Source organism: Staurois parvus, unplaced genomic scaffold, assembly GCF_062004578.1.
Source record: "Staurois parvus isolate SC_StPar_1 unplaced genomic scaffold, SC_StPar_1.0 ptg000894l, whole genome shotgun sequence".
Classification (NCBI taxonomy): domain Eukaryota; kingdom Metazoa; phylum Chordata; class Amphibia; order Anura; family Ranidae; genus Staurois; species Staurois parvus.
Window position 1 is genome coordinate 2,059,771 of NW_028318690.1, and position 144,133 is coordinate 2,203,903.

At 41.9% G+C, this 144,133-nt stretch overlaps 1 protein-coding gene across 8 annotated transcripts; it reads left to right on the forward strand.

Annotated features, from left to right (window-relative positions):
• Positions 1–1,003: 1,003 nt before the first annotated feature.
• Positions 1,004–120,697, forward strand: PPP3CB (protein phosphatase 3 catalytic subunit beta). 8 transcript variants are annotated; one of them, XM_089656198.1, is made up of 15 exons: positions 1,004–1,258; positions 39,477–39,677; positions 51,122–51,246; positions 53,173–53,284; positions 57,161–57,306; positions 72,663–72,802; positions 72,897–72,974; positions 73,783–73,877; positions 79,350–79,475; positions 80,157–80,234; positions 85,680–85,706; positions 93,713–93,794; positions 98,977–99,074; positions 104,123–104,152; positions 118,706–120,697. In XM_089656198.1, the coding sequence occupies exons 1-15, from the start codon at positions 1,210–1,212 to the stop codon at positions 118,879–118,881; spliced, it is 1,563 nt and encodes a 520-aa protein (XP_089512324.1). In that variant the 5' UTR covers positions 1,004–1,209; the 3' UTR covers positions 118,882–120,697. The 8 variants fall into 8 exon arrangements, with proteins under 8 accessions (XP_089512324.1, XP_089512328.1, XP_089512323.1 ...); XM_089656202.1 differs by having other exon boundaries at positions 1,004–1,225; positions 93,710–93,794; XM_089656197.1 differs by having other exon boundaries at positions 1,005–1,258; positions 93,710–93,794.
• Positions 120,698–144,133: the final 23,436 nt, after the last annotated feature.

A 144,133-nucleotide genomic window follows, 5' to 3' on the forward strand; every position in this document is an offset into this window, starting at 1 on the left:
AAACCCCACCCCCTGAAACCCTTAAAGGGCCGGAAGGAGCCGTCACCAAGGGGTTAAAGGTTACTATGGCACCAACAGTTTACTGGAAAACGTCTGATAAGCATAAAGCGCAGTCGACATGGTCCACTGACCGAAAGAGATAAAAAAGGACATTGCGCAGGATTGTGACACGGAAGAAGAAAACAACTGCTACAAAAGTGACTGCAGAGCTCAATCTCAGTCTTCCTGCGTAATGTCCTTTTGCATCTTTCAGTTAGTTGACCATGTCGATCCCACTTATGCTCACCAGATGACGTCCCAGAAACTGTATATGCCATCATAACCTTTGATACTGTTCCTCATGACACGGCAAATAAATTGGCCACTTCAGTCACAGAGGCACCAACTAAGCAGCACCAACAATTTGCCCTCTTTGGAACTCAGTAAGCTCTGACACGACTCCGTATTACTAGAAGCACACGCAGTGAATGAGGAAAATGAGGCTTTTCACCTGTTAAATAGGTGTCTCATCACACAGCAGAAGAAAACTAATGTTACATCATTTCCACTTTTAATGTGAACTATGTCATCACTTTCACACCTGTGAATCATGTGGTGTTTCCATTTTTTTGTCCAACCCCTGTACTTTACAATCACTTTAATTTTCATTCAGAGCTGGTGAGATTGGGAATGGGCCTATGAAGAGCTTCCCGTGTTGTGGGCCAAGTTATGTTGAGAATAGTTTGTATCATAGTACTGATTCATATTAATTAGCACATTCTTTTCACACGTCCATGAGCCCTGAAGGTGCCCTCAGCATGACTGTCGGCCAGCGACCTGTGAGAGAAGCGAGTGCCCTCAGCACTGACCCAACACAGCCACACTGCACTTCCCTGCGGTCAGGTCTCAGCTCCCTCCCTGAGGCCATCCAGCCCCTGTGTGAATGTCGGCAGACACAGCCTGCTCCCAGCTATCTCCCCGACTCCTCCCGTGTGAGTGGAGAGCCGGCGTGGTGCATGCTGGGCCGGGACATCCCCCTTCCCGCGCTGTGTGAGCCGCAGAGTCTGCGCTGCCGCCGCCATGTTGCCAGCAGCCGCTACCGTCAGCCTGTAGCCGTGCTCAGCTTGTGTCCTCCCTCTCCCCTCCTCCCTCCCTCACAGTCCGGAGCCGCCAGGAGGAGGCCGCCCGCCGAGTCACCGACAGCAGGGAGCGGCCGCCCCAGCCCGAGCCATGTCCACCAAGGACGGTAAACACTCCACCACCGAGCGGGCGATTAAATGTGAGTGTGTATGTGTGTGTCTCCTCCCCCAGCCCTCGGCCGGCCGTGTCGGGGGAAGCCCGCCTGCCTGTCTTCTATGACAGCTCTCGGTGTCTCCCCCCTATATCTCATCAGCTTGTAGACAGCGAGAATAAAGATGGCGGCCCGGCAGCTGATGGCTGGAACCGTACTTGGGGGAGACAGAGGAGCCCGGCCTGCAGCCTCCTGGAGATCCTCGCCTCCCCCCGGGCGCTGCACCGCCAGGCCGCCGCTGGTGTAGACGGGCCGCGCTGTAGTCATGGCAACCACGCCGGCCCCGCATCCCCTGCGTTGGTGGTAATCCTATGTATTTGTGCCGGGTCCTCCCTGCTTCCATCATAAGAGGATCGGAGGATTCCTGGCAGATCCCCGAGGCTGGGGTTACTACAGGCGGCAGCGGCCAGTGTGATTCCCATGCACGGGGGATTCCTGGACGTGTTATTATTGGTAATCCTACAGAGACTGGGGGGAGGGGATATTGACAGATTCCAGGGAGTACAGCTGCTTTCCCCTCGTGGACGGATACATCACTGCATTGATTTACAGCCTGTCACCGAGGCTGGGAGAGGAGAAGGGGGACTCTCATCACCAGAGACACCCAGCACACTCCTCTCTAGTCATACCGGGGACTTTCTCAGTTAACATTCTTCACCCAATTTATTTATTTTTAGACCTGTATGGAGATCTTTGTGTCTTAGGGTTTGTTTACATCGCAGCCATGCCTGCGTTCCCATTACATTTATTGGAACAATTTTGTACATTTATTTTAAGTTTTTTTTTTCCTTTTTTTACTAGGGTCACATGATGAATCGCAGAGGAATGTGCACCACAATCTTGTGCAAGTCACGTGATTCAGCGCCGTGCAATTTTAGTCCATTTATTTTGAATGGGCTGAAGTCGCACACCAGCGTACAGAAATGCATTGCAACCGAATCACGTAGTAGTTTTGTACCATGCAATTCGGTGCAGTCAAACAGACCAGGATTGATTTACTAAAGGAAGTTATATAGTGCACTGCAAGTGCAGTTGCTCCAGAGCTGAGTAAATGAGGTAAATCTTCACTTTGTAAAGAATACGCAATCACATGCAAGAAAAATAAAAACACAGCATTTTTGCTCGCATGTGATAGGACGATAGAAATCAGCAGAGTTTCCCTTTATTGCGGATCTAGATCTCAGATCAAGAGCAACTGCACTTGCAGTGCACAGACTATTTGCCTTTAGTAAATGAACCCCACTGTTTGTGAACTGTATTTGGGGTGTCGGTAATATTGCACTGACATCTGGCTGCAAATGGCAATTCCGGTGTGTTGTGATCGCGGTATGGGAAATGCGCGGATCGCAGGTTTTGCACTCTGCGTTCTAGTGTGAATCGGGGCTAGGTTGTAAGTGAAGAAATTGTCAGACTTGGTGCTCAGAAATGGACACTGTCGCTCTAGGTGTGATCCCATGGACCTTTCACAACCAGAAGAGAAATGGTGGTGCAGCCCTCCTCAGACTGGGGAAATCCAACACTGCACAAAACATGAAAACAAAGAGGGCGCAAACCCTGGCACATTACCGGAAAACAATTTATTGAAAAATTTGAGACAAAGGTAATACTCACAAAACCTTTGCTCTGAGGAGGGGGACAGGGTCCCCAAAACACGTCCGCAACTAACACTAATACCATCTTGTCTCCGGTTGGAGGTGGAGAGCTGTCCACATTGTGTGCTTTTGCAACTACATGCCAAAAGCTCACTTACATAGTTACATAGTTCGTCTGGCTGAAAAAAGAGAAAAGTCTATCCAGTTCAACCATACAAAAAAAAGTTACAATCCTATATCCACAGTTGATCCAGAGGAAGGCAAAAAAACCCCTTCCTGATTCCCCGAGAGGCAATCGGATATTCCCTGGATCAACTTTACCAATAATTGTTAGTATCCAGTTATATTCTGTGTATCTGGTTTGTGAGTATTACCTTTGTCTCTTATTTTCCAGTAAATAGTTTTAAGGCATTTGCGCCCTCTGTTTTCATTTGCTTGTGCAGGGCTAGGTTGTGTTTACATGCATTTGCAGGGTATTTCAGTGTGGAAAATGCAACATGCTGTACTTTTTGTAACACACATGAAAGCCTTTTTCCTGCATTTGTAGAGTGCTCATATTGCATCTAGTGTAAGGGCTTTTTTAGGGCATGTATGCACCACAATGCATGCATGCTGCCTTTTTTGTAAAGCATTGTAATGTGTTGGTGTGTAGTTTTCACACATTGATTTTTTTTGTTTTTAAAAATATACTTAAAGGCAGTCATAGTAGTGTGTTGTGATTTTGCACGTTTGTGTTCATTGCTCTGCGCTGAAAAATGTAGTGCTTGATGTACTTTTTTTAGCGCTGGGCAAATGCACCTCACTGGGTGAACTGGTTTTATAGGGGGAAATTCTTTATTGTCATGCACTGGAAATGCATTCTCAAACACACCCTTGTGCATTTGGTGTGAAGGAACCCTTATGCCACAATCTATGCGTTTACTGTGCAATTTTGCATGTGCATTTTCAGTGAATTTTTGGAATATTTTAAAAAATTTATTTAATTTTTTTTTTTTTTTTGTACTAAGCCTATTGGCTCTATTACACCACAATCTGCATTTACTGTGCATATCCAAGTGTGCGGTTTCAGTGCATTTACATGCACTTTCAGTGTGGTGGGGTTTTTTGTTTTTTTTTCCAGAATTTAGTTTTTGCGTATTTCAATTTATTGGAACAAAAAAAGTTGGGCTACCATTGGGTGGTAGGAGGTCATACCCAAGAAATTGTCACAGTACCATGTCCAAATTATGCATCAATATGTCAAAGAAATATCTCATGGACTTTTTAGGCACGTAAACTCGGTACACAAAAGATAAAATCAGGGGTTACTTTATTAACATGTTGCATCTAAAACATCTCAAACGTGCATTAAAAATTGCTTTGCACAATTGAAACACAGCATGTTTCCCCCCCATCAACCACAATATAGGCTGTTCCAATGGAAGTTAGATGGAGATGGTAGATAGTTTACTTCCTTCAGAAGGTGGGAAATGCCCAAGCTGTGTGGAAAACGGCCAACATCTTTTGCAACTGGAGTTGCTTCCTAGGGTTAGCTATGCATCTAAAAGATGAACGGATTTAAACCTTAATCATTGTAAAATTGAACAAAGGAGTATAAATACTGCCTGTCAGGCACTTACAAAGGTAGATAGTGTGTGTTGTGTAATAGAGGACTCCTCAATGCAGCAAACAAGGTCCCCCTGGCCAACCAGAGACAGGAACCCCAAATACTGGTTATGGGGGCGCATCAGTTCAGCAATAGGCAGACAGAGAACCCCACAGGGATCACAGGCATTCAGCAAAAAAATCGAAAAATCGGAGGTACAGGGCAACAATCGGCATCATAATAATCCAGCTAGCAAGGATTAGTGATGGAGGACAGCGTAGGACTATAAACGACCGAGAGAAAAAGATATTAAATTAGTAGTGCCTTGCTAAAGGCAACCCATCTATGGATATACAGTACTCCAAAATACTCAAAAGCGGGTTACCTCTGTAAAAAAAAAAAAAGCAACACGTTCCCTGTATAGGCCTAAAGGGCATATGTGGACAGCCATTATCCATAAAACAAAGGACTAGAAGGCTCTCAGCAGATTATCTCCACTATAAGGCATGAAAACCGATTGGCCTGAAAAACAAGGAATACCCCAAATTCAGAGACTCCCCTCTAATCATTCAACCCCCCCCCAGGAGGCATATAACCATCATCATTACAACTGCAAAAGCGCTTAATGTACCTACTACATTATAGTCAAAACGGAGACCCATATAGGAGCCACAGATTGCCCTCGTGGTGTTAGAGGAATCCCAGAGGGTTTGTCTGCCGACCTACGCCGCTTAAATGCTCCCTGACCGGGCGCACCAACGCCATCGGCGTGTGGTGTCATCCTGGCCTGGCCAGAGGGTCTGCGCACGTGCAATGTCCCCGCACGCAGAGCTTCACGCTGTGCAAGCAACGAGCCCAATGCTTCACCCGGAACACCGGCGCACACGGGGGGGGGGGGGGAGGATCCAAAAGGGGCCCACCACTCCCTATTGACATGGGCGACCGGGACCAGACCCACCCGATCGCCCCATCCACCAGGGGCCACGGAGGGGGGGGAAGGCCGGCCCACCGGTCACACACCCGAACAATAGGGCCTAGGGGCCAGAAGGCTCACCGACCACAGAAAGAAGTACAATATCACAACAACACCAATAAACAAAGTTGTACATGACAATAGCAAAAAGTAGGGCTCAATAAACAGATCAGTTATAAATATGATAGAGAAGGCTATGAAGTAATCCACAGACGTTGCAAGTGGCAATTCCACAGCAAAGCACATTGACAGCTGCTACCCAATCCAGGACCACCCACCAAAGTAGCATAACCACAAAAGGCTATTAACATAGAAAACCCCACAATCGGTGCATATCTATGTGTTCCATAATAAACATTTTGGTCATAGCAATTACAATGCTAGACATAACTTTCACATACGATGGAAGTCGTGTAACATGGCATAAGAAAGAAGTCAATAAACTTTTCGGTTAGAGAACCAATACCCGATACAATAGGTCTTCTCGGTGGGGTATGTATATTATGGATCTTGGGCAAGGAATAAAACGTAGCTTCTCTAGGGAATTGGGTAGTCAAAAAATCATGTGTGTCTTTATCAATTAGAGCATCAAGATAAGCCCTGTTAGTGAGATCTTTGTACTCCGTACTATATTGGTGAGTTTAGCTCGCTGGAATTTGTTTATACCATTGGGGGTTATTAAGGATTTTCAGGCACATCTGCTCATATTGATCTTATGACATAACAACAATATTACCCCCCTTATTGGATGGTTTAATAATTAGATTGGTTCTACGTTTTAGTCGATTTAAGGCTTGTCTATGTGCAAGCGTAATATTGGTATCCTTAACCTCTATGGTCATACGCTTCACCTCAATAATAGTTGCAACCAAAAATGCCCACACCCATGGATTAATAGTTAATTCAGGAACATTTTGAGATTTAGGTTTGAAGTGTGTAGGGAGAATTAAATGATCAATAACTTGAATAAAGTTACTTGCATTTTCAGTCTCAGTTGGGTCACTCATCCAGCAAAAGCGCAAGGTCCTAACATCTTGTGTTGTAAAATGTTTCATTTGTTCCAGAAGTTCTCTCTCATGTCTAGTTCTAGTTCTATCTGACTCAAATATATACTTGTAAGTTTTATTTATTGATTTTACTAAGTTTTACGCGCAATTCCATGTGTTCTTCCACATTTGCAGTGTATTTATTTGCATTTGCAATGCGCTTTAATGCAGAAAAATGCAGTGTTCTATACTTTGTTTTTAAACACATTGGTGTAAACTAGGCTCATTGGAATACATTCATTTTCTTGCATATGTGTTTGTACTGCGTTTATGCCACCTTAAAAAATGCACCTATTTGGTGTCAGTGAGCCCAAAGGCAGAATTGTATGTTTGAATGCTCATGGTGCTTTACCTTGTTATAGCGTTTCCCAAGCTTTTAGGAGATGCTCTCCATACAAGTATTCAGACTGTTATCTGTGGTGTATGCGCTGTCCAAATTACTTGTCTGGGTGATACATAATCCTAGCTGGAAAACAAATGCTTATTTACACACTGGGGGAATTTATAGGAACTGGAGCAACTAAACATAGAAGCAAATCAGATTCTATCTTTAATTTTCCTAGCTTAAAGTGGAACTTTTCTTTTTTAGTTTTGGATAGATCGGAGGGGGGATTTAATACCTGTCAGGTTTTTATTGCTGTCTGTGCCCCTGTCACTAAGATTCACCCTCTATGGCTACGTTCACACTAGCGTTGTGTTCAGGCGGCAGAGAGGCGTTTGGGAAGCGTTTTTACCACTTCCCAAACGCCTCGGACAATTCTGCACATTGCAGCACATGGTGCTGTTCTAACTGGAGCGTTAGCGTTGCGGCAAAACGGATGCCTCTGGTCGAGTCAGGAGGCGTTGAAGCCTCCTATTCTAGTCTATGGTGCCGCTTCGCAAACGCCTGGCCGGCGTTTGAGGTGCGGTTGCGACGCGGTAACACCATTCAAACTTTATTATAGGCGTTTGTGGGGCGTTTTAACGCTCGGCAACTGCCGCTTAACCGCGCATGCGGCGTTTGCGGAGCGTTTGCAGAGCGTTAAAAAAACGCTCCGCAAACGCCGGACAAACGCTATAGGTGCGTTTGGCAAGCGTTGGTAAAACAGTCAAGTGTGAACGAGCCCTGTTTGTCATGTTTTTTGTAATCACTGAATGTGAAAGAAAATCACACATTTTGAGCTGTCACCAGAACAAAAAGGGCAAATCATCCAATGGGGACACTAGTCCTGATGGCAACCCAGGATATCCTCACTTTGGAAGTATTTCTGCTTATATCCTGTTTCATTACAGGACAGAAAGTGAAGGAAAATCTCCCCAATGGGAAACAGATGGGAACAAAAAAATAACTGGAAAGGTTTGTAACCTTCCATTACTCTATCCAACATTAAAAAGTTTGGTCTATAGCTGTGGCTGAGCTGTGTTTTTACCATTTCTCCTTATGCTCCAGAGCCAGTGGACCCACAACTGCCATTCTTTTCAATGCCGTGCATCAAAAATTATCCACGCTGTCACATTCAGCGTGCAGTAATGCCTGTTAAGTGCAACTTACTCATCAAATGTATGCATGCGTTTGCTGTGCACTGGTGCAGGGATTAAGTGGATTAATACAGGTGGTACAACACCTCCTCAAATGCCCTCTGTAGAGTGATCCAAACGCATATAGCACTTCAGAAGAGCAGTGCTAGTGTAAACTAACCCTTAGACCAGTGGTCTCCAAACTGTGGCCCGGGGGCCAGACGCGTTCCTTTGCTTGCTTTTATCTAGCCCTCGGAGCACTATTCCTCCCACTGACACCAATGATGGGACACTATTCCTCCCACTGACACCAATGATGGGACACTATTCCTCCCACTGATACCAATGATGCGGCACTATTCCTTTCACTGACAGCAATGATGGGGCACTATTCCTCCCACTGATACCAATGATGGGACACTATTCCTCCCACTGATACCAATGATGCGGCACTATTCCTCCCACTGACACCAATGATGGGGCACTATTCCTCCCACTGATACCAATATGGGACACTATTTCTCCCACTGATACCAATGATGGGACGCTATTCCTCCCACTGATACCAATGATGGGACGCTATTCCTCCCACTGATACCAATGATGGGACACTGTTCCTCCCACTGACACCAATGATTGGACACTATTCCTCTCACTGACATGAATGATGGGGCACTATTCCTCCCACTGATACCAATGGTGGGACACTGTTCCTCCCACTGACACCAATGATTGGACACTATTCCTCTCACTGACATGAATGATGGGGCACTATTCCTCCCACTGATACCAATGATGGGGCACTATTCCTCTCACTGACATCAATGATGGGGCACTATTCCTCTCACTGACATCAATGATGGGGCACTATTCCTTTCACTGACATCAATGATGGGGCACTATTCCTTTCACTGACATCAATGATGGGGCACTATTCCTTTCACTGACATCAATGATGGGGCACTATTCCTTTCACTGACATCAATGATGGGGCACTATTCCTCCCACTGACATCAATGATGGGGCACTACTCCTCTCGCTGACATCAATGATGGGGCACTATTCCTCTCGCAGCCATCGGTGATGGGGCACTGTTCCTCCCGCAGCCATCAATGATGGGGCACTATTCCTCACACTGACACTAATGATGGAGTTCTATTCCACACACTGACATCAATGATGGAGTTCTATTCCACACACTGACATCAATGATGGGGCACTATTCCTCTCACTGACATCAATGATGAGGCACTATTCCACACACTGACATCAATGATGGGGCACTATTCCTCTCACTGACATCAATGATGGGGCACTATTCCTCTCACTGACATCAGTGATGGGGCACTGTTCCTCTCGCAGCCATCAATGATGGGGTACTGTTCCTCTCGCAGCCATCAATGATGGGGCACTGTTCCTCTCGCAGCCATCAATGATGGGGCACTGTTCCTCCCGCAGCCATCGGTGATGGGGCACTGTTCCTCCCGCAGCCATCGGTGATGGGGCACTGTTCCTCCCGCAGCCATCGGTGATGGGGCACTGTTCCTCCCACTGACACTGATGATGGTGCACTGTTCCTCCCACTAACACCAACAATGGGGCTTTATTGTTCCCATTAATGCCAATGGTGGAGCATTTTTACTCCCATTAACGCTTCTCCTTACGTTGGCCATTGTCTGGCCCCCTCAAAATCTGAAGGACAGTAAACTGGCCCCTTGTTTAGAAAGTTTGGAGACCCCTGCCTTAGACAGCACAGGAACAAGTATCCCCATAAGAAGATTTCCCCTTTATTCCTGTTTTGGTGGCAACTCACAATTTTGAAAATACCGTCCTTTCTGTTCCTGATGACATTTGTGATCAGTTCTGCCTTTATTGCAAATTGAATGGAATGTTTAAGGTTTGTCCTCATATTACATAGGTTTGGTAAATGTACAGAAGATTGTACAGAGGTTGTACAATAAGATTGTATAGGGTGTGGCCAGCTTTAGAGAGCCAATCTCCCGAACAGGGACACGGCAATAAAGACCTTCCAGGTGTTCTAACCCCTTACTGCTCTATCCAAACCCCCTAAAAGTGCTTGGCCTTTAGTCATACTTCAACAAAGTTTGATGTAAAAATGCATACACTTGAAATATCCATTTATAGTATATGCATTGAAGTTACATTTGTTTAATGCTAGGTTTGTGTCTAAGCTTTTTTTGGTTTGTTTTGGTTAGAGTGTGTGTGGGGGGGGGGCGGGGTTGCATCCTCTGAGGGTTTTAGGGCAGGTTCACCCCATGCCTGCATAGAATCGCACAGGAATGTGCCGTGTTTTTTTGTTTGATTTATGTGCGGTGGGACTGCAGCCCTTTATTTTGAATGGGCTAAAATCGCACTGCACCGCACCAAAAGTAATACATTTACTGCTTTTAGAAATGCACTGCAAATGAATTGCGTGGTATTTTGTACCATTCTATCTGGTGCGGGCAAACGCATCGTGTTTGCAACCTGCGTTTGGTGTGTCATTAACTTATTATTGACACCCGCTGCAGATCACAATTGGATTGCATTTTGAATGCGGAGTGATTCTTAAAGGAATGTTCCTGTGCAGGCATGGTGTGAACCGGTCCTTACTCTGTGTCCTAGTGATCATTGTCATTGGGCCTGAAAGTGAGGGAAAATCCAAATGGGGACACGTGTTCTGTTGACATCTGAGAGAGGATTACTTGACTTTTCCTCACTTTTGTTGTTCCGTAGGACAGAAAGTGAAGGAATGGTTTTCAAGTGGGACATGCATGGGAAAACAAAAGAATTTTATACTTTACTTAAACTGTTGTATCTAGCGCTCATTTTTCATCTACAAAGTGACTCTCTGGTAAAAATTATACACATTGTTAAAGCATTGCTGACATGGATATTTTGTCAGAATATTTTGGCAATTTAACAACTAAATCAGACACTTTTTTTCTGTACATACAGCATATAAGCTACAACATTATGTAAATGTCTCTTATGGTGCATTGGCCTTTGTCAGAGATGTAGAAGTTCCGTTCCTTATTTTTTTTAAACACAATGGTGGGCACTGTGGGGATACTGAAAGCAGTAGTAAACTGCAAAAAAGAAAACTTAGGACTCTGCAGGACAATGTCATAATGTGCTTGTGTGCATTGCATACTAGCCCATTATGACAGACTTATTTTAAATTGAAGCCCTCCAGAGGCATGGTGTCAACGCTTCCATCTTCACCTGGTCTTCTGGGTTCACGGGCCCCAGTCATTTACCGAGCCGCGATGACGTCATGGCCACGCCACAGCTCCCTCAGTGGATGGCATGCTGTCCGTTGAGCGCTCAGTGCGTATGTTGCGGTGATGTCACCAGCTGCTACTAAGTACATATCCCTTAAACAGTGCACATTTGGAAGATATTTACTGTACCTACATGTATAGCCTTATAGGCTTACCTGTATAAATAAAAAACTGACTTTACTGTTACTTTAACCACCTCATGCCCATCCTATAGTCCAATGACGGGCGCAAGGTGGCTCTCTCGTTCTGGGAGGACGTCCTATGACGTCCTCCCTCTCTTACCGCGCATGCACGGCCGCGGGAGTGCGCCACGCGGCGATCGCTGTTGATCGGTGTTCCTGGGACACAGATCATCATCGATCGTGGCAAGGAGCTGGTTGGCTGCGTTTTTTTATGTGACAGGCTGTGATCAATCACAGCCTGTCATAAGTGTACACAAATAGCGGTAACTCACTGTTACCAGCTTCCCCGCGGCGATCGCTGTTGGTCTGTGCTGCTGGGACACAGATCATCCTCATCAGTCCTGGCAAGCAGCGGTTGGCTGGAGTTTTTTCCATGTGACAGGCTGTGATCAATCACAGCCTGTCATAAGTATAAACACAGAGCGGTAACTCACTGTTACCAGCTTCCTCTCCTCACACACAGATCTTGTGTGAGGAGAGGAATCTTCTAATAGTGAGCTACCGTTTTTTTACAGTGCATACAGAGATCACAGCCCCTGTCACAGTGCCCATCCGTGTACCTGTCACCATCAGTGTACCTTTCATCCATCAGTGCTCATCAGTGTACCCGTCGCCCATCAGTGTACCCGTCGCCCATCAGTGAACCCGTCGCCCATCAGTGAACCCGTCGCCCATCAGTGTACCTGTCACCCATCAGTGCACTTGTTACTGATCAGTGCTCCTGTCGCCCATCAGTTCTCATCAGTATTGCTCCTGTCGCCCATCAGTGCACCTGTCGCCTATCAGTGTACCCATTGCCCATCGGTGTACCTGTCGCCCAACCAGCAGTGTACCCGTCGCCCATCAGTGCTCATCAGCAGCTGTCGCCCATCAGTGCTCCTGTCGCCCATCAGTTCTCATCAGTATTGCTCCTGTCGCCCATCAGTGCACCTGTCGCCTATCAGTGTACCCATTGCCCATCGGTGTACCTGTCGCCCAACCAGCAGTGTACCCGTCACCCATCAGTGCTCATCAGCACCTGTCACCCATCAGTGCACCTGTCACCCAGCAGTGTACCCGTCACCCATCAGAGTACCTGTCGCACATCAGTGCTCATCAGCAGCGCATCTGTCACCCAGCAGTGCACCTGTCACCCATTAGACATTCCAAATACCTTGGAATGTCTACTTTCCAAAAAGGGGTCATTTGGGGGGTATTTGTACTGTCCTGGCTTGTTAGTGTCTCAAGAAATGAGAGAGGACATCAGTACATCAGGTGGGATCAATTTTCAATGATTGGTATCATAGCTTGTAGACTCTATAACTTTCACAAAGACCAAATAATATACACAGATTTAAGTTATTTTTACCAACGAAATGTAGCAGTATAAAATATGCCAAAATTTATGAAGAAAAATTACTTATTTGCAAAATTTTACAACAGAAACAAAGAAAAATTAGTTTTTTTCATTTTTTTGGTCGTTTTTTCATTTCTAGCGCAAAAAATAAAAAACCCAGTGCTGATTAAATACCACCAAAAGAAAGCTCTATTTGTGTGAAAAAAAGGACAAACATTTCATATGGGTACATTGTGGCATGACTGAGTAATTATCAGTCAAAGTGCGACAGCACTGAAAGCTGAAAGTTGGCCTGGGCAGGAAGGGGGTAGAAGTGCCCTGTGGGCGAGTGGTTAAGTGATGTCTACTGTTTACTAATATCAGCGATGGTTCTTGTTTCATATTGGATGTTAGAAAAATGAGAAGCACTTTTTGTCAGTCACGTTTTCAAAATAAATATTTCAGGACTTTATATGTACCCAACAATGAAAGATGATATCCATACTCCTTTAAATAGGAAATACAAAAACATCGTCAGTTAAGGGCCATGGAAATACAAAAAGTTTTAAATTACGACTCCTACTTTGGAGTTCTACAAATGGTAATGCTATTTTTGTACTGCAGCTGCTAAAAATAGCATTTGGTTTTCTGTCTGGTGGAAGTAGCTGCAGACCTTTTAGTACATAGCATCACAGTGAACTTTGTACTCAGTATCAACTTTTAATTGTTTTATTAAAGCTACATTCACATAAGCCTCTTACATCTGTTTCATTTAAAGGGGAACTCTAGCCACAGAGATTTATTTAAATTCGTAATGTAAAAAAAGCCCTGTGACCCGTTAGTGTGCCAGAAACTGCTGCCAAACTGCCAGCACTGCGTTTATGAGAGATGTGGCTTTCATACCGTATAGGATTCGTGTTGTTTACCCATACTTTCTTCTCCCCCTGTCAGTTCACAGAGTGCCTTGTATTCTGCAAACAGAATACAAGGCATTTTTCAAATGGACAAGGGGAGGAGAACGGGAGGGTAAATGGTAGGATCCCTTCACTGTATGAGGACCGCATGGTGTTGACAGTAGTATCCAGCACATTTCTGAGTGCACTATAGTGTAAACAGAGGCAATATGAACCTTTTACACCCCATTACATAGTTTTCTTTAAGAATTTATGTAGATCTATGTGGCTGTAGTGCTTTAAATTCTGAAAAATTGATCTGTGACGTATAAGCAAATGTTATACTTTCCAGATCACTTTCTCCTGTGTTTAAATATACCTTTACAGACCATTCAGAGTATTTAATCTGCTCCTGAATGCACAGAATTGTATTCTACAAATGCAAGTAACCTGAATGTGCTTCCAGTATATGTAAACAGTGTTAATTCAGCCATTTAGAATTATTACCTTCATTTAGAAATGCCCTATAAACACATATAACACCATCTAGATTAATGCGTGTGTGTAAAAAAAATGTTTTTCTTTTGTGTAGCATTAGGTAGGTGCCTAGTCATGTATCAGTGTGTATTTCCTCTGTTAATGTGTTTTGATGCATGTTTTTGTATTAATGTTTGAAGTGGATTGAGTTAACAGTCATTGACCGAAGGCGTGTAAATATCTGTTGCAAATGCATCTAAACACACATCTGCTTTTTCGTGTGCTAGCATAGACTTCTATGGGCCTCCCAATGCATTAAAATGCAGAAAAAAAAATGAAATTTTGAATTTGCTCGCCATTGCAGCTCTAAAATGAGAACAGACACTTATTGCATTGCAAAGTTTGCATTAAAGGATGCATTCACCTTTTAAAAAATAATAATAAATGCACATTTTTATTTTTTTTGCGGTAAAGAAAAGAAAATTGCATTTATTTATTTATTTTTTTTTAGAAGCCTGTAAAGCTTTCACCGGCAATCAGCATGTCATGGGTGCAGTGTCAGGCTCCTGCAGACTGTGTAGCTGTCTACCCATACCTGCGATACAGTCAGGCAGTTACTGAATGACAGGAAGATCAGTTTACTACCAGAGCGCTCATCAGTCTCCTGGTAGTTCATTGAGAACTACAAGCTTTCAACTGCAATGGATGGCGGTACTTGTAGACATTAATTCACAGAACTCTGCGGATGAATGACATGGTTGTGTGTAGTGGTGCACCGAGATGAAAATTCTGGTGCCGAAACCAATATCGAAAATTCAGAATGCATATGGCCGAAAACCCAACCGAAACGTCTGCAATTTTTTTTTTTTTGTATATTTTTCTACTTTTGTGTGTGTGTGTGTGTGTATGTATGTATATATATGTGTGTGTGTGTGTGTGTGTGTGTGTATGTATGTATATATATATATATATATATATGTGTATGTATGTATGTTTGTTTGTGAATATATATATATATATATATATATATATATATATATATATATAATTTTTTTTTTTTTCTTATGATTTTATTGCTGTCATTTTGGGGACCAATAGTCCCCTATGTGATAGCATATGAGTGACAGGTCCTCTTTGTAGGGGGGAGGGGGTGGGGAGCAGTGTGTGCAAGGAGGGGAGCAGTGTATACAGTGAGGGAGCAGTGTATATAGAGAGGCTCCCTCACTGGCTGTCACTATGTCAGCGCTGTTTTTTCACTATAGCTCACAAAATTAGCTGTCACTTTCCCTGGAGCTAAAAGAAACTGTTTCTTTTATATCCGCAAATAAACTAGAAGGAAACTTTGTTTCTTTTAACTGGCGGAAATAAACTAACAGGAAACTTTCTGTTTCTTTTAAATCAGGGAAATAAACTAAAAGGAAACTTTGTTTCTTTTAGCAGGGGGGAAAGTGACAGCTATTTCTGTGAGCTATAGTGCCTTTCTCAGCCCTCCCCCCCCCCCCCTCACATCTGCAGTACACACAGTCTCCTGTATCGGCTACATTTTTCCTATCTGTACAATGCCAATAGGGCTATTTTCGGCCAATAAGTTTTGTTGGCTGAAATTTCGGTGCATCCCTACTTATGTGGGCACAGCCCTGCATGGCCGTGCTCATTTTGAATTGTGACAGTGGGTGCGGGGAGAGGATCCTCAGCCTGGTGTCACAGGGAGGGGGGGGATCATGGGGAGAGGAGGCAGATGCATTACATGTTATACCCATATTTAGGGTGTAACATGTTCACAAAGGTGAGTTTATCCTTTAAATGCAAATCTATAATTGGGCTCTTATTTCTGACCATAGTTTCCCCTTCTATTAAACATTACCCACCATCTTTTAGCTTATCCCCCAGTTATGGTTTTTAGAAGACTAAACAAAATTCCCAAATTTGTGAAACCTGCAGTCATATGACACAATCACTCCTATGTCTTCCTTCTTTACTGAAGAGAATGTGGGTTCCCACATCATTACAGTGGGCACTTCCCTTCAGCAGTTTTCTCACAGGGACCTGAAGACTAGAGATAACATGATGAACTCACTACACTGGGCGGCAGCAAGACCAGTTAGCAGCTTTTTTTACTAAATTTTTTTTACTAGTATTGCCTTTCCCTTTTCCAGTCTGAGTGTTGCAGTACCAGGGGGGATTGTAAGAGACTGATACCAAGTCAAATTCAGGTACTTGCACTAGTTGCAAATCAAAAATACAGTGAGTGCTCACTTAAAAGCAGCCGTAAAAGAAAACAAGCATTCACCTTTATAAAGCACATTGGTCCGCTGTACAAATGTGCTGTGTTGTCTTCTGGATCCTGAAACCCGAGAGCACAGCAGAATCGGGGGAAGAGCTAGGTCCTATGACCTGTTTTTTGACTGGCTCTCCAAAAATCAGGTAACCTTCTCTGCTTCAAGCAGAGAAAGTTCAGTGTAGCTCAGCCAGCTAGATACCTTGACTCAATTTTTATGAATGGAATGGGCTACGGTGCACATAGCCAAGTGCAGTGTAATGGAGAGCAGATGTAATTTTTGCTTTCCGTTACAGATGAGCCCCAATTATTTAATTTGGAATATAGATTTAATTTGTGCCAAATCTATCTATATCTTTGAGTTCAGCTATAGGGTGGAATTATGAAGATTATAGGTAGATGGTTGAGGTGAGTTGATTGTTTAGGGTTTTAATTGTGTCTGGGCATGTTTTATCTCTTTGTAGCCCCACTGCAGGCTGCTGTTAAATTTACGGAAGTAGTAGGATCTCCCCCACCCTGCATAAGTTAAATGATCCTTTGGCTCGAGGGAATGAATTAAAGCCAAGTTCCACTCAAAAGCGTAAGCTCCGCTTATTTGCCCCAAACCCCCCCTCCACTGCCATATTTGGGACCTTTTGGGGGGAGGGGGGAGCAGATACCTGTTTATGAGCGGTACCTGCTCCCAATTCCGGCTCAGTTCACCACGGCGAAGTGAGCCAGAAGTTCAGCCCCCTCCTCCCTCCTGCAGTCTTTTGGGAACTTTCACAGGTCCCAGAAGTGTGCTGGACCAATTTGGAGGCGCAGCGCGACTTGTGCATGCGCAGTGGGCACCAGGCTGAAAAGCCACTAGCTGTCACAACCTGGTGCCTACATTTGAGATGCCGGCGCCATGGAGGAGAGGGCGAAGGGGAGAAGGGATGGCGTGGGTGAGAACATCGCTGGACCCCGGAACAGGTAAGTGTGTGTTTATTAAAGTCAGCAGCTACAGCACGATGCCCCATGCTGGACCAGGGTGGCCAGTGAGTTAAACATATGACCAGGCGCCTATAGTTTGTGTCACAGTATTACCCCTGGCTGAAAGCTCCCCCACTTTGGTGGAGAGGAGGATCTGTCATCGGAGCCTTACCCGCACACTCTAGCTGGATTGTTAAGTAGATGCCCTCTCCCTTCCATTTCTGGACGCAGTGTGGGGTGCGGGTACTCCCTTGGGTGGTTGGTCCTTAAGGGGTTCTCCCCTACCCCCCGCCTTTCCCGACCTCGTTGTGGTCTACCTCGTCAGCCCCCATCCCCCCCTTTCCCCCGGGACGTGGGGTTTTTGGCTGCTGTGCTGAGTATTGTGTCCTACCTGGGCTGAGCGCTTTGTCCCTGGGCCATGTAGTGGCAGGTCTGCAGGTGCTTTGGTGGTGCTTCTTGCCCCATGGAGAAGTGCCCTGCAGCAGTGAAGTAGCATAAGGTGTGGGTACTCCGGTGCCCCGGCTGACTGCCTGGTCCTCCGGCTGTGAGCTTCGGTGCTTGAGGGCTGCTGCCTGAAACTGGCACTCTCCCAATGCCCTCCCGCGGGTGGTATGTGGTCGAGCTGGCTGCAAATTTAGGCCGCAGCTTTGTGGCTTGCTTGGCAGGCTCCGGTGCCCCGCTATCTTGATTGTGGTCGTCCACCCTCTGCTGCTGACATCAACTGTTGTAACATTGATCGGCCGGGGGAGGACCCTGGGTGCACTGATGGTACAGTCCAAGTTTGCCCCCCTGCCTGTGCTTGGCCTCTATAGGATGCTTGCATGTGGCCTCAGCGGGCAGCCATTTTGTTGGTGGTGGTGGCTGTACCTGTGCTTATACACACAGCAGAGAAGAAAAAAACAAAACTAACGTCAGTCTGCCATGTCAGATCTCCCTGGTGACTCAGACCTATGGCAGGGAGCAGAGTTGAGGGGGTTATTGCTGACAGGGCTGTGCACACCTCTTTTGCCTAGGGCATCAACCCTATTAACCCCCTCCCTTCCTGATTCAGGCTTGGTTTCCCGGAGGTGTGCTGGGACTCCTGAAAGTGGATTAGTCACCTGGGCCTTGATGATGCCCCTACTGGTCTAGTCTGTTGGGTTTTTGCCTACCCTGCACACTTTGCCAGCTTGACACGGGCCTTGGGAATGTCCATGACAGTGTCTGTGGTCCCCAGGTGCTTGGGGTGCATTACCCCTTTGGCAAGCCCGCTGATGCAGTGGACTTCCTGTCCTGTGGTCTTCCGTGTTCCCCACTACTCCTCCTTCCTGGCTGCCTGGGTGTCCATGATGCCGGGAGTAGGGCTTCATCCTTTATGAAGGACTGTGGGACGGACTTTGGCCTGTGTTGGCTTTGACCCTGGTGTCCCCAACGCTTTTCACATAGACCAAGCTGTGGTGACCCGGCTGGAATACTGAACATGTAGATCAGGTGTGTGGTGGCTCTGGCGGACCAGTTTTGGTCCAGGGCCCGTATTGCATGCGTGGCACATCTGATACTACTGCTTCCCCTCTCCCCAAACTCTGCATTCACTGTGGTCCCTTGGTGGATATTGTGGCTCGAGTACTGGCTGCTAACCAGGTACCTGTGAGACCTGTCATTCCTGTTCTTCCAGATGTATATACTATGTGGTACTGCCTTGTACTGCATTCAGCTTCTCATGGCGTGCGTGGGTTCTTCTAACACTGACCACGGCGGGGATATCTTTGTGTTGGTAGTTTTGGGTTTTGTGTTCTCACTGCTTTGATGAGGTTTGGCCACAATATAGACTTTCCTTCTTATTTGCCTGGGGGCTACAAACTGGAACTTCATTGCCTTCTGCTGGTCAGGTTTTTTCCTCTAATTTGCGGCTCTCGCCAATACATCTGATGGCCCTGTGCGGGGCTGTGCAGGTTCTGCTCCTTCACAGAGGAATCGTGCTGGTGTCCAAGTTGGAGATGTCCTGGGGTTTTTTTTTTCCTCTGACCTGTACACAGTTCCCATGATGGACGGGGTTTTCCCCATCCTGGACTTAAAAGTCCTGAATGCTTTTTGTATGGGTTCACTAGTTGACTGGAATCCATTTGATCGGTAGTGGCCTCCTTTCACCGGGTTTTTTTTTTGGGGGGGGGGGGGTGGGTCAATAGACATCAAGGACTCATACCTACAAATTCCCCTCTGCATGGGACATCAGCGGGGATGTGCTTTAACAAGTGGTGGCACTGTCCTTTGGTTTGGTCTCTGCTCCCTGGGTGTTTACCAAATTATGACTCCAACCCCAATTCTTGCCTTGTTGCGACAACGGGATTGCAGTGCTTGGCTACCTGGACATCTTGCTTCTGCGGGTGGAGTCCTGCATGCCCCTGCTGGACAGTGGGGAGATCACTATGCATCCTTATAAGACTTCGTGTGCATTCCCACCCTCTGAAAGTCTGTGTTGCCCAATCCCAGTACTTGGAGTGTCTGGGGTACTGCTCGTTTCGGAGCAGGCCAGGGTATTTCACCTGTCAGATTGAACGACAGGACCTCTGGTAGCGGTCTGGCAGCTTTTTGAATTTCAAGCTTCCTGCATTGCGTTTTTCGCTGGCTGGACATGGGCCTGCTGGTGTCTATCTTTGTGCAGTTCCGGATATTCGGCTCCATGCGAGTACACAGCTGTAGGCAATCCTGTCCAAATGGAGTGGGTCTACGCTCCCTTGGATTTTACATTCACCTGGGGTGGTCAACGATGGCCTTTCTTCTGATAAATAACACATCATATTATAAAAACATATAAAAGTGCAAACAATAGCATAGTCCACATGATGTCACTAATGCTGTGCCCAGTCCAAAATATTCCAGTAGGTGGAGTGATGAAAGGATCATTAGGATCCTTGTTAACACATATATGGTGATATCCAAAATCGAATGTAGTGATATTCAAAACCGATATAGAGTTCATTGACGGACACAGCACCTCCCCTCCATGGCATTTTCTCCTTTGACACTGCTTGTGACTGAATGGAGGCCTATAGCAGAGAGGGGGTTTTATGCCCAGAGAGGACTACTCATAAGATGTTCCGAGTTTTTCTCTGCCTAGTGTCATACTCCTGTAGGTGGGGCTATTAAACCCTGTTTGGTAATTGATAAAGAAGAAGAGCCTGTCTCTGTCAATGAACTCGGAGAAAGAGATTTTACGGAGATTAACAAAATATCCCTTTTTTTTTTCTTCTGGCTATTGAATTGAATAAACACTGAAACCCTAAATGAGCCTAGCATTTGCAAGCATTGAGGCGCACCAAGTGGTTTTTTTTTTTTCTTGCCTGAACCCTCCTCTCCTGAACATGATTTCTGCCCGTGCTGTTTTTAGCTACAGTGTGTATGAGCCCTTTAGGGTCAGTGCACACTATAGAAACGCAGTCCAAATGCTTTCCAGATGCGTTTGTGATGTTTTCTGGTTCATTTTTTCCCCTCTCTTTTACTTCAATTTAAATAGGGACATGTGCGTTTTTGGTGTGTTCCAGTGTGTTTTTGATGCGTTTTACCACTTTCCAGTACAGTTCTGTGCAGGAAAAATGCAACCTGTTCTACTTGTTTTTTTTTATTTCCTGCAACTGGAACGCACTTAAACTGCAAGCACTGCTGTGAACTATGACATTGACAACCATATAACCTACTTTCTCTGCATTTTGGATGAAGAAAAAAAGCAACTGAAACGCATGTAGTGTGAACTGGCCCTTAGGATTACAATGCAGTCAGTTTTCAGCTCAGGCAGGAAGCAAGGATCACACTGGATTTCCAGGCAGATCAATAGGCATTTGTCTGTACTTGCAGTATTTTCATAGGGCTATAACATGGGTAAATATGTATTTACTGTAGAGATGTTCTGACTGTATCAGCCCCCCCCCCCCCAAGATGTCACATTTAGTCCTCATTCACACAGGCATACCTATCCATACACCCATGCAAAGGGCCCTCTTTACCTGCATGGTATGCACAGGTGTTCTGAAGTGGACCCAATTTCAGATATATATTTTCATATTCAGCGCATGCTGTGTTCACGGGCGTTCGCTTTTATAAGAACGTTGTGTACAGCAAGCTTACAAAGCTTTTAGTCAGCTTTAACCACTTGCCTACCAGGCACTTATACCCCCTTATTTACCAGGCCAATTTTCAGCTTTCAGTGCTGCTGCACTTTGATTGACAATTGCGCGGTCATGCAACATTGTACCCATATGAAATTTTGATCATTTTTTTCTCACAAATAGAGCTTTCTTTTGGTGGTATTTAATCGCCACTGGGCGCTTTACTTTTTGCGCTATAAATTAAAAAAGTGCAAAAAATTTGAAAAAAAAAAGTTTCTTTGTTTCTATTATAAAATTTTTCAAACAGGTATTTTTTCTCCTTCACTGATGTGCGTTGATGAGGCAGCACTGATAGGCGGCACTGATAGGCAGTACTAATGAGGTGGCACGGATAGGCGGCACTGATAGACAGCACTAATGAGGTGTCACGGATAGGCGGCACTAATATGCAGCACTGATAGGCGGCACTGATAGGTGACACTGATGATGGGTACTGATAGACGGCACTGACTGGCATCACTGCTGGGCACTGACTGGCGGCACTGACTGGCACAACCCCTGGGCACTGGTGGGTGGCACTGGTGGGTGGGCACAGGTGGGTGGCATTGGTGGGCACAGGTGGGTGGCATTGGTGGGCACAGGTGGGTGGCACTTCTGGGCACAGGTGTGTGACACTGCAGAGTGGCACAGGTGGTTGCACTGCTGGGCACAGGTGGGTGATCTGCTGGGCACAGGTGGGCGGAGCTAGTGGGCGCACTGCTGGGCACAGGTGGGCGGAACTTGCGGGTGGCACTGCTGGGCACCGATCATCAGGGCACTGATGATCGGTGCCGATCCCCGCTCTGACAACTGCCGGTTCTCGGCAGTACTTTCCTCACGATCTGACAGCGTGAGGAAAGTGCAGCCGAGAACCGGCACTTGCATTTCCCTCTGATCAGCGTGTCATTGGACACCGCTGATCACGTGGTAAAAGGCCGCTGTGATTGGCCTTTTACCACATCACGTGATCAGCTGTGTCCGTAGGACACAGCGATCACGGAGATCGCCGGGTGCGCGCCCCCTGGGGCGTGCAGGAGAGCGCGTTCTGGGAGGACGTCATATGACGTCCACTCGGAACTGGCCAGCCGCAGTGCAGCCGTCATTCGGCTATCTGCGGTCAGCAACTAGTTAAGTAGCTTTTTTTAATATGTTACAGTAGCCTTCAGCTCCAGTTTAGAAGTGTTCAGCACAAATCCCAATGGGAACACAGGTTGTCACTTAACCCCTTGACACTGCCTGTGCGCAGAAATGTGTCCTCGCAGAAGTGGGTCTTTGTCTGTGAGGCCACATATATACGTGTACTTGTCTTTAGGCTGGTAGTGATCTGCACAGCACGCTCTCAGCACAGAGACCAGGCTCTTACCAACAATCAGGACTCCAGACTCCTGATCACTGTGCTAGCTTGTAATTGGCTGTCACTGTGCAGCCTTCCACTGTGTTTTCTTTCTCTTCTGAATGGAGAGAAAGGTACATTGTATCTTCCTCTCCTTGCATGAGAGAAAGATGTAAACAAACAAAAGTGTGTTTAAAAAAAAAAAAAAGCAAAAAATGGCTAGATCAAGGTTTGAGCTAGGTTAGTGTTAGGGTCAAGGTAGGGGTCAAAGGTTAAGGTCAGTATGGGTAGTAGTTTTTTTTTTGGGGGGGGGGGGGTTAAAGCATTTCTTAAAATTAGTATTAAGGTCAGTGTGTTTTAGGTAGGGTAAAAAAAAAAATGTGCATTATTGTTTCTGGGCCTTACTACTGGTACAAACAACAAATAACATGCACTGTATAAGCAACAGCTTTAGCTGTCATGAATGAGTTACTCATTCATGAACAGCATGCTTTTGATTGTGATCTGTGCTTGGCCAAGCTAATCGCATGGTACAGGTAGCCAGGTACTATGTGATTACCGTGGGGTGATCACAGATCACAATAGTATTTAAGCTGTTTATGAAAAAAAAAAAACAAAACATTCATGACAGGTTGTTTACATTGTTATCATGTGATCACTGTGACCAATCATAGTAATCACATGACACCAGGTTACCAGTAACAGTTATCTGCTGTGTCCACATGAGGAGGGGGGGTGACAAGATGGGTGTGCAGCACGCTATTAAACAGATGCAGGCTCAATCACATGTGTGTGTGTGTGTGGGTATGTGTGTGTATGTATGTATATGTGTATGTATGTGTGTGTATGTATATATATATATATGTGTGTGTGTGTGATGATCCTTCACGTGTCGCTCCTGCCGCAGTAAAACTACTGTGCAGGAGCAGCAAGTGGTTAAGTCACTTGAAGAGATAACGTGTTTGGCTCTTTAGGTTATCTTTAAGAAATAAGGTGGAGTTCTGCACTTATATATTGTTTTGTAATTTCTTATATAAATTAGTGCAAAATGCATAAAACATGAGTCCCCTAAATGGGAATATAAACAATGCTAACAGTGTCACACACCACACTTAACCACATCCAATTATATACATATATAATGATAAGCCCCCAAATTGAAATAGCAAAAATAGTCCAAAATAATTAAACATTAACACTTGCTCCAACTGCAATTTGGTGCAATTGATGAGGTGTGTAGGTGATCACAGCAATAGTGTCAATCCTTAAGTGGCCAAAATGCCCCCTCACCTTCTTGCATTGACCATAAAGGCCAGCTCACTTTTGGGATCACACCGATCCTTCCAGGTATTAATTCCTCACAGGATCCCCCTCAATGTTGACATATGCTCCTCTCCTTTTAAAGCCTCCTCCAGACAGATATCAGCAAAACCGCTCTCCCATAAAGGATCATAATAAGACAAAAAGATCCTCCATAGTGTAATCTTGTTTAATTGATATAAAATATTCACATAACAATAATGCCCACTCACATTTCCTTCATCGCATGACCGCTTTCTACCTCATGCCATGGGTGTACTGCATGGGTAGTAAAAAGGTGTTCCAATATGGCGCCCACACCGGAAATGACGTCACCGCGTACCAGAAGTTCCTCCCCGCATACCGACGCATTACGTCACGCTAGTCACGTGACTTCATCAGGGTATCTGTGAGTGGGCATTATTGTTATGTGAATATTTTATATTAATTAAACAAGATTACACTATGGAGAATCTTTTTGTCTTATGATCCTTTATGGGAGAGCGGTTTTGCTGATATCTGTCTGGAGGAGGCTTTAAAAGGAGAGGTGCATATGCCACCATTGAGGAGGATCCTGTGAGGAATTCATACCTGGAAGGATCGGTGTGACATGTTACACCCTGAATATGTATGCAACATGTTCTGAAAGGTGAACTAATCCCTTAAGGAAATAATATTCTAAAGCCACACAGAAATTAGGAGATACTAAGGAGGAGACGTCCCCAAATTCTCAATGAACTACCTTGGTGCTGTGGAGCACCGTGGTAGTTCATTGAATTTTCCTGTCAGTATATCTGCTTGTCCGTAAATCCCGTTCAGGCAACCAGATATACTGACAGATCTGCAGGAGACCTGCATAACACACCAGTGATCTGCTGATCGCTGATGCAATGGTTTACAAGCTCCTGCAACAAAAAATAATAAATTTACTTTTTTTTTTTTACCTGCAAAAAAAAAATGTGCATTTATTATTTTTTGTATAAAGGTGGACTTATCCTTAGAAAAACAAAATGATCTTGGTTATAGTAAAAAGGGAAGTGGTGAATTGAACTGTAGTGGAAAAGGCAGCGGTATATTACATTCTTTACCATTCAACATTTCATTAAATGGATTGCAGAAATTCAGTGGCACAGTTTATTGTTTATGGTGTTGTGATGTAATCTATATAAATTCTTAGGTTGTTAAATGACTGAAAAGCACCTCAAAGTGCTCAGATCTTTTGAGCTTAATTAATTATTACAAAGGCAAGTACATTTTTTTTGTAGATTCATGATAGCTTAAATCAATTACAGAAATTTAAGACGTCATAAATATAACTATTAACAGGGCAAAGATTTTTTGCAATGAAAAATCAATAAATAGGCAGCAACAGAATGGTTATTCAATTAGTCCTTGTAGAACTTACTAAGCTTGTCTGCCTCCTAGTTTTGTTTAAAGCTCCTGTAGTGACATACTGTGAGGGAAATAAACAAATTTGAATAAAAGAAGATTCAGTCTGGTGTTAACACACATTGTGTTCTGCAGTGTGATTCATTTTGAATGCTACCTTAATGCACCTGCACTGCAGTGCACAGTAAAATACCATCTTTTGTTGTGGTGCACTGTGTTGCAGAGAAGCTGCTTAACTTTTTTTTTTCATGCAACTCATGTTACTGCAACTCACCAGGGCTTGTAGGTGTGGTTTGGCTGTTACTTTTGTTCCTGCTGCTGCTGTCAGTCATGAACTGAGCTGAGCTGCACTCTGTGTGGCTTGCTGTGGGGGCATTCTGCAGGTAGGAGGAGTCAGCGCTGAGCGGGGACCCCAGAAGAGGAGGATTGGGGCTGCCCTGTGCATAAAGCAGGTAAGTATAACATGTTTGTTATGTTAAAAAAAAATATCCTTTAGAATAACTGATATGGACTGGGTAATGTGCTGGGAATGTAAGGATGCCCCTTGTTTGATGGAAATGAAAATTATCAACCTACAAAGGACTGAATTCAAAGACACCCCGAAAATCAAAGTGAAAAAATGATACATCAGGCTAGTCCATTTTGCTGAAATTTCATTGCAGCAACTCAAAATGGTATTCAGTAGTTTGTATGGTCCCCACGTGCTTGTATGCATTCCTGAGAACATCGGGGCATGCTCCTAATGTGACAGCGGATGGTGTCCTGAGGGATTTCCTCCATGATCTGGACCAGGGCATCACTGAGCTCCTGGACAGTCTGAGGTGCAACCTGGCGGTGTCGGATAGATTAAAACATTATATCCCAGAGGTGTTGTATTGGATTTAGCTCAGGCGAGTGTGACTGCCATTCAATGATATCAATTCCTTCATCCTCCAGGAACTGTCTGCATACTCTCACCACATGAGGCCGGCATTGTCGTGCACCAGGAGGAACCCACTGCTCCAGCATAGGGTCTGACAGTGGGTCCAAGGATTTCATCCCTTATGGCAGTCAGGGTGCCATTGTCTAGCCTGTAGAGGTCTGTGCATCCCTCCATGGATATGTCTCCCCAGACCATCACTGACCCACCACCAAAATGGTCATGCTGAATGATGTTACAGGCAGCACAACATTCTCCACGGCTTCTCCAGACCTTTTCACGTCTGTCACATGTGCTCAGGGTCAACCTGTTCTCATCTGTGAAAAGCACAGGGTGCCAGTGGCAGACCCACCAATTCTGGTGTTCAATGGCAAATTCCAATCAAGCTTTATGGTGCCAGGCAGTGAGCACGAGAGGACGGCGGGCCCCCAGGGCACCCTCATGAAGTCTGTTTCTGATAGTTTGGTCAAAAACATTCACACCAGTGGCCTGCTGGAGGTCATTTTGTAGGGCACTGGCAGCGCTCATCCTGTTCCTCCAAAGGAGCAGATACCGGTCCTGCTGATGGGTTAAGGAACTTCTGCGGCCCTGTCCAACTGTCCTAGAGAAACTGCCTGTCTCCTGGAATCTCCTCCATGTTCTTGAGACTATGCTGGGAAACACAGTAAACCTTCTGGCAATGGCACGTATTGATGTGCCATCCTGGAGGAGTTGGACTGCCTGTGCAACCTTTGTAGGGTCCAGGTATCCCCTCATGCTACCAGTAGTGACCCTGACCCTAGCCAAATGCAAAACTATTGAAAAACAGTCAGAAAAGATGAGTAGGGTAAAAATGTCAGTGGCCTCCACCTATAAAACCATTCCTGTTTTGGGGGTCGTCTCATTGTTGCCCATCTAGTGCACCTGTTGTTAATTTAATTAACACCAAAGCAGCTGAAACTGATTAAAAACCCTCTCTGCTACTTAACTGACCAGATCAATATCCCTGGAGTTTAATTGACTTGATGCTATATTCTGATTAAAAAGTGTGTGAGAGAGAGAGACTATATTGGCAAAAGTATTGGGACACCCCTCCAAATCATTGGATTCAGGTGTTCCAATTACCTCCATGGCCACAGTGTATAGAATCAAGCACCTAGGCATGCAGACTGCTTCTACAAGTATTTTTGAAAGAATGGGTTGTTCTCAGGAGCTCTGTGAATTCAAGCGTGGTACCGTGATAGGTTGCCACCTGTGCAACAAGTCCACCCGTGATATTTCCTTGCTACTAAATATTCCACGGTCAATTGACACTGATATTATAACAAATCAGAAGCAACAGGGAACAACAGAAACTCAGCCACAAAGTGGTAGGCCACGTAAAATGACAGAGCTGGGTCAGTGCATGCTGAAGCGCACAGTGTGCGGAAGTTGCCAACTGTCTGTAGAATCATTAGCTAAAGACCTCCAAACTTCATGTGGCCTTCAGATTGGCACAACAGTGCGTAGAGAACTTTATGGAATGTGTAATTGGAAATGGAGAACCTTATGGACTTTATAGGCACTACAAACAGTGATTCATAAAATGTAACACTTTGTTGAACATGCACAGAATAGTACATATTCATATAAAACAAAAATTGTTACAGAATATGCTCTAACCCTGCAACATATAAAAATATAATGAATGCAGATTGACATATCAATGGTTTCTCCCACACTGACAAAAAAATGCCGCAGACGCATTAATACCTAAGAAGGGATATATACACATATCGAACCAGATGGTAATAGAGCATTGTGATACCTCAAAATATGTACATCTGCGTAGAGGCGATGGAAGGAAGCGTCTGATACACCATGAAGGGCCAACCGATGGGGGGGGGATCTCAGTAACAGCGGAAGGGCAGGTCACCCGCCCTATGACAGTGTCTGGTACATAAAAATGATATGATGGATAGTAATATGATAATGGCCTCCTGACTAAGTGGTACCAATATAGGTTAAGAGATACCAATAACCTCCCCGCTACTGGCACATGGTGTGGCCACTAGTTGATATCCTGATATAAAGACACCTGAATCAGCCCTTCATGGGCCAATGTGGTATATAAAATTCTACATGACATATATAGGAAAGAAAAGCGAAATATATCAATTACATCTGTAGGACACAAAAGCATCACATGTCCCCAACTAGGACCTCATTAGATAAAGCAGCAGGTAAAGTGAGTATCATAAGAAGAGGTGATGGATCCCACTTACATGGAAAGTCAGGGAAACCCCCCTAATTTAAATACTATTTCCTCTAAGGAAGACTGTTGGTATAAAATAAGGTTTTACTGGTCAATAATCGTCCTCAAGCCAGTCCTGTAGTGATCTATAAAGAAATATATATATATGTATGATCACTTTGGGCCCATCTTATTGGTTAACGTTAATCTCAGACTCATTGAAGCAAATAGCAATACTACTGTACCTATATAGGAATATCCGATATATGCTGACCGCCAAGGTCTCAGGAGTGCCCAAAGACATAGAGCACTGCCTCCATGCAACATATACACCTCAGAATCACCCAGGAGTCCCAGACGCCATTGCCATGCCATCATGAGCCGCTAACCACCCCTACCCTATATAGGGATCCCAACCCAGGATGCCCGTGCCGTCAATGGCGGTTGACGTCACTGAGCCCGGCCGTATATGACCGTGTCTGCGCACTCGAGACTCCACCATGAAGATGGCAGAGAACACACACGCGACCACCGGTGGCCATATTCGACACCACTGCTGAAGGCAAGTGGCATCCATAAGCACAGGGAACACAGGGATCATGGTTGCGGTGCCACCAGCCTCCCAACGATCACAGGCCCCACAGCAGGGACCAGACGACCACACGCAGATGCAAACCACACAGTCCAAAAGGACAGCAAATCCATTACTATTAAAAAGGCTTCCAGAATCATTACAATGGCAACACTTTAATACATAGATACTGACACGACTATGTCACAGCCCCATACTTCATAATACAAAGAAATCTTAAACAGATACACAGTTACACACATATAAGTATAGCAATGATAGACAAAATATGGGAGCATAATAGTCAAAAACCTAAACATCACTAAATATAAGTTATAAAAATGGTTTAGAGGATAAGGTTTCATTGATGCCCGGTGGGCATGTGGCATTTAAACGTTCAACCCAAAACACTTCTTTCTGTAATATGCTTTTGTCCTAATTACCCCCTCTAGGATCTTTGGGAATAATTTCCAGTACCATGAATGAGATTATAGTAGTGTCAAATCTATGATAAAGGTCTAGATGCCTGCTAACTGGAGTGATAATTTTACCATTAGCTGAATAGTAAATATGATCACTCAATCTGAACCATAACTTCCTGATAGTCTTACCAACATAGAAGGCCCCGCATTTACAAATCATAAGGTATATCACACCTTCTGTATTGCAATCTGCACAAAATCTGAGATGAAAAGTCTCCACATTAGGTAGAATAAAAGATGTACTGGACTTGATCCAAGGACATAGATTACATTGCATTTAATCATCCCTCCAGAATGGGCTCAAGTATGTATTAAGTGTGGTGTATAATGGCTCTTGGCGAATTTATCGCGTAAAGATGTAGCTTTTCTTAATACGATTTCAGGGTGATTGCTAATGTATTTCTTAACCTCCCTGGCGGTATTCCTGAGTGTAGCTCAGGGTAAAGTTTCAGTACCACAAGCGGTAACCCCGAGCTACACTTGGGAATACCTTGCGGTGCTGCTCCGGGATCTGTTCTTCACTTACCTTGTCCTGCACTCCCACGATGTCCCTCCTACAGTGTCCCTGGCAATGTCCTCCGGCGGATGCCGGCATCTGTCTTCTGGGTTCCGTCTCCTGCGATGTTGGAATGTACGGGAGACGGAACGGCGGGAAATTTTGAAAATGACAAAAAGTGACATTCACTAAATACACTAAAATCACATAGTAAAACATTACTGTATCAACCCATTTCACATACATTTTGTCCCTAGTGCTTTGTCCTGTGCCCTGCCTGCATTTTTACTGTTCTTTCTGCCCGGAAACTGAGAAACGTCCATGGCGTCCAAAAAGCGTCCCTTTAGGTCAAAAGCGGTTTTAGACCAGCTAGAGAACAGCGATAGTAAATCAGAACCACTTGTAGAATTGAGTGATAATGATTCGTGGGGAAATTCAACACTGAAAACGATTTTGCGACTTTGCTCAGTGATGTGCGAACTCGGCGCTATATTTCAAATTTCAGTGTTTTTGGTTTGATTATATTATTGAATTAAATTTATTATTATATTACTATTTTTTATGATTATTTATTAAATTATAATTTATGATTTCATGTTTCAAATTGTAACATACCCGGGATGTTTACTAGTCTCTTGTTCGGACAGATTTCAGTGAGTTATTCCTAAAAATTACAGGCCTACAATAAAAAAAAAATACATATTTCCATATCTGGATAGAGACAAGTACACACTCTAAAGGGATATGCTTTGTTCATCTTTCATATCTGAGGTTTACAGCAGCTTTAACTTTCAAATGGAGATCATGGATTAATGTGGAACTAAAGTCCGCTATACTTCTGCTCCAGCAGTACAGAGTCCATTTGGTCCCCCGATGACATTCTCTCCCTGGCTTTCTTCAGGTGCTAGTTTTTCCTGGGACAGGAGTTCAGTGTAAATATTAATGAAGACTGCGAGCAGGCAGGTAAGTTTATTTTATTACAGAAGAGACATTGTGGGGTTTATTTACTAAAGCTGGAGAGTCCAAAATCAGACTCCCTTCTGCATAGAAACCAATCAGCTTCTAACCTCAGCTTGTTCAATGAAGCTTTGGCAATGAAACCTGGAAGCTGATTGGTTTCTATGCAGAAGGGAGTCTGATTTTGGACTCTCCAGCTTTAGTAAATAAACCCCTGTATGTCTCTCCTGCAATAAAGAGCCTGTCTGCTTGCAATCTTTTTATCTATGGCTCACATTTAGGAGATATTTACAGTACCTGCAGGTAAGCCTTATTGTATGTACAACATAAACAGACTTTACTTTAAACTAACTTACTTTACTTTACAGTAGAACTAATTTTGGATAGCTTAAGGGAGGGTTATAACCCCTGTCGTTTTTTGCCATCTGCGCCCCAGACTACCTATCCCATAGCCAAAGTGTGAGGAAATCCCTCCAAACTGAGGGAATCCCTGGTTATTATAAGGGCCACCAGAGCTAGTGTTTCCCCTCTGTTCCTATTCTGGTGACAACCCAACATTTGGGAAAGTGCACCAAATTTGCAGGATATAATAGAAGTGTATGGCTAAGCTCAGGAAAGCTGCAGGTTCACTGCACTGCAGCCATGGTGTGGGAAATCCACAGCACATGAGTGTGAAAGCAGCCCTATACTATTATGCCCAGTGTATTGCTTCACAATGACCTGAAGACCTCTTCTTTCCTGCTGCTGACACCATTCTGGAGACCGCTACCCGGGATAAGAGGTGGAGTGCAGCTGGTATCACTCCGCATGGGACAGGAGCCAGCACTACAGTGGAGGCATCAGCTTTTCCAGCTCTTGCTCCCTACTACAGCTCCAACTATACAAGTAGTCAGAGCTGCATTGCACACTGTTTGATGCTCTGGGATGGGGGGTCAGCAAGCCCAAACTTTAATCTACCAGTCACCTGGCCGCAATTTACTGGTAGATCATGATCTATGGCTTGCTGACCCCCGGTTTATAGAATCTGGAAGTGTCCTGTTCAAGGTTTGCGTGAATATTACGGCAGTTTATTGTACCTAGTGGTGTGCTTCTTGGATCTGTTGTCTCCTTGCGATTGTTTCATAATATGTTGCCTAATGACCAGCAAAGATAGCTGTTAAGATCTGTAACTGTTGCTTGGGTAGATTGTGCTGTCAGCAGAGTATAGTATGTAAAGGAAAAAAAAACGAATCAAGTGCAAAGAGCAGATAACAAGAGTTCACAACACAAGGAAGACAAATTGTTTTGATGAGCACTGTTCGATATACACGTTTCACCAGAATGTTTATTTGTAGTGGCATTTGAGCTTGAATGGAATTTGCAAAGTATGATCAGCCATATTACAGCATGAAGTTATCTATTTAATGAGAAACTTCTGCTGTGATTTCTCTGTTTGAGTTGGCACCCCTGACTCTGACTTTTGAAAAAAGTATGTAGTCCGTAAATTGCAAACCACGAACTTATCTGGTCTTCACTTGTGTTAATTGGCCACTGTGGGGACTATGGAAGGTGATAATGAGCCTATACTTAGCACTTGTAACAATTGTTTTCTGTACAATTTCTGTGGACAATTCAGGATGTTTACCCTTTTCCTCCTGCAAGTGGTCACGATCTTTTATTTGTACATGTGCCAAAATCAGTTGAGTAAAAAAAATATTCTAGTGGTGCATTTATCATGTCTACCAGTTTGCCTTCACTGCTTTTTGTTGCCAGTTTCAATTAGCAATGCTCCTTACACCTTCATTTGCTGGAACATTTTGCCGTGTAAAATACATTTGTTTATGGGCCCATTGGCTGCGCATGCACATCTGCCACTTAAAAAAAGACAGCGTGTGTTCAGTTCCCTTAATAAAGTTGTACTCCAGCCAAAGCTGTTAATTTTCTTTTAAATAAATTAAGGGTTGAAAACTGTCAGGTTTTTATTGATATCCTTGCTGGGGAAATATTGTCACACTTTTTTTTTTTGGATTAATGTCAAAGTACCAGGAAATCCCATTTTAACCACTTGCCCTCCAGAGGATTTACCCCCCTTTCTGACCTGGCCGTTATGGCGCTGCGTTATTTTAACTGACAATTGCGCGGTCATGCCACGCTGCACCCAAATTAAATTTACATCCTTTTTTCCCACGAGTAGAGCATTCTTTTGGTGGTATTTGATCACATGTGCAGGTTTTTATTTTTTGCACTATACAAAAAAAAAAAGACCGATTTTGAGAAAAAAAAATATTTTTGACTTTTTGCTATTAAACATGTCCAGTAAAAAATTTTTAAATCAGATTTTATCATAAATTTATGCCAAAATGTATTCTGCATGTCTTTGCTAAACAAATCCCAATACATGTAAAGGAATTGGTTTACGTAAAAGTTATAGTGTTTACAAATGGCGGTATATATATATATACTGGAAATTTTTTTTTTTTAACTAGTAATGGTGGCAATCAGTGACTTATAGTGGGACAGCAGTGGGCATTCTGACACTGGGGGGAACTGACTTGGTATCACTGACATCCCCAGTGACACCAATACAGTGATCAGTGCTAAAAAAGCAATGACACTACTAATGGCACTGGGCAGGAAGGGGTTAACATGTGGGGTGATCAAAGGGTTAACTGTGTGCTGTTTTAAATACTGGGCTGTGTTTGTGCTTTACTGTAAGCACACTGCTTTTCATGGCTGTGCAAAGATATGCAAAGCAGTGTGCAGGAGCTGACGGGGGGGAAAACAGTTCAAACCAAGCCCCCCCTTCCCATCCTCGGAGATGCTCAGTGATCACCGTCTGGGACCCGGTGACATCACCCGAGTGACTCCGCCCCAGGTGACGACATTGATGTTGTTCACATGCGTGATGTCCTGGGGTGGTCCCGCCCCTTACATATTTAAGAACTGTCAAGCCAGCTCAGAGCAGAAGGCTGGCAGCCAGAGTCGGAAACGGAACCTTTTTTTTTTTTGTATTTCTTCTTTTTTTCAGGGCGGCGGCTTACATCATGATTGACGTTGCATCTAGTGCGGGGGACATTCTTTTAGATTTTTCTTTTATTAAAGGACTTGTCAAAGACCGTTTCCTGTATTTTTTTTTTTTTTTTTTTTATACACTACAGTTTTTGTTTTTTGTGAATGAGGATGGGGTACCATGTACTCCATCCTCATTCACATGGGGGGGCAGAGTTGTGGGGAAGAGGCCCTTGTCCCCATCAACATGCCTGCCCCAAAGCACCCCCCCATGTTGAAGGCGTGTGCGCTTGTTCGTCCCCCCCCCCCCCCTGTCCTGACCTGCAGGGCTGCATGCTCGGATAAGGGTCTGGTATGGATTTTGGGGGGGGACCCCCACGCCATTTTTTTTTTTTTGCATGGGAGTTCCCCTTAAAATCTATACCAGACCAAAAGGGCTTGGTATGGATGGGAGGAGGAACCCCACGCCTTTTTTAAATAATTTTTTAAATTGCCGGCAACTCTTTTACAGTCAGCTGTCAGTGGGGAACCCCGCTGACAGCTGAAACATTAACATATGGTTGTCACTACTAAAATACCGCATGAGTTAATAAAATAAGTCATGCGGTATTTTAGTAGCGTTTACTGTTTTTCTGACCTTCGGAATGGATTAATTGGTTTTCAGTGCATTCCTATGGGAAACAGTGTTGCGGTTTACGTATTTTTCGCTATACGAAAAGTCCTGCAGATCTAATAAATTTGTAAACTGAGGTATTACTGTACATACATACAGAGAATAGGTGCAGGTACTCCAATCTCTCCTGGACCACCCTTTGTCTCCACCCTCGATCTACCTCTGAGCACTGTCCCTTGTCTCCGCCCCCTATCCACTTCCTAGTACTGCTCCTTAGAGAATACAGAGCCAAATATCATTTTGTGGTGTAAAGTAATTTGAATGGAATTGATTAATGATAAAAGACCCCTCCTAGCTACAATAGATCCTTTCCAGCAACAATGGACTCCTGGCAACAATAGATCCCCCAGCAGCCAGCATCAACAGAGACCCCCCCCCCCCAACAGCATAAGAACCGTAGAGCAACAATAGATCCCCAGCAGACAGAATCAATAGACCCGTACCCCTTAACAGTAGATGCCCCCGAACAACATAAGAACCCCAGAGCAACAATAGATCTCTCACCAGCAACCCACCATTTGCACTACACCCTAGCTACAATAGATCTCCAGAAATCAACATCAGTAGACCCTCCAACACATCTCAGCCCCCTTTACCGTTACATGCATTCTGTGCTAAAGGTGCCAGAACTGCATTCCCCGTGGTTCCGGCTGAAAAAAACACACACAATGTATACTGTACACTGTATAACACAACACCAGTCCAGTCCTACCATTTTCAGATGAGTCTTATAGCAGCAAACACTCCCTTTGCCCACAAGTAATGGCAGAGTGTTGGAATATGAAAAAGGACCACATAGGTTACATTCACACCTACGATTAAGACAGGAGTGTCAGTTCCTTCAGCGGGTAATAGCTGTTCACCGCTCTACACAGCCAGCGACTACCTGCAGTGATTGCTGCTGAACACACACAAATTACAAGTCCACTATCATGAGATGGATAAGAAATATGACTGCTAGAACTTACACTGTCAAGGACAAATCCCCACCCTGTTGTTTTACACACCTATTCAGATCAGTGAAAGTTTCTCAGGAATTTCTGCACCAGGCCTCTGTACCCCAACTGTGTGAGGCCACCATCTGGTCCTGTTTTGGGCCTATTGGTGCAGTTCTGTTGGCCTGGTTGTTGCCTACCTTTCTCATTCATTTGCTTGGGGACAGTCCAGGGGTCTTTGAATACTTCGCCTGTATCCTGTACTATATGATTAAGACAACAGGAATTTTGACTTGCATGTTAACTTCATATCTTTGAGAACAGTACAAGACACAGTCCACCCCATTTCTTGGTTACTCTATATATATATATATATATATATATATATATATATAATGTATATGTGTATATATATATATATATATATATGTGTGTGTGTGTGTGTTTTGTACTGAAAATAGAAATGCTAAATAGTACAACTGATAATAGTAAAATCTTGTGCTGCATGTTTTTGTCATTTTAAATGACTACTAGATATAAAACAATGCTGACACATCACGGGTGTGGAAATTTTTTAAAAAAACTGCTTGTCCAGGGACTAAATTGGTGTCCCAATCTACTTGTCCCTCATGACAATCTACTTGTCCAGATAAAAAAACATACATTTTAACCAAAACCGTATTTAAATCTGATTTAAGTAATGTCTGGGGCTTTTAAAAGCAAAAGGGGCTTTATGGTGACTTAAATGTTTAATATTTTTAACATTACGCTGTTTATCTCCTCCGCACCTCCCTGCCTCTCTCCAGCACCGCACCCAGGGACTATCAGGGAGGGGAGAGACCTTGCAGTGTAATGAGCACCGATTGGGTGCTTGTCAGGAAAGGGGAGTGTCCAGCTTATCTTTTATCCAGTTTGCTGCCAGAGCTGTTTTTGTGTTATTTGCACACTTTTAAAAAAAATCAGTTTTACTCAAAACCCCCAAACATATATTTTCTGAAATCGGAGACCCTAGAGAATAAAATAGTGATAGTTCAAATGTTTTATGTCACAATATTATCAGAAAGGTCTAGGAAGCGCAAAATTTCAGTACAAGATACACTTAAGTTAATTTTAGGACACAAAAAGCAATAAATTATCCAATTTGTTTGTAAAATATAAAAGATGAGGTTGCATCAAGTAAATAGATATCCAACATGTCAAACCTTAAATTTGCATGCACTTTTGAAATGGCGACAGACTTCAGTACCCTATATTTTTTATAGGTGATACTTTTAAAGCCCCTTATAGGTCATCAGTTTAGTGTTATGGAAGAGGTCTGGTCCTAGAATTATTGCTCTCACTCTGGTGTGTGCTGTGATATGTAACATTGGTATCGCAATCTACGTTTTCATGTGTAGGTGTACCAGCGTGTGCTTTTACGTTTGTGCGTGCATATATGTGGGGGTGGGGGGCATTGAAAAATTTGGAGGGGGGGTTATATGCTTGGGTGTAACTTCCATTCAAAACATTTTTCTTAACTTTTTTTTTTTTTATCTCATAGGGGACAAAAAGTCCCCTACAGTGAAGGAAATAAGTATTTGATCCCCTGCTGATTTTGAATGTTTGCCCACTAACAAAGAAATGATCAGTCTAAAAATCGAATGGTAGGTGTATTGTAACACTGAGAGACAGAATAGCAACAAAAAATTCAACAGAAATGCATGTCTAACAAATTATACACTGATTTGCATGTTCATAAAGGAAATAAGTATTTGATCCCCTATCATTCAGCAGGATTTCTGGCTAAAAGGTGTCTTTCATACAAGCTGAGATTAAAAGCAGCCTCTTAAAGGGAGTGCTGCTAATCTTATTTTGTTACCTGTATAAAAGACACCTGTCCACAGGAGCAATCAGACAATCAGATTCCAAACTCTGCACCATGGCAAAGACCAAAGAGCTGTCCAAGGATGTCAGGGACAAGATTGTAGACCTACACAAGGCTGGACTGTGCTACCAAACTATCGCCAAGCAGCTTGGTGAGAAAGTGACAACAGTTGGTGCAATCATTTACATATGGAAGAAACACAAAACAACTGTCAGTCTCCTAGGTCTGGTGCACCATGCAAGATCTCACCTCGTGGACTGTCAATGATCATGAGAACAGTGAGGAATCATCCCAGAACAATACGTGAGGACCTTGTCAATGATCTCCAGGCAGCTGGGACCACAGTCACCAAGAAAACAATTGGTAACACACTACGCCGACAAGGATTGAAATCATGCAGTACCCGCAAGGTCCCTCTGCTCAAGAAAGCACATGTCCAGACCAGTATGAAGTTTGCCACTGAACATCTGAATGATGCAGAGGAGGAGAGGTTGAAAGTGTTGTGGTCAGATGAGACCAAAATCAAGATCTTTGGCATCAACTCAACTCGCCGTGTTTGGAGGAGGAGGAATGCTGCCTATGACCCCAAGAACACCATCCCAACTGTCAAACATGGTGGTGGAAACATTCTGCTTTGGGGGTGTTTTTCTGCTAAGGGGACAGGACAACTGCACCGCATCAAAGGGACGATGGATGGGGCAATGTACCATCAAATCTTGGGTGAGAACCTTCTTCCCTCAGCCAGGGCATTGAAAATGTGTCGTGGATGGGTGTTCCAGCATGACAATGACCCAAAAAACACGGCCAAGGCAACAAAGGAGTGGCTCAAGAAGAAGCACATTACAGTCCTGGAATGGCCTAGCCAGTCTCCAGACCTTAATCCGATTGAAAATCTGTGGAGGGAGCTGAAAGTTCGAGTTGCCCAATGTCAGCCACCAAACCTTAAACACTTGGAGAGGGTGTGCCCAGAGGAGTGGGCCAAAACCCTCCTGAGATGTGTGCAAACCTGGTGGCCAACTACAGGAAATGTCTGACCTCCGTGATTGCCAACATGGGATTTGCCACCAAGTACTAAGTCATGTTTTGTGAAGGGGATCAAATACTTATTTCCCTCATTAACATGCAAATCAGTGCATAATTTGTTAGATATGCATTTCATTTGAATTTTTTGTTGTTATTCTGTCTCTGCGTTACAATACACCTACCATTCGATTTTTAGACTGATCATTTCTTTGTGAGTGGGCAAACATTCAAAATCAGCAGGGGATCAAATACTTATTTCCTTCACTGTATGTGATGATTTTTTGGTGACGGGTTCTCTTTTTTGAGACATTCAGGGTCTAAAAGTCCCTGGATGTCTCCCCTTTGCTCCACTGAATGTAATGCAGTGCACATCTCAGCGCATTACATTCTTTCCTGGCTTCAGTGACCGGGAATGTGTCAAACGGGGACCCAAAAGTTATGTCACATCACTTCTGGGTCAGGAGAAGAGGGGAGGGGAGCGGATGTGTCCGCTCTCCTCCGTCCCCTATACCGCATCCTGCTAGCGAACACTGAGCCAGTCCCGGGCCCGCAGATGGGCAAGCGGAGCCCGGAACATATAATGGGCAGGGGGGAGAGGCTGACACTGTGGGCTGTGTGAAAGCCCGAATGATTCCACCTAACAGTTGAGCCCTGCTGCGGGCTAGTGGCAAAAATAAAAACTACTTGCCCGGGGCCTGAAACGTCATGCCTCTGGCATCGGGCGATAGGAATTGCACATCCCTGCACATCATATTTGTATTCAACTTGTTTATTTACATGTTCAGTGTGTTCTGTTTATACTTGTGTTCCAGTTTTGCCAAGTCAGTCATGAAAAAAAAGACACTAATTACATTTTATTTATTTGTAGCTGTTCCTTTTCCCCCAACACATCGGTTAACATCAGAAGAAGTATTTGACACTGATGGTAAGCCTAGAGTGGATGTTTTAAAGAACCACTTAATAAAAGAAGGTCGGGTAGATGAAGAAATTGCACTTAGGATCATCAATGAGGGTGCTGCCATTTTACGACGAGAGAAGACTATGATAGAAGTTGAAGCTCCCATTACAGGTAGGAGATAACCTTTAAAATGTATTTTTTTCTCAGAAAAGTAGAAATGTTCAATTTGAGCCTTTGCTTCCCTGCTCTTTTCTCCTTCATATAGCAGTGTCGATTTTTGTGCTCATGAACAATATGTTTGACTTGAAGGTCTATGAAGGCCCTGAGCCAGAAGCTTGTAGTAAATTGCACTTGATGAAGTTGCTTGGTGTCTCCATTTTCTCAGCTCATTTGTGTGAGCTATCTAGATATATACAGTGCCCAGTTTGTCCTGTAGTGTAACGGAAAGTTTTGAACTGTAGTCACTGTCAGCCATACATTACTTTTCTCACCTTAACCTTGGGATTCTAAGAGCATATGTTTAAAATGGACTCCTACTCAGGTTTCACATCAATGTTCATAAATACAGTAATATAAAGGACTTGGCATATTTTCCTTTCCTGGAGAAAATATTGTTCTGGGTTCTATTCAGTCCTGTTCACCTAACCAAAGCCTTAGAAATTTGGGCAAGATCTATTTTTTTCCTTCCCAGTAATTATGTTAACATTGCTAAAAAGTTGTGGGGGTTTTTTTGCCAGTCCACCAAATTTAATTGGTGTTTTTTGTTAATGCTGCAAAGTTAAAATCAACCAAGGATTTCTTATGTCTCAGCATCAGGTGGGGAGATTCCTGACCTGCCGCAGCCATTAGGATGGATCTTGAGCCTGTTTTAGTTTTTCATTTTTTTGTTATGGGGATACAACTGGAAGGTTCGGAATACTTTTAGGGTGTGCTTAATTGGCAAAACAGTTAATTTTTGTTTTAGGTCTGATTTAAAGGATGAAAACACCTAACATCTAACACTGTTAGAACCTCGCATAGCTGCTCTGAACAAAGGTGCAGTTGTTTTTGTACTTGCTGGCTGGTATGTGTGCAGTAGTGTGTTTACTTGGTGTTGCTTATGATGATGTCCTCTGCATATACCTCCCAGTTCACATTTGGAAGTTTGGGAAGCTGTCTGTGTATCTGGCTGGACCCTACTGGTTTGTCATTGTGGGTGCCCTGTCCTCTTTTTTTATTAGGGTGTTGCTTGTAGTGTTGGCCCTAATACAGATATGGCCTTCCCTTTTCCAGTTAGAGACAAAAGATGAACATACACAAGTAGATGTGAGAGTAAAACAATTGTACAAATATTCATACGAAATATCTCAGTACATTTGATGGCTTGACGAATGTTTTTCAAAAGTACTTCAAAGTTTTGTTTGTTTTTAAAGCAGCATCAAGCCCCAAACCAAAAATGTAATATATTGCAGCTTACCAATTATTAGATGTGGTGGCTGCATTAATTTTCTTTCTCTTGCATTCATTGATTGATATAAGGGTTTATAGTGCTACCTAGAGGAGTAGGACACTAGGCAGAAAAAGAACTTTGCACCGCCTATGGGCAGTCCTAGCTGGTATAAACTCCCTCTGTGCTATAGGCAGCCAAGTTATTTCTGCCTAGTGTTTCAGGAGTAAGGACCTAGCTCCCTGCTGGAACCTTTTGGTTCCATACTTTTTTTTTTTTTTTTTTTTCCTGGAGAGATCTTCATACAGCATCTGGTCTGGGTAGTAGGATAGATAATTTAGATCCAGTGGTCACCTCAGTCTGGCTAACAAGCGCACTAAGACTTTTAGCTACACGCTGGGTTGGCTGCGAAAGCCCCATCTTGGAATAGGGCAACAAGTTAAACATCTCACAGGGATACATATGACTGGGCGCCATTCAGTCTGTGTCACAGTGTTAACCGTGGCCAACAGCCTCCCACTTAATTGATGAGAAGGATCTGTTTCTGGAGTCTTACCCACAACCTCCGTGGATCAATAAGTCGATGCCCCCCCCATTCCATCCCCTAGTGAGTTGTATTATTACATTACATTACATTGAGTTTCTATAGCGCCAAAGGGTTTGCTCAGCAATGTACAATAGAGGGGGGGACATGAAACGTTACAGCAACTACAAACAGCACACGAGGGGTTATAGGGCCCTACTCTTTCGAGCTTACAATCTAGGAGCACGGATACTCCCTGGGATGTTTGGCCCTGCAGGGTTTTCCTCTTTCCCTCCAGTCCTTGGTTCTATTTTGCCAGTCCCTCTGGTGGCCAGAGCTTTTTCCCTTCTGCTCTTCCTCCCTTCCTCATCTAAGTTCAGTCTTTTCCATGATCATGAGCTGGCCTGCTCATTCTGCCCTGTGGTGCTCTGGGATGGGTGTCCCTGCTCCTGGGCTCTGTGGGTTTTTTGTCTGTAAAGAAGGGCTGCAGTTTACACATTAGTGTGGTCCCATGCAACTCTGGTGTGGTCAGTGGCCATTTTCCCTGAATTGCACAGGCCATTTTTGGTGTCATTGGCTGGTAGCCATCTTTCCTGTTTATGTGGCAATAATTTTCTGGATGACTGACGGGCTTGCTCTTTGCATGGGGCCTCTCCTGGACAGTGTGGATGGTTCAGCGTTTTGCCGGTGTTCAGGTAGTGGTGACTCCTTGCTCGTCCCCTTTTAAGCTGGTCTTCGATGCTTCTTGAGCTTTGCGGTCAGGGATGCACATTTTTAATTGTGGTGCTTCCCTTCCTGGTCATCGCTCCTTGGGTTTTTACCAAGGTGTCCGACTCGGTACTGGCTTTGCTGGAGTCGTTCTGATTGGCTATCTGAATGTCTTGCTCCTGCAAGCGGGGACTCATTATGTGCTGGACAATGTGGAAATCACTATGTGCACCTTGCTGGACTTTGGATCAGTTCTGAATTTCATGAAGTCCACCTTGACACCGACCAGTAGGCTGGAGTATTTGGGCCTGATAACTCAGCGCAGGTCCTGATGTTCCCCCCAATGGACAAGCTGGAGGCCTTGTGTATTCTTCGGTGGGCAGAACTTCATGTACCGGCTCTCTCCATCAGGTACTTTTCAGGCATTGAGAATTGGCAAGCGGATTACCTCAGTTTCAGACACTGGATCAGAGAGAGTAGTCACTCTGCTGAGGTGTGTTTCTTCAGACTTGTCGTGGGCCTTCTCGGGCCCAGCAAACCCCCTCCTCGACAGGTTATTACTGAGGTTCGTGGCAAGAGCTACCAAGGTTCCATTTAAGCTTCCTCCTCTGCTGTACAGGTTAGAGGCGAAAGTGATTCTGCTCTTTCTGGTGGCCTCAAACTGGCTTCATCTACCCTGGTACGCCAGTGGTCACGGACGCTTCCTAACAGCTGCCCCTGCGCGAGGACCTCCTGTGCCAAGGACCTATCTGCTACTCTGCTTTACTGTCTTTTGCCTAGATGCCATGGCTATGAAAAGCCAGGCTCTGAGAAATATAGGGTTGTTAGGTTTCTTGATACAATGCTGAGTGCATGTAAGTCTTCTCCTTGGAAGATTATCACACCTGGATGGATGATATCACCCGTTGCCAAGGTTCCCATCCACATTTATTCTCAGTGGCTTGGGTTCCGGCCTTTCTCCAATGGGGCACTCCTTGGTTCATAACTTTATCCAAGGGGTTTGCCATGTGGCCCCTCCTGCGCACTCCCCGCTGCTGCCGTAGGACCTTACCTTGGTTCTTTCAGTTCCCCAGAAACCTCTCTGCGACAGCATTCAGCATATTGCCCTTCTGATTCTATCTTTCTTAGTTGAGATCACTTCCACACACAGCGGGTGTCAGAGCTGGCAGCCTTATCCATTAGGTCTCACTTTTTGGCCTTACACAGGGATGTAGTGGTTCTCAGTCCATGTCCCTCTTGCTTTCTGTAGGTCATGTCAAATTTCCACCTGATTCAGGACAATGTCCTGCCTTCCCTGTTTTCACACTCTTCACACCTAAAGGAGGTAGCACTGCACATCTTGGGTGTGTTTCGGACAGTTTGTCTATACTTGTGTGTTACGACCTCCTTCCAGAAGTCACATTCTCTTTGTGCTCACGGATGGTACGAAGAAAGGCCTGGCAGTCTCTTCCGCCACTACTTCCTGATGGATTTGGTGAATGTTTGTTCAGGTGTATGCCATTAAGGATCAGGCTCCCCCCTTCCCCATTATGGCACACTCCACTGGGGTGCCTTTTGGGCGTTTTGACTTCAGGTGTCTACGTCTCAGGTTTGCATAGCATCTACCTGGTCATCTATGCATACCTTTTACCAAGTTTTGCAAGGTTGATGTGGTTGTATTCTTTGATGTGTTTTTGGCTGTAAGGTTTTGCAGGCCACAGTCAGGGGGTGTTTTTCAGATGGTTGCATGGTTGCCCATTTTACTTTTGGTCCTTTTCCCACCCCTCATTGAGGCACTACTTTGGGACATCCCTACTGTCAAGATTAAGATGTACTGTGTCTGTCAATGAATGCAAGAGAAAACAGGTTTTCTGTTACTCATTGTAAAATCCCTTTTTTCGGATCTATTGAAGTCCCCATTTCCCTTTCCCACTTTGTAGTGTATTTAGGTAAATCAAGGTGGGCTTGTCGAAGCAGAATACTATAAAATTGCGAGGCTGTATGGGAAGTAGGAGAGTCTTGCAGAAGAATTTGTTCAAAAGGGGTAAGTGGCGATGTCCCTTTAATCCTGTCTAGTGGGTGAAATTTGCAAAAGATGTAAACTTTGGTGAGCTAGCCAGTTAGACAACCTGATCTGTAATATGTTGCCACATTGCAATGAATACTTGTACCAGTCATCAATGGGACGTTTTAGTTCCTATTTCAAATGTATGTCTGTGCATTGCTAAGGGAAACACTGGATTGTCAAATAATGGTGCCATGAGCCCTATATATGAAGAAATAGGCATTTGAGCAAGAGTGCGATCCCAAGCTACCAAGAATTGTTTCATAAGAGTTGGGAGAGATGGCATGTCCTTGCGCACTTTGGAATCTATCCATGGTAGAGCACATAAATCACTGTGGTTAAACTGTTGTTCAATAGTCACCCGTAGTTTAGTATGTTGGTGGTGAATCCTGGTTATTACTCTAGTAAGCACTGATGCCCTGTAATATAGAGCCAGGTTTGGAGCACCCGCTCCTCCCCTGATTTTGGTTGGAAACAACATGCTCAATAAACAGTAAATTACCCCACAGCTGGATTTGCCCTCAGGGAGTTTGGGCTTGCAAAGGCACTTAGGAGCCCACTGCCTCTTCACAATTTATTTATTTATTTGAATTTTTTTGTGAGGTAGTGTATACTCTTCTTAATGCTTGGTACAAATGTACATAGTCTTTGGGTGGTTAATATTCGGGCTGAAAAACGTTCCTGGAGAAACTGCTACTCCATGATCTCTTGTGAATCAGTTATGTGACCAAGAACCTAGGCCTACAGCATATTCATAAAGTATTTAGACCGCCTTCACTTTTTTCAGTTTTGCTATGTTGCTGCCTGATATTACAGTTGTTTAACCTCTTGGTGCCGACCGACCGCAAATGTGTGGCCTCCTGGCGTCTGGGCCTAGATGCCAAGGGGCCACAAATTTGCGTTCTATTAAAAAAAAACATATGTGCTGAGAGCGCGCGTCCTGCGAACTCCCAGCACAAACATTCAGTACTCACGGAAAGGTCCCGATCTCCTTTGGATCGGGACCTTTCCTGATTATGTGACCACTGTGACAGCGAATCATGGCGGTCACATGACCCTAAAACCCCGCATACATCTTAACCTCTAGCCTACTGGGCACTTATACCCCCTTCCTGCCCAGGCCAATTTCCAGCTTTCAGCGCTGTCACACTTTGACAATTGCGCGATCATGCAACACTGTACCCATATGAAATTTTTATAATTTTTTTGTGACAGAGCTTCCTTTTGGTGGTATTTAATCACCTCAGGGTTTTTTATTTTTTCTTAAACCAAAAACCACTGAAAATTTTGAGGGAAAAAAAAAGTTTTTTCTTAGTTTTTGTTATAAAATGTTGTAAATAAGTGATTTTTCTCCTTCACTGATGTGTGCTAATTAGGCTGCAGTGATGGGCACTGGTAGGCTGCACTGATGGACACTGGTAGGTGGCACTGATGGGCATTGACAGGCATCACTGATGGGCACTGAAAGGCAGCACTGATATATGGCACTGTTAGGCGGCACTGACTGGCACTGATTGGCAGCACTGATAGGCATTGATAGGTAACACTGACTGGCACTGATGGATGACACTGAAAGGCAGCTCAGATGGGCACTGATATGTGGCATTGATGTGCACTGGTATGCACTGATATGTAGCATTGATGTGGCACTGGCACTGACAGCTGGCACTGATGGACTTTGACAGGTGGCACTGCTGGGGCTACACTGATCATCAGGGCACACTGATCATCAGTGCCCTGATGATCAGTGTACATGTCCCCTCCGCGGAAAGCCGATTACCGGCTCTCCCTTCCTCTCGAGCTGTCAGCGTGACAGCTCGATAGGAGAGAAATGCCGATAACCGGCATTTCCGTGTTTACATGTGATCAGCTGTGATTGGACACAGCTGAACACATGACCGAGCCGACATCTCCGGCTCTTTCCGTGATCGGTGATCCGCTGTGTCCGAGGGACACAGCGCACCGCCGATCGCCGCGCTGCACGCTCCCTGAGCCGTGCATGCGCGGTGAGAATGGGAGGACGTCATATGATGTCCTCTCAGAACGAGAGAACCACCTTGCGCCCCTCATTGGACTATATGGCGGGCAGGAGGTGGTTAAAGGGCCGGGAGGCGCCGGCGCCAAGGGGTTAAATTGTTTTTTTTTCTCATTAATGTACACTCAGCACTCCATAATGACAAAGTGAAAATAGAATTTTAGAAATGTCTGAGTTTATGAAAAAAGAAGACACTGAAATATCGCATTGCCATACAGTTGTGCTCAAAAGTTTGCATATCCTTGGAGAATTGGTATTGTAGAATATGTATCATTTTAAAGAAAACATGACAGAGCAGGCATAACGCATTTCTTTTATTCCTTATGGGATTCATATTCTGTAGGTCATAACAGAATGGCAAAATCATAAAAGAAAACTTAGCAACAAGTAAACAAATGAAATGACCCGTTAAAAAGTCTACATACCCTTAGTTTTTAATACTCTTTATTGCCCCCTTTAGCATTAATGATACCGTGCAGTCTTTTGCAAAAGTTGTCTATGAAGCCGAGGATTATTGCAGGTGGTATAATTGCCCATTTGTCTTGGCAAAAGGCCTCCAGGTCATGCAGTTTTTGGTCGTCTTGCATGAACTTTTTTGTGACATTGACTCAGTAAAGGCTTCTTTCTGGCAACTCAACCATGCAGCTAATTTTTGTTCAAGTGTTGTCGTATTGTGCTCATTGAAACAGCCGCACCATTGTTTTCCAGAGCAGCCTTTATGTCTCCTTAGGTTACCTGTGGGTTTTTCTGTGTATACCAAACCATTCTTCCTGCAGTTGTGGCTGCAATCTTTCTTGGTCTACCTAAACTTGGCTTGGTATCAAGAGATCCCTGATTTTTTCGCTAATTGATTAAACAGTACTGACTGGCATTATCAAGTCTTTCAGTATCTTTTTATGTTTTTCCCATCTTCATAAATTTCCATTACCTTGTTATTCAGGTCTTTTAACAGTTCTTTTCTGCTCCCTATGGCTCAGTATCTAGCCTGCTCATTGAATCCACGTTAGAGCTAACAAACTCATTGACTATTTATACACAGGCACTAATGGCAATTTAAAAAGCCACAGATGTGGGAAATTAACCCCTTGGTGTCAACGCCTCCTGGCCCTTAACAGGGGTGTTCGATGCTGGGAAACAGGGCGGGTTTTGTGATCATGTGACTGCTGTGATTGGCTGTCACAGTGGTCACATGATCACAAAGCTCTCAGTCGCAAGTAGAGATCAGGAGCTTTTCCTTAGCTGCTGGTAACCGTGTCATGGGTGCGCACAGTGCGCGCTCTTGCCATAGTTATGGGTTTTTTTTGTGTATGCAAACTCTCGCATTAAGGCCCTCATGCCAAGAGGCAGCATATATGCATGTGGTCAGCGGGAAGGCGTTAATCCTTAATTGCCATAATAACCCGTGTGTGTCACCTTGTGTGTCTGTACCAAGGCCAAACATTCCAGGGTATGTAAACTTTTGATCAGGGCTATTTAGGTGATTTCTGTTATTGTGATTTAAAAAGGAGTCAAACAACTAAGTGATAATAAATGGCTTCAAATGATCACTGTCCTTAAATAAAATACAGTTTTTTGGGATGATCAGTCAGATTTTTAATATCAATGCCAAAATGTCACAATTTCAACCAGGGTATGCAAACTTTTGCGCACAATTGTAAGTATTCAGACTCTTTGCAACAACACTTGAAATTTAGCTTAGGAGCCTCCCATTTCTCTTGATCATTGCTGGAGATGCTTCTACACCTTGATTGCAGTCCACATGTCGTAAATTAAATTGATTGGACATGTTTTGGAAAGGCACACACCTCTCTATAAAAGGCTTCACAGCTGAATCAGAGCAAAAACCATGAGGTCAAAGGAACTGCCTGCAGAGCTCAGAGACGGAATTATTGGAAGGCACAGATCTGGGGATGGCTACAAAAAAATGTCTGCTGCACTAAAGATTCCCAGGAGCACAGTGGCCTTTATAATTAATTCTCAAATGGAAAAAGTTTAGCACAACTAGGACTCTTTCAAGAGCTGGTCGCCCAGCCAAACTGAGCAAACGGGGGGGGGGGTGTTGAAGAGCTTCTGACTGAGTTCGAGGGACCCTATGTGTATATCCTACTTTTGGGTATCTTTATATTTTATATTATCACATTCACTGTTTCACAGTATAAATTACCCCTTATAGAAGTGATATTTTTTGTTTTTGGACTATAAAGGGATATTTTTGTTATTCAACCTCATCATGACAGGTGATACAAAAAGCATTCTGCTGCTTCTAAATTTATTAGTGACAAGTCAAGCTACTTGTCTATGACAAGATAGTCTGTTTTGCATAATATCTTACAGTTCTGTCTGGAAATCTGCAAAACATTGTTTTAGGCATTTTTTTTTTTTTTGTATCTTATGTATCTTGTATCAGATTCAACCTCTAGAAATATATACAGTGTATCTCTTCCCTTAGTCTGTGAGTGGATTAGATATTTTGTTCCCTAACCATATAGATGTTTTTTATATTTACTACTGAATATAGATATTCAAGAATAATGTTTTTAAAACATGACATATTAACCAGATTACACATCACATGCCAGACTGTACTTTTCGCTCTTCAATGAGTAACAAAGGTAAAATACTTGGGGATTTGGGTCTCCACAACCCAACAGACTTATCCTCCTTAATTTCTACCTCTCTTGGAAAAACCTGAGCAGAAATTTGAAGTATGGTGGTCCATGCCACTACTTGTAGGGAAGATTAATTTAATCATATACCCCTGTTTGGATTACCCTGTCCCTTTTTTAAACAACTGGATTCTCATATGACTTCCTTCCTATAGAACAACAAATCTTCCAGACTTGATTTAACCATTTTGAAACAACCACTCCCGTCAGGGAGATTGGTCCTCCCAATTTTTTCCCAATATTTTCTGGCTGGCCAGCTATCAGCTCTCACACTCATAACTGGCTCACAAGCCCCTGAAATAACACGGTGGTTATTGCAAAAGCCGCATCCCATGGGTCGTATGAAGCTTTGAAATCGCTACTCCACAGGGGATGCCATGCTCCTTACCTTCCCACTCACACCATGGAAACTACAATCAGGGCTGGAATAGGACTGGGTTCCTTCATAATGCACCATCCAATCAATCGTCGACTCATACTCCTTTATGTCACATTTATTCAATTTAGCAGAGCTGGCAATCTGGGCGTGTCAAAGAGCATTAAGACCCTAGGGGGATATATTTGAACAAACCAAATTGGTGCGGTTCTTGATACTACAAAGCAAGCATTCTCTTTCCAACTGGTACTTTTTGCAGCTTCATCATGCTTGCACTGCTCAGTGGGCTCCCCACAATATCACCCTCTCTTTCATGGAGCTGGAGTCTCTACTGAGATCTGAGTCCCTCCCTATAGCACATTACAGCATTTTCAAGGCCTTGCAGCACCCTGCCCACCCAGCAATACTTAAATGCAGAGAGAAATGGACTTGAGACCTTTCAACCTTAGATAACAATGATTGGGAGGATGTCTGGGATTTTCCATTCCAACACTTGATAGTGGCCAGGTACAGACTTATACAATATAAATTGATACATTGAGTTTATTTTACACTAGCTGAGTGCGATTTCTATCCAGTACTCTGTCCATTGCTTGAGGTACTCTCATGCCCGGCTGACTTTATGCAAGTGTGCTGGTTTGGTACTGAAATCTCAAATTACTGGTCCAGGGTATTACAATACATTACTGATCTTACCAGCATTGTAATACCCCAAGATGGGAGGGTTCTGTCTTCTGAGTTTGGTGGAGCCTCTGGCCATCCATAAGATCACTAGAGCGCTACTCAGTCTCTTGCTCTTTTATGTCAGGAAGGTGATCATTCTTTGGTGGAAAGACCTAGTTCCCCTCACTCTAGACTGTTGAAGATTTTAGTAAACTCTACAATATCATTTTATAAAGCTGCTTATAGCAGCAGGGGATGCCCTGCCAAATTTAACAAAATCTGGTTCTTATGGCTTGAGTCCTCTGATTCAGGCATTTTGTCTTGATTGCTCTCACCTAGCTGGTTTTGCAGTCCCAATGGCTTCTGTGGTACACATCATAGCTGTTCCCACATGCCCCTCTCATCCTCTGTTCCAATACATCCTCTTCTGCTATCTAGCAAGCCTGTTGAGTTTAAGCTACTTATTGACTGTGTGTATTCTCACTGCTGCTGTATTACCCCAGTAATATTCGTCTATTGTACCTTGATTATATGCTGCTATATCTTACTTCTGCCCATGGGCAGTTGAGCACCTTTAATTCTCTGTTAGGGTACAGTTGGGGCCTGAACTTTGTAATGTTTGACTTTCTGTATTTTTTTTAAGTACCTTTAATAGCTTTTGTATAGTTTTGTATTAAAATCAAAACTAATAAAAATAATTAAAAAATTCCTCACCACACTTTTTTTTACTTTTAGCTGCAAAAACAAAAAACATTATAAAACTTGCAGAGAGTGCTGTCAAGGTGACTGCGGAAAAAAAGTGTGCGTCTCAGGACTTCCAAGGCACTCCATTTGTTCATTAAATTATTTTAAATAAAGAAAAAATGGCATAGTGAGGTTTTTAAAGAATTAATGGAAACACTAATCAGGCAACTAATTAATTATGAAAATAATCCCTAGTTGCAGCCCTACACGTGTCTAAATATTTTGGCTTTTGGAAACCTAAAGCTGCATTTGTGTGTTCTGTTCCTTTTCAGTTATTCATTTCAGCAAGACTACTCACATAGTTTGCACCATGGGTCTTCTTTAAAGAGCCAGGAAAAATAGAAGTGCAATTTTTTCTTTTGCTTATTCGTTTTTTGCTTGGGTTGTATTTTAATGAATAAACTCACTTTATCTTTCTATTTTTCCTCAGTTTGTGGTGATATTCATGGCCAGTTCTTTGACCTGATGAAGTTATTTGAAGTGGGGGGATCGCCAGCTAACACAAGATACCTCTTTTTGGGGGACTATGTAGACAGAGGTTATTTTAGCATAGAGGTAAATTGCCGTTCTATCTATATATATATACTTCCTCCTTAAAGTACATTGTATAGTATCCTTCTTCTCCAAAAATAATACATACACATCAATTTATATTTCATGAAATTGTTTCCTACTTTGTTTTCCTGCCTCCTTGCAACATCCATCATAAGCTCTCAAACTTCTCCTTCAACTTTACTTTGGTTTGTTTGGAACAATTAGTTCATGTTAGTTGCTATCGTTGTGGTTGCATTACTCTATGCACACTGCAAATCTTGGGAGCAAGCAAGAAAGTTACTGCAGCCATGGGAAATTTACATAACCACCTCTAACAGGAAGTCAGATCAGTGGCAAAAAAAGAAAACAAAATAATAATTTGGAGGTGGGGAAATTAAAGGAACTTTTTTTGAGTCAAGATTACATAAATATCTTTTTTTACACCAGCGTTTAGTGTCAATTTGAGGCTGGGTTCACACTGATGTGGTGCGGAATTTGCAGCGATTTCTGTGTGAACACCGCACCAGAATTCCGCACCCCGTTCATGCGAACCGATGCGGGTGTGTATGTTAATTTAACAACAGCCCGAAATCGGTCCGCAAAATGCGGTGCGATGTGCAGAATTGGATTGCATAGGTGTGAATACCCATGCGATCTGATTCTAGTGCAGACCCAAAAAAAGGTCCTGCACCTTTTTGGTGCGGGTGCGGTGCGATTGGAGCCATACAAAATGTATGGCTCCAATCGCACCGCACAAATGGCATGTGATTTGCACAGGAATGCGGTGCGGTGCGGTTCCTGTGCGAATCACATGCGAAGTACTGCACCGCATTAGTGTAAATCCAGCCTGAGAGCATCGTTGCATTGGCTACAAAATTAAAGCAGAGCTCCGGGCAAACAATTCTTTACATGTCCAAGTTGCTGATTTTCTACCTTGACTGAATATGTCCATTATCTTCTGGTTCACTCAGGAGTTGCTCTGAAATAGCCTATTCATTTTCAAATTGAACTATTCCCTTTGATTTCCAGTTTGTAAGACCAGTGGCTGCTATGCCTCCTATTCCCCCAGCCACTGGTCTTGGCACATCCCTTTTGTAGTTCTTTCTCCAGGAAACAGTGATGTAATTCAGCTCCTTTTGCAGTCGTGAGCGGACCAGGGCTCTCAGGCACATTCAACATGTACAGGCCTAGTGTACCCGCCCACATTCTCTCTACAATTCCCTGAGGTTGATGGTAACTGTTGTTTGCTTTTACTGCAAAGAGAGGGGAGAGGATATGATGTAATCCCTGCTGTTACACCTCCTCCTTGGCAAAGCAGATGCTGTTATCTTTTGAATTACTGAGATGAGGTCATGAAAATTCAATTAGACTTTTTTCCTAAATGATAAGGATTTTAAAAATGTTATTAACTGTTTATTGTTTTGTGTGAGTGTGTGTACTAGTAGGTGAATTTTTTTTCCCTATCCCGGAGTTCTTCTTTAAGCTTAAAGCCTATCTCCAGGGAAAACGAAAATATCCCCACACAGCAAGGTTTAAATTCTCATGGTAATGCTTGTTTTTTTGTGTGTCCTTGCTTGGAGCCTGTGTAGGTCAGTGCTGATCAACACAGCTCTATGTACCTGGTGTGAACAAGTCCTTTAAACCAGCCAAAGACAGTGATTTTCTTTTCTGCAACCGCAGAGCTATTGTGTTCTCCCGGCAAAACCGCTAGCAATAATCACATGTAAAATCCAACAGGCTGGTTGTACCCAAGTTGATCAATCAACTTGGGTACATTCAGCCTGCCCGTACGTGGTTCGAATCTCGGCCGGTCCCTGCTGAACCAGTCGAGATTTTGAACCATCTATGGCCAGCTCTACTCAGTGCTGCTCTAATCATATGACCCTTTGCCTTTAAGAAAATGAATTTGTGTTTTCAGTAATTATCTGCTTTTTCTATCTTTAACAGTGTGTGTTATATTTATGGGTTCTGAAGATTCTCTACCCTAATACACTCTTTCTTTTGAGAGGAAACCATGAATGCAGGCACCTTACAGAATATTTCACATTTAAGCAAGAATGTAAGTAGCAATTTTTCAAATATAAACTGATTATGCACTAATCTTGTAGACATAAGCTACAGTGCATTGAAAAAGTATTCATATCCCTTGAAATTTTGCACAATTTGTCATGTTACAACCAAAAATGTAATAGTATTTTATTGGTATTTTATGTGATAGACCAACACAAAGTAGTGCATAATTATGAAGTGGAAGGATAATGATAAATGGTTTTCAAAATTTTTTTTACAAATCTGTGAACAGCAATTTTCAAGTCTTGCCACAGATTCTCAATTGGATTTAGGTCAGGACCTTGACTGGGCCATTCTAACACATGAATATGCTTTGATCTAAACCACTCCATTGTAGCTCTGGCTGTATGTTTTGGGTTGTTGTCTGAAAGGTGAACCTCCACCCTAGTCTCAAGTCTTTTCCAGACTCTAACGGGTTTTTTCCTAAGATTCCCCTTTGTTTGGCTTCATCCATCTTCTCATCATCTCTGACCAGCTTCCCTGTCCTTGCTGAAGAAAAGCATCCCCACAACTTGATGCTGCCACCACCATATTTAACAATGGGGATGGTTTGCTCAGGGTGACGTGCATTGTTCGTTTTCTTCCGCACATAGCGGTTTGCTTTTAGGCCAAAAAGTTCAATTTTGGTCTCATCTGACCAGAGCACCACCTTCCACATGTTTAATATGTCCCCCACATGGCTTCTTGCAAACTGCAAACGGGACTTCTTGCGGCTTTCTTTCAACAATGGCTTTCTTCTTGCCACTCTTCCATAAAGACAGATTTGTGGAGTGTACAACTAATAGTTGTCCTGTGGACAGATTCTCCCACCTGAGCTGTAGATCTCTGCATCTCCTCAAGAGTTACCATAGACCTCTTGGCTTCTTCTCTGAGTAATGCTGTCCTTGCCCATCCTGTCAGTTTAGGTGGATGGCCATGTCTTGGTAGGTTGCAGTTGTGCCACACTCTTTTTCCATTTTGGGATGATGGATTGAACATTCCCCTGTGCAATGTTCAAAGCTTGGGATATTGTTTATAACCTAACCCTACTTCTCCACAACTTTATCCCTGACCTCTCTGGTGTGTTTCTTGGCCTTGAAGATGATGTTTGTTCACTAATGTTCTGTAACAAACCTCTAAAGGCTTCACAGAACAGCTGTATTTATACTGAGATTAAATTACACACAGGTGGCTTCTGAGGGCAATTGGATTCACTAGATTTTAGTTGGGCGTATCAGAGTAAAGGGGGATGAATATAAATGCACACCGCACTTTTCAGATATTTATTTGAAAACCATTTATCATTTTCCTTCACTTCACAATTATGTGCTACTTTGTGTTGGTCTATCACATAAAATCCCCATAAAATACATTTACATTTTTGATTCTAACATAACAAAATGTGGAAACTTACAAAGGGTATGAATACTTTTTCAAGGCACTGTATTTACAATTTAAAACTGAACCCCAGTCAAAAAGCTAAAATAAAATACATTTAAAAGCTGTTTTACCTGCCAATGGATTTGTAGTATTTTCTATCCAGTCCTGAGATTAACAGCACACTTGTATTTGGCAAGAGAGGGGACATGATCTTTCTCTGCTGTAGTTCAGTAATATGTATAGGTTTCCTTCCCACTTTATGACTGTACGGTAAATGAAAAGCAGAAAATGATGAGCTCATTTCCCTGTCACTTTGATCTCTCTTCATGCTAGAATGCTTTTTTTCCCCACCTCATCCAGCTGATCTTATGCTGCTTTTCACTCCCCCCAGTCAGCGCTCTGCTGTACAGTGCACTTCAAGAGGCTGACATGCAATGTGTGCTTATTATTTACCGTATTTTCCGGCGTATAAGACGACCCCCTACTTTTCCTGTTAAAATATAGGGTTTGAGCTATACTCGCCGTATAAGACTACCCCTCTTCCAACGCACACCAAATGAAAAAACATCAGATATGATTTCAATATGGTATGCTATTTCAGTATGGTATTCCAATGATGGGGTGCTATTCCTCCCACTGACACCAATGATGGGGCACTACTCCTCCCACTAACACCAATGATGGGGCACTATTTCATCCACTGACACCAATGATGGGGCACTATTCCTCCCACTGATACCAATGATGGGACACTATTTCTCCCACTGACACCAATGATGGTGCCCCATCATTAGTCAGTGGGAGGAATAGTGCCCCATCATTGGTGTCAGTGGGAGGAATAGTGCCCCATCATTGGTGTCAGTGGGAGGAGTAGTGCCTCATCATTGGTGTCAGTGGGAGGAATAGTGCCCCATCATTAGTCAGTGGGAGGAATAGTGCCCCATCATTGGTGTCAGTGGGAAGAATCGTGCCCCATCATTGGTGTCAGTGGGAGGAGTAGTGCCTCATCATTGGTGTCAGTGGGAGGAATAGTGCCCCATCATTAGTCAGTGGGAGGAATAGTGCCCCATCATTGGTGTCAGTGGGAAGAATCGTGCCCCATCATTAGTGTCAGTGGGAGGAATTGCGCCCCATCATTGGTGTCAGTGGGGAGAATAGTGCCCCATCGTTGGTGTCAGTGGGGAGGAGGAATAGTGCCCCATCGTTGGTGTCAGTGGTTAGTGAAAGTAGTGCCCCATCGTTGGTGTCAGTGGGAGGAATAGTGCCCCATCATTGGTGTCAGTGGGGGAGGAATAGTGCCCCATCATTGGTGTCAGTGGGGGAGGAATAGTGCCCCATCATTGATATCAGTGGGGAGAATAGTGCCCCATCATTGATATCAGTGGGGAGAATAGTGCCCGATCATTGATATCAGTGGGAGGAATAGTGCCCCATCATTGGTGTCAGTGGGGAGGAGGAATAGTGCCCCATCATTGGTGTCAGTGGGGAGGAGGAATAGTGCCCCATCATTGGTATCAGTGGGGAGAACAGTGCCTCATCGTTGGTGTCAGTGGGGAGGAGGAATAGTGCCCCATCGTTAGTGTCAGTGGGGGAGAGGAGCGGCTGCTCCTTCTTCAAGTTCGGCCGTTTGATTTTCGCGGGGCCGCTCGGCTCCGCCTCCTCACCGGTGATTGGTCGCCTGTGTGCCTTTCCAGTGCTGGCGCCCAATCACCGGTGAGGAGGCGGAGCCGAGCGGCCGCGTGACCATCGAGCTGCCGAACTGAAAGAGGGAGCAGCCGCGCTTCCTGGACCGGATCGTCGTGGGACCGGAGCCAGGTAAGGTACAGCAGCCCCTCTGCCCACCCCTGTACTTAGTGTCCGTTGGAGGAGGAGGGGGGGCGGCGTCGCGCCGCCCCTCGAAAAAGTGCCGCTCTGACCCGGCTCGCACCGGCGTATAAGACGACCCCCGACTTTTCAGAAGATTTTCAGGGGTTGAAAAGTCATCTTATACGCCGGAAAATACGGTACTCAGTCACTTTTACTGACTTTGTAATGTTACATTGAATGTGACTTTGTGCTTTACCATTTAGTGTAAGTCTATGGCTCAGGCCCATTGAAGACAAAGTGTAACCCTGGACAAATGGCTAAATACACAGTAGAAATACATGAATGTTTACTGTTTTACCTGCCAAAGGATTTGTAAGTCTTTTAAGCAAGTTTCACAATTTTGCACCTTTGCCACAATATGCAGCCAGTCATTTGACAAACCTATTTCAATGCTCAAATTCAGCTTTGAATTTCACCTTCTGCCCCCAGCCTGCTAATCATAGCCTTTGTCCAATGAGCAGGGAGCTTACCCAGGATGTAGTCATTTGGAACTAGCAAACTGATTTTACCAACTAGAGAGGTGTGCACTGCAATGATTAACAATATATGCTCACTGATTGTACATCACTTTTTTTTTTGTTATAATTTTTTTAAAAACTTGGCAAAAAATTTCCATATTGACGTGTGCTTTTCTCTTTAGGTAAAATAAAATATTCAGAGAGGGTGTATGAAGCCTGTATGGAAGCATTTGATTGTCTTCCTTTAGCTGCACTTTTAAACCAACAGTTTCTTTGTGTCCATGGAGGGCTGTCCCCAGAAATACACACATTAGATGACATAAAAAGAGTGAGTATATTCATAAATTTATGCATGCATTGTTCTAAAGAAGCACTGTCTTTTTGTATGATATGGTAGCTTATAAGTGGGTGTCTCCCTCCTCTGTTCTTATTATTGATTTTCTACTAGAATAGTTACAGCTATACCAATAAAATTATTGCATGAGGGAGCTTGGGAGCAGTAATTTATATACAGGGCAAGTACATTTTTTTTAAATTATGAAAATTCTTAGTTAAAGCTAAGATGTATTGTTTTAATTTTAGACCTACTTAAAGTAAAGTTTTAAAACTTTTTTATAAGTTTTTTGGAGGAATCTGGTTTCTTTAAATGGATGATGTAGAGTCCAGTTTTTAGCTTTTTGTTATTTTCCTACACTGTGTAGGAAGTAAATATCCTGTCATTACAACATTTATTCATAGGGCTAAATCTCTCTAGATGCATCTTGAGCATTTTATAATCTAAGATTATAAGATAAAGATAAAGTACCGGAGATCATGCTGTTCTCCTGAGGACAAAATAAACTTTCATACAACAAATATACATTTGTGTATTGTTTATGATATAAGAGGTCTTTAATTGTGGTTGTGGGGTTGGTTGTCTAAAGGCAATTAGACTGTACAAATTTCAAAAGAAGTTGCACTTTGCAAGGGAATTTGCCCCAGAGCTTAGTGAGTGGCTTCCATCATTCAAATGTGTGCATGCAAAAATTAATTGTACGGTACAGGACACGTGCAACTTATTAATACTACATGGGCTATAGGCTTGTACCTTCAGGTGATTAGACACTGGCAAGCTTTTGAGGGAAATCCCCCCCCCCACCCCCCGGTGTGCCTCCCCTATAACCTTGCCCCACTCTGTGAGTCTTCAGTTTTTTTGCTAGTGTCTGAATGCGATGGACACCTTCACAGTGAAGTCAGCTTCATTAGTTTATAATTTCTTCTTTATTTTTGTATCCCCTGATTCTTCAATCAACCCTCACTGTCTTCTGTTGCCTACACAGAAGCATTGTATCTGGATATGTGCAACCTTGGTAGAACCTTGGGAACCTCTCTGGGGACAGCCTGAGACATTGCTTCAGACACTGGATCCTGCATGGGGCGTTCCCCTTGGCACTTTGGTGCGATGTGTTGCATTAGCTGCAGGGTGCTATACAGGTCTAGCGCCGTAGTCCATCCCCTGTGGAACCCAGTCCCAGAAGACCCTTTCAGGGGTATGCCTTCTGTGAGGGGGGAAGCCTGTACCATATAAACAGTCCAGTGTCATGGACAGGTAAGGCAGAGTCACCCTGTATCTCTGATCTTTACTTTGTAAGACAGGGTTATGTTTGGAATGCATTCACTTCACAGTGTAAACTTTTCAAACTTGGCTCTAAAATTTAACCACTCATAGCTCAGTCTTAGGTGGATGACCAGGTAGTACTCTGGCGCTTCCTCTCCCCCTTTTTACCACGAGGATTCATTGCAGGATGGTCTTCACCTTGAGGTTCGCGTTCACCTTCCATATACGCTTACACTATCCCCCACAATGCACTCTGTGAGTACCCCACTGGGAAAGACCCTCACTTTAGCTTTACTGAAGAGCAGACAAAAGGGAGCCGATTCAAAACAGCAGGTGAACATTCGCTCTGCCGAAGACCCGCACAACATTTGTCCCTTGCACTGGAGCAGCATCTGGTTTTGACACTGGTTTCAGTATCCGATTCTACCTCTTTCAGGCACACAACAAGCAGAATTTTCTGCATCTATGTCACATTTCCTAGAGCAGATTACAGCCATATTTGTCTAGTTCTCAAACGCCCCACCTCTTCTTCTTTTACTCCCGTTTCTCAACTGGAGTTGGACCCATATATGCCAGTCCAAGAGGACACTGAATTGGAGGGAAATGAGGACAATATTGAGGCAGTGTTGGAGGAAGCTGCTGAAGATGTCTCCCACATTGTTGCTATGTTGAAGAGGGAACTTCCCGCAGTATGCTTGCTAGTGTTTAAAAGCTCATTACCTTTGTCCGCAAAAGCTTGGCCATTGTGTAACCTGACACTCTTATCTCACCATGCCCATATGGGTACAAAGAGACCAACAAAAACTTTCAAAACATTCCTTGTTCATGAACAGATAGAATGTGCAATCTATGGCAGTTGGGTCACTGCTGAAAGGATTTTTCACTCCCCCAAAAAATCTTTGCGGAACTCCATCTGATGGACAAGAGTTTGCAAAAAAAAGTGGGAAATTCCTGTGGTTGATCTGCCATCTCTGTCCTAAACAAACATCTCACAGTACCTATTGAAGATGTTCTTCCTTCAAGGATTATGCAGATAGAAAATTTGAAATGCTCTTAAAAGCTTTCTTTAACCAGGCAGGCCCAGCCCTGCAACCAGCTCTCACTGCTATTTCTGTAGGCCAAACTGCAACTAACTAGACTAGGACAATGAACACCCAACATGATCCATTTTTTCAGGATCATGCTGCTACAGAACAATTACAACAATTGCCTTCTGCTCTTCTGTTTTGTAGATGCCCTGGAACACATCATGAGACAATCATCCAGAATGGCTCTAATCTCCATTCATATGTGCTGAATATTATGGCCAAAGGCTTGGACAGCGGAAGCTGCCTGTAAAAGGCTCCTCACATGTATGCCCTTCCAAGGAAGATGCCTGTTTGTTGAGGCAATTGGCCAATTCATCAAAGAGGTCACAGGTGGGAAAGTTTTACTTCCTCTAAAGAAGGCACCAATTCTACCTTTCTCAGGAGCCCCTGGCTTCTCAAATTGCTCAGACCTTACAGACTTGAACCAGGCTTCAGCTTCAAAAGTTCATCCTTTCCTTTCGGCACAAGACTTGACCCAAAAAGGGAAAAAAGCCTTCTCCATAGCCCTCTTCACAATGTAGGTGCACCTTCACTCCTAAGGGGGGGGGGTTGTTGGTTTGCTTCTCTGTGGGTCACTGATGTCTTAGACCTTAATCAGTGTCTTCAAAAGAGTACAAGATAGAGTTTCAAAGCCTTACCAACCGCTTTCTTCTTTCAAATGAACCAAAATCTGTCCAAGGACAATCAGATTTACAAAATGTCCCGAACCATCTAATTTCCCAGGGAGGAGTTGTACCAATACCGCCAAATTGTAAAGAACTCTAATACAGATAATCAATGAAATAGGTATAAGTTAAGTTTACCCCAATTTGACATAATCTCTAGACTATTGCAGCCACAAAAACCCTTAACAATGCTCCAAAATTAAAGTATAGTGAGTGTATAATATTAAAAAAATCCATAATGTAATGCTTAATATATTTATACTGAAGGGAAAGGACACTTGTAGAGGGTAAAACAAATTTTCTATTGCTGTAAAAAAACCCTATGGAAGAAATTCAATAGTTTATAAAGACAATTCAACTTTCCAGAACCTTCAGCCTCTTAATCCAGGTGTATTCAGCCTGATATGCCAAAGGTGGAGGACTTAAGATGTGGGCATCCTGGCCTCCAAATGCTAGTTACCTCTGATGCCAGAATTAGATCTTGTTCAGCTCTGGCCTTGGATGCTCTAGTTATCCCCTGGTCTCAGTCAGGCTAATTTATGCCTTCCCACTACTGTTAATTCTACCTCGGCTGCTCCAGAAAATAGAGCAAGAGGGGGGCAGCTGGTGATTCTACTGGCTTCAAACTGGCCCAAAAGATGTTGGTACACAGACATTCTTAGACTTCTAGCAGACGATCCCTGTCCTTTTCCCAGCAGGCCAGATCACCTGTCTCAAAGCGCTGTATTCCACTCTGCTTCACTTTCTCTGGCTGTATAGGCATGGCTGTTGAAACCTAGGTGTTATAGGAGAGAAGAATTTCTGAGTCTGTGATTCCTACCTTGCTGAAAGCAAGAAAGGCCACTTCGGGGGAGTGGCTTCATGGTGGACCGAGTGGCAGCTTAACTCTGGCAGCTTTGGCTCTCCTTTGTCATCCTTCAGACATCCTGTACTGAATCCTCGCACAAAGCACACAGCAGTACTTCTCCTGACGGTAAGCACCTTTCTGGGGCATAGCCATGGTGGAAATAGGGCAAACTACAGCCCCTTCGGTGGAAGAAAAACTGGCCCCCTTCCATAGGCAAGATGGCACCGGCTCCTCTAACTCTGCCACCTCCTGCCCTCTCCCAGACTGATTCTACCAGATCGGTGAGTGCCTTTCCTCCTGAATTCTGTGCCCTGCATGCAGCCTCCTCTCCTCCTTTTGAGCTCCCCCCTGACACTGATATTGAAGTGGACTCTGACCCGCAGCCTGCAGAACCTTCACTGTCTCAGATTGTGCAGGCCATACAAGATTGCAAGGCTACACTGACCATGCAAATAGAAACCATCTATGTCGGTTTCTCCTTTATTGAAAGCAGATGTACAGAACCTGAGGGAGAGAACTGGGGGGGCTTAGGACCGCATTAGCTCTTTGGAAGATACTTTTTATGCCCTGGCCACCTCAGATGAAATGACGGCCCTTAAAGCTAAATTAGATGATCTGGAAAATAATTCCCGCAGGAACAACCTGCAATTTGTGGGATTCCCTTAATTCTCTGAGAGATTATCTCCTGAACAATTCCTCTCTTCATGGCTATGGGACACCTGCAGAGCCGAAGCATTGCCCTCCACCTTTGCAATTAAGTGGGCCCATCGCACTCCACCGTGCCCACCCCCTTCTGGCTCCCCTGCACACTCCATGATTGCATGGATTCTTAATTTTCAAGACAAAATTACTATTCTTCGCCTTGCTAGAGAGAAAGGAACACTTTGATAAACAGGCAGTGCTATCTATATCTATCCTGATTTTTCTGCGTAAGTGTAGCGACAACGCTCTTCTTATGCTGCTGTGAAGGATCACCCCACAACCCATGGCCTACAATATGCTACGCTTTTTCCAGCTAAGCTGCATATTATTCATGAAAGGAAGGCTCACTTCTATACCAACCTAAAGGAGGTGATGGTTTGGCTTGATGACCGATTTGGGCCAGCTCCCAGACGTAGACGAAGTTGATCCTGCGGGAACTCTCTATAATTAGTGCTCCTCCTGCACGATGCTGCTTTTCACTTCTACTAGAGTTTTGTTTCTACTCTGGATGTATATACTGTTATTCCATGACTCCTTGCTTTGCCTACCAATATTCTTACCTACCTATGTTTTGCAAGAGAACATTCTCAGCCCTTCAGTGCTTTTATTGTTATGCCTTACCTGTGGTAGCTGATCCTGTTCCTGCCGGCTCCTAATGAACACCCGTTGTGGTGTTGGATCATCTGTGCCTTCATGTTTCTGCCTCGGGACATTTTTTGTATCCTTTCAGAGGATCTGATTTTCACCATGATGAGCCAGCCTGATTTCAGCGTACCTCCCAACCAGTTTGTGACGAGGCCACAGGACATTTAGGAGTTTTTAAAAAATTATGTTTCCCCCTTTTTATCACTTTGTTATTGAGATCCAAGCTCTCTACGTTGGGGACGGAAGAGCAGGGTTGGAAGGGATGTTTTTTTGGGGTTCCTTTTGGATACTGGATGTCTATGCCTGTTTTTTTTTTTCTTGGTAATCTCACATGCTTTCCTTCCCTGGTCTTATTGTCCAGTTGTATTGCTGTGCTCCATAATAAGTGAATATTTTGTGTGTATCTTTATGATTATATTGCTCCCATATGTCTTTACCACTGAAAATTCTTTCCTGAAACGCTAGAGGACTGAACTCACCCCAGAAGTGGTCATTGGTATTTTCTTTTCTTAAAAAGCATAGACCTCATAACGTTTGTCTCCAAGAGACCTATTTAATGGGGTCTAGGTTATTCGCCCTAAAACGTCATTGGATTGCTAGGTTTTTCCACTCTTACTTCCGTGGGGTTTCTATATTGTTGACTAAATCTCTCACAACTGATATTGTACAAGTGAAAACAGATTGCCTCTGTTATGTTTACACTGGCAAATGTCTGTATTCTGCCACCATTTTCTCTGGACCTTCTAGCTAAATTGTCCCTTATGATTTTGAGCCTAGTGGCTTTTTGCTCTATATTGGGGATTTTAACTCAGTATTGGACCCTGCCGTTGACCGCTTAGGTGTGGTGGTAAATTGTATCAAACATTACTTGACTGGGTACAAGTGTATAATATTACTGAAGTATGGAGGTAGAAACACCTGGATGTACGACAATATTCCTTCCACTCTGATTCTTTCCATAATATGTCGCTTATTGATATGGCCTTTACTTTTATAACCACTCTTCCCCTTATAGATGCTGTTTCATATTTTCCTAGAGGCATTTCAGATCATGCCCCTCTCTCCTTGGATCTCCTCCTGCTTCCACATACAGGATCTACATTGTGGCGGCTGAATCCACAATGGTTGAGGATGTGGTGGTACAGGGAGAATGTAAACTGGGTATTGCTGACTATTGGAATACGTATCTGGACACTGTTAACCCTTCTGCGGAGTTGGGGGCATTTAAAACTACTCTCCGTGAAACCTTTGTCTGTTGGAATGTTGCGTAAAAATGCACAATTGTGTACCGCAGAACTGGAGTCGGCTATGTTGCAAGCAGAGCTTATGTTGATAAACCCATTCCACAAAAATGGTTGCTGAAACGCAGAGTTTGAGCTCCGGTTGTTAGACCTTACTAAAAAAAAAAGACGTTAACATTTTTTGAACATCGTAACAAGGCTGTTCGCTTGCTGGCTTATTTGACTAGACGTGAATCCACCCCTACTTCTATTCCCCTGATGTACTTTCCTACTGGACAGATTGGTTGCGGATGCCTTTCTGTCCTATTATACTGATCTCTATGCTACTACAGCCCACTACTCTACTGATCAATTGTCAGATTATTTGAAGTGAGTAACTCTACCTTCCTTGTCCCCAGGTACAAGGGGGGAATTGGATGCACCTATCTCCACTGAAGAGATAGACCTTGCCATCTCACAGCTCTCTGCTCATAAAATTCCAGGCCTTAGTGGCTTCACCGCTGAGTGGTATGCCCATTTTAAATAACTGATCAGTCCATTTCTCCTTCGAATGTTCAGTGAGGCCCTAGAGGCGGGCATTTTACCTCCCTTTATGCAAGAAGCATTGATTGTTCTTTTTTTGAAACCCTCTTAAATGTGATTTGTATTGGCTGGTTTCTCTAATCAATGTTGTTATAAAAATATTTGCGAACGTTCTGGCCAATCAGAATAGTGGCGACCCTGGTGAAAGGTGACCAGGGTGACTTTATACCTGACCGTTCTACTAGAATGAATATTCGCAGACTGTTTCAAAATATGCAATATCCTCATGAATGCTCATCTACACGTGTTATTGTTTCTGTGGACACATGTAAGGCCTTTGAAAGTGTCAAGTGGCCTTATCTATTTCACATACTAAAACTTTATGGCTTTGGCCCCCGTATGTTAGTTTGGATACGTTTACTTATTACCAGCCCTGTAGCCGAAATTCCCACATCACTGATGGCTTCCCAATACATTGGGGCACCAGTCAGGGATGTCACTTATCCCCCCTTTTTATTTGCACTGGCTATAGAGCCTCTTGCAATCTGTATTCGTAACTCCCCTTCTATCGGGTGTCTCCCCATTGACACAGTAGAGGAACGCATTTCTCTATATGCGGTTGACACACTGGTTTACTTGGCTGATCCCCATAACTCCCTGCATTCTTTACTATGAGAAATTACTATATTCAGTGACTACTCTGGCTTACGGGTGATTTGGGATATATCTAGCTTGTTCCTCTTGGACCCTGGTGCTATATTTGTGATTTATCCGAGGTCCAGATTATAAGTTGTCACAATATTTTGATACTTAGGAGTTACCATTATCTTCATATATTGCTAATAATGTATGTCCATTGTTAACTGCAGCTTCATACTAGACAATGGATGAACCTGCCATTGGACTTAATGGGCAGGGTAATCTCCTGAAAAGGATCCATCTCCCTAAGATGTTGTATGTTCTGGCTAACTCCCCTTGCAAAATACCCAAGTCCCTCTTTAAACAAATTGACTCTATTTGTACGGTATTTCTCTAGCAACATCGCCCCCCTAGAATGGCTTTGGAAGTCCTAAGGCTGCCCACCCACTTAGCGGGACTGGGCTTCCCTAACTTTTATTTGTACTATCTGGCATCCCAATTGGTACATGCACTGGCTGTTTCCCACTCAGCCAATGCCTGCACTACAACTGAAGCGGCTATTGCTTCGTCATTAGAAACCCTTCATAACATTATTTGTAGATGCCAAGTACCCGCTCATCCTGGAACTGCAATGTTGCGCACTTCCTTGTCCTTGATCAGCGCAATGGTGACCTGTACATCTAAGGCCTCTTGGGTGGCATCCCGCTATAACCCTCTGTGGTTTAATCCTACCTTGCAGGAACTTTATTCTTTGCCTGACACCCAACAATGTTCTTCATGAGGGGTCAAATATTTATACCAACTTTTCACTGCATGGGGCTTCAAGTCTTTTCAACAGTTGCAGGTGGACTCTAATTTGCCCTCTCATTATCTATTTTACTATAATCAACTCCGTCATGCAGTACGTACACAATTTGGGACTTTGGATAACCCTATACAGGAAACACCTTTGGAAAAGCTGTTACGATGCCCTGACTCTACTAAACTGATTTCTACTTACTCTTCTACCCTGGTGACAGACTCCAATCCTAGGTTCCTAGCTGCCCAGGCTAAGTGGGTTTCAATGGACATACTGTTTGAGGATGAAGATTGGTCTGAATTCAGCAACACCTACAATAAAAGATAGAATTGTGCATCTTAAAATTTTTCATCTTTCTCTACAGTTACATAAAATGTGCTTGCAACCTACGGCAGAATGCTGTAGGGGCTGTGGACAGACTGCTGACTTCCTACATTGCTTCTGGACTTGTCCGATAGTCCAGGAATTTTGGGAGGAAGTAGGTTCCTTTTATCTTCTCAGCATTGGGCCTACCTAACATGTTACATCCCAAGAACTGTCTTTTTAGGATTTTTTGGGGATTAGCGCATCCACAATATGCTAAAAGATTATTGCGTATATATTATACTTTTACATTAAAGTGTCCTGGAAAGGGTTGAGTCAGCCTACATTGACTTACTGGCTTAAACTTGTTAATGATTCCCTTCCTCTGTATAAACTCACTTTTGAGCATAGGAAAAAAAAAAAAAGAGTGTTTCATAAGATATTGGGTAGATGGGTTTCTGTACCCCTTACTTTGTCCTCTAGATCCATGTTTGAGTGAGATTTCCACTTTATGTATTGGGTTTTTTGTATACCTTGTGTTAAAAGTCACTAAACATATCTTTAAAAAAAAAGAAAAAGGTCACTTCAAGGAGGATCTGGTTCTCTCCGCCTTGCAGAAATGACCTTTTGAACCCATCAGGGATATTTCCTCAGAGATACTTGCCAGTAAAGTAGCCTTTTAGTTGTCATGTTTATCAGATGTGTCTCTGGACTAGCAGCCCTTTCCCCATACTTCACAATGATAAGGTTGTATTACGCCCAACACCAACCTTTCTTCCAGAGGACATTGTTCTGCCATCCTTGTGCCCTGCTCCTGAACATTCAAAGGAAGTCTTTCTACATTGCCTGGACATAGTCTGAGCCATTAGAGTGTATATAAAAGCTACTGCTTCCATTAGGGCTCATGTACACTGCAGCTGATAAACTCACGTTTAGGAGCTTTTCTGCGTTTTTTTTTCAGCAGCCCCTGAACATTCCCTAATGTTTTCCTATGTGTCCATGTACACTATGTCTTTGCAGGCAGTTGAGTTTACAGTCGTTTTTTTGAACTTGCGTTCAGTAGTAGATTTTTATCAACGGTCCAAGCACCAAGCGCTTGTAAATGCGGCTAACCGTGTTTATAAGCGTTTGCATTTGCAAATTTTTTTTTTTTAACTCTTCCATTTCCAGATGCTGTCCAGAGCCTTTTTTCATCATGAAAAATGCATTCAAAGTGTTTTTCCGGTACTCAGATGGATCTGGTACACCATACTTTGAGATTTCACATGAAAGAAAATGTTAGACACTGCTGCAATAATTTCTGCACAGAAATGAGCTGGAACACATCCAAACACCACAAAAAAAAAAAAGACAGCTAATCTCAACAAATACTGCTCTCTCTGCTTCTGCTCTATTTCTCTCAAAATGTCTAAAATGGTTAATTTTTTTTTACTGTTTTTCAGTGCATTCTGGGCATTTTGGAAGATCTCCTGAGGTTATCTTTAAAAAATGCTTCTAAACGTAAACTGACATAAACACGATATGCAAACGCGGCTATACAGACGTTTTTTAACCTACGTTTTCCAGCAGTCAGTTTCCATTGTTCATAAGTGTCCCATGTACATGGAGCCTTAGACAAAGGGATTCCCTATTTATTCTGCAAGGGGAAGCGTCCATCAAAATCCACCATTACCCAGTGGATCAAGAACTTGATTTCAAAAGCTCATGTTTAAATTAAAAAAACAAAAACAAAAACATTTCCTGCAGTGTTCTCCACCAGATCTATAGGAGTATCCTGGACATTTAGGCACCAGGCTGCTTTTGCCCAACTGTGTAAGACTACCACCTAGTTTTCTGTTCATACTTTCTCAAAATTTTAGGAGCTGGAGCTCTATTCTTTTACGAATGCTGCTTTGAGCTGCAAAATTCTTGCAACGGCACTGTGAACTTGGGTCTTTAACCCCCATTGTATTTTGGGCCTGTTGATACAGTTCTATTTACTTAGTTGTTGCCCAGCCTGTTTATTGCTTGGGGATGTCCCAAGGCTTATGAATAAGTTGCCTGCGTCCTGTTCTGTACGATTAAGATAGGACTTTTAACTTACCTGTAAATTCCATATCTTGGAGTACAGGACACAGACCACCCTCCCTAAAGTCTTCTTGTTACTCTGCATTGCATGCTGAGGATTCATGAAGTGTGGCAGGGTTATAGGGCAGGCACTCTAGGGGGGAAAGTCCTCAAACTTGCCAGTGTCCCATCACTTGAAGGTGTGAGGCTAATAACCCATGGTGTATGAATAAGTTGCTTGTGTCTTGTACCGCACTCCAAGATATGGATTTTACAGGTAAGTAAAAATTCCACTTTTTTTTTATTTTACTTGTATGTAATTGGATATTTTTTTGCAAACTGAAACTTCACCACATTCACGAACCCCTGGGGCAAATTCCCATGGAAAATTCAACTTCCCTTGTGAAGCGAACAGCCTATTTTCCTTTAGTAAATCAACACCCACATGTCCTTTCTTGCATTCTGGTGGACAATATACACAAGCTGTTAATGACCATGAATTTGTTTCATGAATTAAGGTGGTAGTAAAATAGTTTAATAAATGAATTAATGTTTAATAATTGAACAAACTTCTCATTGCTTAAAAAAGAGGATAAAATGGTAACAAGCTGACTTGTAATAAATCCATATTTCATACATAAATAGATATACCAATATATATTGACCATATACAATCCAGATGTCAATACATAAATACTTTAAAATTGCATCCAAAAACTTGACACGTTTCGTGACTCTTAGTTCACTTCTTTAGGAGTAGATGCATGTATAATATAAATCAGCTAAAAATACATCTGACAGTAGCCAGATCTGCCAGAAGCAGATTCAAAGTAGGTGGGCAATCATGAGAACACCCAAAGTAATTACATGAATCAAGAGCTGGATGTCAAAGTGTTGCTTCTCAATATCCTCATGGAGCTCTGTTGAATATGCTTCTGACTTGTCCCCTTGAGTTCTCACGGAGTTGTACTTCCACAGTTCACGGGTGAGATTCCCCTGGTGATCACGATTTGGAAATACAGTCATATGTATTTTTAGCTGATTTATATTATACATGCACCTACTCCTGAAGAAGTGAACTAATATTCAGAAAACGCATCGAGTTTTTGGATGCAATTTTAATGTAATTATATATCAACATCTGGATTGTATATGGTCAATTGTATATCCAATTATGTATGAAATGCATTAATATGGATTTATTACAAATCATCTTGTTACCATTTTATCATCTTTTTTTATCAATGAGAAGTTTATTCATTTATTAAAAATTTATGTTGGAAACTTTATTCGTTGGTGGTGTGTGTTGTGCCTCATTTAAAGACCCAGGACAAATAAATTGGTTGTATGGATATAGTAAGGTATGGAGGCACATCACTTGGTGGATCAGGTCACATTCTATTTTTGTTAATGTGCTAGTATGCATCACATACTAGCACATTATGACAAATTTGCCTTAAAATGAAGCCTTCCAGCGGCGTGCTGTCACTGCTGACAGGGCTTCCATCTTCACCCGATCTTCCTTCTGGATTCACTGGCACCGGCTGTTTGGCCCAGCTGTGATGCTGCCAGTCACGGCCACTGTACAACTCTCTCAACGGAGGGCATGCCATCCATTGAGAATGCAGTGCTCATGCGCCAGTGACGTCACCAGCTGCTACTAAAGTAAATATCTCCTAAACCTTGCACATTTAGGAGATATTTACTGTCACTACAGGTGTGCCTTATTATAGGCTTACCTGTAGATATAAATTAAAAAAAAAACTGACTTTACTACCGCTTTCAATTACTAAAATTAGCTGTCAGTTGTCACTGCACTTATTCTTCATTATATTTTATTTATGACACTGTTTGTATTATATAAATTATTTATATATTATTATATATATATATATATATATATATATATATATATATATATATATATATATATATACAGTGGGGATCGAAAGTTTGGGCACCCCAGCTAAAAATTTGTATTAATGTGCATAAAGAAGCCAAGGAAAGATGGAAAAATCTCCAAAAGGCATCAAATTACAGATTAGACATTCTTATAATATGTCAACAAAAGTTAGATTTTATTTCCATCATTTACACTTTCAAAATAACAGAAAACAAAAAAATGGCGTCTGCAAAAGTTTGGGCACCCTGCAGAATTTATAGCATGCACTGCCCCCTTTGCAAAGCTGAGACCTGCCAGTGTCATGGATTGTTCTCAATCATCATCTGGGAAGACCAGGTGATGTCAATCTCAAAGGTTTTAAATGCCCAGACTCATCTGACCTTGCCCCAACAATCAGCACCATGGGTTCTTCTAAGCAGTTGTCTAGAAAACTGAAACTGAAAATAATTGACGCTCACAAAGCTGGAGAAGGCTATAAGAAGATAGCAAAGCGTTTTCAGATGTCAATATCCTCTGTTCGGAATGTAATTAAGAAATGGCAGTCATCAGGAACAGTGGAAGTTAAAGCAAGATCTGGAAGACCAAGAAAAATATCAGACAGAACAGCTCGCAGGATTGTGAGAAAAACAATTCAAAACCCACGTTTGACTGCACGATCCCTCCAGAAAGATCTGGCAGACACTGGAGTTGTGGTACACTATTCCACTATAAAGAGATACTTGTACAAATATGGTCTTCATGGAAGAGTCATCAGAAGAAAACCTCTTCTACGTCCTCACCACAAAAATCATCATTTGAACTTTGCAAATGAACATATAGACAAGCCTGATGTATTTTGGGAACAAGTTCTGTGGACCGATGAGGTTAAAATTGAACTTTTTGGCCGGAATGAGCAAAGGTACGTTTGGAGAAGAAGGGGCACAGAATTTAATGAAAAGAACCTCTGTCCAACTGTTAAGCATGGGGTTGGATCAATCATGTGTTGCAGCCAGTGGCACAGGGAACATCTCACGAGTAGAAGGAAAAATGGATTCAATAAAAATTTAGCAAATTTTGGATGGTAACTTGATGCCATCTGTGAAAAAGCTGAAGTTAAAGATAGGATGGCTTCTACAAATGGATAATGATCCTAAACACACCTCGAAATCCATGGGGGATTACATCAAGAGGCGTAAACTGAAGGTTTTGCCATGGCCTTCACAATCTCCTGACCTCAACATAATTGAAAATCTATGGATAGACCTTAAAAGAGCAGTGCGTGACAGACAGCCCAGAAATCTCAAAGAACTGAAAGACTTTTGTAAGGAAGAATGGGCAAAGATACCTCAAACAAGAATTGAAAGACTCTTGGCTGGCTACAAAAAGCGTTTACAAGCTGTGATACTTGCCAAAGGGGGCAGTACAAGATATTAACTCTGCAGGGTGCCCAAACTTTTGCAGACGCCATTTTTTTGTTTTCTGTTATTTTGAAAGTGTAAATGATGGAAATAAAATCTAACTTTTGTTGACATATTATAAGAATGTCTAATCTGTAATTTGATGCCTTTTGGAGATTTTTCCATCTTTCCTTGGCTTCTTTATGCACAATAATACAAATTTTTAGCTGGGGTGCCCAAACTTTCGATCCCCACTGTGTATATATATATATATATATATATATATATATATATATATATATATATATAAAAGGAGTTCTCCAGACTAATTACATATTTGAAATGGGGAGTCTGGTTTAGTTGGTGGTGGTATACTTATCATTATCTCCACTGGCTGCCTATTTCAACCTTTAAAAAAAATACCTGCGTCAATAATCTACAGCAGGAGATGTTTTATAATTTTCTGTGAAAAAAAATCCCTTTGCATGCCAGGTACTTGGTTATCCTGCAATTGTCTGTCAGCCTTTGTAAAGCTAGAGGAAAATTGTTATTTTTGTTGTTAGTTTGATGGGTAGGTTAGTAAATGGATGCTGATATGGTTGCTGTTATCATTTAGTCCCACATTTCAGTTTTACGATATTTAGGTACACTCACCAGCCACTTTATTAGGCACACCTTGCTAGTGCGAAGGAAATATCCCCCACACCATTACACCACCACCACCAGCCTGAACCGTTGATACAAGGCAGGATGGATCCATGCTATTATGTTGTTTACACCAAGTTTTGACCCTACCATCTGAATGTCACAGCTGAAATCAAATGCCCATTCTCTTCTGACATCGACTAGTCAGTTTCATCCACATAACTGCTGCTAACTGGATATTTTCTCTTTCGGACCATTCTCTGTAAACCCTAGAAAAGGTTGCGTGTAAAAATCACAGTAAATCAACAGTTTTTTTAAATACTTTGTAAAAAAAATGTTGAAAACCATTTATCATTTTCCTTCCACTTCACAATTATGTGCCACGTTGTGTTGGTCTATCACATAAAATCCCAATAAAATACAGTTACGTTTTTGGTTGTAACATGACAAAATGTAGAAACTTTCTAGGGGTATGAATACTTTTTCCAGTCACTGTATTTGCACCAATTTAAACTATTTTTTGGCAAGCTTGTAACATTCTTACTTTCAATAATATAACCAGATTTTCTTTACATTGTTATGCCAGTGATGAGATAAGCTTTTGCAAAGTTAGTTTATTTTGATCTCAATAAGTGATAACAAACTTGAAATTTGTCCTGATTGCAGTTAGACAGGTTTAAAGAACCTCCGGCATTTGGTCCAATGTGTGATTTGTTATGGTCTGATCCCTCTGAAGACTTTGGTAATGAGAAATCACAGGAACATTTCAGTCACAATACAGTTAGAGGATGCTCTTACTTCTATAGGTATGTGAGCTTTCTTATTCTGTAATGGCTACAAACTGCTATAATATTTTAATATTTAATATTTTGTGCTGACATGTTTGTGCTTCCTTTGCAGTTACCCAGCTGTTTGTGAGTTTTTGCTGACTAACAATCTGCTGTCAATCATCAGAGCACATGAAGCACAAGATGCGGGGTAAGTCAGTTTGCAGGACATCCTCTTAGCTGAACTGCATCTGTTTTTAAAAATATTATAATGTAGCTGTACTAATGATGTATATGAAAAATTGCTCTCCTGGTTAATCTAGTAAAAACGTCCTTCCGTCATGTTATCCAGCTGTAATGGCACTGGAGCAGAGGAGACACTCTGGAGAAAAAATAAATAAAATGAAGATCTCCCATCTGACCTTGTGATCTCAGCAGGAAGTACAAATGATCAAAGAGTGAAAAAGAAGAACCCTTCCCCATAAACTCCTCCTTTGATTGCCCCTCTCACACTTCTTGGATCTGTCAGCATAGAAGTGATTGAGTAGAGTAATGTGTGTCTAAAGCTCCAGACAGCTATCAAGCTCCTGGACCACTGAGAAAACATGTGCTCCCTACCATACAATATGAGCCTACAGTTATGTCAGGCAGGATAGGTGGGCAGTACAAATTTGCTGTCCTTACTCAGTAACTCCTTCTCCATGCTCCATAGATGTTATGACACTCCTTTGAGGGAATAAAGAGAGCTGGAGGTGTGTCACTTGGCTGCTCCTGTTGCTATTGTGTGAGCTTCTACACAAAGCAGCCATAAACATATTATTTGCTTCCCTACAAGGGCTGCTGACAGGGGCAGTAACAGTGGACTGATAGTGGCTTAGATTTAAAGGGTAAGGCAATTTCAGAATTATCTTTGGCATGAAAAAAGTAACTATGAATTTGAAAGTGGCTACAATTCCAATCTTTGTTTCATTTGTTTCATCTGTTTTTTTTGTTTTTTTTTTTGTTTTCTTTTCCTGCAGTTACCGAATGTACAGAAAAAGTCAAACAACGGGGTTTCCATCTTTAATAACAATATTTTCAGCCCCCAATTACTTAGATGTCTACAATAATAAAGGTGTGCTTTTGGTTAATTTCTAAAGGACTTTGTAGGTTGTAAACTATTTTAAGGAGAAGCTATGGTTTTATTTTCACACTGATTTAAATTTTGTTAAACTGATGTTTTATGGGTTTTTTTGTTTGTGTAAAATCTTTGTTATACAAATTACGTTTAATAGACGATGCACTCATAACATTGTGTTTTTTTGAAGAGAGAGCACAGTAGCAGCTAGTTACCTTTAGACTCCCTCTCTCTGATTGAATCTTTTGAACAGGAACTGAAAACAGAAGGGAGGTGGATGGGTCCCTACATTGACTCATTCAGTTAAGGGTGTTAAATATAGCTTGACCTGTTGAGCTCTGTAAACTAGCTTTGTCATCAGATAATATAATGACAGCCTGGAAAAATGCATGGAAGGGAAATTAGATCTCCACCTGAAAATACATGATTTTCAAATTCATCATTTCATATTTACATGACTTAAAAAGATTTTTTTAATGGAGAAATTCACTGTCACAATTTGTGCTACATATTGTCAGTGCTGGTCTTTTTCAGGTGCTGCTTGAGTGATTTACCATCTGTATAAATACAGAGGGTCACTTCTGCCCATTTAAAGACTGTATGATATTTTTTCAATGAATACAAGGCAGTTTGTTTCTGAATGTGGTGGAGAGGAGGGGCAAATTACATCACAATTTCACCTTGCCATATTAGAGAATATCTTGTGAAAAATGAAAAAAATACTAGATATTCTATGAAAGATGAAGGGGCCAACTGAACAACCCTCTGTGTTCAGTATACATATAGCAAGTCACCTGGTCAGCACTTAGAAAAAACAAACATTGACTGTGTGCAGCACAAGCCACTGGAGTGACTTTCTGCATCCCCAGCAGCCTTTGAATTCGCTGTAACCAAGCTAGACCAGTGTAAATTTTAAAGTGGTTGTAAAGGCAAAAGGTTTTTACCTTGCCGCATTCTATGCGTGAAGGTAAAAAAAAAACCTGCATGCAGCTTCCCCTAAAGCCCCCCCCCCCCCAAATACATACTTGAGCTCAGTACAGTACAGCACACGAGAGCCGATGCTGTCTTTGCACACTCACTCCTGATTGGTTCAGATACAGCAGCATAAGCCATTGACTCCCATTGCTGTCAGTCAGAGCCAGTGACGAGGAGTGGTGGGCAGGGCACACACAGAGCAGGACCCAGGAGAGAGCAATCCGCTGGGGGGTGGAGCCCAGAGCGCCAGTGACCCCAAAAGAGGAGGATCGGGGCTACCCAGGACCACTGCACTGAGCAGGTAAGTATAACATGTTTTATAAAGAAATAGATCCTCTTGCGCTTATATGGGTGACCCTACTATAAGCTGCTATCGCTCAACCTAAACCAAAAGTGAATAAACCGTAAGTGTAAATAGCGAAGCGCTAGAAATAAATATAATATCAACATAAACTATACAGTGTACTGTTGAGATATTAATTATTATAATATTAACAATGTGGTAATGATAAGTGACAAACCTATAAATAAACACACTGTGCTCTGATCACATTAGGATCCAATAAAGTGCAACTCTAGTGATAACCACAATATGCACTTGTGGCGACACTCCGTGATCCTAATCTCCCTCTTATTTGAATCCTTAACAGGATAAATATGGTGATTGAACAATCGTGGTCCCTTATATAAAGGGAAATTATAATAGTGTTTGGTGCCTTAAGTACGCAACTTCCGGTGACGCGGTGACGCACTTCCTGGCCTAGAGGCCATATTGGTACACCCAGCCCATGCAGTACACCCATAGCTTGTGGTGAAAAACCGTTTGTTCATGGGAATACATGTGAGTGTGCTATTGGCTACTATTTTTTTCATTGAGTAATAAAAGCAGTATTGCACTATGGAGGATATTGTTCTTTATATCTCACTAGCATGATCCTGAGTGGAGAAGGTGGATAGTGAGCTGTATTGCAGTACCATTGCCTTTAAGGAATCTGAGAGGAGTAAGAGTCAATACGATAAGGAGTATATATGACATCTGTCCCTGTGGTGAAAAAATGTACCCTTAAGGATCGATTGAAGTGATCCTAAAGGCGTGTTGGCCCCTAGGGTCAAGGTTTGGAGGTGAGCGGGCATTTCTGCTGATTTGAGGATTTGGCACCAGAGTGAAGATCACCAGTTCACTTCATCACTTGTATGATTGTTTTGTTTTTGGAGAATCACTTATATATGTTTACTGGACTTTTTGAGAAGATTTTGAAAATTTGGGCATTTTGTCTCTTTAGGGAGGGACTGAATATTATTTATAAGTTTATTTAATGTTTATAAGGCACCAAACACTATTATATTTTCCCTTTATAAAAGGGACCACGATTGTTCAATCACCGTATTTCTCCTGTTAAGGATTCAAATAAAGGGATATTAGGATCACGGAGTGTCACCACAAGTGCATATTGTGGTGGTTGCACTTTATTGGACCCTAATGTGATCAGAGCACAGTGTGTTTATTTATAGGTTTGTCACTTATCATTACCACATTCTTAATATTATAATAATTATTATCTTAACAGTACACTGTATAGTTTATGTTGATATTATATTTGTTTGTAGCTCTTCACTATTTACACTTAAAGTATAACATGTTTGTTCTTTAAAAAATAAAAACAAAAAACTTTAATACCACTTTACTACTAGAAGGTTTTTACCCCCTTTATGACCAGGCCATTTTTTGCTATTTAGCATTATGCTACTTTTACCTGGTAATTGTGCGGTCATGCAACGATATACCCGAATGAAATGTATATAATTGTTTTCACACAAATAAAGCTTTCTTTTTTTGGTATTTGATCACTGCTGGATTTTTTATTTCTTGTTATATTAACAAAATAAGACAAAACATTTTGAAAAAAACCACCACAGTATTGTTTACTTTCTGCTATAAAACCAATAAAAAATTTTTAAAAATCAAACTTCATAAATTTAGACCAAAATGTATTTTGCTACATATCTGGTAATAACAAATTCCCATTAAGTGCATATTGATTGGTTTGCATGAAAGTTATAGCATATACAAATTATGGTGTATACAGTGCTCAGCATAAATGAGTACACTTTTCAAAGTAAGATTTTAATCACTATCTCAAAGAACACAAGAACAATTTTCAAAATTTTGACAAAACAGGTTTTTGGTTTTTTTTATAGAACATTTAGCTCATTACATGAAAGTAAGGTTAATATTATAACTTAGATGACAAAATCTTCAGTTTTACTCAAATTAGTTGACGCAAAAATGAATACACCCCACAACAAAAACTACTACGTCTCTAGTAGTTTGGTTGACCTCCATGATTTAGAAGGACAGCACCGAGTCTTCTAGGCATGTTCTGAACAAGTTGGCGACATATACAGTCAGGTCCATAAATATTGGGACATCAACACAATTCTATAATTTTTGACTCTATACACCACCACAATGGATTTGAAATGAAACAAACAAGATGTGCTTTAACTGCAGACTGTCATCTTTAATTAGAGGGTATTTACATCCAAATCAGGTGAACGGTGTAGGAATTACAACAGTTTGCATATGTGCCTCCCACTTGTTAAGGGACCAAAAGTGATGGGACAGAATAATAATCATAAATCAAATTTTCACTTTTTAATACTTGGTTGCAAATCCTTTGCAGTCAATTACAGCCTGAAGACTGGAACGCATAGACATCACCAGATGCTGGGTTTCATCCCTGGTGATGCTCTGCCAGGCCTCTACTGCAACTGTCTTCAGTTCCTGCTTGTTCTTGTTGCATTTTCCCTTCAGTTTTGTCTTCAGCAAGTGAAATGCATGCTCAATCGGATTCAGGTCAGGTGATTGACTTGGCCATTGCATAACATTCCACTTCTTTCCCTTAAAAAACTCTTTGGTTGCTTTTGCAGTATGCTTTGGATCATTGTCCATCTGCACTGTAAAGCAGCGTCCAATGAGTTCTGAAGCATTTGGCTGAATATGAGCAGATAATATTGCCCAAAACACTTCAGAATTCATCCTGCTGCTTTTGTCAGCAGTCACATTATCAATAAATACAAGAGAATCAGTTCCATTGGCAGCCATACATGCCCACGCCATGACACTACCACCACCATGCTTCACTGATGAGGTGGTATGCTTAGGATCATGAGCAGTTCCTTTCCTTCTCCATACTCTTCTCTTCCCATCACTCTGGTACAAGTTGATCTTGGTCTCATCTGTCCATAGGATGTTGTTCCAGAACTGTGAAGGATTTTTAGATGTCGTTTGGCAAACTCTAATCTGGCCTTCCTGTTTTTGAGGCTCACCAATGGTTTACATCTTCTGGTGAACCCTCTGTATTCACTCTGGTGAAGTCTTCTCTTGATTGTTGACTTTGACACACATACACCTACCTCCTGGAGAGTGTTCTTGATCTGGCCAACTGTTGTGAAGGGTGTTTTCTTCACCAGGGAAATAATTCTTTGGTCATCCACCACAGTTGTTTTCCGTGGTCTTCCGGGTCTTTTGGTGTTGCTGAGCTCACCAGTGCGTTCCTTCTTTTTAAGAATGTTCCAAACCGTTGTTTTGGCCACGCCTAATGTTTTTGCTATCTCTCTTGATGGGTTTGTTTTGTTTTTTTCAGCCTAATGATGGCTTGCTTCACTGATAGTGACAGCTCTTTGGATCTCATCTTGAGAGTTGACAGCAACAGATTCCAAACGCAAATAGCACACTTGAAATGAACTGTGGACCTTTTATCTTCTCATTGTAATTGGGATAATGAGGGAATAACACACACCTGGCCATGGAACAGCTGAGAAGCCAAATGTCCCATTACTTTTGGTCCCTTAACAAGTGGGAGGCACATATGCAAACTGTTGTACTTCCTACACCGTTCACCTGATTTGGATGTAAATACCCTCAAATTAAAGCTGACAGTCTGCAGTTAAAGCACATCTTGTTCTTTTCATTTCACATCCATTGTGGTGGTGTATAGAGCCAAAAATGTTAGAATTGTGTCAGTGTCCCAATATTTAAGGACCTGACTGTAGCAAAAGCTGTCTTTTTCCATTCTTCAAGAACCACCTCTTTTAGTGCCTGGATGCTGGATTGAGAGTGATGCTCTACTTGTCTCCTCAGAATCCCCCAGAGGTCTTTGTTTGGGTTCAGATCAGGAGACATACTTGGCCACTGAATCACTTTCACCCTGTTCTTCTTCAGAAATGCAACAGTGGCCTTAAATGTGTGTTTTGGATCATTTTCATGTTGGAAAAGTGCATGACGACCAAGGGAACAATATATATATAGAGCAGTAAATTTGTTATAATATAATAATACTGTTATAATATAAATCTGTTGATCTATAATATTAATTTTTTTTTAATCCAACAATTAGATTACTGTGGCTAAGGAAAGGCAGTTTATACTAAAATGGTTTTATAACTTTTAGTGTGTTACTGCCTCTAATGATTTCCACACTTGCATTACAGCTGCTGTATTAAAGTATGAGAATAATGTGATGAATATCAGACAGTTTAACTGTTCACCACACCCGTACTGGCTTCCGAACTTCATGGATGTGTTCACGTGGTCATTGCCATTTGTTGGTGAAAAAGGTATTAGCTTTGTTTTTCATCGTTTTAAAAGGAGATCTTTTTAGAAGTGCATGACTAGTGATAAGCACATTGATATACAAATTGGGAAGCTCTGCATTATTGTAAAATTTACTGAAAATCCACATACAATTTTCTCCAATCTGTGAAGGGTCTCGCAATTCGTGTACTCCCTTTGCCTGGATGATTTTCTCAGTTGTTGTCTGGCTGAATAGCATAATCATGCAGGCAATAGCAACTGGTGATTATTCAGCTCGGCCACATGACTCTGCTGCCTATTCAGACTCTGTTGAGCTTTCCTTTTTTTCTCCTGGGGCCTGGTCCCTGAGAAAAGAAGAGATTCTCGTTGGTTAGTGCGGTCACATAGCCACATTGACCAATCACTACTCACCTTTGTCGCATTATGATGATACCCAGTCGCCAAGCTGTGTAGTGAAGATCCCAAGTCTGAGGTCCATTACGCCAACTAGGGGTGGCAGCGGAGTAACATAGGACCAGCCAGTTCGCAACAGAAACTGAGTTCAGTTTTTAAATTCTAGCATTTAGCTGAAGTCTGACATATGGGATAAACTTTCAAAAAATGTGCGACGTTCATTGTAGAACATAAGCAAAATGCTACTGTCCATTCTTTTTAATTCAGATTTTTGAAGTGCCCTAACCTTTATTTTGTTTTGTTGATTACAGTGACTGAGATGCTGGTGAATGTTCTGAGTATTTGCTCAGATGATGAATTAATGACAGAAGGAGAAGACCAGTTTGACGGTAGGATCATTGTAATATTCCTGGTTCCTGTTTATGGTTGTTTGTTACAACAGACCATTTCTACTTGGATGGTTCTATGACCAACAAAAACCATCAAAGCACTGTATGGTTACTTTCTTGAAGTACAGAAGTCCTGCTCTTTAAAGAGGACCTTCACCCCCAAAAGACAGTGTGCTTCTACCTGACTCCAGCCCCATCCATCCACCACAATGTGATATTTTTTTCATTTAGGCGCTTTTTATTTTTTTTGTCTGTTGCAGCACTTCATAATTTCTCACCTAGGCAAGAATGACTTTGGGCACACGCGCACAGATGTGCTGAAAAGCTCTGCCAAGATTCAGGACCCAGCAGAGATCTTCGGTACATCAGCATGCTTGAACTGCACAGTCAAGGGGGTCTAGGACCTTTTTCTGCACATACGTGTGGATAACTCGGCATGTGTGCAGATGCACCACAGGGCTTTGTCAAGTCCCAAAAGCTGGGCAGAGCCCTTTGGTGTATGTACCAGTGGGAGGGACCACAATTACGGGGACTGAAGTTCCTCTTTATGAAATCATTGGACATCACTTTTTTGTTTCATACTGTTCACTACTTTAAAAGAAACTAATATGCAATTTTAAATACTGATCAAGCCTGTTTGCATTTGAAAGAAACTAAAAATTGTAATGTTCAGTAATGGAAAATTATCCCAGTTTTGTTTGAGTAAAAAACATCTGGGGTTTAAATTGATGGGCGTTTTACAACCCCAGTTCCAAAAAAGTTGCGATGCTGTGTAAAAACAGAATGCAGTGATTTTCAAATCTCACAAATACTTATTTTATTCACAATAGAAAACATTTCAAAATGTTTAAACCTGAGAAAATTTGCCATTTTAGGAAAAAAAAATATGGGTATTTTGAAACTGATAGCAGTATATCTCAAAAAAGTTGGAGACAGGGCCATATTTACCACAGTGTAGCATCCCCTCTTTTTTTAAAAAACACTGTAAACATCTGGGAATTGAGGAGACCAGATGCTGAAGTTTTTGGAGAGGAATGTTGTCCCATTCTTGCCTGATATAGGATTCTAACTGCTCAACAGTTCTGGGTTGTCTTAGTTATTTTTTTCATTTCAGAATGCATATTACAGAATATTCAGAACTGCAACACAGAATCGAAGAATAAATACTCAGCGCAGCTGCTATCTCTATGATGTGAACTAATAAGACAGTGCTATTACATCACAAATTACCAAAAATAAATAATTTCAGAACATAAATATAAGTTAATAAAGTGCTTATATGCAATATAGTGCAATTTCACAAAAAAAAAAAAACCTGTAAAAAAAAAAAAAACAGTCCCAGGGAGGACACATTTTGAATGAGATTGCACTTTATGGTTTTTGCACTATATTGCACATATACACTTTTGTTTTATGATTTTATATTTAAATATGTTATGAATTTTTTTTATTGTGGTAATTTATTTTGAGGTGATAGCACTGTCTTTTGAATTTTTTTAGATTTGTTTTCATTTCAAGATGCTCCAAATATTTTCAGTTGGTGAAAGGTCTGGACTGCTGGCAGGCCGATGAAGCCTCAGACCATTCTACTACAAAGCCAAGCTGTTGTCATAGATGCAGTATGCAGCTTAGCAGCGCCCTGCTGAAATATGCAAGGCGTTCCCTTAAAATGATATCTGGACGGGAACATAAGCTGCTCTAAAAGCTGGATATATCTTTCAGCATTGATGGTGCCTTTCTAGATGTGCAAGCTGCCCGTTCCATACGTACTAATGCACCTCCATACCATCAGAGATTCAGACTTTTTAACGGATACCAAGCAAGAAGGTTCCCCTCATAACCAGGGGTGAATCTACCACGAGGCTAGCAAGGCGTTTGCCTAGGGCGGCAATTTTTAGGGGGGCAGCATCGCCCCCCAGAAGAAGGGACCTTTTGAGCAGCGGCGGGCAGCAGGAAGATTGATGTTTTGGGGCGTGGAGGAGGGCAGTTGCAGAGCTCTCCCTCCAGCAGCTGATGAGCCAGGACCAGGGGACAGCCTGCAGCAGGGAGAGAAGTGTCAGAGAGGAAAGAGCCCGGAGGAGGTGAACTGTACATTATACTGACACTGATTACTGACAGATCGTATGGGACTGCACACACCTTCCCCCCCCCCCCTTCCTGCTGCCTAGAGATCAGCAGCCCTTAGAGGGGGGGGGGGTGGTCCCATAGGATCTGAAGAAGAGGGGGGGGGGGGGAAGAGAGACAATAGGAAGAGAGAGGGAGGGGGGGAAAGGGAGAGAGAGAGGGAGGAAGAAGGGGGGGGGGGGGTGAAAGAGAAAAATAATCATATATACATTCACACACTTATTGAACTCTCTCATTGGGGGGGGGTGCAAAATTTTTGTGTTGCCTAGGGCAGCACAAAATCTAAATACACTACTGCTCATGGCTACCAAAAAGAATGGCAAATTTCAATATTCTGACCACAGAATAGTTTTCCACTTTGCAACAGACAATTTTAAAAGAGCTCTGGCCCACAAAAGACAGCGGCTTTTCTGGATCATATTCAGATGTGGCTTCTTTGCATGATAGAGCTTTACCTTGCATTTTTGGTTGGCACAGAGAGCTGTGTTCAAACAGTGATTTTTGTAAGTATTCCTGAGCCCATGCAGTGAAGTCTATCACAGAATCCTGCCTTTTTTAAATGCAGTGCCGCCTGTGGGCCCAAAGATCAGGGGCATCGAATACTGCGTTTTGGCTTTGTCCCTTGTACACAGAAATTTTTCCAGATTCTCAGAATATTTTGATGATCCTATGTAGATGATATATTTAAAGTATTTGCAATTTTATGTTAAGACACATTGCTCTAAAATTGTTTGAAAATTTTAGATGCAGCTTTTCACAGATTGGTGAACTTCTGCCCATCTTTACTTCTGAGACACACTGGCTAAGATGCCCTTTTTATACCAACCATGTTACTGATCTGTTGCCAATTAACCTAATTGTAAAATATTCTTCCAGTTCTTCCTTGTTAGTACCACTTGCTTTGCCAGCTCTTATTGCTCTATCCCAACTTTTGAGATGTGTAGCTGCCATCAGTTTCAAATTAGATTTCAAAATTATCTTTTTTTTTTTTTCTCTCTTTCTTAGAATGATTTGTTTTCTAAATTTAAACATTTGATATGTTTTCTATTTTCCATTGTGAATAAAATAAGGGTTTGAGATTTGTATTTATGTAGATTTTACACAGAACCCCAACTTGTTTTAGATTGAGGATGTAAGTAAAATGGGGCAAATGTTTTACACTGAGGGCGCATTTCTAAATAAACTAGTTAGATTTTGGAATACACACATGATCCATACTTCAGCTATAGATTGGAGTCTGGTGGGCTGAGTCACATGCTGATCAATAAATAATGCCCTGTCTTTGTACCCTAATCTCTTTCCATCTACCCTGTTGCATTCTCCTTGATATGAAACAAAAATTTATCCAGGAGAGTGGGAACCTTCTGTAGTGGTGGTGGCAACTATGCATGCCTGGGAACTTGAGTACAGGCATTTAAACCTGAAAGAAAAGAAACCAGTAAATGGGTTATCCCTCCAGCATCTACTGGTGGAAATATCGGTCTGTGTAGTCTGAATATTTGGTTTATGAGCATTTTTTAAATTTAAAGTGGTACTGCATCCAGATATCTAGAGCAGCTCTGAGGTGAATGCACATGCATCTGTCAACAGCTCTTCATAGAGGATGGGTTTAATCACCTGTCTGTATGAGCCCTACAGGTCACATCACTGTTCTCACTATCAATGCAGCACAGCCCAGGTTAGTCACTCACAGAGCTATGCCACTGCGTGTCACATGTCCTGTGACATCACGTTAACTATTACATGCCTTCCCTTTTAGCTCATTCAAAGCAAAGTGTGCTGTCAGTCAAGTATCTGATCCACCTAGGGGGCACCACACAATCTGCTCTGAATAGCCTGGAAGGGGAGGGCGTGTAATAGCCAAAATGACATCTCAGGACATGTGATGCTCTGTCCCTTACCCAGGCTTTGCTGTGGTAATAAAACAGTGATCACTATGACCTTAGTAAGTCTTGTAATGAAATAAAATGGGGAGCGTGTACACTGTTGTTGCAACGCTGCAAAGACCTTATGAGCCTGCAGATCATTGCCACCAGGATGGAGGAAGCCCTGGGAAATGCAGAATCACCTTGAAATTTTTTTGATTAAATTTTTATAATAAAAACTAAGAAAACAGATACAGTAATGTATTTAAAAAGGTTTAAATATATAATTTTTTAGACATTTTAGTAAATCCATTACAGATCAGAGCTTCTTTTTCTTTGATTATGAATAAATGGAAACGGTCACTGGCTAAACCTCTCTTGCTTATATTTTAACTTTTCTACCTGACTAAACATCTTTTTTCCAAAACTTCGGATCACAGTATAAATCTATATGTGGCCAATATGTTTTTGACGAGTGTTGAACTTTTACTGATCATTTTAATTTGGAAAAATATAAAGGATTTAACAAGACCCTATTTGATTGTGTAACTTGCCATTTAGTTATATCCGTCCAGATTCTAAAAGTGACAAATTAATCATTTAAATTTTTATTCAAGATATTTAGCTTTTCATTTGTAATGTGCCCTTATAAATTGTAAAGTGTACTTGTCTCTTTAATAGTCTGGTAAGTCCTTGTCCATCACAAGTGTTTGGAAAATGACTATTTATATTGCTGGCCACATTGTTGTTTACATGTACTCCCAGATTTACTGAGCTGCATTATGATAAATGTCATGCTGAGTAAACTTTGCTTTGTTAAGCTGTCCAATAGTTTTGCATTGATATAACTGTACATCATTTGATCACTGCTCACAATTCAGCTGCAAGCTTCTCACCTCCATTGTTATGTCCACATTTTCCGAACATCCAGTTTTTATTAAATCTGCCATCCTCTTCTAAACTTTGGGAGCACCACTGACCGTTTTATAGGTCCCTTTAAACAAAGGCTTAAAAACTATTGTGTTTGTATAAGTTATCCCGTGATCCGAAAACCTTGTGCTGCTGATGGCATGTCAATTTCTTAACTTTATACTATCTAGATTGTGTACTGTACCTCCTTAGATATGCTGTTCTTTTTAACCCCATTGCTAAAGATCAGCAACAAATAACAGCACATTGTTGGCCGTGTGACTTTGAAGGGGTTAACACTGCAAATATTGTCTCTCACCATACTCTATACTTTCCCATTCTAAGCTGAATTAATGTATTTACTCCTGCCATTCTCAAGAGTCCTAGAGTTGTAGGTTCCCATTTCTTTTTGTTTCCTTTCTCATTTTTTTGCCAGTCCACCTTCATTCTTGCTGCTGCCAAGTAAAATATCTTTATTTTTTTATTTGTCTCACTCACCTATTTCTCCATCGTTCACTTCCTTTTTTTCTGGACTCTCCATCTGAAGAACGACTCATATATGGCAATAGAAAAGGTACAGACCAGACAGAGCACCATTGTTTTGAAATATGACTTCCAAGTTTTCTTTCCTTTTGGAGTTGCTACACAATACATTTTAAATGATGTCGCGTGTCAATTTTATGTGTAGCATTTTTTTTATTTTACTTGTCCCCCCTCTTATTAGTATTTTGTTTTTTATCGCCCACATTTTTTTTCCCATGAGCATTTGGATATAATTTGCAGTTTGCATCATTCTGAAGTCATATTCCTAGACATCTGTCTTTCTGTGCATGGCATTTTCTCTTCAGTGTTTCTTTCCATTCTGTTCATTTGTAGATTTCCACCCTCTATGTCTATAACTAACATTCCATATCTTTGGTCCTGCATGACTAGGGGAACATTTGTCCGTTTTCTGCTTCATGGTTTTAGTAATGGCCATTTTTCCTTTACATTTCTGCATGTAAAATGTTTCAGACAATACTCTCCCTTTATTTAGATCGTTGTTGTTTGTGCGGTGTCGGGGAGGGAGATTAACTATTTTACTGTGTAGAAATAAGTTAAAATAACTAAGATTATTATTTTATTTTCAAAGCTGAACCCTGAGCTAAAAAATGCTCAGTATTAGGGGTATTGGAAGAGGCTGTATTACTTACCACATTCTCCACTCCGGTCAACTTCAGCGCTGTCCTTTGCTCCCTGGTGTTCCAGCCTGTGGGCAGTTCCTCACTATCATCGCATACAATGCAGGGCTATTAACCCTGCATTGTACATAAAAAAGGCGAGCATGTGACCGTAGCTGGGTGTGCCTTGGAGGCTGGAGATGAATGGAGAAAGTCATCTAGAGCCAGGAATGAGGCAAGTATTACTACATATTCCCGTACTCCTAGACTTAGCAAGCATTTGACCCTTGTAGTGGGGGAACACCCACTAAAAGGGTATTTTTTTCAGTGTGGGGTTCAGCTTTAATTAAATTATAACTCCAACCAGAACATTTAGTTAGTTTTATGTAGAGTGGTGAAGTCATAAAAATCTATCAAAATTTTTAATGGGGTCTGTGTCCCCGCTGGAGATATTTACCCTACCTTCCAGGTAATGACTGGGACAGGAAGTGAGGAAACTTCCCCCAAATGGTGGTTAAGACAACAATAAAAACCTGACAGGGGGACTGACTCTATGCTGTTCAAAAGCTTATTATATTAAAATATATATAACAGTTCAAAAGGGGGAGAAGCTCCATTTGCTCTGACAATTATAAACCCTCCTATATTCAATTTAAAAATACGGTAACAAATTGTTGTCCAATGTTAAAGGTATAAAGGTATTGTTAATAAAACCTAGAATTGTGCTTTTTTTTTTAATATATTTATACCTCTTTTATATTTTTATTGTGTTATGTTTGGTTTGAAGTTGTGTCCTTGTCAGTGCTCATTCGCATGGGCATTCAACCCCATAGAGAGCAAAAAGCTGTTTTTTTTTAGCTGATAAAGCGAGGCCATATAAGTGAATGGTAGTGCATTGGCTGTACAGACTTGCCCACACAGAAAAGTTTGACAGGTACTCGGGGACAGGACCTGGTTGCTTAGACTCTTGTGTCCCTGTGTATTTGGCAAACACAGCTGTGCAGGTGGGACCGTACAGTGGGTGCACTCTCGATCACTTGCATGGGCTGCCAGTATGTAGCTGAGAGGCAGCAGATAAAAGTAAAAACAAACGGTTGTACAGAGCTGAGCGTCCATATGATTGAGCCCTTGATCTAAGAGCTGGTATGTTCATTATTCATAGACCTTTCCAAGAGCAATTTCTTAATAACAAGGAGATTATAGATTGCCAATACATGTTAAGATCGAGTCACCCAGCTTGGTTTTTGGCACCTAGTCATTCTTACAATTAAAGAAAAACCTCTAATGAGAAAATACATAGACTGCCGTTGCTAAACTTCTCAAGTTGGTAATTGAATGCTATACTAAGGCAAAGGCTCACTTGAACAAGTATGCTGTTTAATATGTCTGCCTTTCCTCTGATTTCACTAGCTGCATATTTGTTCAGCATTATTGACTTAACGTATTGAGGTCAAAGACCACCAGACATTTTCAGGAGGGGATCAGCAGGGGCAGCCTCTGTAATTTTGTTTTTTAACTATGGGTGTGTTTTATCAAACATTGTTTGAAACCTTTAAAGACAGACATTCAGCAACAAAGTCAGACTTGCAGATAAGAGCTGAAATGTATGTGATCATACAATTACTATCGTGTGTGTATGTATGTGTGTGTATATATATGTGTGTGTGTGCGTGTATACACACATACGTACACCGGCCAATTTATTAGGTACACCTTGCTAGTGCCAAGAAAATATCCCCCCCCCCCCCCCCCCCAACATTACACCAGCGTGAACCATAGCTACAAGGCAGGATGGATCCATGCTTTCATGTTGTTTATACCAAATTCTGTCCCTACTATCTGAATGTCGCAGCAACCAGACTGCCCATTCTCCTCAACAAGGCATTTTCGTCAACACAACTGCTGCACGCTGGATATTTTCCTTTTTTTGGACCAGGTGATTGTGTGTGAAAATCCCAGTAGATCAGCAGACCAACCTGTCTGGTACCAACAACCATGCTACGTTAAAAGTCACTTAACACCCCTTTCTTCCCCATTCTGATGCTCGGTTTGAACTTCAGCATGCCGCCTTCACCACGTCTACATGGCTAAATGTATTGAGTTGCTGCCTTGTGATTGGCTGATCATCTGTATTACCAAGCAATTGAACAGGTGTACCTAATAAAGTGGTCAGTGAGTGTGTGTGTGTGTCTATATATATATATATATATATATATATATATATATATATATATCTCCTCGGTCAGCCACCAGTAAATCGAAATTTGGCCTGTACGACAGGGACCACCTGAATTTAAATCCATGGATGGCCATCTGTGTTTGACAGGAGTTGGATCAACTTATGTCAAATGGAATTTAGCAAATCAGTGTATTCTGAAAGTGCAGGAGTCCCGCTGTCCGAATACAATGTCTCAGTGGGGAGGATTCATCCATCCACCTCACGTCTATATGGCCACCTTTACTTATGTTATACACACACAATGCACATACACACACAATGTACATACATACATACATACATACAAACATACATTACTGGAGTAGAAATCTGTTGAGAGTTAGTTCTGTGCTCCTGATCAGATCAGACCGTCCCATTTGAAAGGAAAATTTAAAAGGTATAATAATACAGTGGGAAATGAATAACATAGTGTAATTTGTTCTCACTTCTACGGAGGGCCATACCAGACTTAAAATTAGAACACCATTCATGGTGCTGCTGGCATTGCAGGAATAAGACCCAGAGTGCATACCATTCCAGAACATTGCTCAATGGGTCAAGCTTTGGTCCATGTAAACTTATCTTTTTGTCTAGTGGTACCCTAATGATTTGTGCTCTTGTGTATTTTGTAGGCATGATTCAAAACCTACATCCAGTGTTTTTTTGTTTTGTTTTTAGATAGTTATAAATAGTTGAAATAGGTTTTTTTTTTTTTTTTCTTTCTGTTAACCCATTGGGAGGAATTTCCCTTACTTCCAGTCACTGTGAGACCTATACAAGAAATTGTTTCGGTTAGTTCTCACCAGAACAAGAAGGACCTCAGTGAAACTTTGTTAGAGGTTCTAAACTTTCCACACTGTTGTGAAAATGTGTTTGTTTGTATCCCTGTTTAACGGACTTCCTTGAACAGGAAGTGAGGGGAAATCTCAGTAGTTACACATGGCAATAAAAACCTGAAAGATGGTCTAATCTTTCCCTACTTTTGCAAAACAAAGTGAAAACATTTGAAGTTGGGCTTTACCATGAAGCAATGCTGTTCTGAGAGATATTTTAGGGCTGGTGTTGACCAATTTCTAGTTACCAGGATTCAGTGAGTCACAGGCCTAGAACAAATATGAATCATGTTAAGACAGAGTGAAGTCAGTCTGATAATCAGGCAACTAGTATTTTCAGTTTTAAGGGTCCACGATGGTATCTTTCTTCTTTTTCTAAGAGCAGGGTTTTTGAAAATATGCCTAAAATCTAGGATAGGGCTAATCATATTACAACAGTTTTTCCTACTTGTTCCTCCCTCAGTAACATTTAAAGAATTACCCTTGCACTTGTTTGTTAGTGCAGTAGTCCTCTGACCCCAGCACACATATGTGAGAAAATACATTGCAGACAGCGAATATAGGACCAGAGAAATTAATTTATCTCATATACCTTAAAAAAGACATAAACCCACCAACCTCTGATAAAATAAACCACCTCTGTCTGTGTTATTTATCATGACAAAAGGGAACAGTGTCCATTTTATTGATGGTGGGTATTTAGTATTGGCTAGTGCTGATTTAATACAGTAGTTTTAAAGAGATAAACAATTTACATGTGTAGCCATAGGTCTTTTTATGAGGAACATATAGATGAAAAGACACACTGCATCTGTGATAACATAAAGTTTATTTGTACTTTAAATAGAAACATACAAAATGAAGATATCTGACATTACAAAATGTCAATTTTGGAGTTTACAAAAATATTGGGGTCCAATATGATCCACATGTAGACTCAACGTGTTTCGAATGATTGTCCTCACAAATCCCTGTGAATGATATCTAGAAACATAGCCAATAGACATATAATGCATTAAAACAGGTAATTATCATACTTAAAGCCTTAGGAATGTTTCATACTCATATGAAAGATGAAGCTCTCAATTTCTCTAATTAAAAACAAAAATACAAGAATCAGCTGGGATGCACAAACTGAAGCATCTTTCTGCCTTGGGGAGAGGGGCGGGGTTGGAGTGTTGGTAATATAGGTAGCATACATCAAAAAATATGGAGCATCACAATACACTGCAGAGAACATTGCCAAGCATCCATTTCCTGCAGAAAAGAATATACAGTCATACAGGTATTTATTTTAAAGCTTACCTGTGTATATCTTTTATATATATATATATATATATATATATATATATATAATTTTTTTTATTTTTTTTTTCAACAGTTGCCCTCAGTTAAAGAAACAAATGACCTAGAGGTGTATCTCCACCATATGTGTATCTGGAAAATCAGAACGTAGCAACACTTGCATCACTAGAGCAAAGTAAGCCTCAAGCTTTACCGCAAATATATATCTCTCTAAAAGATACCAAAAGGTAATATCAAAGCGGTCGATCAATGTTCAATGATTAATGATCAAGGAGGGGAAGGAGGAGAAGACAGAAACAGTTTCCATGTAAAGAAGCTCTCACCAGCAAGTCTTGTATGTATCCCATGGACTCCAGGAACAAGCCAAATGCTGCTTAAGTTCTTATTCTATTTAAATGCTCAGGATCCTCCCAGTGAGGTCAAAACTGTCCAGTCAATAACCGCGATCAATCTCCCAAAGGAGTTAAAAGAAAGTAAATGCAGCTGTGTTGAAAAGATGCAGGATACAAAAGAGACCAAGTAGCAGTTCGTTTGTCCTCCGCCATTATGAGCATGGACCACATTTTCCAAAAATGGCACCAAGCATGATGTCATCGCGTGCGAACTATATGTTCGTACGAATGACGTCCTCTCATGAGAGAAAACCCGGAAATGATTAATAGCCAAGAGGCCACTTTTGGGAGATTGATAGCAGTTATTGATTGGACAGTTTTGATCTTATGGTATGGATTGGGTGGATCCTGAGCATTTAAATAAAATAAGGGTTTAGGTTACATATTGGCTTGTTGCTGGAGTCCATCAAATCCAGACTTGTTGGTGAGATCTTTACTTGGAACCTGCCTTGCTCAAGTCTGCTCCCCCTTTCCTCTCCATCTTTTGAATGATGTCCATAGAATTCCTCCTTGGGACATACAAACATTGATCGACCTCTTTGATATTATCTTTTGGTATCTTTTAGATATGTATCAGGCTCTAACCAAACTATGCGGAGAAGCTTGAGGCTTACTTTGCTCTAGTGATGCATAAGTATTGCTGTGTTGTGATTTTCCAAATACACATATGGTGGAGACACTCCTCTCTCATTGTTTCTTTTGACTGAGGGTAACTGTTGTGTGTGTGTGTGTGTGTGTGTGTGTATATATATATATATATATGCAAATATATACACAGGTATATTTTAAAAACCAATACCTGTGTGACTGTATACATATTGTTGTAGGAAATGGACGTTTGACAATATTCTCTACAGTATACCGTGATGCATCTTCATATTTTTTTGATGTGTGCCACCTATATTACCAAAATTCCCTCCCCTTCCTCCTCTACCCCCGGGGGAGAAAGATGCTTCACAGTTTGTGCTTCCCAGCTGAATCTTGTATATTTTTAATTAGAGAAATTGAGGGTTTCATCTACGGGTATGAAACATTCCTAAAGCTTTTAGGTATGATGATTATCTGTTTTAATGTGTCATATGTCTATAATATATATGCTATGTTTATAGATATCATTCATATATACTCCTGAGGAAGATCATTCAAAACGCGTTGTCTACTTGTGGATCATATTGGACCCCAAAATCTCTGTAAACCCCAAAACACATTTTTTTTATGCCAGCATGCTTTCAATTTGTATGTTTTTTATTTAATGTATAAATAAACTTTATTTATATATGCAGTGTTTCTTTTTATCTATATGTTCTCATACAAAGTCCCATGACTACATATGTATATTGTTTATATATTGGAATTAGAGATGAGGACATATAGCACACTGTATTTTGATTCATTTATCTGAGACTCTTGTTGAAATACTGGTGTATTGGTGCAACCTTATAGCAGCTAAGTGCCTGCACATACTTTTACCTGCTGTGTGAATATTTCCTCCCTGAGACTCCTGTATGTAGCGATTAACTTTTAAACTGAAATCTAGTTCTAAGCACGGTAGATAGTGCTTTCATTTAGGAATGCTATTTCTACTCTGTATTTTGCCTTAGAAATGTGGTAGTGGTCCTGCTGGAAAATACTGTATATACAGAAGAAACGGTTTCTTTTTGGTTCATAGGACAATCTGTATTGTTCGAGGATAAGGAGGGGAGTTGTATTTGGGACATAGATATTTTGTATGCCCCAAATTTGAGAGGTCCTAGGTGCACACAGAAAATGTTTCCAAAGCAGATAAATGTCATAGGGGTGTAAATCTTTATCTTTTAGAACAGAATTGGCCACATTGGAATTGCTGAGAAAGCTTCTTTGGCAGTTTTATATTGGGATTCATATGATTCATATACTAATACTAAGTGTTTTTATTGCCCATAGCAACCTGACAGATTCTCTTCCCTTTCACTTCCAAGCCTGCACTGAAACAAAAATTGGACGCTGAATTTGCTCATCAATAGTAGTTTCCTTAATAGAATATTTCATACTTGAAGCTGTTCATGCTTATAGTTCATAGCATGCATGGACCTGAGTTTTATAGAGCACATGGTTTGGACCACACGTTTGTGCACATCTTCCATACAGTGTTTTTTTTACCACTGTTTATATGCAGACTGTACTTTCTGCTCTCCAGCTCTCCAGTACCCCTAAAAGTGTAGTCCTTTCCATATCTTGATGTCAGACAGAGCACAAGAAAAAGCAGGTCAGACAATGCAGATTAGGCCATATTTGCTTAAACACATCAGCTGCATATATCCTGTGTTTCATGTAATCCTGTTTTCACACATATCTTTGTGCCTATAGAAAGCCATTTAATGTTTTAACACCTCAACTTCATTATCAAAATGTCACATGTTCATATGTATAGCGACAATGTATCTAAAGTTTTAACAGCAAGAATGTTTCTTTTACCCATAGTTCAGCAGTCTATTTGGTCTGGTTTGTTTTATATTTTGCTTCTATTGGTGCACTTAACCAGTACTCTTGTAAGTTTGTGAACAACAAACTTTGAAAGCGTGTGGTGGTGTGTTGGCAATTCTTGTCAGATTTTCATACATTTCTGTTTAATACGCTCTCCAAGAAAATATGTATTCCCGAGCTTGAGATTTTTCTTATTCCATTGAAAGTAGGTACAGCTGCCGCTCGTAAAGAAATCATCAGGAACAAAATTCGGGCAATAGGCAAGATGGCAAGAGTCTTCTCTGTGCTCAGGTAAGCCAACATGTTTAGTTATAGCTCTAAATAAGCAGTGATGTATTTGAGAATAGTTAAAGAAAAAACGTCAATAATATGCAAAAACAAAATAGAAATTGAAATATTTGTTACCTTTTATGATTTTCAGGAAGCTGTATGAGCATGTGTTGGGGGCGGGGGACTCGTATGATTACTCTGCAGCAAAAAATGGAATGACTGGGATAGCATGACATGGCCTGACACCCAAACTAAACTACTCAAGATTAACTGCTGGTTATTTCTGCTACTGGACCATTCTATGCAGTGAATTTGTTTCTGTATCAAGATTCCTATGCATTTAGATTCACTTTCAGAGGTGATTTGGTGGTGTGAAGAGTAGACTGTAGAGCACCTATTAGGAGCACTGTGTGTTGGTCACGGAGCTTTTCTACTTAGAAAATCTGATTTGAGTTTTGCCCACTGAAACAGCTCATGCATTAAAAACAGTCACCTGTGTTTGCAGATCTCTCTGTGGTATGGGCAGATTCCTCATTGAAAGATATAAGATGTAGACTTGCTGTAAGGCGCATAAAACTGAACTTTAGTTCTCTTTGTAACAGTGCTAAATACGAATACACTTTTCTTAGAAAAAAAAACAGCCCCCTAAGCGAAAGAAGAACCCCACCCCAGTGCATACTTAAAGTGGAACTTTAGTCAGAAAATCAAGTCTTGCTAGAACACTTCAGGCTGGCCCCATTTGCTGGTTTACCTATTTAAAACATTAAAAATCAGTGTGTCTACTGTTTAAAGTGAAACTTTGCCCATGATAATGTGATAAAAAATAATGTTCTTTAGTAAGGAACATACATTCCACATTAATAATTATGCTAACAAAATTAGTGTGTGCTGTAAATTGCCTCCAGCATTGTATAGGCCAGTCTGCTGTCGGCCTAAAGGTTTACTACTGTTCAGGGGCTCTGGGCTTCAAAATGGCAGCCTCCAGCAAGAAGAAACCGTAACAATGCTGGAGGCAATTTAAAGCACACACTAATATTGATAGCATAATCATTTAGGTTGAATGTATGTTTCTTGCTAAAGAACATTATTTTTTATCAAATTGTTACGGGTAAAGTTCCTTTTTAACAGTCCATGATCACGACAGTCTCCTGCAGTTTTTACATCAATATAGAGAGCTCCATCCCTGCCTGCACATTAGTTTCCCATTGACACCATTGGGGTAGTATGCCTAATGTCTCTATAGTAGGAGTATGGTTACAAAAGATCCATTATCTCCTGTGCTCAAAGATTCAGATCAAACGGGCATTAGTAACAAACAGCGTGTTCATCTGCTGGTGATCAGAGGTTGTGCAGCTCTATCATGAAGCTGGGGAAGCTTGATAAAACTGCAGAAGAGGATGAAAGAAAGAGCATACAAACCTTGCGCATTACCTCAATAAATAGTGACTAATTTAATTTAGGAAATATACTCACAAAGGTGACGGTAAAACAGGCATAAGGTAACCATAATCCACACAGGGTTACAGGTTAATCCAAAGGGAGGGGGGGATAAAAGCTAACGCATTTCGAAGGGTGCTCCCTTCTGGGTTGATCAGATAGAAACGTCAGTATGGCAGAGTTCCCATGGCAAGGAGACATTCAGCCACTGAATATCAGTATTACAGCAGTTCAGCCTGGTTAGTTTTATGGTTACATACAGGGGTTAGACAAAAGAATGGCAACACTACATGCTTTGCAGGTGTGAAAGTGACATATTTTGCATTGAAAGTAGAAGTGATGTAACATTTTTTTGACTCCGCTATGGAATGAGAAGCATAATTTTCGTCATTCACTGCATGTGCTGCTAGTATTGCCGAGTCATGTCAGAACTTACTGAGCTTCAAAAAGGGCAGATTGTCAGTTCCCACTTAGCTGGAGCCTCTGTGACTGGAGTTGCCAGTTTATTTGCCATGTCATGAGGTAAGATATCAGAGGTTATGGCGGCATATACACTTTCCCGAGAAAACGTCATCTAATAAGCATAAGTGTGGTTGAATGGTCAGCTGACCGAAAGAGACAAAAGGACATTTCACAGAAAGTGACCAGAATAAGAAAACAACTGCTGCAAAAGTGACTGTAGAGCTCAATCTCAGTCTTCACAGAATTGAGATTTAGCTCTGCAGTCTCTTTTGCAGCAGTTGTTTTCTTATTCCAGGTCACAATCCTGCATAATGCCGTTTTGTCTTTTTCGGTCAGTTGACTATGTTGACTGCGCTTATGCTTATCAGGTGACATTTTCCTGCCAACTGTTTATCCTGTCCTAACCTTTGATACTGTACCTCGCGACACAACAAATAAATGGGAAAACATCAGTCACAGAGGCACCAGCTAAGCAGGCACCAACAAATTGCCCTCTTTGATGCTCAGTAAGCTCTGACACGACTCCGTAATACTAGCAGCACACGCTCTGAATGCCAAAAGTGAGGCTTCCCATTTGTTAGCTAGGTGTCTCCTCACACAGCGGGAGAAAAAGAATGCCACATAATTTCTGTTTTCAACGCAAAACATATTGTCACTTCCACACCTGCAAATCATGTAGTGTTTCCATTTTTTTTTCCTAACCCTGTATATGCCTGTGGAAAAGTACTGCATGGGGCCATCAGTACAAAGGGAGATTTTTGCACCTAGAATGTAAACACTTTGGTGGGTAGGTCACTGCTGTCAAGGAGAGATAAGTGTACACCAGGTTGAGAGAAGGTAATTAGCTTGTAATGAAGGGTTATTATGCACTTGTACTTTTAAATGGTAAGTTGTCCATTTGCCCTCTGTAAACCACATACCCAAATACATACCAAAAATTAAAGCTGTTCTTTAGGTTAAGGCTAGTTGTTAGCTAGTTAAGCGACACCCTGAATAAGGATTAATATTTGAAACTGCTAATGATTAGCTGGTGTTCTGTTAGTTATGTAACATAGATGGTTTTCCTGCATCCACTGAGTTTTTACACTAGTTTCATTCAGAGCTCGAGAAACTACTAGATTTTTATATATATATATATATATATATATATATATATATATATATATATATATATATCTCTGTGTACTGGCAATGGATCCTAATGTGCTGGGGTACTTAACAATGTCCTTTCAAACAGTATATTAGTTGGAGAAATTCCCATGAGACCCTCACCTGATAAAACTAGTTAACAAATACATATTGATTAGGTCCTTGAAGCATTCGAATGCAGCAAATTGCTTACCAAGTAAAACTTCATGCACAAATTAATATGTCAAATATTTTTTTATATAGGTAGCTTGAGATTTCATTTGCTTTTTAATTGACATCTTTGTTGTTCATATAACACAAAGATGACTCCTCATCTCCTGCCAAACCCCCCCCCCCCACACGCACGCACGCGCACACACACACACACACACACACATGTTACAGAAGACTTTGCTGTACATTATCGTACAAATCACTAGTAGATTTCATTTTAAAAAATTCAGCTGCATGATTCTTAAAGTGTTACTAAAACCACAACTGTAAAATCAGTATGTATATGCAATAAAGCATGCTTGTTATACTCACTGTGGACCTAAGGGGTTAGTCCTTCACATTGTGTAAAAAAAGGCTGTTTGATCCTGTCTTCTCTGATCCTCCACTTCCACTATTCCCAATCCATCTGCTGATACAACAGAGACTTGGAGGCAAGCTCCACATGCTCAGTTTTGGTGTGTAATACTAGAAAGGTTTTTTTTTTTTCTTGGGAGAGTGCATGTGATCAGCACAGGGCCAGTCCAGACAGAGGGTCAAGGGTTATGCAGCCTCCTAGGACAAGCAGGGAAGAATGAAAACTCTTCCTACAAGCTGTAACCAGTGCTCTGCAGGGCACTGATAGAAGTCACAAGACTGCTATATACTGCTGAGGAGAAAAGGTATTTAACAGTTTATATTTCCTAAAATAATTGCATTTCCATGTTGTGTGTACTGTGGGAGACCAGATATAGTGAATGCAGGAACCTGGGTTTAGTAACACTTTAAGAGCAAATGGAATTTTCTCATTGTATCAAAACTGTGTGACTTATTTTTATCCTGAAAGTATAATGTGGCTATATTTACTAGTTAGTATTCTGTTTTATGGGAACAGCTAACCCCAACGTGATATTTCTCCTTGGTTACTTACCTTGGATTGTGTTGGGAATGAAGCTTGTGCAGACATCCGTCGTGGGAATACACTAGCCAGTATTCTGCTGCTGTAATATCCACACTATAAGTTCTGAATGGATCACTTACCAACCATGCTGCTGATGGGTGGGTACAATGCTCAGGAATGCTTTTACCCATTGACTGAAGCATATCCTGACACCTTGCTCTGCATGCCTGCTTTCTTTTGGAACCTCTCCTCATTTTTTGTTTTTATTCTTGTGCATTTAGATTTGAGGTAAGAACTTTGCTCTTTTATTTACTGTTATGTTCCTCTCTGTCCAGATCATGTGGCATGAAACTTATACAGTTCTTTTTCAACGGAATTGGACCTTTAAGTATTTATACTGTCCTATACCTCAGTGCTATGTTCTAGAGCAGCTATAAGCTGATTTGCTGGGTCCCTGGGTAGGCCTGGGTTTCTCTTCCTTTGAAAACTCAGGTTTGAGGATTGGGTAAGTGTTAGGAGTCTTGCACGTGATTCACCCAATCCTACAGAAGGATGCATACTAGGCTCGATTTTGTTTTGGCAGGTTTGCTATTTTTATGCTGAACAATACATGCACTAAATGTAATGGTCATTGCATTTAAGCCACTGAGGGCATATAATAATAAACCCCAGTGTGGATATGGCAAGAGATTTAAAATGTAGGTTAATTACATACCCCCTTTAAGGAGCTGGCTAAGGAATATTAAAATATTCTTAACTGCCAAGCTGCAGGTCCAGGCCTTTATAGACACTTTTAGCTACCGGTAAGGTGTTTTGTAAGGTACTTCAGCAAAACAGTGTAAATATTTTTTACCTCCTGCTGCTTCGGTTAACCCTTTATTTCTTTCATTCAGAAACTATTTCAGCATGGGGTGACAATGCCATATGAAAGTGGCAGGGTGTTTTCTAAGTTTGCACTCTGCTTGCTTTCCAGGTTGTGTCTATATATTCTAAAGTTTTACCAGTTTCCGCTGACATGCACACAATCTTTTGAAATCATTTTTGTTTCCTCTTTGTGTTTCCCAGGGAAGAAAGTGAAAGTGTGTTGACACTGAAGGGTTTAACCCCCACTGGAATGCTGCCGAGCGGAGTACTGGCTGGAGGACGGCAGACTTTACAAAGTGGTAATAATATAAAGCTTGCTGTGCCTCAAGTGGACTGGGGCACATCTCATTCCCTTTCCAGTTCTACAACCAATGCATGCTGGGGATATCTAGTGCTTTGTAGCCTCTGTCACAGTGGCTAACAATAGTACATTGCTCAAGCATTCCCTCTGCAATGGAAGCTAGCAATTCATACCACGGGTACAAACCACAACCTAAATCCCTACCTTCTTCCAAGCAGAATATACCTTTCCTGTGATCCCCTATTGCCTCTAAAGTTTCACAGGGCTTTCTTTATTTCAGGTGACTGATTAGTATGACAGGAAAAGAAAGTGTTCTTCCAGAGATAAAGTAGATGCAGTGCTTTATAAATCTTAAATTATTTTGCTAAGTCTGAAAAAACATGTTTCCTGCCAAATGAAGCTCAAAATACTATATTTCAGAAAAAGCTACTATGCAGTTTTTGGTTTTGTACCCTGGTATTCTGTGCTAAAAGATGTTCTGGTTTGAGTGTTTGTTTTTTCTAATGTAACACTAACCTCAAATTTCCCTTCTCTGCTTGCTTTTCTCTATCAAAGTGTAGCTGATTCTTCCTATTAGTCTGGTCTGTCTAGTCCTCTGTTTGTATTAGTTTATAGTTGTAGTATTATATGTAAAAATGTATGTCTTGTGTGTCTAAACCTGTGGGTGGACATCTTGTATTTGAGGGATGGGCTTTTCTGTTGCACATAAGATGCATTTTTACCTACACAAGGCATTTGTTTGTTTAATATGTATGGATGATCAGCAAAAAAACTATACACAATATAAATAATAATCTAAAAGGTATGAAGTGTGCCAATATTTTGCATGAAAATAAAGACCTAATATTAAATATCAGCCAACTGCTGTATTGCATGCAGTTTAAGGACGTGCTTGGTATCTTCATCTTGGAATATGCTACAGAATTCCTTAATTGTCTGAAAAAGGAAAATTGGAAAACATTTCTGATGTGACCATCAAATATCTGACTGACCTGCTGCTGGTAACATCTTAAGGGATTCTCTAATGTTGGTGAAGGCTGAAGTAATATTAAACTGTACTGTATTTATTTCTGCACAATATTATGTTTTGAGTACTGTGGTGCTCGGTGCCAGATGGTTAGACCTTTTGATTTCCATTTTTAGGAAGTGAAGATGTGTACTTCTTTCTTTTTACATCGTTACATAGTTAGTCTGGTTGAAAAGACACCAGTCCATTTAGTTGTACCAGCTGAGTGGGTATACCATGATTTCATGTACCCAGCAACTGAAAAATGTCTGTTACTTTCTAGAAACAATGTGATTTCACAAAGATGCAACGATATTTAAGTCTTACCGTCTGATAGTATAAAAACATGAAGTAGGATTGGACACATTTTCCCAGGTCTGATTTTTTTCCAGCACTAGTATAGCAGGGCAATGCTGCTCTTCATAAATGATGGGCAACAGTTGCATTTGCAGACAGTAGTTTAAGAAATTCCAATCGGGACCAAATTCATTAAATGTGATTTAACATCCGAATTTATGTTCACATGGCACTAATACTCTGGAAAGGTTTATGCTTTCATGCAACAGTTAAACAGTGCAGTGGTCTAGACTGCCCATATGAGATACACGAATACAGTTACCCAAGATGTTGTCTTGTAGTTACTTCTCTCTAAGTACAGAGCAAAATATACTTGTTACTATGGCTCCCGGAAACCACATCAATGTATTTTTGCCCTTGTATTACAGGCAAAGGTGGGTTCGGCTATACACGTGTAACCGTTGTAACTCTCATTTACACATGTCCACATTACAGGCATATTCTTCAAGATTTCAAATTTTTGAAAAAATCATGTACAATCATGTAACTGAGTGGTGGCAGTTGTGTTTATAGCCGCCGTTGATGTTTTTCCTTTATAAATCTCAAAAATACTCTCCAGTTATGTCTTCCAGGTGCCATAACAAGTGTATTTTATGGTGTATGGCCATATGCTTATTGTACAGCCATTTGCAAGAGCCCCAGATAGAGTAGTTGGATAGAGATGGTAACATTGTTTTGGTCATGAATAGCCTAATGCACAGTTAACATAACTGCATTGTAGTGTGGTGCAATTGTTTTAAATAATCCTGCTTGGCCCATATTCCATAGGGATATATAGTACAGATGTAATCTTTACTACAACATGTAAATGCAGATATGTGAATGGACCCCTAAGCTGCTATAAATCTCCAGTTCAAGGGAAATACCTTATGTTCTGCAGTTTTGGGGAAAGAGTGACATGTTACCTAGATAAAACATTATTGTTGCTGATAAATCTGCAAGAAGTGTAGTTAATTAATTTGGGCTTAATGCCTTTAATTGCTACAGAGGATAACTACAGTGGGGATCGAAAGTTTGGGCACCCCAGCTAAATATTTGTATTAATGTGCATAAAGAAGCCAAGGAAAGATGGAAAAATCTCCAAAAGGCATCAAATTACAGATTAGACATTCTTATAATATGTCAACAAAAGTTAGATTTTATTTCCATCATTTACACTTTCAAAATAACAGAAAACAAAAAAATGGCGTCTGCAAAAGTTTGGGCACCCTGCAGAGTTAATATCTTGTACTGCCCCCTTTGGCAAGTATCACAGCTTGTAAATGCTTTTTGTAGCCAGCCAAGAGTCTTTCAATTCTTGTTTGAGGTATCTTTGCCCATTCTTCCTTACAAAAGTCTTCCAGTTCTTTGAGATTTCTGGGCTGTCTGTCACACACTGCTCTTTTAAGGTCTATCCATAGATTTTCAATTATGTTGAGGTCAGGAGATTGTGAAGGCCATGGCAAAACCTTCAGTTTACGTCTCTTGATGTAATCCCCTGTAGATTTCGAGGTGTGTTTAGGATCATTATCCATTTGTAGAAGCCATCCTCTCTTTAACTTCAGCTTTTTCACAGATGGCATCAAGTTACCATCCAAAATTTGCTGAAATTTTATTGAATCCATTTTTCCTTCTACTCATGAGATGTTCCCTTTGCCACTGGCTGCAACACAACCCCAAAGCATGATTGATCCAACCCCATGCTTAACAGTTGGACAGAGGTTCTTTTCATTAAATTCTGTGCCCCTTCTTCTCCAAACGTACCTTTGCTCATTCCGGCCAAAAAGTTCAATTTGAACCTTATCGGTCCACAGAACTTGTTTCCAAAATGCATCAGGCTTGTCTATATGTTCATTTGCAAAGTTCAAACGATGATTTTTGTGGTGAGGATGTAGAAGAGGTTTTCTTCTGATGACTCTTCCATGAAGACCATATTTGTACAAGTATCTCTTTATAGTGGAATAGTGTACCACAACTCCAGTGTCTGCCAGATCTTTCTGGAGGGAGCGTGCAGTCAAACGTGGGTTTTGAATTGTTTTTCTCACAATCCTGCGAGCTGTTCTGTCTGATATTTTTCTTGGTCTTCCAGATCTTGCTTTAACTTCCACTGTTCCTGATGACTGCCATTTCTTAATTACATTCCGAACAGAGGATATTGACATCTGAAAACGCTTTGCTATCTTCTTATAGCCTTCTCCAGCTTTATGAGCGTCAACTATTTTCAGTTTCAGTTTTCTAGACAACTGCTTAGAAGAACCCATGGTGCTGATTGTTGGGGCAAGGTCAGATGAGTCTGGGCATTTAAAACCTTTGAGCTTGACATCACCTGGTCTTCCCAGACGATGATTGAGAACAATCCATGACACTGGCAGGTCTCAGCTTGGCAAAGGGGGCAGTGCATGCTATAAATTCTGCAGGGTGCCCAAACTTTTACAGACGCCATTTTTTTGTTTTCTGTTATTTTAAAAGTGTAAATGATGGAAATAAAATCTAACTTTTGTTGACATATTATAAGAATGTCTAATCTGTAATTTGATGCCTTTTGGAGATTTTTCCATCTTTCCTTGACTTCTTTATGCACATTAATACACATTTTTAGCTGGGGTGCCCAAACTTTCGATCCCCACTGTATATGATCTGCTTTTGCCTACCTTAGGTTTAACAATCATACAAGGCATACTTCAATACATATCTAACTAGATAACACTGATTTCCAATGCTTTTTACTCAATGACAGGCAGTCAACATGCTCTATGTTAGTAAAACTAGGCTAGGTTAGAGCATGGCAAGGTGTGTTCCCCTAGCCTAGAGTTTAGAGCCCTCTAGGGCCTTAGCCAAAAATGTTCATTGTATGTTGCATTCATGAGAAACCTCTTTAGCTTCAGGTTGAACAGCAGTGCCCCTCACTCAGGGCTGTCCGCATACTCATTATCTTCATATATAGAATCCACCTCTGTGCACAGTGGCTGTTGCATTTTTCTTAGGAATGTATAGAGACTGGACTAAGGGACATGCAACTGAATTGTGCAAATGAAAACAGTCTAATTTCAGCATGTGGCAGTGCTGTTCAGCTTAACACTCACATAGCAAACAAAGGTCTGGTACAGGTGAGTGCAAATCTCCCCTCTGGAGTTCTGGACACCTTTTCAGTTTAGCAAAGATTGAAACCCTGGTCCATTCCACCTAAAACCACACTATTCTTGGGTAATCCTGATAATGTTTTTGATTTTTGTGTCAGTTTCTCTTCTGCAGCTGTCCAAATATATATGTAATGCCTTTATATGTGTAATGCCATTGCCATATTTTTGTACAGATATGTTTGTTGGGAAGCATTTCATTTTTTCTATTGGCACTGACAAGAAAAGAAACATGAATGCAAAACTGCCTATGAGAACTTTTTTTTGTTGTTTAAATGTCATTACTGTAAAAATGGAAAGAAAAATAATTTTTCCTTCTCATAATTTTAAAAATAGTGTACATTTCCTACCTCTTTAGTTTTCCATTTTTACTACCAAGCAACATTACATACCTAACAAACGTATTCTTTAAATGCATCTGCTGTGTACTGGAAAATGATGGGTATGATACAGATAATTGGGGTGGAAGTATATAATATAGCATTGGTCATTGCCTTTTCTGTTATCCGATATTACACTTCTCATCTTTTTCATTCATTTTGCATGCATCTGCTCACTTCTGTACAGCCACAGTTGAGGCAATTGAGGCTGATAAAGGTATGCTTAGTGTCAGAGGTCTGTTTGGGTGGGGGCTCAACGTTTGTGTGGTTTTGACCCAGTTTTTACTTGCACAACCAGAGATGGATCCCTTTATTGATCCGTCCCCCCTTGTACTCCCAGATGAGTTACCCATTTTGTTTCTTATCTGTGGCATGGTTTATAGAGTATCTTGGATTTGTTTACACCTCACTACAATGTTTTTCCGTGTGCTCTGTGTTCTGTGTTTGTGCAGTGGAAGGAAAGATCCAGTATTTCTAGATCCATTTCTTCTCTTTAACATTAATTTATGCATGCCCCTAAATCATAATTCCTGTGTGGCACATTTCTTCTTTCATGTGGTTGTATAACTGTTCTGGTGGTGCAAGGCATTTTATTTTCTTTTTGTTATTTATTTAAAAATATCACTTTGCATTTAAATTGAATTAAAGGTTTTATTGTACATCACTATCAAATGACAAATCTCTGAGAGCATTTCCTGAGCTAGTGAACAGGATGGCTTTTATTTAATTCACATGGCTCTCATGTGTTGCCTGGACATTTTCCACTGTATTTTTCAATGATCATAAAAAGAAGAACGAAGCTTATGCAGTAGTAAGTGGTGCAGAGCTTCAGTGGGCATTGCGTTTCCATGTGGATGGATTAACAGCTGTGAAGGTTGCTGTTATGAAGAATATACAGATTTAGTTGTGAAAACACAGTAAGTAGTTGGCAGAATTGCAGTGGAACTCTAGCCAGCTTAAACAGTTGAAGTACGTGTCCTGCCAACAATTTTGTAATTTTATACAGCATAGCCACCGCTGTTTCCTGTTGGAAATGTCTCACCTGCCTGTTCAGTGGACTAATGAGCAGAACCACTCTGCTGGGGTTTTCCATAAGCTCTTTTCCTGCAAGGTGCTTACCACCATCCCCTCTGGCCTTCAGTGACTAAAAACATGTTAGATCTGCAGCATTTTGCAATGTAGTTGAGACCAACTGGCTCACACTGCATATTCTCTCACTTTAATTTTTACCCTTACTGTACAGGGGGTTAGGAAAAGATAGTAAAATGACAGACTATTGACTGTTACCCCTGGTTCACATATATGCGGCCGTGCGGGTTGCGTTTTGCACGGGCACGGGAGCCCATTCATTTGAATGGACTCCCGTGCCCGTGACATGCAGGGAAGAAGTCCCTGCACTTCTTTGGAAAACGCAGCCTGCACGGGAACCTCGGTTCCTAGTACGGTTGCGTTTTCCAGGTCAGACGGCGTGCCATTATAAATAATGGCACCCGCCCGGGGGTCCGTATTTCTCTGTGCGGGTGGTGTGGCTGCATGGATTTTCGTTCAGTTCCGCAGCGGCACCACCCACACATATGTGAACATAGGGTTAGTATTTTCAAATACATTAAAGCTGAACTCCAGGCAAACTGCTAAATACACAGATAAAATACATATATGACAATTGTTTCTCATCAAAGGATTTGCATTTCTGTCTATCCATACCGAAGATTTACATTGCTCCATCACAGTCAGTTTAGAGGCCTGACTTTTCTCTGCTTAAGTTCAAGCCTTCATGCTTTTCTGCCAAAATGCTCTTCTCTTGAACGCACAAGTGATAGGTTTTTTTCTGCATCTAAACTCTCTATACTCTGCAACCCTAGACACACAGGTTAACATGCAGGGGAGTTTAGAGGCAGAGAAAAGCCTCAAATGCCTGTAAAAGCATTGTTTGTCTTTTTAGCTCAAGTGTACATGAGGCCTAACAATGCAACTCGATCTTGTCGCCCTATCCTGTGATTGTACAATTAAGTAGCAGCAACAAACATGTGCTCTCTATTCCTGTCAAAATATCCCTTGCTAACACATGAGCATTGCAGCATACCCAAATTGACTGCTTGTGCAGCTTCTCCATCTCTTAGTCTGAGCTCTGTTGTATAGGGCATTGCAAGAGGCTGATACCAAGTCAATTATAGTACTTAGACTAGTTGTTTGAAAAATACACTTGGATCATTTTAATACATACCTGCATGATTAGATGTGCTTTAATCTGTCTGGAATTCAGATTTAATACTTTCCTTTCGTTCATTGAAGGACACAGCCACCTGATGGATGGGTTTGATGTTGCCACCTACAGGAGTAGGACACATGGTGCAACAACATTTTTTTTATATATATTTTTTTTTTTTTTTTGCTGCTGTATCAGTTTTTCTTTGAAGTTTTTAGTTCAGGTTGATGGATTTTGATTCCTGTTCATGGATTTTGTGACAGGCTGGGTATCATAGATCCGGGTAGTTCCTCCAGCATCACCAACAAATGCATGCACTCCCCAGTATGGGGGTCGGCTGTGATAAATCTGTCTCACACAGAGAGGCCTGAAGGGGCACAACCCCTCATCTGGATTGGGTTCTTCCATTGCAGTGCCGAATATTGGTTGACGACACTCAGATCCATATAGGATCAGAGGTGATTTGTTACTGCAAATACTTCAGGTTCCAGGTTTGACTCCTACTAGACCGTGAGTACTATCCATGTTTGGGTTGGGTGCATCGCTTTACAGCATAGGTAAGCCCTTGCCTCAGGTGATCTTTTTCATCTACCAATACATTTATTATTTGGGGCAAAGTTTGTATTGGGGCCAGTGTTAGTTCTCACTGAACTACTGAGGACTGGCGCTGAATGAGGTACTGTGCTGTTTTACTATCTCTCACATCCTTATCTGGAGCTGAATGTGTTAATGTTCTTTATGATTTTTCATTCACAGCCTGATTGAGTTAATATGCTGTTTTCTCTTTTCCTCACAGCCCTATCTGTTGCTGAATGAGTAGAACTATAGCCAAAACTTTTTTTATTTTGGATAGAGCAAGCGAGGGTTATATTCCCAATCAGATTTTTTTTTCACCATCTGTGTTCCATTTTGGAGATTTCCCCTCACTTCTTGTCCTATAGCCAAACAGGAAGTGAGAGGAAATTCCTGCAAACTAAGGAAATCTCTTGGGAACCTCCAGGCCACCATAACATTTATCCCCATTTAAAGATTTCCCCTCTCTTACTTTTCTGGAGAAAACCCAAAATTTGGGATTTTCTTCACTTTCAATGATAATGGTAAACAGGATAAATAGAGACACTGAATCAGGGGCGGACTGACCATTTGGAAACTTGAGCACTGCCCGAGGGCCTGGGTTCAGTAGGGGCCCCATGAGATGCCCCTGGTACCTTTTTCATAGGCTTTTTTTAGTTTGGGCAAGGACACAGGGGCCCCATGATCCCCTATTGCCCGGGGGCCCCATGAGTTGTCAGTCCGCCCCTGCACTGAATCTCCTTATGGGGGGCACAGACAGCAATAAAAACTGACAGGTGTTCTAGTCCCTCTCCAATCTATTCAAAACTTTAAAAAAAAAGAAACAGTTCTGCCATTCATTATATTTTAAGTTTTCTTTATACTCTGAACCCAGATGACTCCTCTTTCTGCTCACAGTGATTACTCATTTCTGAGCTATGCCTGGCTGAATGTGACTCCTAGTAGACCGAGCTACATTTCTCCTTCACATAGGAGTGATCTCCGTGCCGTGGGAGTATGTACAATGGGGGGAGGCACTGCTGGTGCCATTTTTTTTGTCTTCCAGTGCTGTTCCTCCCAGTCTTGCTTCCTGGATGGGGGCAGTCCCAGATACACAAGCTGCTCTGAAGGCTCAACTTTGCATGGAAGCAGGGAGATTGCAGCATTCTGTTTGTGTCCAGACTCAATCAGAAAGTTCCTGAATTCAGGATGAAGTCAAAGTACCCTTGGGCGGAAACGTTCTATGCTCTGGTGGCTCTGTGGCACATGTACTCCTTGATATATGCCTTTCCCTCTAAAACGCCTTTCCTGGTTCTTGCCAGGAATCCAGCAAGATTTTCCATTTATCTTGGTGGCTCCAGGCTGGCCAAGCAGGGCTTGGTTCACGGAGCTCTTATGGTTGGTCACAGACACTCCATGGCACCTTCCACTTAGCCTGAACCTTGTTCTCAAGGTCCAATCTATCGCCCTGCTTTGCAGTCAATAGGTTTAAAGCAGATTTCCATTCTTCTTTTGACTTAAAATAGTTTGTTTGGACCAAGCTGATCCAAACAATCAATTTCCTTCACTAACTGGTGCAGTGTCTTTAACCCCTTTATGCCGGCCACACACAAATGTGCGGCCTCCTGGCGTCTGGGCCTAGACGCCAAGCAGCCACACATTTGCGTTCATGTAACAAAAAACATATGTGCTGAGAGCGCACGCCCTGCGCGCTCTCAGCACACATGTCCGGTACTAGCGGAAAAGTCACGGTCTGCTCTTTCTATCGGGACCTTTCCCGATCATGTGACAACGCGGCACGGTGCTCTCATGATCCCTAAACCACGCCCCACCCTCCCCGCCTCCCGGCGTCTGAAACTCTTAAAGGGCCGGGAGGCGCCAGTGGGAAGGGGTTAAGCACTGTATAAACTGCATGTAGTTTCAGCTACATACAGTTCACAGTGCTGGGTTCCGTCTGTGTGACAGACACATCCTGTCTCACACCTTGAACAATGCAGAGTTGGTCTGTGTGGCATGCAGCCATTCATAGGCAGCTTTTTATTCTGTAAATGAATACAAAGCTTTCTCTGGCTGAGTCGGACGGGCGGGCTGATGATGTCACACAGCTCAACTCGGCCAATCAGAGGGTATCCGTGCTAGCAGCCCTTTCTTGTGATCAGCCAATTTTGTTGTTACACAAGGATAAAGTGGTTCTTCGCCATTGCCTGTCTGTACCTAACATGGCGTCAGTCTTCCACTTGAGCGAAGACTTTGTTCTTCCATCTCTCTGCCCTCATCCTTCCAGAGAGGTGGACTTTCATTGCCTGGATTTAGTTAGGGCTGTTGAGGTTTACCTTCCCACTACGGCCCCTATTTGCAAATCCAGCTGAATTCATTGTTCCAGATGGTGCTAAGAAAGGTCTAGCTGGTTTGCTTTCCACCATTTCCATATGGATTCGTCAAACAGGTTTATACCATTGCAGATCCAACACAGCAAAACATTTTTCTCTTGTGCTGGGAATGGACTCAGTGGAACCAGTAAGGATGTTCTGAAACATGCTCTGCTTGCTGCCCTCAACAGACCGGGGTGGTCCAACTTCACTGAATGCAAATAGAAAAACAAAAAGGGCGCACCGACTTAGTGCATTATCGTTTAAAATATTTATTGGAAAAACAAGGTAAGTATTATACTCACAATGAACATAAAAACACAGATGCTGCTTGGACATATTATCTTATTCGGTGTGATATGCCTGAGTCCTTACTTTGGAACCCTGGATGACCAACCGGCTAACCGTTTCGAGGCCACAACCTCTTCCTCAGTGCTCTGAGGAAGAGTTTGTTGCCTCCAAACGCGTTAGCTGGTTGGTCATCCAGGGTTCTATCGTATGGACTCAAATGCTGCTTGGATGGTACTATCTTGTTCGGTGTGATGTGCCTGTGTTTTTATGTTCATTGTGAGTATAATACTTACCTTGTTTTTCCAATAAATATTTTAAACGATAATGCACTAGGTCGGTGCGCCCTTTTTATACCATTGCAGGCTGAGAACCTCCATTTCTGGTCACTGTACATTTTATAAGGGTGCTGAGTGTGTCCTTTGCTTTTCATCTTTCTGCTTCAGTTGTTCATATTTGCAGGGTGGTTACTTGGTCAACTCTTCCCACTTTTACAAAGTTCTATATCTGCCTCAGCAGATGCCAGCTTTGGTCGGAAATTTTTGCAGGTGGTAGTTTGAGTTTGGCCAGGGTTTGTTTCCCTCTTCTGTTATTTTCTATTTATATATGCCCAGCTTTCTTCTTTCTGGCACTGCTTTGTCCTTCAGTGAACGGAAATATAAAAAAAATTTAACACATCACCCATCAAGTCTTCTTTTGGCTGTCTCAGTGGGTATGTCCTATACTGCTGACTACTAACTGAACTCTCCTGCTGTAGATGGGGGGTTTGACCACTTCCAGAGGGCCATCCCCTGGGTATGCTTTTAGTTTAGTTTAGTTGCAGCTAGCATCCTGCTCCTGTATGTGGCAACATCAAACCCATCCGTAATGAAGTATGGCTGTGTCCTTCAGTGAACTCAAAAAAAAGAAAAAAGGATTTTATGGTGGGTACAAAAATCCTGTTTCTCACTAGTGAACCTAAAGGGCATATTTTATATTATATTAGGCCATTCAGAATGTGCCTTCTAAAACCAGATTCCAGCAACTAATTTTCTGCAGCAGGTTTCAAGATGAAATTAATTTTGTTGCTGTGGAAAATGGTTTCTTTTTTAGTATGCTATAGGGCACTTTAATTTGCAGCAACACAACCCTTGTGTGTGGGCAGTGTCTACAGGCTTTCTACTTTGGTGAGATAATTGCTCACCAGCGCATTCTATATCTGGCCCTTGTGACTAAATTTGGATTTGCAATGTGGGAAGAGTGAATTTTGTGATTTGTACTATTGTGTTTTCAGATCTACTTTTGTAAACCAAGTGAACCTTTCAGCAGAAGTCTGTCCACATCTTTAAATTCCTTAACCATATTTACCATAGTACTATGTAGTTCAGTGTATATTAATTGTAGTAAGATGTTCTAATGCCCTTTGGCTTAATTCACATTATAGCATTTTTGTTTTTGCTTGTTATCGCACTTATTTGAGTGCTGGGCTGCACGTGCTTTTGAACCCTGCGTTTTGTCATGGGTTTTTTTTCCATGAAAAACGATACGTCAGTTTTGCTGCATTTGGGGTGCTATTAAGGTATATGCAAACCCTTACCCATTCAGTTTAAAATGGAAATGAAAGGCAAAACATTTAATATGTATGTATATATATATATCATCATACCTTCTTATTTATTTATTTTTTTAAGTGATTACATAACCTCTGTTCTCATCTGTTCTAGGGGCTAGAGCAGGTGGAGAAACAGGGATATGCTGATCTTACCAGTGAATGGCTGTTCAGGGGGTTGTGCCAGCACAAGTCTGACCATTGGAGGACAGGCAGGCTGTTCTCCCAGCACAGCCAGACAGCTGACCATGATGGAATGGATGTGCTCTCATGCTTAGCATGGTCAGTTTGAAATAGGAAAGCAGTACTGTCAGGAACACCAGAGATTTTAGATAAAAGAAGGAATGCAAAGAGAATAGAAAACTTTAACAAAATTTACATGATACAACAGACACATATCAGGAATATGAAATGTTGGGGTAACATTCTTTATGAATGGCACCGCAAGCTTGACATTCTTCTTTGCACATTTTCTAAATGCACAATTTTGTGTGTATTCACCAAAATGCTATAGTGTGAATGCAGCCTTACTGTGTGGACTGTCTCTGTAGAGACATTGTAGGTATAGCACAGGTGAAAAAATACCACACAACTAATTCACTTTAGATATTGCTGATATTGACCTCCCTAATCAACTGTTTGACATGTATGTGAACTAGTTTTTAGTCGAGTTCTTCTTTTTGTTCATGATGAAAAGTAAATTATATTTGATGGTAATTTATAATGTTTTTGAAACTTTTCCTGTGGTGCCACAAGCAGTTTTCCAGATCCCTTCATTTGATCATGGATAAAGTGTAAGATGTTTGTGCTTTTTTTCTTTTTTTAAGGGCAAACAAATTCAGTACATCTCTGCAGTGCATTTACATTTCCCTATGTATTGTCTCTTTAAAAAACTGTAGTTCCAGTAAAATATCTGTCGATCTGCTAATCATTCGGTGAGTTTACAATGCTGTCTGCACAAATTTCCAAGCATTTTCAGCCCTACCTGATTTTTTCCTAAACACCCTCTCTTTATCTTTATAGCATTAGGGAAAGGAGTTCTGTAGTCAAGCTTAAGATTTCATTGTAGCAGAAGCACAGTGTTGCCAGCTTAAACTGGAAAAAGGGTTAAAGTTGAACTCTAAACAGATGTAAAAGATGCACCTTTTATGCTGTTCTGTAATCAATAAAACATGCATGCAACCCCATGCATCTGAAAAAGTACCATGCGATATCCCTGCTGCTTCCTTTTTAAAAAGATGCAAGGACCTTTTTCCTTCATGAAATGCAGGAACAGCCCAGTCAAATTAATGGACTGCTGTGCCTGTGCAAACACAGCTCCCATAGCCGCTTAGGTGTGAACCTAGCCTAAACGTTCACCCAGGATGCCCAGTTTATTTCTCTTTTTTGGTGTGCTTTAGGACTTCTACCACGTTTTCAGGCATTACAGGATAGCTAGAGTTAAGGGAGTTTGTGCTTGTTTCCCTTGTCCTACTGGAGGGCACCTGACGTGGTGCTATTGCGCTATTTACCCTCTTACTCAGTGGCACTGTATTGCACCTGCACAACATGAAATGTGTGTGTGCGCATTTTGAGGGTGGTCTTTGAATTCAGGACACCAGCCGAAGGACATCTCCTGGTTCTCATCTGAGTACATTAATACCGTTTTACTCTTGCTGATCCTTGGTTACAGAGGCTTACAGGTGCTGGCACAAAAGCATCCCTCACCCTGCATCACTTCTGTGGAGTTCATAAGTATCATCTGGGACATTTTGTTCACATACGCATGGCGAGCCATAAGCAGTAAATTAGGGTGGGAGTCAGATGGGCTGAATAGCTCAAGTTCAGTTTTTAGCTCTCTTACCGGGGTTGTAGAACATTGGTTGAGGATCCAGACACCCTCTCCTCTGATGGTTGCCCCATTCTGACTCTCTGCCTTCCTCTGGTCATTCTGCCAGCCCATCACTCATAAAATATTCATCCTTCCTGTCTAGAGAAATTTCTGCCTCACTGTCTGAGTTCATGGGCAGAATTTCTAGTCTACTTGAGGCTTTAGATTATGGGGGTCATGGGCGAACTCTTTCTACTACCCCTCTGGCGTCAGTCTTTGGCTTTGCCTTTTAGCCAGACACAATACCAGAGGAAGGAAGCATCTACTCAGGAATTCTTGCCTTCTACAGATTCTGATCAGGGTAACATGTCTGCTACAGAAATCTCTACAAAACTCAGGTAGACTATTGCTACACTTATTGAAGCTGTACACTGTTGTTTAGCATTCAAGCATCCTGAGTGTGCTTTCACCTTAAGGTTTCTAGTATGGACTCCCTAAAATTCCATACACCAGTCCAGACCTTTGGGGCTCACACACTGGTTAATTCCGTACTACAGGTGAAACTCGGAAAAATTAGAATATCGTGCAAAAGTTAATTTATTTCAATAATGCAACTTAAAAGGTGAAACTAATATATGAGATAGACTCGTTACATGCAAAGCATGATAGTTCAAGCTGTGATTTGTCATAATTGTGATGATTATGGCTTACAGCTCATGAAAACCCCAAATTCACAATCTCATAAAATTAGAATATTGTGAAAAGGTGCAATATTCTAGGCTCAAAGTGTCCCACTCTAATCAGCTAATTAAGCCATAACACCTGCAATTGTTCCTGAGCCTTTAAATGGTCTCTCAGTCTGGTTTAGTAGGAATCACAATCATGGGAAAGACTGCTGACCTCACAGTTGTGCAGGAAACCATCATTGACACCCTCCATAATCAGGGAATGCCTCAAAAGGTAATTGCAAAAGAAGTTGGATGTTCCAGTCCAGTGTGAAGTTTCCACAGTCTTTGTTGATTTGGGGAGCCATATCATCTGCTGGTGTTGGTCCACTGTGCTTCATTAAGTCCAAGGTCAACGCAGCCGTCTACCAGGAGATTTTGGAGCACTTCATGCTTCCTTCCGCAGACGAGCTTATGGGGATTCTGACTTCATTTTCCAGCAGGACTTGGCACCTGCCCACACTGCCAAAAGCACCAAAACCTGGTTCAATGACCGTGGGATTACTGTGCTTGATTGGCCAGCAAACTCGCCTGACCTGAACCCGATAAAAGAATCTTTGGGGCATTGCCAAGAGAAAGATGAGAGACATGAGACCGAACAATGCAGAAGAGCTGAAGGCCGCTATTGAAGCATCCTGGTCTTCCATAACACCTCAACAGTGCCACAGGCTGATAGCTTCCATGCCATGCCGCATTGAGGCAGTCATTGCTGCAAAAGGGGCCCGAACCAAGTACTGAGCACATATGCATGCTTATACTTTTCAGAGGATCGATATTGTTCTATGTACAATCCTTGTTTTATTGATTGCTTGTAATATTCTAATTATCTGAGATCGTTGATTTGGGGTTTTCATGAGCTTGTAAGCCATTATGACAAATCACAGCTTAAACTATCTTGCTTTGCATGTAATGAGTCTATCTCATATATTAGTTTCACTTTTTAAGTTGCATTACTGAAATAAATCAACTTTTGCACAATATTCTAATTTTTAGAGTTTTACCTGTATATTGAGACTGGGCTAAGCGGGAGATATTTTTTTTTTTTTTTTTTTTTCTTTCAACCAACAATATCCTTTGGAGGAAAGTTTACTTGGAAATGGCCAGTTCCTGTGGTGGATCTGGTTATTTATTACCTTAACAAGACCCTCTCAACCCCCATGAAACAAAATCCCATGTTCAAAGACCTCGTAGATTAAAAGTTGGATCCCTTCCTTAATCCTTTAGCCCTGTCACACAACCCTACATTGCAATGTACACAATGTACATTGCTGTCTGGACTAAATGTATGGCCCAGAAATCTAGCTCCATCCTTAAAAATCTTTTTGGCCATAGGCAGTTAGAACATTTGCGCTGCTGTTTTGAATTGCTTGTCAGATACACTGCACAAAATGCTGGTCAGCTTGCTCCCTTGCAAGAAATGCTTTGAGAGGGTTGCCCTTTGAAAGCGAATGCCTGTTTGGTCCCTCCTTGGATAAGTGTATCCAGAAAATCACAGGGTGTAAGAGTGCTCTCCTCCCCAGAAAAAAAAGTCTGTTTCCTACCAGTACACTGTGTGCACAATTATTAGGCAAGTGAGTATTTTGACCAAATCATCATTTTTATGTATATTGCCCAACTCCAACCTGTATAAACTTGAATGCTTATTAGATTTAAGCATAACAGTTGATGTGTATTTGTGTAATGAGGGATTGTGTGACCCAAGGAGATCAACACCCTTCATCAAGGTGTGCATAATTAATAGGCAACTTCCTTTCCTCAGGAAAAATTGGCCAAAAAAAGAGATTTAACTGACTCTGAAAAGTAAAAAATTGTAAAATGTCTTTCAGAGGGATGAAGCACTCTCTAAATTGCTAAGATATTGGGACATGATCACAGAACCATCAAATGTTTTGTTGAAAGTTGTCAACATGGTCGCAAAAAAAGTGTTGAAAACAAGATGCAAATTAATTGCCAAAGATTTGAGAATGAATCATACGTGATGCTACCAAGAATCCATTATCCTCCATTGCTGTCATATTTCAGAACTGCAACATACCTGGAGTGCCCAGAAATACAAGGTGTTCCGTGCACAGAGACATGGCCAAGGTAAATAAGGCTGAAACCTGACCACCACTGAACAAGTCACATAAGTCGAAAGACTGTGCCAAGAAATATCAGAATATAGACTTTTCAAAAGTTTTATGGACCAAGGAAATGAGAGTGACACTTGACAGACCAGATGGATGGGCCCGTGGCTGGATCAGTAACAGGCACAGAGCTCCACTTCGACTCCACCCAGCGGGGGGGGGGGGGGGGGGGGCTGATATGGACAGATATTTTTAAAGATGAGCTACTTGGACCTTTTTGGGTTGAAGATGGACTCAATATCAGCTCCCAAACCTACTGAAAGTTTTTAGAAGACAATTTCTTCAAGCAGTGGTATAGGAACAAGTCTGCATCTTTCAAGAAGACCATGAAATTTATGTTGGACAAAGCCCCATCACATGCATCGAAGTACTCCACTGTGTGGCTAGCCAGTGAAGGCATTAAAGATGAAAATAATGACATGGCCCTCATGCTCACCTGACCTAAACCTCATTGAGAACCTGTGGGCCCTTCTTAAATGGGAGATTTACAGTAAAGAAAAACTGTACACCTCTCTTAACAGTGTCTGGGAGGCTGTGGTTGCTGCTGCAAAATATGTTCATGAATGGAAGGCTTATGACTGTTATTGAAAAGAAGGTGGCTATATCGATTTTTTTTTTTTAAGATTAAATGTCAGAAATGTTTATTTGTACATTTTGAGTTGTCTATTATTTTCACTTTAACCAATGACAATAATTGAAATGGGAAAATGTTCATTTTTCATTTAGTTGCATATTAATTCTGCACACTTAATAGTTGCCCAATAATTGTGCACACATAGATATTCTCCTAAGAAAGCCAAAAGCTCACTATTGCTTTGTTCACTTTACTTAGTGTTACTAAACCCACAACAGTAAAATCAGTCTGTATATGCAGTAAAGCATGATTGTTATACTCACTATGGAACGTAAGGGGTTAATCCTCTGCATTGTATAAAAATGCTGTTTGATCCTGACTTATCTGATCCTCCCCTTATTCCAGTGCCCCCTCTTATCTCCTGATAAGACATATTGTGTGGAGTAAAATGCACATGCACAGATTGGTGCTTATTGTTTGAGAGGTTTTTTTTTCTTGGGAGAGTGCATGTAATCAGCACAGGGCCAATCAGCACTGACCAGACATAGGTCTGGGGTCCTGCATCCTCCATGAGAAAAATGAAAACTCCTCCTACAAGCTCTTAACTAGTGCTCTGCTGAACACTGATAGAAGTCACAAGATTGCTCTAACTGCTGATGAGAAAAGGTATTTAACCATTTATATTAGCCAAAATAATTGCACTTCAATGTTCTGTGTGCTGCGGAAGACCAGATATTGTGATTGCGGGGTCCTGGGTTTAGTAACACTTTAAAGAAGCCTGTTTCCTGTACTGTACTCCAGGAAAACTATTTTACTGGTATATGAAAGCCAGCAATTGGAAATAAAAACTTTTCAAGTAATTTTGCTAAAGTTTGAGAATTTAGTGATTCGGTTTACATCTTCTTTAATAAATTATGCTGTGAATTGCAGTGTTGGGGCGTCCTGCCTATATTTGCAGTAATCCTTTTAAAGTGGAACTTCATCTAAAAGGGATAGTTTCGCTCTGTTTCTCATCCTATCCTTCTCTGCCACATTTGGATGGTATTTTTTGAGGGGGGGTTACCTAGATTTGACAGTTAACCGATCACACTTCCCGTTCGGCTCTCCCAGGCAATCTGAGTGGTAATTCTCCATATCCCCACTCCCAGCCCGCAGCCTTCTGGGACACATCACAGGTCCCAGAATGCTGCAGGACCCTTCACAAAGCACAGTGTGGCTTGTGCATGCACATTGAGTAGCAGGCTATGAAACCACAAGGAGTCACAGCCAGCTGCCCACAGTTAACATGCCGGGACCGAAGATTGGTGAGGACGGCGCTGGATCCCCTGGACAGGTGAGTGTCTGTTTATTAAAAGTCAGCAGCTACAGTTTTTGTAGCTACTGAATTTTAATTTTCACACACTTAACCGAAGCTCCTCTTTAAGGACCAATATCTGTTGCACTGCCTTGATATATTGCTAGTGCTTCAGTTGGTAAAACTATTAAATGGGGTGTGTCTTCCCCACACTAGTGTATCAGGCAGTTGTTGCTGAATTCATTTCAAGGCCTGCCTTTTTCCAACACCTTACTGCATCCTTTGGAAACAAAAAATTGTGAACCCAAAACCCCATACAACTTCACTGCAACCCCTGACGTACATGCACATGACTGGGTAGAATAAACTGAAATGTGAATCAAGGCAGCACCCACAACTGTCAGAATACACTGATCAATGTTTTCAAGCATGTCCCTGCAACAGAAGTCGATCAAAAGATTGACTTCTGTCAAGCAGGGACAGCCACTTACTGATCAAAATTCGTCTGACCCCTGTTGAACCGGGTAAATTTCGATCAGTGTATGGCCAGCTTTAGAAATGAGACATTTGGTTACACTGAAAATAGAATACTGTAAAAGTATAATGTGATCAAAAATGCCAATGAAAACTATGCTGGCTCCTAAATGTTGCTTGTTATGCTGCATGTCCATATCCCCATTGTAATTTTGTTTTTCAATTTTTGGCATTAGGACAGGCCTATTTTTTTTGTTTTGTTTTTTTTTCCTTAATGACAGTAACTTGCCTATTAGCTTGAAAATGGACAGAATTTTGTATTAGGATTCATGCCCTCCCCCAATTCCCAATGCAAATGAACCCGAGCAGATTTGCGCATCCCTATCTGTGATCTGGAAATATCTTGCTGTTGGCAGTATGTGAGGAAAAGTTTAAGAAACATTGGAGCACATTTATAAAACTTGTTTATGCTGCTAACAGGCAGCTGTTCTCTATGTGGTTTTCTTATTAACCGTGCAAAACATATTCACAGTTGTGTTTATACATACATATTTTGAAAATGTATACAGATTACTCAGTTGTCAACTTGCATAAATGATATTGTCTTGAAAACATAGGATATATGTGGCTTGTGCAGAACTGTTAAAAAATCTCTGTTCTTTGCTGTCACATTACTATTTAGCTAAGATCTATTCGATTTCTCATATGTAAATGATATTGAATTCAAATTAACTTGCACTAACATTTCATGCTTGCATTTTAAGCAATACGAGGATTTTCGCCGCAACATAAAATCTGCAGTTTTGAAGAAGCAAAGGGATTGGACAGGATCAATGAAAGGATGCCTCCTAGGAAAGATGCCAGACAGCAAGACGGTATTAATTCAGTTAACACAAATGCCAAGGAAAATAACGGGACTGGCAATAACAACGCCCAGTGACAACACTCCATGTCCAGGTTTACTCACACCTTGCCTGAGAAGTCCTAGATTCATGCTTTGTGATAGAACAGCTTCAATAGCCAATGGGCACTAGAAGACCTAATAGCAGACAGTTCAAAGTTGTGGGAAATTCAGCAGTTTCCTGTGTGCAAACTTTCATGCTCCTAAGACAAGAAAACGTTAAAGTGTGAAACCCAGATACTTGCATTGGGCACGTTTCTCTCCTGTCACTATCTGGTCTCTGAATCGTGAGAAGGTATTGGGCTGTTTGTCATGAAAGCACATCTAGTGTAGCATCTCATGCTTATCATTGTTGACACTTAAGTTTACAAATGGAAATCTCTGTTTTTGTTCACTAGCTAGATTTTTTCAAATCAAATTTAAGTACATCCCTCAAAAGCTATTTATTTAAAAGACATTTGTTTATTAAATGTCTTTAAAAGATAGATTAGAGTTGTCTTAAATATACCGAGGCTGCAAAATGTATTTTAAAATGGATACGAACCAATGCCAAAATAAAAGTTGGCTCTTATTTAATGCTGACCTCAGGTGTATTAATTAGATGTTGGGAATTATGTATTATACTCACTGTATTTTTTAGTTTTAAGGATTATGGAAAGATTTCTACATAGGAACATTTATTACTTGAACACAGATCAAACAAATATTTAATTTCAATACTTTTTTGCCCGAAATTTGTGGAGATTTTTTCATCCCTTTAAAATAAAAAAAAATTTTCAAAAAGGACAAAAAAAAAAAACAAAACAAAAAGGATATCAAGATTGTTCATTCTAGGGTACTTTTAATTGAGCAATGTACATTATGTTAAAGTAAATTTTGATTCATATCAAGTCTGTAAAGCTTGGCATTGTATTTTGTGTATGCATGTTTTCTTTTTTGCAAATATTTAATATATAAACCTATGATGTACAGGAACTGCATCTATAGGTTACATAGATGTTATGAATACATTTTAGTTTATTGTGAGTATTAAAGTTGCTTCTATGGCTGATCACGACTGAATAGCTGCAGGGTTTTTTTTTTTAAATGGATTTCTTGAGTCTGCATAGACTGCGAACACTTTAAACATTTGTTTAGACCGTGCAGGACTTGAAGAAGATTGCTCTGTCCAAACGTTAAAACATTAGTGACTGTAAAGCAAGACTGCATGTTCATTTCTTTTTTTAATATTTGCTGGACTGCTAAGTTTGAAGACTACAAGAACTTGCTTATTTGTTCCACAAGATAATGAAATGTACTGATTTCCATTGTATTTTTGGTATATATTTTGACATTTACCTTTCCATCTTTGCAAGATCACTTGAAGCTTAAGGGTAACCTTTAAGATTTTTTTTTTCCCCATCCTGTCCCTCTCCCGCACCCTTCCTTCATGCTCTACAGACTGTACATACTCTTCATCCAGGTCAGACATTTTATGCATGTTCTGAGTTATTGAAAACTTTTATAAACAGTAGCACACAATACATTTTGTGCATGGGCCGCTGCTCTGAACAGTGTGTCAATTTTGTATGTTCGCCCTTTTGCTTTTTAATATAATCTAAAATAAATTTAAAAAATGAACTGTTTTCCCTTTTGGCAAAAAGAGAAATTTGCCGCAGCATCATGCAGCAGAAAACAACTCTTTGAACGCAGTATATTTCTCATGGAGAAACTTCTCTAGATGTGTAAGCCCTCTATAATAAAATGTATGTTTCTTCTATACTGCCAAACTTCTTCCTCTACAATATGCAACTTATTTGCAGGCGACAATGTATGATGTTCTCCCAAATAAAATGAAAATGTATTTAAAAATAAATGATTCTCGCATGATTCTTGGTCTGGAATATTAGAATTATGGGGAGATTAGGAAATTATTTAACAAACTGCTTTTCAAGTGATTGCATTACGGGTGGGCATCAGATTAAATCAAAAGGTAAAAAATGTGCAATGGGGTTGATTTAATAAAACTGAAGAGTGCAAAATCTGGTGCAGTTCTGTATATAAACCAATCCGCTTCCGGGTTTATTTTGACAAAGCTTGAAGGATAAATTCACTTTTCAGAACATGTTACACCCATATTCAGGATGTAACATGTTATGAATGTACCAGTGCCCACCACTCTCCCGCTTTGACAGCTAGCGGGGGATCTTCACCTCCTTGCTAGCAGTCAAATTTTTTAAAAACCTGGACCCGTGCAGGGCTCCATCCGCCCGACAATGTCACTCATTCACTGTGTTCTGTGAATGAGGAACTACAAATCCCAACAGCCTTAGCGGTTGTCAGCTTGTAGTTCTCAGTGAACTACCACGGCACTGTGGAGCGGCACTGTGAACTACCACGGCACTGTGGTTTTCTTGTCAGTAAGTCTGCTTGCCCGTACATTCCAGACGGGCAAGCAAATAGACTGATTGATCTGCAGGAGAATCTGCTGATCACTGCTGCAATGCTTTACAGGCTCCTGCAACATAAAATAATAAATGCACATTTTTTTTACCTGCAAAAAAAGTCAATTTATTATTTTTTGTATAAAGGTGAACTTATCCTTTAATTGAACAGGCTGAAGTTAGAAGCTGATTGGTTACCATGCAGAGCTGCACCAGATTTTGCACTCTCCAGTTTTAGTAAATCAACCCCAATGTCTTAATAATCCTATGAGTAATATTTTTTTTTCTTTTACACAAAGCATTCTGCTTTTGCTGAAGAGCACTGACAAAATCAGAAGTAAAAAGGATTCATGTAATCTGATCCAAGAGCAGTATTGTTTGCTGTTTTCTTTCTTTCCACAAGCACAAGTCCTCTTTATCCTTTATTTCCATTCAATTTTCTTATTGCATTAGCAATGATTGCAGCAAATGTGGACTTCTACCACAACTTGACCTTGGATGAATGAGTAGTGGCATGGAAGTGATGTTAAGACTTACCATCACTGCAGCGTTCAGTATTCTATGTGGGCAAGCTGTATTTAAGCCAGAAACTCTGGTGAATCCCTCCCTGTGTAGCCAGCCTCGCAAACTTTTTTTGTGCAGTTCAAGACGAGCTCCATTTGTCTTAAATGCCAGGCAACCTGTGTTTAAGCCAGAAACTGGCAAATCCCTCCTTGTGTAGCTAGCCTCACATTTTGCAATGCTGTATTGGAGCCTAATTAAAATGATCTCCAAGAAAAGAAAAATTTACTTAAGGTGAGGGAATTCAACCAAGAGCAAACCTTTTTTGTGCAATGCAGGACGAACTCCATTTGTCTTAAATGGCAGGAGTTGGTGGCTTTGTTTAATCCCTTAATTAAGAAGGCAAAACAAGTTATAAAGATTATACACTCCATAGTGAAAAAAGTCAAATAGTTCCTAGTTTCCTGATAGTTTTAACGTAAAATGAAAACTATTCAGGAGAAACTAAGTGTATTGCAAGTAGAGGAGATATTAAATCTTATACTTGCTATACAGTAATGGTCTGATAACAAGAAGAACCTGTATTACCATTCCGGTGCCTGTATGGGTCCTGGCTTTACCCATCACAGTGGGCATAGCCCCCTACCTTGGAGGAGTCTGGTAACCATGGGAATGGACCACACCCCTGGACCTGTAAAGCATCCTGTAGCTAACTACACGGGGTGCACAAGGGTAGGCAAGGATGAAGGTATTCCCCAGACTGATGCAAGGGAACATGTCTCTAAGGCCTGACAAAGGAAGTCTGTAGGACCTGCCTGACCTTCCTAGTTGTGAAGCAATGTATAGGAACGTTAGCAACGTTGCTAAGAACATCTACCTGTTTAAGGGCAGAACCGAGGAAAGGATCTGGAGAAAATTAAGAGACTGTGTATCAACCACAACAGAAGGACTCATCTCCATGTGATCAGGTCCCACGAAGGTCTCCGGACATACTCCACCTCCAACAAAAAAGGAAAAATTCATCAGGAACTTGATATGTTCTGCCTGCTAACAATCCAGGGGGGACACAGAGCCCTCAACACCTGCCTTCCAGGGGATGAGCACTTGGGTGCACAAACCTCTCCCTTCAATAAAAAGAACACAGATTGAGGAGAACCAAATGCTGCTGTGATTAGGGAGGGCAGTAGTGATGTCAAACCACCTAAGGAAGCCAGCTCACAATGTGATCCCTGACAAAGAAGAGACCGTCTGTTCTGGGGAACCAGACTGAGACTCAGGGTTTGGGACAACCCAGTAAGTTGCATCCCCCCCAAGGCAGGGGGAAGGGGCCATCCCATGCACCCGCAAAAACTACTGAGTCACCTACTCACTGGCAACACCCTTGACCTTTTCTCATAAGTTTGCACTCGCTCCAACAATCCTTTTCCTCTCTCTGATCATTACTTTTTTTAGTTTAACTCCTGTCACTATCTTCCACCTCCTCTTCCTCCAGCCCCCAAACAGTTACCCATAGAAACCTTCATCACCTTAACCCTTCTCTTCTCTACTCTGCTGCTGACCATCTCTATGACAAAATGTCACCCCTTCCTGCCCCAACCTAGCCACGTCTGTCTACAACAGTTCACTGTCATCCTTAGACACACTTTCCCCCCTCACTACACACAGAATCAGGCTAAAACTCACAATCTGCTAATGGCTAAAACCAGTGGACACTATTCTGTAATCTACTCCTTGACCTCTCTGCTGCCTTTGACACAGTGGACCACTGTGTTTTTGCTATTTCCCCTAGACAACTTTCCTCCTGGCAACAATGTTTTGGCAGAAAAAAAGCATAATGCGTGTAACATGTTTAGACGCGTCAATAATTTATTCTGGCCATTTAAATTAATTAACGCTCAAGTGCTAAATGTGCTGCACACGTTTCGGCGCTAAATGCTCTTGAACATGCTGGCAGTGTTTTTTTTTTTTTTTTTTCTTTCTTTTCCTGCCTTTGAATGCCCCCACCTCTAAACATCTATGTGTGCATGGACACACAGGTTAACATGCAGGTGTGTTTAGAGGCAGAGAAGAAAATGGCAGATTCCCCTAAGAGTAGCATCAATAACATCAAATGTGCATGAGATCTAATAGAAAACAGATTGTGCTCTGCCCCTGCACTGTGGACCAATATTGAACAGAAACTGCTGTCTGCTGGCAGTCTCTCATCAGCGCTGTTGGCTTCTCCCTGCTCCAGATGCCTCCTTAGCAAGCCAGGTGATAAGGAGGCACCCATGTGTCCTTCCATAGACACAGGTGGGCAGTAAGCCACACCCCTGTTCACAGTGGTTTGACTGAAAGCAGCAAAAGCCTATGCCTTCACTGCCCTCAGTTTATCTTGTGAAACCAAGAAGTGAGGGGAGTGGTGATGGAAGTCAGGTAAGTGTTTGGGGTGGGAGGTGGGGGGGGTGTTATGATTGGATGGTTGCATTAAGATAGAGTTCTTGGCCTCATGATTACCTCGTTTGAGACTGTTCTCCACTCAGTTCCGTTCAAAAATGATCTACAACATTCTGTTGGCTTGGAACCAATACAATCAAATACAACCACAGGTTGCAGGAAAGAAATTTGCTCTGTCTATGGCCTGCCTTCCAGTTGTCTTCAAAATAATAGCAGTGTGTTTAAAAAAGTGGTAAAGTGAAAAATCCTTATAATAGCCTTTATTCCCATTGGGAACACTGCATAGTATATTCCAAATCAAAACATGAATACATTTTTTTCAAATTTGTTATTACTTTACAGAAAGTGAAGATAAATGAATATTAGGCTGTTCAAAAATATAGCAGTGTCTGCATTTTTCTTTACAAACTCAAACATTTACTGTATAATCTGAAAAATGCTTGAAGATTTAGCTTTCCTGTGAATCACTGAACTAATATTTAGTTGTATAACCACTGTTTCTGAGAACTGCTGTACATCTGTGTTGGCTCTGGCACCTGTGAACAGGTATTCCAGCCAAGGAATATTGCACTACATTCTACAATTCCTTGGTTTTACCTCAGAAACAGCATTTTTTTGTCACACCACGTGTTTTCTGTTGCATTATTAAGGTCCGGATATTGGGCTGGCCGCCCCATAATGTTCATCTTGTTGGCCTGGAACCAAGATGCACTCACTTACTGGTGTGTTTGGCGTTGTTGTCTTGTTGAAACACCCTTTCTATCTGAAAGCCACAGCCTCTGTCTGAAAAACAGACTTGTTTTGTCTTACCAACAGGATCTCGAAATCTACGTCTGCAGTTCTGGATGGATAAGATAACTGCTTGAAGCTCTTACTTTATAAAGATAAGGTACCACCTGTACATATTGTAGGTTCACTCTACCAGATCAGTAGGGTTTCCTTGGCATTCTGACATCATGCATCTGTTGCTCAGCTTTGTAATGCCACCACCTGGTCTTCAGTTCATACCTTTCCCAAATTCTACCCAGTTTATGTCCAGGCCTCTGTGGATGCAACTTTGGCTGCAAAGTTCTTTCAGCAACACTGTGGGTTGGGTCCATTGTTTTCCTTTTTGCCCACTCCCGATTCTTTGATTGGGGATGTCCCAGGGTCTGTGAGGATTCAGCCTGTGCTCTGTACTGTATGATTAATATAAAAGACATTTTGATTCACCATATCTGTAAATTCCAGATCTTGGAGTACAGTAAAGGACACAGGACATACTCCCCTCTGCTCCTGTGTTACTCTGAATTTCTTACTAAAAAACAAAGGTCTAACAGAATGGAGTAGGGGTATGTCCAAGGGGGGGTGTCTGAAATCTTTGCCAGTGTCCAACCGCCTGAAAATAGCATCCTATAACCTAGGGCAGTGATGGCGAATCTTTTAGAGACCAAGTGCCCAAACTGCAACCCGAAACCCACTATTTATCGCAAAGTGCCAACACTCCAATTAAATCTGAATAATGAGGTTTTAGTTTAGAAAAAACTACTCGTAGATTAACATCTTTTGTTTTAAGAGAAAAACACAATAACAGCTTTCAATGATACAAACAGCTTTTTATTGAAAGTTAAAGGTTTGCATTTGGGGTGCTTTTGCACAATTAATGTGATGGAAGAAGTCCCTGCACCTCTTCTGAAAACGCAGCCTGCTCGGAAACCTCAGTTCCCAGTACGGTTGTGTTTTCCAGTGCGGGTGGTGCGGCTGCACAGATTTTCGTGCAGATCCGCAGCCGTACCACCCGCACATATGCAAACCTAGCCTAATACCTGGAAGCTGATTGGCTACTATGCACAGCTGTACCAGTTTTAGTAAATCTCTCCCAAAGGCTTTTCTATATGGAATTGATCATTCTTGTCTCAAGTGTTTCTGTATTCAGTCTATCCGTCTGTCTAAGAGAAGTGTGTACATCAAGCTTTTACAAAGCCATTTCAAAGATTTCAGGCCAGTTGCATGCAGCTTTGTTGAAGGTGTTAACTCTTGCTGCAAAAGCTTTTTGCAAATATTTTTTTTTTTGCATGTTTTAACAAATTTTGGGCCTGGAGATTACTTAAAACCCCAAAACATATTTTCTGAAGAAGAAAAAAAAATGGTGATAGTCCAAACGTTTTTTACCTATTAACAGTGGTTTTCAAATTTTACTGTTAAAAAACTCTTAAAGTAAAACTTGAAGGCAAAAAATGTTTTTCCTGTTATTTTGGATAGAGCAAGAGAGGGTTATTACCCCTGTCCGATTTTTTTTTTGGTCCCATAGCCAAACAGGAAGTGGGAGGAAATCCCTGCAAATTAAGGGAATTCTATGGGCCCCCCCAGGTCATCAGGACTAATGTCCTCATTGGAAAATTTCCCCTCTTACTTTTCTGGGGACAACCAAAAATTTGGGGTTTTACTTTCAATGATAACGCTAAATGGTTAGCACGTCCACCTGGCAGCACTAGGGTCGTTGGTTCGAATCCCAACCATGGCACCACCTGCTTGGAGTTTGCATGTTCTCCCTGTGCCTGCGTTGGTTTCCTCCGGGTACTCTGGTTTCCTCCTACGCTCCAAAGACATGCTGGTAGGATAATTGGCTCCTGTCTAAATTGGCCCTAGTACATGTATGTATGAATGTAAGTTAGGGACCTTAGATTGTACGCCCCTTGAGGGTTAGGGACTGATGTGAATGTACAATATATATATATGTAAAGCGCTGTGTAAATTGATGGCGCTATAAAAGTACCTGAAATAAATAATAAATCTTTTCTGTTGTATGGTTGCTGATAATTTGTCAAACCTTGGCGCTCATACTTTGTTAGTTTGAGAGCAACACATCCAGCACTCAGGTCATCTGTTAGTCTGTTTCTTGTATCAGGTTTGATATACCTTTTAAAGCTGAAAAGGGCTGCTCGCAAGCATAAGATGATCCAAACAAAGTAAGAAAAGCAATCCCAAGTGCTTTCATTAACTTAAAATTATTTGGCAGAGAATTCCACACTTTAAAGATTTTATTTTCAGAACTACCAGCTGTGCTGTCCTTTGTCATTCCTTCACACATCTCAAGTGTTGCACGCAGGTCATAGAATTTATTTTTCCAGATAGAGCTTTCTTGAAATTCCAGTATCTCCATTTCCAGATTTCCAAAATCTAACCAACATAAACAGGAAAGATCAAATTCTTCAATTTAGCTTTATCTGGAGAAGTAAGAAAACACAGGGTTTTTTTTCCATCTTACGGAACTAAAAATCTGTTACTTAAATGCTCCTTTGCAGCTGCTACAATGCTAGAAAATTCCTTGTAGATTTCCTGATGGCTTGTAGGATTGTCTGCAAATGTAGAATTTTCTAAATGCATTTTTAGATTTGGAAAATATTTCAGCTGCCCACTTTCAAGGTCTCTTCAAAAAACCTGCAGTTTTCTCTCAAATGGTTTGATATCAGAAAACATTCTTTCTGCTGTTTCCCCTATACCTTGTAGTTTTGTGTTCAGTACATTGAAGTGTAGTGTAAAATCTGTAAAAAACAAATAAACCATGAGGTTAAGCCAGACCATATCAGAGAGCTGTGGATGTTCCTGCCCCTTTTAATTCATAAAAAGCCTAATTTCATCCAAGCAGGCTACAGATCTCTTCAGGACTCATCCTCTGCTCAGCCACTGGGCATAATTGTACATAAGTAATATACTGTGCTTGAACCTCATCAAGAAGTGCTTGAAACTGTCGAAAATTAAGAGCACGAACCATGATGTAATTCACCATTTTTTTTTATATTTTTTTTTACATCTTTGAGGATATCTAATTTTTTTCTGCTTTCCCTGACACAAAGAGCTTGATGTATAATGCAATGAAACTGAAAGACTGGATGTTTTGCTTCTTTAACAAAGAACTGTATGGAACCAGTTGTTGCCCCCACCATGTAAGGTGCCCCGTCACTAGTAATTGAAACCACTTTTTCTGGTCTCATGTCTTGTGACAAAGAGCCTCCATCACAGCATTGTAGCTATCTATCCCTTATGTTCTTCCAGGCAAAGACACCAGTTTCACCAGCTCTTCTCTCATCATGTTACCAACAGCATAACTCAAAATTACGGCTAGCCTTGCATGACTATTTATATCGGTGCTTTCATCCAAGCACATGGAGTAACAGTTTGCCTTTTGTAAGTCAGTGGTGAGCTGCTGACCACCGTCACTTGCCATGCACAGGACTCTTTAACAGTATTTCTGCTAAGTGGCATCTCAGAGATACGTTGCATAATTTTATCCTTTTTTGGGAAATCATGAAAAAGGGAATTACTCCCAGACAACATGGCCATTTTGATAAAATCCCCTTCAGAGAGGGCTTACCATGTTTTGCTATGCACAGTGAAATTTGAAAGCTGGCAGCTGTCAGATTTGTTTTAGAACGATAGTTGCAAAATCTAGCATACTGAGAATATTTCCTCCGTTTCCCTTCAGGAAATTCTTTCCTTTCTGCTTCACCAAGTTGGGCAACAATTTTGTGGTTGGTATCAAAGTGCCGTCTGACACTTGTGTGACACACAACACTTTCACTACACAGAATACATAACGCTTTCCCACTGCGTTCAAATGAGACTGTCCAGGCCTCTTGGAATGATCTTCCACTATATGTTTTCAGTTTTGCTTTGTTTTGCTGTAGTCATTTTTTGGTACTCAAGACTACAAAAACACAAAATTAAAAAAAAAATGAAGCGCCCAATACAAATCTATCCCTATACCAAAAATCTTTAACACTAAAGAATTGGATATTCCCTGAATCAACAATCTACGGTAATGATTCTAAGCTGGGGTTCCTCTTGAATTTGCTGACCACCAGCGTAAGGGGGCAATGTTCCTCTGACCACCAGTGCAGGGGGGCAATGTTCCTCTGACTACCAGCGCAGGGGGGCAATGTTCCTCTGACCACCAGCGCAAGGGGGCAACGTTCTACTGACCACTAGCACAAGGGGGCAAAGTTCCACTGACCACCAGCACAGAGGGGCAGTGCTCCACTGACCACCAGCACAGAGGGGCAATGTTCCACTGACCACCAGCACAAGGGGGCAAAGTTTCCCTGACCACCAGCACAGACGGACAATGTTCCACTGACCACCAGCACAAGGGGGCAAATTTCCAGTGACCACCAGCACAAAGGGGCAATACTAATTAGAGACATCCTTGTATTGATTGAAAAAAAAAAATACAAGTTGTCCTCTGAATGGTGGTGGAACAGAGCGAGTGACCCCTGTATTCACTGTCCAGAGGGGAAGTCAGTCAAGCAGCAACTGGAAAATTGCAGTATTACTTATGTAGCGCAGTATTCACCATCCCCAGCTGCTCTCCAAGTATAGGGTGGACCAATGTGTGTTTCCATTAAGGGCAGGTAACAATTTTGGCAGATTCCTTGTAGTAGTTGTGCCAATAGTCCCTGATCTACAAATCTCTACATTTGATAAAATAAATTAAAAAAGAAAGAGAAAACGTGAAATGTAAAAATGTGAAGGTCACACAGAAATTACTTAACGGTAATGAATGCAATGCATACAAATATGCAGTGTGTGTGTGTGGGGTGGGGGGGTAGGTATTATAGGAACTCCTTTACATTGAAAATAAGTAAGGTGACATGCATTACTTACGTTTTTTTCTTTTTGCAAACTATTTTTTTTTTTCAGTCTCTTGTATTGAAATTCCAGCTTGTCTGCTTTTTTAGATTCCACTGATTAGTCTGTTCTGTAACTCAACAACCTGTTTACAAAGTTGTATGTATTGAAATTAAAAGCAAGAGCAGTAATGGTGCACTTATAGACATAAAAGAAAATGAGTGTATAGGCCAGGTGAGGACTTACTAGACTTTCACCAATCACCAGACCCTCCTCTGCGGATCAGATGGATGATGGTCCCTCTGTTCCGAGCTCAGTCCTCTCCGCTCTCTGCTCCCCACTCCCTCCTCAGTAACTGATCGCCCCTCCCTGCGGTCATGTGCGGTCCTATAGAGGCCCTACTCTATTCCGAGCATGCGCATTGGTGCCGTTATCAGATGCTCGGCTGGGGCGACTTGGCTCTGGCATGCTGACAGAGAGGACTCTGTGTGCCCGCTGTGGCACGCTTGCCATAGCTTCACTACATTTACTCATACTGTCAATATTTTAGGTAAGTGTGGGACAATTTTTTTTTTCACCTTGTTAAAGTTGACTTGAATGGGGTTAGCTTTTGGAAAGGGAATAGCTTTGTTCCATCAATTTCCAGTTTACTTTATATTTAAGAGATTTGGCAGTATGTTGCAGGTAATGCAAACTGAAAGTACAAACAAAAATTATGCTTCAGTACTTTTTACAGGTAGTAAAAGGGGAACTGTACTGTGGACGTAATGGAAGCTGCCATAGCTGGCTTCTGCTCGTTGTCTGGCTGTCATACTGAATCAATGGAATCAGTATGTTCTGAGTGTGTTTTCTAATCTAAATATGTTCTGGATCAGACCACTGATTCATTACAACAGCCAGAAAACTAGCTATCTTAATCATACAATACAGGCTTTGTTTTCATAGACCATGGGGTTATATGCAGGTTACCTTTCCGATGACTGGACTCTTTCTAACCCCTTGACACCCCCAGGCCATTTCTGACATTTCTCTCATACATGTAAAAATAAGCATTTTTTGCTAGCAAATTACTTAGAACCCTCTCAAACATTATATATTTTTCTTATGTTCATTAACGGACACCGCTTCTGTTCAGCTTTGACCATAGGGTTATATCGCCACTTACAGGAGTAAGACATTAGGCAGAAAAAGAACTCCGCACCACCTATGGGCAGTCTTAGTTGGTATAAAACCCCCTCTCTGCTATAAGCAATCCAGTTTTTTCAGCAGCGACTCAGCCCCATCCTGGACCAGGGCAACCAGCAAGTTAAATGTCTTGCAGGGACACATACGACCAGGCGCCTTAAGTCTGCCTCATGGTGTTACCCATGGCCGACAGCCCCTCCACTTCAGTGGAGAGGAGGATCTGTCATGGGAGCCTTATCCACATGCTCTGCTGGACTGGACCCTTTTCGACATGGTGAATGGCATGGGTGCTCCTTGGGATTGTCAGACGTGTGGGGTCCTCTCCTCCCCCATTGGCCTGGGTCCCTTTGCCAGACCCACCTCCCCCTATCCCCAGGGTGTAAAGTAGTGCAGAGTTGGGTACCCATTTTCCCTAGTCCTCCCATGCTTCAGTATGTGTTGCAGGGTGTAGCTATGGGGACGTTCTGTTATGTCTGCCCATGCTGTCCATCTCTGCTGTACCCCAAGACTGTGACCTGTGTACTCTTTGCTCCCCCTTTTTTCCCGGGGTGCGTTTTAGAGGCTGCGGGGACCATGCCACTTGTTTTGATTTGGGGCTGTGCTTTTCCCATGTGCTGTATGGGCTGAGGAGGTTGTAGATCCACTCTCCTGGTTGGGGACGCTTGCATGGGCCTGCCCGTTCAAAGGACCTTTCTTGGTCCCCAGGTTCCTCTGTCATAGCCTACAAGCCCCCCAGACTCCTCCAAGGGGCTCCAAAAATGTTAGTCTCACAGGCTAAGCCCATAGACAAACCCTGTGATGTGTGACGGTTTGCCCACAAGACCCCAGGGTGGGTTGTCACCTTTGTTGGTGTGTGGATCCGGGATCCTCCCTGCTTCCCAATGGTGGACCCGTGAACTGGATTTTGTGCATATCCGCCAGACAAATTCCTTGCTTCCAATCTTCCCTACTCTTTGCAAGTTCTTTATGGGGGAGGGGGGGGTGCTGGATATGCTCCTTCAAGAAGAGACAGTTCTAGCCTCTGAACCGGAGAGGGTTTAGTGGTTGTACTCCATCCTGTTTTAATGTCGCATGGAAGTGGAATTTGTCCCATCCTAAACCTGAAAGGGTTAGTGAGGGGGCGGAACTTCAACATGGTTTAAGCTGTTCAGTGGTGGCCTCCCTTCCTCAGGGAATTCCTTAGCCTCTGTAAATATCGAGACTGCATACCTGCGTATCCCCTCTGTGCCAGACCACTACATGTCTTCCGAGTTGTGGTTGGAGAAGCACACATTACCAGTTTGAGGTACATAACCCATCCAAACTTTTCCCAATGAAGCACCACAAATGGTCCTCTCTGTCCCAGACCAACAGATGGAGTATTTGGGTCTCCTGTTGGACTCAGCGCTGCCAGTGTTCACTCTGCTGGGGGAGCTTCAGAAGCTTCAGTCAGGGATCAGCTGCTGCTGTCCTGCAAGCAAATCTACCTGCGATCCTGCATGCGGGTTTTGGGATACAACTGCAGTGGTCTTGTATGCGCAGTCTCACAAGGGGCTGCATTTGGAAATTCTCTCCAAGTGGGACTATTCTCCCCTGACCTAGGACAATCAGAATAGGCTGGTCCAGGGAACCAGTACGTCTGTGGTCCAGTGGTTCCAGTCTTCCGAGCAGGGGAGCTTTTTCCTCTGCAGCCCTGGACATTGGTCACTATAGAAGCCAGCCTGTCTGGCTGGGGAGATGTCCTGGAGCTAAGGTCGGTTTGGGCTATTGGATGCTGGAGGAAGTACCAATTTTATGTCCCAGAGCTTCGTACAACTAGACCATGTTTAGAGCATTGGATGGAGCTCCTTCAAGGGCAGTCAGGCAGGTTTTGTTCAGACAGTGTCACATTGATGGCCTATGTCAATCAACTGGATGGCATGCGGAGTGCAGCAGTGGCGCTGGAAGCTGCCAGAATCCTTTGTGGGAAGAACTCCATGTCGCATTTCTCACTGCTGGGTGCATTCTTGATTTTAGTATATTTGCAGGCGGATTACCTGAGTCAGGAGCTGGATCTGTTGACTCCATCATAAACAGAGTTGGAAATGGAGACCTTATTATCTCATTCCTGCATCTCCTCTTTGGCTCTTCCTTGTGCAGAATACAGGTTGAAGGGATTATGATCCTTCTGTTGGCCTCGTCAACACCTGTGCACGGTGATCGGGTAGTAGTATACGCCTCCTGCGGGTTGCTTCTAAGTGTAGATCTTCTCTCCCAAGGGTTGATCTTTTCCCTTGCCTTACTGCCTCTGACTTGTCAGTTCGGAAAGCTGGATTTGGGGAGGCATAGGGCTGTAGAGCTTCGTGTTTTCCGCCATGCAGGATGTCTGTACATGTGTCTCCTGGTTGATTTATCACCTTTGGCAGGCTAATGGTGTGAGGCTACGGTTCACGTGCCTTCTTGGTGACTCTATTCTTGACCTTTTCCAACTTGAGCATTGAACGTGAGCTTGCCTTGAGTATCACTTAGGGTCAGGTCTCTGCCTTGCAGTCCTGTTTCAATATCCCTTGACCATGCACTTTTTGGTTCATAACTTTTCTGAGGGGTTGACATGGGGCACCCCAGTACATTCTCAGTTGCCCCCGTGGGACCTGGCACTAGTTCTCTTGGTCCTTCAGAAGCCTCCTTTTGAGGACATTACAGAACTTTCCTGGCTCCTGCTTTCTTGGAAGTAGTTTTTTGATTACCACCACTTCTGTGCTTCGTTTGTTGGCGCTAGTGGTCTTGTCCTGTATGTCCTCTATTTGGTTTGTATGGGGATGTGGTAGTTGTCCATCCACGTCTTACCTTCCTTCAGAAGGTGGAATCTGTTTTCATCTCACCTTCCCTGTGTTCATGTCTTTCGAACCCTAGGACGGTTGCGCTACACCTTTTGGACCTTATATGTGGGCCAGGCAGTTTGCGCATGTCTGTCCGCTACAGCTTCCTTCAAGAGGTCTGCTTTTATCTCGTCTTTGCACACGGGCCATGGAAAGACCTGACGGGCTCCTCTGCCACTATTACTTGCTAGATTTGGTAGATGGTAATTCAGAGTTTTATGCTTTTACCGCTTGAGCTACTCCCTGGTTATGGCACACTCTACTAGGGCTATTCGTGTCTATTAGGCATTCTGCCATCAGGTGCTTGTGTTTCAAGCTTGCACAGTGGCTACCAAGTGGTTGTCTGTGCGTGCTTTTATAACGTTTTTACAAGGTTTTTTTTCCTTTTTGTATTTTTGGATGCTTATTTTGGCTTAAGGTTTTGCAAGCAATTTGAGGTTCCTTGTTACACCTGTGAGGGTTTTCTTCAGGTGGTTGGCATGTTTTGCTTTCTGTTTTGGTTGCCCATCCCCTCATTGAGGCACTGCTTTGGGATGTCCCTTTGCTCAAGACTGAACAGAAGCTGTGTCTGTCAGGATTTTTCTTTTGTTACTCACCATAAAATCCCTTTCTCTGAGTTCGTTAACGGACACAGCGCCCACCCTTCTACTGGAGTTCTGTGTCTAAGGCTACGTTCACACTAGCCTTGTGTGCAGGTGGCAGAGAGGCATTTGGGAAGCGTTTTTACCGCTTCCTAAACGCCTCTGCCAATTCTGCACATTACAGCACATGGTGCTGTTCTAACGGGAGCGTTTGCGTCGCGTCGCGGCAAAACGGACGCCTCTGGTCGAGTCAGGAGGCTTTGAAGCCTCCTATTCTCGTCTATGGTGCCGCTCCGCAAACGCCCGGCTGGTGTTTGCGGAGCGGTAACACCACTCAAACTGTATTATAGGCGTTTGTGGGGTGTTATTAACGCTCGGCAAACGCCTAGCAACCGCCACTAAACCGCGCGTGCGGCGTTTGCTGAGCGTTAAACGATCCGCAAACGCCGGACCAACGCTTGCCAAACGCTATAGGGGCGTTTGGCAAGCGTTAGTAAAACAGCCAAGTGTGAACGAGCCCTTACACCGCTTTGTAACTAACTGGATTGCTTATAGCAGAGGGGGTTTTATACCAAATAGGACTGCCCATAGGTACTGCTGAGTTTTTCTTGCTAGTGTACTACTCCTGTAGTTGGCAATATAACCCTATGGTCGAGATTGAACAGAAGCTGTGTGTATCAATGAACTGCAAGAAAAGGATTTTACAGTGAACAAAAAAAAATCCAGTTTTTTAAGCAGATGCTGAAAATGGTGGTTGCAATTTTTATGATGCACAATATTTGAGCAGAGGCTTATTAAATGCACATTTTCAAAACAAAACACACTTCAATGAATTTTAGTGCATACAAACACAATCTAATACACAATTTGTGGTCAAATATAAAAGATGATGTCACAGTAAATAGATACCCAACATGTCACACTTTAAAATTACGCGTGCTGTGGAAGAACAAACTACGGTACCTAAAAATCTCAATAGGTGATTATTATACATTATTGTTATACAGTATTTATATAGTGCCAACAGTTTGCGCAGCGCTTTACAAAATGAAGGTAGACATTACAGTTACAATACACTTTGGTACAAGATGAAACAGAGGGCCCTGCTAGTTATAGCTTACAATCTAGGTGATGCTTTTTAAAGCCTGTACAGGTTATCAGTTTAGAGTTACACAGCTGGACTGGTGCTAGAATTATTGTTCTTGCTCTGACATTCGCAGTGATACCTCACATGTGTGGTGCAATCACCGCTTACTTATGTGTGCAGGACCTACAGGCGCGTTCACCTTTGAACGTGAGCATGTTAAAACATTTTAAAAATGTATTTAAAATTTCGTTTTAACACTGTAACTTTTTTTTTTTATAAACTTTACTATCAAAGGGGGATGAACAACATCCCTTGTGATAGCATGGGCCATGACAGCTACTTTTTATGGAGTGATCTGTGGTCTATTAGACTCCATATCTCTCCTCTGACCTCCAAAGCAGCCGATCAACGTCTGCTTTACAAGTGGCTATTGTCTATAGCTAAACAAACTGAAAGTGCACTGTCAATCCTCAGAACAGTCAAAAGCACCAATGCACAGCTCACTTTAAAGATACTGGCTAGTAAGGGAAATCCAGGATGATGCCTTGGGTTCGTCCAATGTGATGTCGTCACACTGCTCTGCCCACTAGATGCATTGATGCTTTATGGTATGCTCTGGATTGGAGTCATATGTAATGAAATGGTGGATAACAGCAGCATTTTAGACATGGATATCTACACCTGTGCTTTTTATTTAAATGCATGTCATAGATGGTGTATGTAGTCTGTTTAGTGCTAAGTGCACATTTGCTCTTTCACAAATTTTTGTGCTGTTAAAGTGTTTCACTATATTTTTTTTTTTTTATTTGTTATAACCTCATAGTTCTTGTTGAGGGTGTTTCTTTTTAGGATTCTAATGATAGATGTCTGGAAGCCATCTTAAAGGCCATCTTTGACCATGTAGGTTCTGCCATGTCTATTTGCCAGACTATTGCTAACTTAATGTAACACATGATTAGACACCAGCAACTGGCTTTTGAGGACGATGCTGTCGGAGAACAATCACAGCTGATACCTTCAGCATTGCTTTTGTTGACAGTGCGTCTGGTGTTTGTGCCAATCTGAATCTAATTTTATAGCACTATCATTTAGGATCTACTCTGCTCCCCAAGTGTTTACAAAAGTGCTTACCCCACTTCTAAGAATGCAGGGCATTCATGTCACAGGTTACCTGGACAACTTCCACTGAAAGGACTTCTAAGCCACAACCCTGGCTGCCAGTAGATGATGATTCGGTTTCTTCGATCAGCTTTCCAAAGTCTGCTCCAGCCCTCACACCATCTGAAGTACCTAGGGGTAATTTTGATCACAGACCAAAACAGTATTTCCCTTCATGAAGAGATGGCAGAAGTCAAGCTTCTCTAAAAGAAGCAAGTGTAATACTCTCCAAGGTGGAACCCCATATTGTTTTCTGGGCTGTTCACAACCTTGGAGTGAACATTTGGCAGGTGGACATAGCTGTTACCCTCTAGACCTGTAGGAGTGGTCTCTACACCCAGAGATCCGTTAAATTCTTTGTTGAAAGTTATGAAAACCAGAGGTGGACATCTGGCCTCCAAGTTCAACAATAAGCTGAACAAATGTAGCCAAGATCAGGGGATCCTCTAGCGTTTGCAGTAGATGCTCTTAGGATGCCTTGGACTCATTGCAAGCTGGTTTATGTCTTCCCTCCATTGAAAATGATGCTCCCTTGACTGCTGTGCAAGATGGAGGAAGAAATTCTGGTCATTCTCATCACACCAAATTAGCCTAGAAGAACATTGTCCAAACTCCAACGTGCAGACAAGCCTTGGCCTGTTCCAAATAGACCAGAACTATGAGCCCGAGGCTACCCATTCCATTGCTTGCTTTAACAGAATGGCTGTTGAAACTTAAATCCCAAAGGGTACTGTTACTCCCACACATACTCAGTAAATCTTGCAAGAGTTGTATTTTCTTACTCTATCACATATAGACAGCTTTCTTTCCCTAGATTGAGGACAGGAAGCAAAGTCCCAGGGAATACTTTATCACTCAGTTTGATCTTTCTTCACGTCTGGCCCCAAATACCCTCATAGGGCAAGTTTTGGCTTTATGGATTTTATTCCAGGAAACCTCTTGCCTTACAATCCCTTATCAAAACTTTTTCTTAGGAAGTTCTATATCTCCTAGTGGTGCATTGAAATGAAAATTCTGGTGCTGTAAAAGAAAATTCAGGATGCACTTGGCCGAAAAGTTTTTTTTACTTTTAATGTATGTTTTTATTATTTATTTAACTTTATTTAACTGATTTTACTGCTATCACATTGGGAACCAATAGTCCCCTATGTGATAGCATATAAGTGGCAGGTCCTCTTTATTGTGTGTGTGGAGGGCACTAGGTGGCCCTGTCCCTTTGTTTACTTTAGCAGCAGGGCAAATGACAGATTCTTCTCTGAGGTATAGCGAAGAAAAAAATAAACCGGTAATTGCATTTTTTTTAAAAAAACGATATTTAGTGGTGGCCAGTGAGGGAGCCTGTCTATATACACTGCTCCTCTCCTGCCCTCCCCCCCCCCCTTTTTCAAAGAGGACCTGTCACTTATATGCTGTCACATAGGGGACTATTGCAATAAAATCATAAGTGATAGGTCCTCTTTTGAGGGGGGAGTAGTGTGTGCAAGGAGGGGGCAGGAGAGGAGCAGTGTATACATCAAGGCTTCCTCACTGGCTGCTACTAAATGTCATCTGCCCCACCATTAAAGTAAACAAATAGCTGGGACCCCATCCATTTGTTTAATTTAGCTGTGGGGAAATGACAGCTCCTTCTCAGAGCTATAGTGAAGGGGAAAATAAGCCGGCAATTGCATTTTAAAAAAAACAAGTAATATCACTTAGCAGCTGCAAATTTAGCATACACTGCTTACCTCCTCTACTGCCTCTCTCTACCATCTGCTCTCCCCATCTGTAATCTGCAGTACACACAGCCCCCCAAAAACCCCTGGCCAAATAGACAGTCCGCCCCTCATTGGAACCGGGCCCCTCATTGGAACCGGCTCTCTCATTGGCTCACTTTTTCAGAGGGGGGATATACCAAAATTTCGGTGGCCAAAAATCGTCCTAATTTGACCCCATGTAAAACTCAAGCTGGTCTTGTCTGTACAGCCATGGCCAAAGGTTTTGAGAATAACACGAATATTAATTTTTCACAAAGTCTGCTGCCTCACTTTATGATGGCAATTTGCAATTAATTGCAACTTTCATAACATTCTGGAGTATATGTAAAGTCCCTCTTTGCCATGAGAATGAACTTAATTCCCCCCCCAAAATTTCCATTGCATTTCAGCCCTGCCACAAAATGACCAGCTGACATGTCCTCGTCAACACTGACACCTGTATTAATGAGAGAATCACTGACAAGGGTGGAGGTCACTGCTGATTGAGTTAGAATAACAGACTGGAAGCTTTAACAGGAGGGTGGTGTTTGAAATCATTATTCTTCCTCTGTTAACCATGATTACCTGCAAGGAAACACATGCAGTCATCATTGCTTTGCACAAAAAGGGATTCACAGGCAAGGATATTGCTGCTACCAAGTTGCACCTAAATCAACTATTTATTGGATCATCAGAAACTTCAAGGAGAGAGATTCAATTGTTAAAAAGGCTTCAGTTTGCCCAAGAAAGTCCAGCAAGTGCCAGGACTGTCTCCTAAAGTTGATGCATCTGTGGGATCAGGGCACTGCCAGTGCAGAGTTTGCTCAGGAATGGCAGCAGGCAGGAGTGAGTGCATCTGCACGCACAGTGAGGCAAAGACTTGGAGGATAACCTGGTAGCAAGAAGGGCAGCAAAGAAACCACTTCCCTCCAGGAAAAACATCAGGGACAGACTGGTATTCTGCAAAAGGTACAGGGATCGGACTGGGGTTAAGTCATTTTCTCTGATGATTCCCCCTTCTGATTGGGGCATCTGGAGAAGAAAAGGTAAGCGCTACAATCAGTCCTGTGTCATGCCAACAGTAAAGCAGCCTGAGACCATTCATGTGTGGGATTGCTTCTCAGCCAAGGGAGTGGGCTAACTGACAATTTTGCCTAAGAACACAGCCATGAATAAAGAATGGTACAAAAACATCCTCCAAGAGCAACTTCTCCCAACCATGCAAGAACAGTTTGGTGATGAACAATGCCTTTTCCAGCATGTCATAAGGCAAAAGTGATAACTAATAGGCTTGGCGCACAAAACATCAAAATTTTGGGTCCATGGCCAGGAACCTCCCCAGACCTTAATCCCATTGAGAACATGTGCCAATCCTCAAGAGGAGGATGAACAAAATAGAACCTATATATTCTGTCAAACTCCAAGCATTATGCAATAATGGGCAGCCATCAGTCATGATGTGGCCCAGAAATTGATTGACAGCATGCCAGGGCAAATTGCAGAGCTCTTAAAAAAGAAGGGTCAGCATTACAAATATTGACTCTGCATAAACTTAATGTACTTGTCAATAAAAAGCCTTTGACACTTATAAAATGCTTGTAATTATACTTCACTATACCTTAGTAACCTCTGACAAAAGATCTAAAACACGGAAGCAGCAGAATTTGAGAAAATGTATATTTGTGTCATTCTCAAAACACTTGACCAGGGCTGTATTTCAGAGACTTGATTTCACCTTACTGGTTCTCCAAGCTGTTAGTGTTTTTTCTTCAGGCTTCTCATCTCTTATTTCCTTGTGGGCCTGTTGGCAATTTTGGTAATCTTGTTACGCTGTTGCCCACCCCTTAGTATATTGCTTGGGTACGTCCCGTAGTCTATGAATACAAGTCCTGTACAATTAAGATAAGGAATTTACAGGCAATTCAAATTCCCTATTAACCCCCCCCCCCTTTTTTTTTTTCCTTGTTTTCCCTTACCTTTTTCCCTCCACATTTGTAAGACCCCTGACCCCCCTCACTTAGAGGGCATGTTCACCCCACAAATAACGCAACTTTTGAAAAATTACTGTATTGAGCCAGGTTGGTCATCCGTACCTCATGGCCAAAGGTGCACTGATTGAGCAAGGGTTCCAACACTCTCAGGACTCTATAAACACTTTAAGGACTAAAATGGGAACCTAGTTCAACCACTTGTTGTCCAAGGACATCCTTGAGTTGCAATGGTTATACTGGGATGATGCAAAAAATACAAAACTCAAAGTGCTGCCTTGTGCAGTAATAATTAGCCAATGTCCGTGAAAACATCAATCACATTAAAATCAAATCTGTACAGTCTATAGTGCCGTGGTACTTTCTTCCTCCAAATAAGTGCCACAATTACTGTGCAGCACTCCCCTCCCTTGTTCCCATACTCACCGACAGTTGAAACTTTTTACAATTTATGTAAGAGTCTACAAGTCCTGGTGATCACAAATGTGTGACACAAGCACTTGTGTTCACCTGTCAGTTCTGCTCCACTGCATTTCCTGGGGTCAGAAGGCTGGCATCCGCTCGCATAGACAAGGAATGGCAAAAGGAGGCCACATAGTGTAATTCCATTTTATTAAAAACTTTTAAAATTAGTTGCACTTACATATATACAACAAAAGCATTCAAACCACCATACTGGAAGCCACGCACCCGCAGGTTCTGGAAATGACGTCACGTCTGCTCTCCACCCAACAAGTTTCGTCCCTTCCACAGGACATTTTCCATCAGCTACAGGCATTATCCCAGTATCTCTTTTTTTTTTTTGATCCTAAGACTGCAGCCGGTGGTTCTGCTGGCTGACAATACATCGGGGATGTTCCAATCCTCTAAGACAGGGTTCTCCAAACTATGGCCCTCCAGGTGTTAAGGAACTGCAAGTCCCATGAGACCTTGCAAGACTGGCAGCTACAGGCAAGACTCCCAGAGGCATGATGGGAGTTGTAGTACTTCAACAGCTGGAGGGCCATAGTTTGGAGATCCCTGCTCTAAGAAACCGGGAACTGAGTATTTTGTCACTCCTGGTTATGGCTTTGTGTTTATTGGCCGGTTACCAGTCAATGAAGCAACCAATCAAACCAATATGTGTCTGATCAGCTGCTTTGGAGGCCAGAAGAGAGATGGCAATACAATTAATAAAAATAAATGTAGTGTAAAAAAAGTTTTAGATAATCAACAAAACAAACAAAAATGTAAAACGCACCCACCCCAAACCTCCCTTGTGCGCTCACATACAAAGACAAATGGAGTCGTAGCTCTCACACACATACATATATTAATGGTGCCATGTGAGGTATCGCCATGAACAACATTATAGTGAGAGCAATAATTCTAGCACCAGACCTCTAACTTTAAACTGGTAACCAGTAAAGACTTAAAGCGTTGCCTATGGAGATTTTTTTTTCAAATACCGTAGTTTGTCACCATTCCACAAGTGTATGCAAATGTAAAGTGTGACGTTTTGTAAAATATAAACAATGATGTTATGCCGAATAGATTCCCAACAATTAGGTATTACAGGGCTCATAATTACCACTCGCCTGCTCGTATTTGGCAAGTGAAAATAACATGGGTTCAAGTGTGTCCACTTAGGGAGCCAGGATAGGAGTAAGGGTTGCCACCTGTCCAGAACTTGAATCGTGTCAGGTTTAAGTTTGTCAGCAGCAGCTGGGGGCCAAGGAAGGAACAAAAGCACTTAATGCTTATCGCACAGCAATCTTTGGGCATCGGCTCCCAATAATTAAATGAAAGTCTCGGCTTCCTCCTCTATATAAATCCGCTGGAGCATGTAATTGCCAGAAACCGAAGCACAAAGATCACTCCGCAATGCTATTTTATCATTTGTAGGCACAGGTGTAGTAATCCTTGTGCTGCAGTTCCCAGCAATTACATGTTCCGGCCGATTGCTTTGAAGTGGAGGTCTGATTTATTTGTTGGAACCGCAGCACAAGGATTACTCCGCCGAGACTATTTGATCATTTTCGAGCACAGGTGTAGTAGCCGTGTGCTGTGGTTCCCGGCAATAAAAAGCGGTGGCTGGTGTGAATGGACCCTTAAAGTCTGTAGACAGTTTTTTTTTTTTTCCTTTTCCTTCTGTGATCTTTCCTATGTGACGTTTTTCTTTTCTTGTTCTGGCAACAGCTGTAAAATGTTTTTTTCCTCCCTTTCAGTCATGGACAATAGGAGAAATAGAGAGAGTGAATCTCCCCAAACAATAAAAACCCAAAAGGGGTTATAACAGTACTGCCACAGCATGTGCACAACTCCATACAGTCCGGACATGGAATGCAATGGGGGTTGTACTCAAGCCACAACAAAATTATACCCCTTCTTGCATCAGTACTGGCCAACCAACTCTGACCCATTTAACTGAATGGAGCTGCAACTTATTCAAGCGAATGAGGCCATGGTTGTAGCGTTGTGGACTTTACAGGGTTAAAACAGACAATGAGGCAGCAATCTATCATCGTCAAATGGCCCGGAAGAGATCCACTGCATATCACTTTTTAGAAGGGAGGCAGGGTCTGCTGCAAGAGTAAACCTAGGATTGTGCACCGGCTGTGTGGTGGCTCCCTGCGGGATCAGAGTGCTCTCTCCCCACCTAGGGACTCCACTCCATCCCCAGCCCAGCCTGGTTTTATTATATGTCCCCCCAGCAGCCAGAGCTGGAGGGGAGAGAGCCAGAACAAAGCTGTCAGCCAAAATGACACTGCATAAAACATTTTAACAGTGTCATTTCATGAGATCATTTAGGGAACTTGTTTAGGAGTGGAATTAAGGAGTAGGGGTTGGGTGGCAAGTAACTCGTTAAGGCCTGGCTAATTGCTCAGGACTTGAAATTTTGAGCCCTGAGGTATTGTGTGTTTGTACATTAAAATTCATTAAAATGTATATTTTCCTCAAAAATTGCATTTGAAAAACCACTGCACAAATACCATGTGACAAAAAAAAAATGGTAACACCCACCTTTTTTTCTCTAGGTCCTCTGCTCAAAAAAAAAAAAAGTTGTTTGCAAGTGATTTTCTAGCAAAAAAGTGTTGATTTTTACATGCAGGAGAGAAGTGTCAGAATAGGCTTGGGAGTCAGGTGGTTAAGAGGTCTGGATGTGGGAGGTAGATCGTAGTCAAAATGTTGAAGATGGCCATTCAAAGTGCTTACTCGTGTGCCTTCATAGTTCTAAGGTAAACATGCATACAGTTTGCAGCAAAGAAAATCTGCCATGATAGAATAGAACCGGACATAGCAAACTTGTTGTCATGATAGAATAGAACCGGACATAGCAAACTTGTTGTCATGATAGAATAGAACCGGACATAGCAAACTTGTTGTCATGATAGGAGAATAGAACCGGACATAGCAAACTTGTCATGATAGAATAGAAACGGACATAGCAAACTTGTCATGATAGAATAGAACCGGACATAGCAAACTTGTCATGATAGGAGAATAGAACCGGACATAGCAAACTTGTCATGATAGAATAGAAACGGACATAGCAAACTTGTGGAAGGTGTAACTATTACCTCTCCTTTAACCACTAGCCTACAAGGCACTTATACCCCCTTCCTGCCCAGGCCAATTTACAGCTTTCAGCGCTGTCACACTTTGAATGACAATTGTGCGGTCATGCAACACTGTACCCATATGAAATTTTTATCATTTTTTTGAGACAGATAGAGCTTTCTTTTGGTGGTATTTAATCACCTCTGGGTTTT

Excerpts from the sequence above, each read along its gene's own strand:
- PPP3CB (XM_089656197.1), top strand. The coding sequence starts at position 1,210 with ATGTCCACCAAGGACGGTAAACACTCCACCACCGAGCGGGCGATTAAA. Across the intron at positions 79,476-80,156 it reads GCCATTTGTTGGTGAAAAAG|TGACTGAGATGCTGGTGAAT; the intron begins GTATTAGCTTTG and ends TGTTGATTACAG. Across the intron at positions 93,795-98,976 it reads AGAGTCTTCTCTGTGCTCAG|GGAAGAAAGTGAAAGTGTGT; the intron begins GTAAGCCAACAT and ends TGTGTTTCCCAG.